Source organism: Copadichromis virginalis, linkage group LG4 (assembly GCF_057382275.1).
Source record: "Copadichromis virginalis isolate Kocher_CV1m ecotype Utaka linkage group LG4, C_Virginalis_male_GT1.1, whole genome shotgun sequence".
NCBI classification, from domain to species: Eukaryota; Metazoa; Chordata; class Actinopteri; order Cichliformes; family Cichlidae; genus Copadichromis; species Copadichromis virginalis.
This window is the reverse complement of record NC_140621.1, coordinates 13,787,161-13,914,952: the sequence shown is the minus strand read 5'-3', so window position 1 is coordinate 13,914,952 and position 127,792 is coordinate 13,787,161. Positions and strand designations below refer to the sequence as shown.

Below are 127,792 nucleotides of genomic sequence, written 5' to 3'. Positions count from 1 at the left end.
TTTCTTATTTTCATCTTCATGATGTGAAATCAACTGGTGATTGCACGCAGTGAAAACCAGTGAACATCAGCTCTTTTTCTGCAGCATTGTCCACCTGTCAGCTGGAGGAAGCTTTAAAAGGAGGATGGCGGTATGGAGGAAATGTTGAGTTATTGAGAAAACGAGAGAAACAAAGGCCTTCATATGGCGTAACACACGAGAGAGTACTGTAAGATACATTTAAAATGGTTCATTCTTGAGTTTTACCTGCACTTTAAACTTCCTTTTTTATAATTGTCAGAAACACCACCGGCCAGCGGGGGTGCTGTTGAGCATTTCTGGCTGCTGATCATTGGGCTGCTGGGAAAATGCACCTCTGGTGGCATACCAACATGTTTTTTTGTAAGATACCTCCAATTTAGAAGGAGGTTTCGCATTCACTGCAATTTGTCAAGGCTATTTGCAGCGGGCAAAACAATGAAGCTCTCATAGCTGATGCTGATAGTGGGAGAGGTCCTACTCTTGGCTCCAGCATGCAAACTCTTTCTCTCATCCAAGTTCTTTATTTATTTTAGAATATTATCTCAGGGTCTGTTGGTAACATCTTGGTCGTGCTTTGTGAACATCAACATATCTAATTTTGTTTGTATCTTTATTTATGTCAACAAAAAATCACTAGGGGTATGGTCGAGATGGGAATAGTGGGCCCCCGGTGTCCTGCTATGTTTCGGGAGCATTCTTTCACATACTCCACACTGTGTGATGTAACCAGAGGGGGGCTTTGATGAGCGGGCACAGGGAGCAGACGGACAAGCCCGGAATTCTATGGGAATTTTTCAAAGTGCTGTTCATTACCAGTGTTCCTGCTGCAGGCAGCATGCAGGGTTTGAACATTACAGTCTCATGATCAGGGCAGATTAGAAAGAAGATTTAACTTCCTGACGTTACTCCAAAGTGCATGATTTAAAATAAGTTCACCCCTTATGCCGGTCTTTTTCTGCTTATGCTGAAATAACAAAAATGCTCTTGAGTTCTTGCTGCTTATAATAAGGAATTCAGAAGGAGGCCTTTTGGTGCCAAAACACCCTTAACCCTGCTGTTTTCATTAGTGAGTATAAAAGGCTCCTGATAAAGTAATAAAAACTCATAAAACCACCAGTAGCGACATGCAAAGACTGGGAGGCCCTTGATGTAAATGTCAGAAAAAAAGGTCTGGATCCTCTATTGTAATATGGGAGAACATGGTTTATGTGGTGCCTGCCTTGTTGCTTTTGACTTTGAGTCAAGAAGAAGGTAAGAGCACACTTGCTCTCAAGGCCCGCGCTGTAATCTCTCCCAACACCTGCTTATGCCCTAGTCTGTCTTATCCTGGCAACACCTCTTGAGCAGAAACAAAAGCACTGCTTTCCTATTGCGGAGCGGAGTAACTGCCTCCAAGTTCACTATCAGACGCAACCGGCAACCCTCGGACGCTCCGGTCTCTCTTTAACGCTGGTCTTATCATCGACGAGCCAAATCCTGTGCACTTCACATCGAAAGGCCTGCTCTATCAGCGAGACAGCAGAATCTGCCAGATGAAGGCTCAGGGAAAGGACTGGGAGTAAACTGTTTGAGGAGAACGGTTGGTGAGTCCAATACATAGGAGACGGACACAGAAGAGAGATGGGATTGTCCAGAATTGAGAGATCCACAAGCAGATACAGAGACCTAGTGACAAGGAAGAGAGTCCCAGAAAGATGGAGTGTGAGTGATAAAGATGGAAAAATAAGAGTGGGCACCAGCAGCCATGATCTCACCCTCTGCTCCGCTCTTTGGCACCGTCTTCCAGAAAACTGCCCTTTCGCTGAAAAATGCCAAGTGCACCACATTCCAGCAGCCACACAAAGGCCCTCCCTCGTCTCAGCTGCACGGGCACAATCAGACAAGGGATAATTATATAATTAGGCTGGCTGGTGGCAGACAGGGACTCTCAGATGGTGTGTTGGTGTGTCATATTTACGTTATCAGACAATGAGGAGAGTTTGGCCTTATCAGAGGAGGCAGCGGCAGAATGTGTGTGTGTGGGGTGTGTGTGCTCCAGCTGCGGCACTTAGGACCAGATTGTCACGATAGAGAATAATAGTGGGTCGATAGAATGACCTTCACTCCATGGCAGGGCAGGGATCAGAGAATGTGATATGTGACGACGAGGTGGGGACTTTTTTGGGGGTCCAACAAGCTCCATTCTCCAGGACTGAAAAATTAGGACAAAGTGGAAAGGCTAAAAATTGCAGTTCTTCGAATGTCTACTTGAAGCTGAGTACAAAAATCAAACCTTTGCTGCTTTTTTACAACCTGGTCTTAGATTTTTTTAAAGGCCTTTTCTATGACTGAGGAATGCTGACCAGTGCTGGGTGTAACGAGTAATCACATTACATATCTCTGTAACACTATAATATGAAGTTGCAGCTACTAAAGATAGAATTATGTTGTTACTTGAGAGGCACAAGTTTATCCATAGGGCTGTTCGATATAACGATATTTATCGGATGACAATATAAAAACATCTATCGTTTCATTTTACGTGGTGTCGCAAAATAAACTGTTTACGGCAATATTTTTTCATCGTTTTGATGGTCACTGTAGTGACTATATTAATTTGTTAAAGTTCTCTCTTTCTCTTATATTTAATATAACCACACTACGGACGGACAAGCGCCTGTTTTTTTGCGTTGTCGTTAGCAACATAATCTTTTCACAATAAAGTTCAAGATCCTGTTGAGACTTTTCAAAATAAACGGAATCACGTGAAACAGTATGCAGAGTCTTTACGGATGAGAAGCAAAAAAAGAGTCGTCAGGTGCTAAAAAATAGGTTAAAACATTCGACTCCAGATACATGACGTCCAGCTGGAAACACTTCATGCAAGTCAAGCTGCCCGAGATTCACAGAATTTACAGAAAATGTGAAATTTTTGTGATTTATATCGTTATCGGGACGATAGATGTCTTATATCGGGATATGAGATTTTGGTCATATCGCACAGCCCTATTTATCCATAATCTGTTTGATGGGTAGACAAGTTAAAACTCCTCTGCAGGACAAAGATAGCAGAGGAGTAGAGATGTACACATGAGTTTGAATTTGTTTTGCAAAACAACAAGAATGTGACAGTAATATGCAAAGTGTGTGCAGAGCAAAAACAGCTATCCACCTCTATGCTAACAAGACACCAGCTAGCACCGAGCATTTGCAAAAGCAAATGTTACTATCCATCATGCTAACCCCAACATGGAGAGCAATGCTAAAGCTAAATGCACGTCAAACTTCATCAAGCAGTCACAGGTTTATTTTCAGCAGGTAGTAAAAGAAAAAGTTTCCTTCTAATATTGTCGGTCTTTACCTTACAATGTGAAGCTCCTTGATATGACTGCTGTTGTGAATTGGCACTATATAAATAAAAACTGTTGAAGTGTCACTTCCTAACTCAAGTTAAATGTTGCTCTTGTTTTTGTTTTTAGAGCAAATAATAGTTGAATAAACACAGACACCGCTGTCTTTGCAGTTAACAAGCAAACCATCCACCAAACCTCTGCTCCAATTTGGGTCAATGAAACTTTTTGTGTTATTTTTATGTCACTGATTGCATGATGCACCTGTACAAGAATACGCTGTGCAAACTAAGGCTCAAGTCAAACAAGTCTAGAGATTGGTCAGTGATCATCTGGGAGCCACCGACTGCAAGTGGAAAATCTGTACTCCTCATGGAGTATCCTGACATTTGCTATGTGTAGCTGGTTGCTGGTATACACAATACACTGAAAACCTCTTGAAGATTTCTTTGATTGCTAGCAGATTGACACGGTCACCTGCAGTTTGCAAGAAATTGTTTACCTTCAAAGTTAAGTTACGTTGGACTTTTTAAAAAGTGTGTGTTGTAGCCAAAAGGTCCAACTTTTACTTTGAAGGTAAACAGTGTCCATTTCTAGTTTGCATCACGCTTTTTCATGTTTCACTAAATAGGCCTGTGGCCAGCAAATGTTTGCAGACGAATAGGCCTTTTCTATGCAAACGGTAGGTAATCATGGCAATTTGTTAGTGACCAAGGCAGAAAGATAGAAAGTTTTTGGTGCAGCAACCTTTTTGCAATCAATTTCATCTGGTGCCAGCCAATAATATCCAGCAACCACTCACGAAATATATTTTTCCCTAGTGGAGCTCACCAGGGTGTTGCCAACCAGACTTGAAGCCTGTGGCCAAGGCCTATGATTTGTAGTATTTGCTGATAACTCCAAGCTGTTACCCAATTATGGTCACTTATGGCAACAAGAATGCATGAAACAATGGCTTTCACCTAGTCTTTCCACTTGGAAGTTATCTTGAAATGCTGGGCATGTATTTGGGCAGTTATTTCAAGTTATAGATAGTTATAGATACTGATGGGAAATTTTTGAACATGTGGACTTAAACCACCAATCCTCTGATTAGCAAATGGGTGACACTTCCTATAACCCAGAGCTGTTCTTCTATAACAGCTCTGCTCACATCATGGTGGACATGATGACTATCTTTTATATCCAGTCTGTGGGGTCCACCAACCACACATAATATAAGAAAATTAAAATTAAACATTTCACCTCTGAGAACCAAAACGGTATCAGGGGTTCGTAACCATGTTTCAAATATTCTTCCCTAAATTGTATTAAACATGTTTAAACATGTGAATATTCGGGTGTTACATTTGGCTAAATGTAGAAACGTATATAGTATTTTAATGCAACATTTATTATTATTTTTTAATTATTATGAAAATGTAGCTGGCTGTGACTTGTCCTAGCTGGGGAATCACAGCACCAAATGACAGCGACAATTCACAGCTAAACAGACACGACCACCTCTGCCCTCTAGTTGAGGAAGAATCTTCTCTCCCAGACGAGAATTAAGCCAGTGTCTCTCTCTGCTGGCCACCGGCCAACAATCTCCCCTTGCGCCATGGCCTTGGCTTTGGGTGTGTCTCCAGTTGCACGGGACAGCACAAAATAGACTATTGTTGATCGCACAAGACAGAGAGCCAGGGGAAGGAGGAGGGGCAGTGGCAGTGGTGGGGACTGGAGGTGGTGGGAGGAGAAATTCACTTTTAAGAAAGGACCACATGGACAATGAAGAGCAACTCCCCTCCTACTTACGTGGATACGCACTGATGAAGAGCTGCTGGCCACACTCCTTTGCCATCATTCAATTTCTTTACAGGTGCACTTTGTTTAGAGGAAAGTCTGAACCTTGTTTCTGTATTCTTATGCAAAACTCGTACAACAACAAAAGATTATTTTTGTCTTACCTGGATGATTTAGCCGTGAGTATTTCTTGGCAGGGAGCAGTAACTTCCTGGATTCCTTGACTTCCTGGTTGCCTGCATCTCTGAGACAAGAAGACATCTGCATCCAGCCTGAAATATAATTATATAGTTATATTTAGGCTTTGCAACCTTTGGAGTGTAGCCCAACTGCTCAAATGTCAATATTGACATTTGAGCTTTTTGAAAAAAGAAAGTATTTAAAATAAAGCACCAGTCTTGGCTGATGTTTCGGCCTGGCTAAATTATTGGTGAACCTCAGTAAGTGGCTCAAAACATCCTTGAGTAGCTATGAGTGTGCCGAGTGCACGTAGAAAGGCCACAGCCAGCCAACAGGTTTGAACCCAGAAGCTTCTCAGAGCACGCTAATGGCACTGTCCACTGCAGCACTCTGCTTGCTCATAGGGTGGCTCCTGGAAGATATGTTTCTACCATCTTTGCTGTCACAGAAACATTATATAGATTTCAACTCAGGATTCTTTGTATATATGTATATATATTTTTTATTTAATTGTTTTCTACTACAGGACACATTCACCCATTCGCACACACATAGGTGACTGTAGCTCAGCAGGCAGAGCAGGTCATCTGCTAATCAGAAGGTTGTCATTTCAATCAATCAAATGGAGCACGAATGTGTGAACGTTAGATAGAAAGCCCTTAAGCATAAAAAGGTGCTTGTGTGAAATGATTAATGAGGTACATTGTCTTGAGTGCTTCAGTAGAGTTGAAAAGTACACACGCATGCTTTTAAATATTTTGTAAAAGTCACACTTGTGTGCTGTGTGATGCATCAAAGGCAATTTAGGTTTCATCATCTTGCCCAAGGAAACTTTGACATGTGGTCTTAAGGAGGAATTGAATCATCAACCATCTGATTAGTAAATGACCGGCTCTAACTGTCTCCTCATATTTCTCTCTCCTGTCATCATGGTGCCTATGTCCATCTTTTATATACACTCTACGCACAGTCCTGAAGCCCTCAGCAATTATGTGCTTGAATGATTATCAGCCTGTTGCACTAACACTGGTAATCATGAAATGCTTTGAGAGACTGGTGATGACATCTATTGAGTCTCCATCCCCGTTGACCTGGACTGGCATCAGTTTGCTTATAAAACCAGCAGATGGACTGAGGATGACATCTTAGGCAGGACACCCTGAAAACCCTAAGACCTATGTGAGAATGCTGATTGTTGACCTCAGGCAACCTGGTTAGCAAGCTGCTGTCACTGGCTCCGGCTTCGTAGTTGGATTTAAAACTTCCTCTCCAACAGACCACAGCACATGAGACTTGGAGGCCTCATCTCATCCAACATCATCCTCAGCACTGGCACTCCCCAGGGCTGTGTTCTCAGTCCACTCTTATTCAGTTTCCACACATCTCTACACTCCTATTTATAACAAAAATTTCACATACAAGTTTGGAGACGACATAGCCGTGGTGGGGATGATAACCAATAACAATGAGGCGACCTACAGAAAGGAGGTCCAAGCCCTCACATCCTGGTGTCAGAACAATGACTTGCTCCTCAATACCAGCAAGACAAAGAAGCTTGTCATTGACTTCAGGAAACATAAAAAGGATACATCCTATGCCAGTCCGGCGATTGATAGATAAGAGGTGGAACAGGTGGAGACACACATACATTCACATACATTCCACCTTTTTTCTACAGTCCCTAAGAAAAACTGGACACAGAAACTCCTCACCAACTTCTACCAGTGCACCACAGAAAGAAATGTGTGGTGAAGTTCTCCAGCTGCACCTCAGAGGAGAGAAAAAACCTGAAGCGGATCACCAAGACTCCAGAAAAGGTCATCGGTGCCCCTCTCCCACCTCTGGATCATATCTACTCTGTCTGAGTGAAAAAACAGAGCTGAAAAGATCAAGTCTGGCTGCACACACCCTGCACAGTGTCTTTTTCGATTCTCATCTTTTCCCGCCTCTCTGGCAGGTTCAGGGTCATAAGAGCAGGAACAGAAAGACTCAAAAACAGCTTCTTTCTGAGGGCCTCAATTTTACACTTTCACATGTTGTGCACCTTAGTTTTGCACTCTCATAATTTGTACATTATTTATTCACAATTTCACAATCCAATTCAAACAACTTAGCAATAGACAGGTAAGTACCTCCCATGTCCTTATTTTTCTCATTTTATTTTTTTCTATATGCTGTTGGGCTCCTGCAACCCTGAATTGGATCAGTTCTGATGCACCATGATTTTGCAACAAGGTTTCTATCAGACACTGAGACTGCAGAATTTAAGAGCAAGCATCATATTATCGAGTTTAAATTTTAGAGTTGCAGCAGCCTGGTAAATTGCTTTAACTATGACTCACGTTTTATAAATTTAAATCCTGCATATTTACCCAAAACACTTCAGATATTCTTTATAATTCTCAATCTGAACACCCTTTCCTTTTTGTGAAACATCAGCCTGGAATATAGAGCGTGAAGCTTAAGCGCGTGTGTGGTCCTTTACATTGTGTTTGCATTTAGTTTTGCTGTCACTCTGTTCACTCACGAGCACATATGCGGGGTTGCATTCTCCCTGGCAAAACACATATTTAAGAAAAAAACATCCCGATGTGAAAAAAAGACCAAAAACTCCAAAGAATTTCTTTGTCTCGAGTAAATACAGGGTTTGCCTAAAACATTAGCAAACAGTCATTAGCACAGAGAGGGCTCCCAGTGTCTGTCTCTTTGGTGAGATTACTGCTTTTGAAAAGATGGGGAAAAAGATTCTGAACTTCAGGTAGAAAGCACAGCCTTTTCCACTTACAGACTCTCATCCAGGCTGGAGATCATATGCACATGAAGAGACCCGCCCCCCTTGCTGCTGAGCTATATTTGACTAGGACTTTTTGAACATGGTGAGAACAGCTAGAAGAAGAAATAACTGCTGCCACTGAGATTCTCTGTTTTTAATCATGCTGTTTTTAGATGTTGGCAACAATATCTTAATTTTTGTTTGTCCCCAGAGATTGGTATTTTGCTTTGGAGCAAACATTTTTCCAGTAGAAAGAAAAATAATTGGGCAGAGGTCATGTTTATTGGCATGGAACGGGAAAAGAAAAAAAAACTATTCTGACACTGAAAATTAATTCACACAATCAGTGACTTATGTTTCCAGTTACCATTACCGATGAATGATGCACTAGAAGTTGACTTGACTGGAAACTTAGTCACTTTGTATGACAGATGAGCCACCAGCTTAGGTCACAGGCTGCTGCTCCAAGTGGCCTATCGGTCACCGTGCACCAAAGCCTGACTCAGATGTTATAGGTCGCTTGTACATTGTGACATAATCTATAAATCAGCATTAGAAGCTAGAAAGGAAAAGCTAAATTCCCAATCTCCGTGCTAACCTTTTGCATAAAGCAAGCCGAGCTTGCCAGGATCATTCTCTGCTCTCTAACGTCTTTGACCTTTTTTGTCTTGTTGGAAGATTTCTGAGAAGAGAGAGGGTATAGCTGGTGTGTCACGACAGAATATGCATGCAGGAATTATGTAAGGGCCCTGACATTTTGGGCTGTGACCTGCTTTGGTTCTTCACTAGTTTGAGGATCAGTCAGACATTCGCTCAGACAGACCCAAGAGGTTGGCGCTGCTCTTGGGCTGAAATGATGTCTTAATGCAAAGCCTGTTGTGGGCTCTTTCTCTGTGATGTGAGACAATATGGGCTTTATCAGCAGCACACAATATGAAATGTGACAAATTGGCATTACCTCATTACTCAGTCCTGGTAGTTCAAGTTCAAGTGAAAAGAAATGTGTGCTCATTATTTCTTCTCTCTAATGTTTGCTGCTGAATGATGTTTGTGCACAGTCTTTATGTCTCGTTGTCTGCACGTTTGTCTGCTAAAGGAGGAAGAGGCCATGTGACTGCTTTAAATTGGATCTATTATGCTTTTCCTTATTTCATCTTATTTGTGCTGTTACAGTTGACTTACACCAAACATAGCCAAAGTTTGGAAGAACGAGGTGGGCTTATGTGCCAGAAATCCCAGTGAGACAAAAGCTCAGACTACCCTAAACACAGCTTTTTTTCTATTCTTGGCTCTGTGTAATGTCAGAAAGTGGGAATATAAGATCATCTAAGGCACACGGCTCCTCTATCAGCTTAATGGTTGGGTGACTTTTAAGCTTATGGTAATGGGATGAGCTAACATGTCTTGTTTCAGGCAAGGGAGACGTTGCACTAAGATTTAAAAAAAAAAAGAAATTTTTTGAAATTTGAAAAATGCAAACCTACTCTGGTGTAACGATTAAAAATATTGCAGTCTAGAATCACGTGTATAAGATGAGGGTTACTTGACAACCTGACTAGAACAAATTGGTACCCATTGCACAAAATCTAGACTTTTCTGTGTAGTGGGTTCAGTTTTTAAAATTTGTAAGGAAATGGACCGGCTTCTCTCAGACTGTGAATTTAATGAAGCTAAGATGATTTTTATTCAATATGACCTAAAATGAGTGAATGACCCAATAAACTGAGCAGAAAAGCTGCTTTCTGATAGACTCCTATGAGACTGGAGGTCTTTCTTTCACCACCGCTATCACTATCTGGTGGTTTTCAGATAGCATGCAGGTATAAGACTCTTCTGCTTTTGCTTCTTCTTTTTTGACTCAGAGGATGCGTTTTCCATTTGGTATGCTTTCATTTATAATGTCTTATACTGTTTTATACTCAAAATATTTTGTCTACTAGCACACTCACTATGATGGTAGGAGTGGTCACATGTAGACACAAGCAGGTGTGCACTAAACTGGCACCTCACCAGTGATCTGCGATGAACCTGGAGTCCAATCCAAGGCTGGACTAGACCATGGGAAACTTGACGTCAAAGAAGTTCAGCCTCCAAAATAAGTAACCTTTCCTTCCCCCCTCTCTGCTCTCCGGTCTGGCCTGCATTTTCATATTCCACTGGTATTTCCGGATGGCTCCCACATTTGCAAAATAAAGGCCATCAGAGTAATCATTATAATGTTGAACAATAATAACTGGGGGACTGAATGAAAGCCTGGAGAGGCTTGTTGACCTTTGAGAGCTAAACTGGTCCTGGCTTCTGTCTGTGCACTGCTGAGCCCATTGTGTTCCCAGACCTTATCATTGTGTTGCAGTTTCCTCTCCATGCTGCGTGTGTGTGAGTGTGTACGTTTGTGTCTGTGCTTCTGCCCAGTCCTGGTGTACGCGCATGTGTGTATCTGTGTTAGTGAACTGAGCAGGCAAACTGGAAAGGTACAAAGGTTTGAGGGTTGATGCCTGCTGTTTCACGCTTACTGGAATCTTGAACACACACACACACACACACACACACACACACACACACACACACACACACACACACACACACACACACACACAAATGCATATCTTTGCACATTTCCCACATTTGGATCAAAAGACAACCTGCTGAAAGGTTGGCTCAGGACTCTCTTCTCTGGATGAGAATTAGTTGACAACGATATTAAATGGTTAAAAAGTCTTATAATACAATATTCATCATTATTTTCAGCTCAAGACCACAAACTAACTTTTTAAAAATGAATTCAAAAATATTTTTAGCGTATTACAGAGACTTATGGAAATATGTTCCAGAAACAATGACAGGTTTCCATAAATGTCACAGCAACATATCTGCTTATCGTTTCTACCCTTATCTAAACCTGACATTAAATAAACTCCTCACCTCACGATTTAATGATTTATATAATCTTTGCCTGAGACCGATGCGGAGTTTACAGGGTCTGACTCTGTAAATAGAGTTATGTTTCCTCAGTGTGACTAATACAAGAATGCACTCGTGCATGCACGCACGCCTCTCAGAGAGGTGAAAATCAGCAATTTTCTGTGTGTGGCATCACATCTCAGTCAGGACTTTTAGTAAATGCCAAAGATTAAAAGAGACTTTCAACAGTGGGGCCCATTCATAAAAGTTCATAGCTGAAGATAGCTTCAAAGTATTGCAACAACTCAGGAATGAGTGATGGGTTTTGCCTCAATCCTCATCGGTGGGAGTCTTTAGAAGAGGAGAGAACAAAAAGAAGCGAGAAAGAAAACAAAACAAAACAAAAAATGCCCAAATGAAAGACTCGCTGCCCCCTTCCCTCTCCTTCCCCCCACCTGTCGCTACCTCCCCTCCCTCCTGCCCTCCTTCCCAACGCCATTCCCTTCTCCAGGGAATGGTGTAGGAGAAAGACGTCCTGTGATGTCACGGATTGCTCTGTTCTCCCAGACAATACACCCACACCTCCGGGGCTTCCCCGGCCCCAGCAACAGGGGGAGCTGTTATGTCCTGGTGGTATGTGTGCTATGACTCATCGCCTCCTTTCTCCCACGCAGGACACACACGGCGTCATCGTGTACACACACACACACACACACACACACACACACACACACACACACACACACACACACACACACACACACACACACACAAGCACAAAGTGCATTGGTGCAGTAGATGGACAAAAGGAGGGTGTGCTTGTGGGATGTAAGGTTGGACTGATGGAGATGTTGCCGGGACAACCAGTATCCCAACACAGCTCTGACCCCGGTAACGCCTGTGGCTTATTGAATCAATGGCAGTATTGATGCAGATGGAGAGAGTGAGACATCAAGGAAGAGAAAGGGGAGAGTGACAGTGTTTTTGTGTGTGAGTAGTTACTGAGTTGGCACGCTTTATATATGACTGTGTTTACAAGTGTTTGTGTTTTCTTAACAAAATAAATGCTGAAACTTAGAAACCGTGTGATTAAACAACCCTCCTGTTGAAGACCTGCTGCTGCTCTGGACCTGGCCTAGCAATTGCCACGGAAACCACAGTCCAGCTCTGTGAACAGTATCACAATACTGCAAATCCAGTTTAGCCTGCACTTACTGTACATTATAACTTATTTATAACATGAAAGTATGCCTATGTAATTTGCTTTAAAGGCCATTTAAAAAAATTTCAAATAACTTTTTGTTATTGTTATTTTCAAATAACAATAACAAAGAGTAACCACTCAGTGAGGTGACTTATAGTGGCACTCACATCGTCTCATTAAAAAACTCTAACATGAGCCAAAACGTTACATTTATGCTTTGAATTTGTGTTTTATAAAATCTGACGTACTGCGCAAATCTCCCATCTCCCCTGTCCTCTGCCTCTGAGAGTGACGCTGTCACACATTGCTGCAACTGCAGATAACTGTAGCTAGCACAGACACTGTGTGCCAAATACTGAAAAGAAAGAAAAAACGCTGAGCTCCCCTCCCAACCCCTTCACTCCAACAGTACTGTGGCATCAACTTTAGTGATGAGTGCATGAACAGCAGCAATGAGAAGGAAGAATAGAAAACGTGCAGGTGGGACCATGTGGTAACTTAATGGTCTCCTCAACTGTGATGGGAGGGGTGCCAGGCTGCAGCACATCCATCTATACATCCTGAGGTTCACACTGTTTTTTGGATCTAGCAAGAAGTGATGGACTGATCCACCACTAAGTGTCATATAACTACGTAACACACAGGTCATCAAGAGTTCAAACGAATCTTGGGACACCGGGTTCCACCCGGGGTTACGCCTGTCTGAGTGTCACTGGAGCACAAGAAAAATGAATTTACTTGACATTATTTAACTTTAATAATCATTAACTGAATATGCTGACATATCACTGCTGTTGCCTGATTACGCTTCCAGGAGACAGAAGTGAATATTTATTCAGATTTTTGCTAATATTTATTTTTAGTTCTGGTTTGAGTTTTTGGATTAAAATAGTTCACTATGCTAACAGGTTAGGCTTTGTGGCAGGAAGTGCATAAGCAGTGTTATTAATTAGCAATATGTAATTAGTTGTTACATTAATTTTGCTTTACTCTCTATCAGGACTTGAAATTTCCTATCTTGCAATGTAAACCTGAGGCTGGAGTCCCTCACGCTGACATAAATCCCATTCCTAATGAGGACACAAATGACTTTTCCTTTTAGTATTTACATATGAACACAAAAACAACAGCAAAATGCAAAGTTGAAAACCAGCACAGAGACCTTTAAATGATCCTCACAATGATTCTACTTTAGAAACAGGCAGAAGCAGAAGACCGACCGCTCATCACTGCCTTTGTTTTCTTGCTGAAGATCAGGCTCTGGCTGCTGGGCTGGGCTCAGCATACACTCAGCTTTAACATCATTATAGGTTCTTCACTAGCTTTGCGTTAGCATGCTGTCTGTACAAATGGTTGCAAAGAATTAATGTTATGTTGACGGTATAGTGCAGCTGTTTTTGTCCCTTCCCATCATTTTCTTCTTCTTTTGTGCAATTATGCTAATTCCCTCCTCTCTGCATTAAAATCAGCTGATTGTAGCACAATGGAATATTAAGAAAGTTAAAGTCATGTTTGATGTTTTTCATTCCTTCTATCAGCCCATCATGCAGAAAACTAAATGATGCAAATAACAACATAATTGTAACTGTAATGTAAATGTAAACTGTAATATGACTACTGAACTTGGTCCACTAACAGGTTACATTACTCCATTACCGAAAAGTGTAATGTGATTACAGTAACGGGTTAGTTTGGACAGTGTTACACCCTACACTGCATATGTTGTATATTAATATATTTTTTGTGCTTATTTCCCTGAAGACTAAAGAAGGCTATTGAGATGTGTTAGAGTGAATCCAGTAAGGTTGTGAACTGTAAAAGAAAAACAATGAGCTAAAAGGCACCAAAACACTCTGCTAGCTTAAGGGCAGAGCTAAATTCTTATTCTCTATAGATTTACCTCTGCAAGCAAACTCTCTCACAAGAAAAAGAGTAATTCAGTTCTTTTTAATGAAGCTATTTTGAATGATATACACAATACTGTCACTGTATCTTGACTATCCGGTTGTTCAGTGATGACGCGACGAATCCTACTTCCGGGTCTAAAGTAGTCTGCGTTTAATATGGCTTTTGTGTTGTTAACATGTTTAATGTTATGTATTTTCTTCTATTTGATCTCAAAAAGCTCCTAAAACAGTCAGTGATCCCTGTTGACCTCCCTCGGCTTTTATTACCGCTAATCATTTATTTAAGCTCAGTTTTTAAAACCTTAGGATGTAACTACAGCCCAGCCCATGCAGCAGTATATGAATGACTAACCTCGTATTGTGGATGGATTATCTCAGTTGTTCTCCTGGCTGAAGTTTGGTCCTTTTACAGCATCCTGCCATGCGATTACATTTGTTCCTGACCACCGAGAACACTCACGGTAACTTTTATCGAGTGGAAAAAAGGTTAGCTTGTTTATATTATGCTAACATAGCTGTGTCGCTAGCAGTCACGTAGCACATCATTATATATCAGCTAGCCCAAGTTCAGTAACCCTACAAACGTCACTGCTGTTTAGTTTTCTGTCTTCATTTATGTTGGAAGTGATAACAGAGCTGTACGTTTTAATTTGTTTCCAAAACCCCGCAGTCAGGGACATGCTATATTGTATTTAGATAGAAGCTAGCGAGCTAACATCCTGCTAACTTCTAACTCCGTTAAATGTCATAAATTCCGTTTTCTTGGATGCCTGGATGTTAAACTCAGTTGTTACACCTGGTAGAGCAGAACGCTGATCATTTTATTAAAGATGAAAGACTTTAGACAGTTTTTCAACTCTCAGTAATGCCATAGTGATCGTTTGATATATGGACCCGCAGCGGAGTTTAGACCCAGACACTGCTAGTGACGTCAGACTGAACAACCGGATAGCAAAGGTTAACCGAAATAATATTTAAACTATAGCCTCATCCGTGTGGTTGGTACTTGGTATTAAGTAAAAAAGAACAGCAAACTATTATAAGATTACTATGACTGGCTCATGCGTGGGTATTAATAATATTACACATAATGGCACATGCTAAAAAAACCCCCAAACAATTATTTAGGAGACCTAAAACAATAAGGCATTTTTTTAAAGGTGCTATTTGTTAACGCAGTTGAATCCTGTCCATACATTACAACATCCTGTCACTGGTTAAGGATAAAACTGTTTCATAGTGCAGACTGCCAAGATCTATAGCTGATCTGGTGATGCTGGGCCTGATAAGAGTATCTACAACAAAGTACCTCTGGCCATCAAAGCTATCCTACTATTGTTCCACGCAGAGGAAGCAAGGTTTGTTGTGTTATTGTTGGATTAGGGAAAAAGAGTGAGAGAGAGCTGGAATAAGGCAGCATGCGTGCATGTGCTTGTGCGCAAGCGTTTGACGTACTATGTGTGTCCACATTCACGTGTATCTCCTGTTTGTGTCGGTTTTTGCGAGGGTGTGATTTATACCCGTGCACAGATTTGATTGTGTATATGGGATCCTGTCTGCAGCACGCCACAGTTGCATTTATTGATCAGCATGTTGTGTGTTGAAGCCAGGGGGAAGCCACCGGCATGAGTGTACCTGAGTCAGAGCGGAAGAGGGGCTTAAACGGCTCTCTGCTCAGCGGAACGTGGAGCTGTGCAGGAAAACACCTGGGAGCAGAGGGAGAACAAACAAAGCCAGAGGAGGGAAGAGGAAGAAGAGGCTGAGGAGAGGCAGGATGACGAGGGAAATTAAACAGAGTGAGTGAGAGAGGCAGAGCAGCTGCTGTTTAAGCCACATGGAGTCCAGGAAGAAGGCCGGGAAAAAGAGAGTTCCGGCTTCAAAGTCAGTGCAGCATCATTGTGATTGAGTAGAATAAGTGGCTTTCATAAATGCTCTTGGATATTATTATATTGTTCTCCATTTCCAAGTTGGGAGTGTGTGAGAAAGTATCTGTGAGAAAGACTTTGCGCTAATCTTAGAAACTAAAGACTGCATGGAAAAAGCTTTAACTAGGTTACTGTACTGCTTTAAAATGTATGAGCACGAGTTACAGCTTGCTCAGTCCATTCAGCTTGCACACAGTTCAAAAAATACTCCACAGGAACTCCATGAAGTACTGCTGTTCACTTCACCATAGGATTTAGCTTCACCTTTATATTTTTCCTCCAAAATTAATACAAATTTATGGCTAACACTGGTTAAATAAATCCCTTAAAACTGCTAATTTCTCTCTTGCCAATAATGAGTCACATATATTCAACACACAGACACTGGCATCTACCATAGACTATTAAATATGGACTCCTGCATTCTTTCTAATAACCAACAGGGGGTGCTTTCTCTGAGTCCACAAAGAGGTGCTTAGTCTATGATTAAAGAGCCCCAGGGCTCACTTGATCTATGACTTCAGGAACTGATCTTTGTATGATTTTATGGCCTCAAATGCTTCTTTAAAAACTTCTTTAATTCAGCATTATGCTCATTTTATTAGCTATCCCAACATTTGAGCGAATAGATGATAAAAAGGCAGCTTTATGCATACATCGTTTTCTCGTTCTTCTTTTTTTTTTAGCTATCATATTAATTTATAATAATGGAAAAGAGATCAGGAGAAAAGAGACAGTTGCAAACACAAGCTCTGAGGCACACAAGGCTGTGTAAACCAAGACAGATCTCTGTGAAAACACAGGCTTGTCGCAGGAGGCAAACCGTGTTTGACTTTGAAGCTCGAGACAAAATGGAATAGTAACAACAAATAGAGCGATTATCACAAAGTACACACTCTGTCTGGTCCTTCCTACAAAAAGGGGGGGTTGTATGCAGAGGGACAGGTCGGCTGTTGTTGTCCAGACATCACATCCTTGACACAGTTCCCTATCAACCGTGCAGATGAACTGGGCCACTCCAAAGTTTCTTCCCACTCTCCTTCTGCAGATGGCATTGTTTTCAGACACAATTTTCATTGTATCTGCAGTAGGAGGGAATGGAAATTGCTGCTGTGGCAGACGCCAAACACTTTTGCCCTCAACAACCCTCATCTGCAGCTGAGTGTGACTCGCGGATTTTCTTGCATGCCAAGTTCCCTGTCCTGCACCCTCCCCCTCCACCCCCTCCGCTCCTGTCTTCTGGGAGGTAAAGCCTGGATTTCCCCGTTTCCACTCTCTCTGGGTCTTTAACAACTAACGCCTCACTCTCACCCTCTCATTTAGCACCACTCCTCTCATTTCCTCTCCTCTCCTGTTAAACCATTAGGCCTTTTTTATTTAACAAGCTTCCTCCCCTGCTTTTCCTCTGTGCCTACCTGCACCCTGATCACTGAACCGCTCCCCATCACAAATTATTCCTCGTTGTACTTGCCACTCTCATTCTCTCAATTCACCCTAAATAACTTTTTTTTCTCCATTTCTCTTTTTTTATTTGTATAACTTGAGCCACTTAATAAGAATAATCAGCACTGCTCGCTCATTCTTTCTCGTCACTCCCCCTGTCGTCCCCTTATCCAAATTTGTTAAGTGGTTCATTCTTTAGTGTAATAAGCAGGTACTGGAGAGATATTTAGGACATTTTCAGATGAGGTTTGGTATTTGCTGAGTGCTCCCACTGCACTAATTCTGTGCCGTCTGGACCTGCCTGATTGTTCGCTTTGATTACAGGGTCCTCAGCGAAAACCTCCTAGCTCGTAGTGAGATACAGGGACAGAGGGACAGACTGCAACATGAGCATGACTGTTGTAAAGTGCCTGGAACAGATGCATTCATGGGTTTGAAGCATGCAAGTTTATGTATATGTGTGCACGTGCTGCTGGTGGCTGCGTCACCAATGCATTTAATGTTTATGCAGCACAGTATACGCGTGCCTTTGAATGCAGGTGTGCACATTCTTTCTTTATAATAAGCCCTCCAAGAATATGTGCAGAGAGCCTGACATCTGTATAGCCTAATTTATAGCACTCTAAGGATTTTCAACTTTCGGTGTGCAGCTGCATGGCAAAGCAACAAAGGGGAAGCGCTACCAAATTACTAGGGTGTCAAGTGTGGGTGTATCACATTAGTGATTTGCCTCCACCTGACCTTGTATTTCATATCTTTTCCAGTGTGTCTTAAGAGTTTTTACCTTACTCTTTAATAGACCCGTGAGTCATACAGTGCACTGAGGTGCTTATACTGTTGCTGATTTACTGATTATGAGACCTCTATGCAAACTTTTCAGTGCTTAAATCGTGAAAAGAATTCTCTTATCCCTCCTTGAACCTCCCACTGATTTATAGCAGATAATGCTAAGTGAATTATTCACTTAATGGAGGTGTTTTATCATGTGTTGTGATAAAGAAGAAATATTAGAAATACAGCTTTATATTTATCCATGTATAAGATTGAACAGGTTACCAGCTAGCATTGTAAAAAAAGGTTAACCAGAGAAGGACAGATGTGGAACTTGTTTCTTTATTTTCCAACCTGTGTGTTTTCCCAACAACTACTGCTGCCTTTGCCTCTTGATGATTTTATATTGACTGAGATAATACTGACCTTACCTTAACCTTTACTTGAAAATACTCATACTAACCCTTAAACAAAATCTGTCTTCTAGGTCTTTGACCCAGCGGTTTGAGTGTTATTTTGGACTCATGAGTTTTTTAAGTTTAAATTTACAATTAGGTTTGAGTTTGAATTCGTTCAGTGCTTCTGAGTTTATCTGTATTTCTTGTTCATGGTTGCTTCTTTGACATTATTAGGTTCCTTTAGCACTTTTGTTTGGTCTGTCATGTCTTCATGTCGTTGCTCTCGGTCCTAGTTTCAGCCCCATGCGTCTGTGTTTGTGTGTGTGTTAATTCCAGTTTTACTTTGATATTCTCCTGCCTCGTGTGGATCAGGTTTTGCTTCCCTGGTCTCGTTAGCCTGGATTAGTGTCAGCTGTGTCCCACCTGTAGCCTGTTCCCTCATTATCCCTTGTGTGTATATCATCTGGATCTCCCTCTTTGTAGGTGATGTTTCTGTCTGTTTGTTGTCCTTCCAGTTACTCAGTTTATATTGTGTCTGGCTACTGTTTAGTTAGATATTTTACTTTTGTTTCTGCTGCCCTTTTTTCTTTTTTTAAACCAGCAATACAGCTGTGACTGCTACACACCTGCATCTATGACAAAATCTTTATTCCAAACTTTTATGGTGTGCATTCTGGGGATTATGGGGCCCCACAATGTCAGCAATACAAGTAAATACACACACACACACACACACACACACACACACACACACACACACACACACACACACACAGGAGCTATGAATTTCTGAAAAGGAGAACAGATGATGGAGCGTAAAACACTCAGCATGAACATCAACAGGAAGCAACTTTGTAAACAGGAATCAGTGGGAGGAGGTTCAGCATGTTATATGAAATAAAATGTGGCGCTCAAAGAGACATTTATAGACCACAATACAAGTACACCTGTCTTCCTTCACCCATCCTTTCTACTCCCTTTATATCTCTGTTGGGTGGAATGTTTGTAATATTAACTACACCATCAGTGGTCATTGTTTTTTTCTGGTCTTTTGGTAAAAAAAAATAAAATAGCCCCCACTAACTTATAAATATATAAGCTAGCTTCATGTTTTGGCTTGTATGATATAGACTACCCAAAAGATGTGACAAAGGCTAGCCAGGTAACAAGGTTTGAATGCAATATAGAACAAAGAATTTAGCTAGGTGGAGATGTCATTAGTTTTGTGGTTATTTAGATAGTACATTGCTCACTGTCAGACAGGTTCTATTTAAGTGATTTCTTGATTCAACGGGTCTGGTAGTGGGTAACCTTTACTTAATACTAGTGCTGTCAGCGTTAATCTCATTAAAATGACGTTAAAATCATAACTGCAAATCTCCGTTAGCGAGTCACCGCAGATTGCCCCCTGTGGGGGGCTGCATGGCGCTAACGCGTTAACAAGCTAACTGCACTAAGTCACTTTAATTTTAAAACGATGTAATTTTAAAACTGTGTATATACTGTATATTCTGTGTATTTATTATCTCATTCTTATTGCCTGTTGTTTATTTGATGACCTGAAAATGTATGTGTGACAAAAAACTAAGAAGTCAGAAAGGTGACGATTGCTTTTTAACAACACTGTACACGCCCTTTGGTTTGCTGCTACCTACACTGCAGTATTGTGGTCTTGTTTCTGGGTGAGGTTTACTGTTGACAAGATGTAATGTGGTTCAGATGGAGGTTAAATGCTTCCCTGATACTGCATATTTCCAGTACTGCTTTAAGTAAAAAAAGACAGCTCAGTACATTTTTGTGCACAATGTTAATTATAGAGCAGTTTACAGTACAATACAGTACAGCAGGCCCAATGGTTTTCATTACAGCTGTTGCAGTAGTGTCCCCTGTGAACCAGGATAGGGAGGAGGACCTGGCAGAGGAAAGCTGCTGTATACAGCCTCTTGGAGCTGAACAAAACCAGGCATTCCTCATGGAGGTGTTTATACTCCACAGCACGGTGTGGTCCATCTTCACTGTATCTGTTGCTATCTTCAGACTGCCATCATCAGCAGAATGCTAGCCAAAGGAAATAAAACAACATTTTCAAGGGATTTTTGACACAGTGAATAAGCCCCGTTTTGGCAACGATTTCTATAAATAATAAATAAGAAGCTGCTAACACTGACAAAATGCGTTTCTTTTGATCGCTGACAGTTTGTCTACACCGATTTCATTAATTCTACCTACAAACCCGTCACTGGGGACCAGAAAAAAATTTACACCATTTGTTCTGATGTGAAATCACACGACATAATGTAGGTTGTGTTCCGATCAGCCAAGCCGGCAACATGTCCTGACTAATGCTAATATTTTGGCTCAGTTTGACACGGAGAGACGTCTGAAACCTCCTACTTGTTGATACTGTCTGAGTGAGTTTTGTTTTGAGAGGAAATTAATGCACGACTTTTCTGATCATGTTTTTGGCATGTCGAGTCAAAAGACAAAAAGGACCCTAAACCTGACCTCAGCTTGTGATTAAAGTCAAAGATGTCACTGAAACAGTGAATATCAGCTGCAGACGGAGAATTCTATGCTTGTAATTTGTCCTCACATGCAACAGCAGGGTTTCAAACATCAGAAGTATTGATGTTGGCTCTGGTCCAGAGGCACTCTGAACCTTTGGAAGAGAGAAAATGACTAACTTTGTCTTTTCTCCTAAAGATAAAGCATGCCTTTAGGTCTGAGCTCTTTCTCCTTTCTTAACATGCATCCCGACTGAAGTCATTTTTATTAGCCATTTAAAAAAAACTTCTTACTTTTGCCACTCTGCATATCTCAGTGTGTCTCTTTCTCGCTGTGTATTTCGTCTTTCTTTATATCTTTTTTTCCCCCATGCTTGTTTCAGTGAAGTGCATTCCAGCAATTCTTCACTGTCAGTCACTCTCTCTCCCATTCAGGCCCATTCGTTAGCTGTTGCTGACAGATCTTTGCTAAGACACGAAGCTCCTTTGAGCTGCCACTCCTCTGCCAAACTGGTCACAGCCACACTCGGGCATTCCTTTCAGGATAATATAGCAAAATAAAAACAAAAGAACGATTTTCTTGTGCTTATGTCTTTGCTTTACACACCCATCCCATGGACTTCATTTCATCTAGCCTTCTCCCATCTTTTAATCTCTTTTAGCCACATTCCCACTTCTGGGATTTGGGAAACTTGAGAGCCGGGGTGAGCGGTCATACTTGACTTCCCATCAGTCCATTCAGTCTATATGATCCTGCAGTATCTCAGAGACACGCGCTGGCGAGAGTCTATCCCCACGACTAATTGAGGGTCACTTGTCTCCCCCCTTGACTCCGATGCATTTGACAGCAGCCAAAAGCACACACACACACACACACACACACACACACACACACACACACACGCACAAACCCTGGGTCCTTTTGTACAACACAAATAGACAAGACTCATGTTTTTCATCTTGAAAAGCTGACCAGGGGAAGTGTGTGTGTGTGTGCACACTTGTGTGTGTGTGTGTGTGTGGGGGGGGGGGGGGGGGGTCCAGCTATGCGATTACTGCGTCAAATTAACCGCTGAAGCCTCAGAGCTAACGACAGAAAAACGCATGAAATCAAATGCCGCTATTGTCCGACAGGAGATTAGTTCAGGGGATGTGACCTTCTCCGGATCTTCTCAAAAGCGCTTAAATATTTGAGCGAATTCTGTCATTTCTCACTCCATTCTTAAACATAGAGGCCCCTCTGTCCTCTGTGCATGGCGAAAATGGTGTCCAGCTAAGAGACACTAAGCGTGTGTGTGTGTGTTTTTCTGTGCGAGAGCGTGCGTGTGTGTGAAAGAGCCAATATTTGATGTGGTGTGATCTGCGCCACACAACGGTGCTCTAACATGTTCGAATGCTCTTTGCATGCATTTCGTCTGTTTGCGCGTGCACATGAGAGAGTGCGTTTGCATGCATGCACACGAAGTGTAAGTGTTGAACTGTAAGAGATCACGGATCAACACTTACACTCAGTTGGCTTTTGATACAGATGTGTAAACAGTTTCTTATTAAGTCACCTCCTGTCTAGAGATGGATGGATGGTGGGATTATGTTGAGGTGTAGTCACGTGTGTGTGTGTGTGTGTGTGTGTGTGTGTGTGTGTGTGTGTGTGTGTGTGTGTGTGTGTGAGTGAGTGAGAGAGACTGGAGTGGACAGATATGAATGCATGCTGCCGGTGGGAAAATCCCTACCTCTAGTCAATAACCTGCCCCCCACCCACCTCCACCTTCATCCTCCTCTTCCCTCTCAGTCTCCACCTCCTTTCCCCCCTTCTCCTTAGAAATCAAACACAGCAGCACACACTGATGTTTTGGGAGCAACCTGAACTCAAAATTTGTTGTCAAGTGTTAGCATAATTGCTGATACTTGAAAAAAAGGAAGCACAAAAACAAACAGAAACGGAAAAGCACATTAAAAGACTTAAACTTCTTCTGTTATATTCACCAAAGACAAATGATTCCCAAAGTTTGAAATCAGCCCATGTTTTACAGATTATGGCACCAATGAAGACTCATCAGCATCTATCTATAATACCTTTTCCACTCTTTCTCTCTCCAGTCTCTGTTCTTTAACCAATAATAATCTTTTCCGTGTGTTGGCCAATCTGGACTTTTTGCTTTTGTTTCCCTACTTGAAGACCAGCGTCTTGGAGTCGTCTCTTCACTGCTGACACTGAAACCCTCAAACCAGTGTCTTGTGTTTTTCAGTGTTTTCCCTGCCAGCTGAGAACCTCTGAGGCATCTGTTTTTTGAATCAGTGGACTCTGATGTACTTGCCTTTTATAGCTGAACTGCACACCTTCCACTTCTCAGGAATTGTGGGCCTTCTCTCTTTCTGCTAAGAGCCAGTTTGCACTGTCCGAAGGGAGCACAGACTGTTGTATGAAATTGTAATTCTTTTTTTTTTTGTCTTTCTTTTTTTGCCACAGCTTCCTGGAATTGCTTTGGGTGTTTAGAGCAAAAAGGTCCTGGTGAGTTTGAGAAAAGCTCGTATCACAAAAACTAAACAAGCCAAATTTATTGCCTCTTCACCTGAAATAACACGATTAGAAAAATGATTTTTTTTAATGATTTTCTAATTTTAGCATGATAAGCTTACATGATGTAGCACAATGTGGCACTGGAACACAAGCACTATTAGGCTGACAGAAATGGGCCTTTTTGCATATATATGTAGATATTCCATGAAAAATTACAAGTAATTTAAATTAGTTTCCGCTATTTAGGACATTACTGATCAATTATTATTTTAGAGGAAAAGCAGCTTTTCAAAGTAACCACATACATTTGAGCAGATGTGTACACAGTCAGTGTCTTACGTCTTTATATGCAGTAACTTTTTGCATGTAGTTTGATAATTTTCCTTTACGTCACCGCAATTTCCTGAGTGTTGCGTTGCACTTCTATCCAAAGTCACAATTGTTACCTCGTACTGCCAGAAGCCTTGGCCAAACGTGTGAATATGAAACGAGTGTAAATATAGCTCCATAACTCATGCTGTTTCCTCCATCAACTCTTGTTTGAAAAACAATGGCATCCTATTATTCACAGGGCCACGACTGACCTGTAGGACTTCGCTAACTGTAAGGGGCATTCATAGATACAGCGATTGCTTCAGTCAAAGAAAAAAGGGTTCTTATCCCTTTTAGACATGTTTTCTATTATATAAAAACTTACTTGCTCTTTTCTTCTGTCAAATAATATAACAAGTCTAAAAAAGGTCATCTATACCTGATATGCTATTTTTGGGCCTGCAAACTCACCAATCGGGCATTGTTCAGAAATGTCCTTTAAACACGAGTGATCATCAAAAGGTCAGAAATCTTAGAATAACTCCTGTGATATTTAGAAACACCTTTTATTTCCTGAAAACCTCGCTGATGCTGGTGGCGGTGATGCTGATGATAAGAGGAGTCAGTTGGCATGGCAACTATCCCCATGACCTCTCTAACAAAGCATCTGCACAAAAGGTCTGTTATACAACACACTAAATTAGGAATATGGGTTATGCATAGGTGCTGACATGGTTTAAGGCACAGCAAATGGTTTAAGGCATGATATCCCATACTTATGTGTTGTACCTCGTTATAGCTATAACTGTTCTTTTTACACAGATGCTAAAGAATAATTGGAACATTCAGTTTTTCACAGTTAACTAATGTTAAATATTAGTCCTCTTAAAATTAACAACAACCATATCTACAGCATCAACAATAAGAAAAGGAATAACAATATTAAAGATGTCAGGGTTTATTATCTGTCCATCAAAATCATAGACTGCACATAAAAGACTGAGGTAGCATCTGGGACTGAAAAGTGATGCTACTTCAAAAGTGTCTTAACCTTAATGAACAGAAGGAGGCGACTCCTCTGCTTGCGAAAAGAAGTTTGATTGCGCAGGAAATCGTTTGGAAAATGATGCTTGTGCTTCAATGATCTGTGGCCTCAGTAAATCCTCACCTATAAGTTTTTAGTCTCAATCACTAGGTTGCGTTGGAGTCAAGGCAGTGGATGCTGTGGGCAGGGCCTACCTTCTGATGATAATCTCTACCATCAGAGCCGTGGGAAGGGCCTTGAAGTGGCAGGGGGCTGCAGTGCATGCACATATGTACACAATATGCCAGCCTTGAAACTATCAGATGCTGATGCACCCGGCAGACAAGAAAAAAAACCTGCCAAAACTGAACTGAACTGGACAGCTGAGAGAAATATACCAGCTTATACACAAAATTTTAACACAGGTGCGACAGTAGTTAGACCTCACAGGGTGCTCATGTGACGAAATTCAATAGAAAGAAGCTTACAACTACAAGGTTTGTTAAGACACAGCAGTCAAGATATGCAATAAACCAACTGAACACAGCTGATCAGAACCTGTCCGTATGTTAATAATATTTTGCTAGGCCCAAAAGCAAAATTTGGGGGGATAATTATAGGTATTTGCTGATGGCTCATTTTGAAAAATCACACATTTCTTAGAAAAATAGCAATAGGAACAGTGATGGGCAGTATCACAGCAAGGGCTTCATATTTTCCTCACACATGACATTAGTGGGACATTATTAGCTTATTAATGCATCCGTTTAGAAGTACCAGACTGTAACTTTTACTTTATATAATGCACTTCATATTATATAATAATAATAATAATAATGCACAAGACACTTTGTATTGTGATTATACGCAAAACAAGTTAATATGAAAATGAACGTGTGCACATAGCTTTAGATTAAATATAGTAACAGCATGGACTGTGGAAACAATAGTTAAAGTGGTGTACCACTGCTGTTGAGTAAATGTACTCAGTTACTTTGGTTGCTTTCTACAGTTAATGAAGTTTTAAGGTGCGTTGTAAAGATTCATGTGAGGAAGGAGGAAAAATGGCCCAGCCTTACAAATATCTGCATAAATGATTCATGGCTGAGGAAATATTCCTCAGAGTGGGTGCTGCCAGGCAGCTGTTAGTGGACAAATTTGGCTTGCATCGACTTTTCTTCGGACAGGGGGCAGCAGAGATACCGCACACTCGTGAAAATCTGCTCTCCCCTTCACCACCACCAACAACACGGCTGCGTAATCAGTCAGGTCCAGGGGCTGAGACGCACCGAGCCACACAGCGGTTTGCTTGTTGATAAGACTCCTTGGAAGAAGAGAACCGCAAACTATCTTCCTGCGACGTTATTTCTGCCTCTAAGCTGGACTTTTGGGACGCGTTACGGTTAAAGAGGAAAAGACTCTTGACTGTCGGGAAATGAAAATTCAAATGGATTTGTAATTTATTGCTTTTTTTAAAAAAAAGAAATTAATTTGGGACACACTTGGAATTATTTTGACTTTGCTTCCTTTCTAAATCTCTTGGATATTTTTTTTTTTTAAAGTATTTTTCTAAAGTGTAGACTTTAATTGCTTGGAAATTTCTTTTGCTAAAATGGTCTTATTCTTTTCATCTGAGCTTTCAGCCAAAAACGGACACTTCAGCGCATCAAGGTGAACTTAACTGAGTGAACTAAACCGGACTTTGAAGAGTGAACTAAAAGTAGGAGGCTTACTGTCGCTCTCAATTTTTTTTTATATATTTCGAGGGGAACTTGGGAAAAAAGGTTTGGTGCAAGCTGAGCGGATTCTTCTTCATCTTTTGGGAACAACTCTGCTGTGGGACCGCGGTGTGGACGGACGCTCGCACGCGCGCGCAGTCTCGCAGGGCGAGCCGCTGTCCCCCCGCGCGCAGTGCTGAGGAGAGAGGCTCTCTCGCGCTTCCATAAATGCCCGGTCCGTCGAAGAGGCTCGAGGCTGGGCAGCAAGATGAGCTCGTGGGTACAGCTGCTGCTCGCGTTACTAGCGGTGTGTCTGCGGTTTGGCGTGGCCGAGGTGAGTTCAAATCAAAGTTCTAGAAACCTCTTCGGACACTTAAGAGGGATTAGTGGTCCCTCTGAAATTAGAGCACTATAAAAACAAATGTACCAACGAGTGAAGTCGCAAGGTTTATCTAAAAGTTTACGGCAGGATATAAAACACAACAGTGTTGTGGAGTCTTTATTTATTTATTTATTTTTGAATAGTAGTTTAAATGTATATAATACTCGAAGCATATAAATATATTAATGGGCCTATATGCGGTAGCCTACTGTATATTTTCTGGCTAACATTGGGCTCTGACTCTTGTAGTCTGTTTTTTTTTTTTTAATTTTGAGTAAGCATATCACTCCAACTACAATGCACATGCTGTTAAAACTGTGTCATTATTTTTTAAGCTCATGTCCGCCTTTAAAAAAACAGCCAAACAAAAAACCTCCAACTTCAGACTCAGTCTTTCTCTTACTGCTTCTCTTCATACAGAAGATAACTGTTATTCCTCCCCATTAACTGGCGTTATGAATGGATGCCCAGGGGCAGACACATGCAGGGGTCAACCTCTGTGGGTGATGTGCAAGGAAACGGGCGCTGCCATGATAGGCTCATTTACAGCTGGATGCTTCACCACGTGGTGAAGTGATGCATTTACAGATGCTGCTGTTCCAGATATTAAAGGCAGCCGGTGCATTCAAACATACATTAACACCATCCTACAGAGACCACATTTGTTGTTTCTGTACTTTTTTGTGTGACTTTTGTTTTTATGATTATATGTTGCTTCCTTTTTTAATCAACACCTTCTTTTCTCTTGCACCATGTTCTCTGCCAAAACAGTGTTTTAGAAACAGGTGAAAATCAGCCAACAACAGTGAATATATAAAGGCAGAAAAGATGGATAAAATCTGGTGAAGTCAAGCAGGAAGACTAAACTTAACCACGGGTCTCATCTAGGTCAAGACTCACTTGACCTAGACAACAATATTATGTTCATTTTAGAACAAATCCTGTCCACTTTTCCTTCGCTGATATGAAGTCTGATTTTATCAGTCTTCTGCTTCTATGCAGATTTCATCTGTGTTTCTGACCCAGGCAATTCATGTCATGTCAATGGGGTTAAAGCACAAATAGTTAACAAGTCAATCGTGGGAAGTGAAAGCTTAAACAATGTTTTTACAAAAGCAAGGAAAAAGGCATAACTGATTGAGTTAGTTTTCTGCCATAGAACTGATGTGTTGGTATAGTTTGTTCCCAGAATAACTTATTCAATTTCAATTCAGTTTTACTTGCATATCGCCAAATCATAATAATAGTCTACTCAAGGAGCTTTATATTGTAAAGTTTTAAGACCCCACTATAATAAAGAGAAGCCCCCAGCAATCAGACAACTACCTGTGAACAGGCACTTGGCGACAATGAGAAGGAAAAACTCCCTTTTAACAAGAAGAAACCTCCAGTGTAACCAAATAAGGGGAGGGGGGGCATCTGCCGTGACAGATTGGGGGTGAGGGGAGGAAGACGGGACAAAAGACACACTGTGGAAGAGAGCCAGAGATTAATATTAACTAATGATTTAATGCAGAGGGCTGTATAAACACATAGAGGTTAGGTTAAAAAGGTGAGCAAAGAAGAAACGCTCGGCCCATCACTGGGAAGCCCCTGGCAGCCTAAACCTATTGCAGCGTAACTAAGGGAGGATTCGGGGTCACCTGATCCACCCCTAAATATGTGCTTTGTCAAAAGGGAAAGTTTTTGATAAAGAGAGTGTCTGTCTCTTGAATCCAAACTGGGAGCTGGTTACACAGAAGAGGGGCCTGAAAGCTGAAGGCTTTGCCTCCCATTTTACTTTTAAACACTCTAGGAACCACAATTAAGCCCACAGTGTGAGAGTGAAGTGCTGTATTAGAGTAATACAGTACTATGTGGTCTTAAAGACAAGATGGGGCCTGGTTATTCAAGACATTGTATGTGGTAAGAAGGATTTAACAGGGAGCCAATGAAAGAAGCCCATATGGGAGAGGTATACTTTCTCCTGTCAGGACTCTCTTTTCAAAGAACTTATGCACATGTCTGTAAAAAGAAAATAAGTTACAAACACAATAGCTTTGCAAATGCTGAACTGCAGTATATCTTTATCGTGTAAAGCCCCTGAATCTTTAAACATTCGTTTTATTGCTTCATTTTCCTTCTTTCATCCACTCGTGTTCATATAAGTAATCTTCCATCATTATCACTGCCTCACATAAAAGTACATTTTAAATGTATATTTAAAGATGACGGTTGACTTTCCTGTCGTCAAGCTGTCTTTCCATTTCACTGCCTCTGCAGGCACCACATGTAAAAGAAGACTTTGACAGTATTTTTGAAGGAGAAAGTCACAAAAGGCTTTGAAGGTATACAACCTGGAAATTCCCCACGTGTGATTTTAAAGTTTATGGCACGGCAGCTGGGGAAATAATAGAGACTGTATGTTCAATTATGGTCTTTGTTAAAAGAACTTCACCAGAAAAAAATCTGCTGGTATATAAAGTGGTTGTCACGTATAAAGCTGTAATGATCATATGCACCTAGCCAAGGACCACCAGAACGGAATTTAGTTTTAGCTAAATTGTATCAGGCCCCTTTCCAAGTGCTGATGCCAATTATGACAGTGGAATTAATTAAACTCACAGTTTCTGGCACATGCCCATATTGAGCATGTGTCAGCATACTTTCAGGGACTACATGTGAAACCTCACACATGTGCTATAGCTGCTGCTGCTGCTTCGCCGGCAGCAAACTCGACCCTCTAATTATGTACAATTAGATGTTCCCTCTCGTCCTCTGCCCACTGCAGCCGCTGCCTGTACCTGGCATTCTTCAATGTGTCCATGAGTTCTCCAGGGGATGGGGAGTTTCTTCAGGTGATAAATACTGCAGTATGTCAAGTCTTGTGTTTTTTTCCTGCCATAATTAGCAGAAAAAAGGGAGAAAACATACCTGAATAGTTCAGGTATAACACACAGTTTGGCAGGAGTGGTCTTTTGTGTTGTAGATTAGCAGCTGTCAAAAACAAATGCTTTGTCAGCAGAAGCTAATTATTCCAAACAGGCTAACTACTGCAGACTAGCTACAGCTGGATTTTGAGATAGTTTAATCTTTTCTTTAAGAAACGTTAGCTTTTTATCCTTTTTCAGAATGAATAAGGTGCTGCTGTAGGTATTAAAATGACATTCAGCTCTATATTATTATTATTTTTATGCTTCTGCCTGCAGGAAATATGAAATGCACCTATAAAAAACGCTTTTCTTAACCTTGATAATTCACCTTCATGCCATAGGTGCTCATTAATCATTATCAGAGTGTGTTTACATAGTCTGCCAGTCCAGTTTGCATCTGTTTACATCTGCTTTGTTTATCAGAACTGAAATGTTTATTTAATATTTCCTGCTTAGACACAAATTGTCATGACAGCAGGCACCACCGTGAACAAAAGCACACGTCCTATAATTAACATCAGACACAATTAGCCAAGCAGGCAGCTTTGCTCCATTGGCAAAAGGAGGAAATAATCATGACGACTCCTCAGGGGCATCGGCAGCTCCGCAGCAGAGATGCGAGTGTAATACAGCAGGCATTTCCCTGCTGTATTATTTGACTGTCTGAAAATCTGAGCAACAATGGGGGAATGTCAGTGGCAAACAGTATGGGCAGGGTGAGAATACTCGTGCATGAATGGCCGTTTCCTTTTTCTAAAACCTGCATCCCGCTGGGATTCATTATTTTCTTCAGACCTTAAATTAATCAGTATTAAAACTAAAGTTTATTTCCAGATGGCTTTGTGTAACATTTACTGAACTGAACATGGTTCACTTAATGCCCGACGCATTTGCTCTTTTGGTCATTTTCATCGGTTCCATTCTAGCGTGAGACTCCAAAGCAAGTGAACCACATTTACAGCGCTGAAATCAATGCAAGGAAGTGCCTCGACCCACGGCTGATCCTCGTCCGTTTCAGCCCAGCTTTAATTCATCTATTATTCCTCCTTTTTTTCAGATGCGCCTCCCTTCTCTCATCCTCTCTGTATCACTCCTTCCCCCACTTCCTGACTCCTTCCTTGCTCCTTTGACCCCTAAATGTTAGCAGATGAGAAGACACAACGCCAATAGTCATTCACCGTGCTCTTAGTGACCATTGTGTGTCCGCTTTGGTTAATTCTCCCCCCCCCCTCCTTAGCTGTCTCTTACCCATTAATGACTAGAGGGGTTAAATTCATGGACTCACAATGTGGGACTGTTTTTGGTTTTATGGTTTAATACTATAGAAATATTTGCCCAGATCCACCGTTTTCCTAGAAAAAAACAGCTCCATATTCCTGTTTCTGTGTCCTGGTCATAACATTGAACTGTGTGGTGAATTACCTTTCTATGAGTACACAGTAAGAGTAATAATGTAGCAGAGAAGTGTTTAAAAGCCCAGTCAATGTTTTTGAGATTTTATACATGAATACAGTTTATACATGCATCAGTTTAATCACATAGGAGCGACTATGTGTACCACCAAACAACTTCAGTGGTTCTACGTCTACTGCAGGGATCGAAGACCATTTTCCCCTCATTTGGTGTTTTGGTGATGGGGGAGGAAACCCCATATAACATGTTGCTCTAAATTCTAGGTGTTCAAGTGAGCTGCAAATTGGAGACTGCGAATGTCCAAGGATGTCTTCATAAATATCAAATCATTCGGTGACTGTGATGGGTGGGGAAAGTGGGCACCCTGAAATTTATGATGTTTTATCATAGGATGAAGGCAATCACTGAGAACTGTGCTAATATGTGTCTCTCAAACCATGCCAGCATGCAAGCAGCTAAACAGAGTAACCAGATGCCCTCATTGTAGGGGTCAAAGGTTCAGCTGTATTTTTAATTTATTGTGCATAATGATCTCTGTTTCACATAACTGTAGATTTTGAGTGATAGCACATCCATGTTCTCAATCTGGTGTTTGGATTTTTGCTTTGGTAACTTTGGCAACAGTTTCCCCAGATCAGATGTTACAGATGTGGAAAAATCTCATCAGTAGCCAGGTGTGCCGGTGATGATATGTCTCAATGTCGTCTTCTTCTGTGTTTTTTTTTAATCTCACAAACTATCCAGAACAGTGCATCTTAAGGTCTCTTATATATCTGTGTTTCAGGAGGACGCTCTGCCTGCAGCCCTGGTGGAGCTGGTTAGAAACAGCCCCATCTCCTCAATAGAGGACCTTCAGATGCTGCTGTTCTCTGACTCCGTAGGTAAAGACCAGAGCTTTCTAATATTATTACTGATACATGCTTTGAAGCCAGAGTCCAAGTTGCTGTCTGCAATTTTACTCCAGCCTTAGTGACGTCGTAAATTGAATACCATTTTCACACAACCAGATTAAGCTCCCCTAAAACATTTTTTTATTCTGTTCACAAACCCCAGTCATCCAGTGCAACCCAAAGCCCTTTTTAAAATATCTGTAGCTCTTCCCTAAACATGTATTGACATTAAAGTAAAAAAATGCTACTCTTACATTGTTGTTGTCACAATGAGAAGTGGTTTTCTTAACACATTAGCACAGATTAAAGTTGGTTTGAGAAAGCTGAGGTTATGTTGCACTTTCAAAATAAAGAACAAAATGTTGCGCAATTAAGAAAAAAACACATATTTCCTATTACAACAGAAATACAGTAATAAGTGGTAATTATTGCATTTTTTTACACTAATTGAAATAAGGAACCACACCTGTAATAAAACATACATCGGTGTACATGACGACAGAAACACACAGAAGATTTATTAGATTTATAAAAGTGTAACAACTGGTTGCCCTCGGACTGGGTCTCTTATTTTGTGACTCAAATGTGACATCGGCTATGCCCCCATCCTCCTCCCCGCTCTTTTGACACAAGCTCGTGTTTTATCTCTCCACATACAGAGGGCGCTAAAAGCCCTTGGATTATATATATGACGCCCCATGCAAAAAAAATGAAATGCTCATGATTTGTCTGGGACATAAGTCAAATGATGTTTTTTGTTTCTGTTTCAGATGAGGAAGACGAGACTTCTGCAGCCAATGGAGGTCACAGACTACCAAGGAGCCTTGGTGAGCCCTTAACCCCCCCACAAAACTTCAGCCAAACTTCCTTTTTATTCCCATCAATATATTTTAGAAGATATTTTTTTGTATTTGAGATGTGAATGTATTGTGAATGCCTGAAACCCAGCCTCTGTAATTGACATTTGCCTTTGGTCTTTATCTTTTGACTTATTTGAGCTACCCTACTAAGTCCTAATGTGCTTAATAGAGGACATCTTGGCCTCTTCAATCATGCCTCACGTGTTTGGGTGTCCTCTTTAGCTCCAAAGAGGCAGAAAATCACAAAAAAGTTACACTGGTAGATAATTTTCTCCTCAGTTCTCAAGAGGTTATGACAAAAAGACTTATTATCTGTATGTGGCTCTTCAGATCTTCACAGAAATTCTTCCTAGTGTGGATAAATGTTACTCTGTTCATATTCATACAAGATGAATAGAAGGTTTTAGTGCCGCCATGCAGATTTTCCTCGTGAATGTAACAGTACTCAATCCTCATTAGTAGAGGAGTCCCTTCCTTGAGTGTTCAGTCAAGTTTCCTGTGAAGTGATTAATGTGACAAGTATGGTTTCAATGATACGGTTAAAACCCTTCCCATTAAGTGTTTTTTTTTTTCATTATTATGATAAAGCAGATATCTGAGTTACTTGTCATTAATCACTAACCGTCTGGTTGACTGAGAGACACTAATGGGCCTATGCTAATCTTTGCCTTTTGATGAGAAGAAGCTCTAGCATATTTTCTTCTTTGAAGCTTCGTGCTTCAGGTCTACAAGCTGCTGAAGTGCTAATACTCAGTACTGACAGGTGATCAGACAGGAGCTTGTGTTTTACTATCGCATAAACAGACATGAAAACAAGGTAGTCTTACTAGAGTGGATGAATGAGCAAGCTGGAAAAAAAGAAAAAATGAATTTAGTGCTGGATGGATGTTTGAAATACTAATTTAACACCACTTCTGCCCTAATACTCATGTTCACTTGTGTCTCATGGCTCAGATGCCCAGCCGGCCCAGCAGGCTCTGTGTAAAGTTCGAACAGAAGTGGTTGAGGTCACAAGGGCAATGTTGGACCGGAGCAATGCTAACTTCCTGCTATGGCCACCCTGTGTTGAGGTGCAGCGCTGCTCTGGCTGCTGCAACACTAAAAGCTTGCAGTGTGTTCCTGTTGTCACACACAAAAGATACTTGCAGGTAAATAACATCACACAGAGCTATATACACATACATGTATACACACGCACATCCGTTAGTGCTGTTCTCAGAATTGTTTCCTGTTCCTCCCATCTTATTCTCAAACTCCGTAGGTTATGAAGGTCGAGTACATCAACAAGAAACCCACTTATGCTAAAGCAGTGGTGTCAGTTGTGGATCACGTGGAGTGCAGATGTCAGACTGCTCCTCGTCCTCCACCACACAAGAAGAAATCCTCTCGCAGGCAGCACGGCTACCTGCATCGAAACCAGACGCATAGCCAAGGTCATGCACACGAACAGGTGGACAGAAACTCTGCTTACTATCATTATTTTTCAGAATTAACACTTACTTTTGCCTCTTTGTCATAACAGTGCAAAGCAATAGAATTTTTATTTCCAAGCATGACTGTGTTGTAGCCTGTGCACTGCAGTGCATGTATAGCTGTAGATAAAATAAAAGTAAAATGAATTTTGTTTCTTTTTTTCTGACAAGGTTAAGGTGCATTCCAAGGATGAGCTTCATCAGTTGGATGAGCTCAAACAGAACCAGAGGGCCCACCTGGAGGATCTCCTGAAGCAGCAATGGAGCCCCAGAGGAGACACCTTCACTCAGCCCGGAGAAGGATACAGTCTTGCTGGGGAGGGCACTTCTCGTTCTGGAGAAGCCGTTCTCTTTGCTCCACACTGGGCTCATAACATCAGCAAGCTGGTTGAGGCTAAAGAAACTGAGAATGTGGAGAGGAAGGATGGTGTGGTCTCAGATGCCAACAAAACTGCCTCCTCAGTGGATACAGCTGGAACTAAGGTGAAGAACAAGTTGGTAGAAGGTAGGAACGGGTTGCACATCAAAGTTAACGAGGAGAACAAAGAGACACAAACACACAGCCCATTGTGGCAAGAAGACAAAGGCAAATACCCAAAGATTCACACAAGTGGATTCTCTCAGCATGTTACTCCTGAAACAAATTTCAGCCCTACCGAGGAAACCGTCACTGACACAGTTAGGGGCAGGTTCCGACCTACCAAAGAACCGAACCCGGAACCCCGTGAGCTGGCGCGACAAAGAGAAAACGAGACTCCAGGGGAGGAGAGGATATTACAGATTGCGGAAGCCAAACTGGAGGAGGAGAGAAAAGAACTTCTGCTTCTCCATAAAAAGTTGGACGAAGAAAAGGAAATACTGAGACAGCAGCAGATGAAGCGAGGAGAGGAAGAAAGGCAGAAAGAAAAGGAGACAGTCAGTCGGCACCTACATGGTAAACATCATCCCAGTCACCAAACAACTCAGAAACCAGGTAACAGAGATTATTAAACGTTTTTTTAAACAGTGCAGAATTAAGTAAATTGTTCAATTAACTAAAACAGTGTGTTTAAATTACTTAAGAGTATATTTTATCACAAGATTGTATGTAGAGTCAGGACCACTTCAGTCAAAAAAGATATTTCCATTTGCAGTAATTCATATTTATGTTATGGTTCAGTTGTGGGACTGTCCCATAGTTCATGCACACATGTGGAAAGCATGAGGCCCCCTCCCTGTGCATACATTTAAAGCAAAAGGCTGATTGCTTTTTAAGTAAGACACAGCATGTAAAGGAAAAGCTCGGATGAAGTTGGGTTGCAAAGCAGCCTACAGATTGCCAGCAACTGAGTAAACAATCAAAGTGAGCTGGCACTGACATCAGCTGATCTGCTGAGTTCGACTGAAGCCTGTTCAAGCCAATGTTATGCACAGCTTTTGTAATTTTCTCTTACACTCTTTGTTTTCCATCTTACAGAGACAACAACATCGACAACTACCACAAAAAAGCCATTGGCTCCTACGGCCCCCAGACTCCCAACTCGACCACAAAAAACAAAAAGGATGAGGAAGAATCGCAGACGGATTAGTAAAGCAGCCATGAGAGCAATGCTGATGTAGAACTAAAAGAAACCCAGGTTAGTTCATAGAATATATAAAACAAAACAAAACAAAAAACAATTATAATTCTGCTTTATGTTTCTTATTGTAATCCCATCTTCCTGTATTTCTACCACAGGGACACAAAGAGAACATGGTGCATTTTGTGGATAACCCAGAGAAGACCCAAATGGACTCCCTTTGTACAAGTATTTATTCATTTGTCAGTAACCTGCTCGTCCTGTGAGATCTCAGTAACACTACTAATGACTGTCTGGTGAACCTCTACCTATACTGGGAGTAACAGAGGAGGGGGAAACAAGAAAATGGAGTGTAAAGAAAAGGTGGACCTTCTCCAGAGAATGCTTGCTTCTTTGACAGTTGATGGTATGAAGCAACAAGTGGCACCCAAAGACTGATGAACTGTGTGCAAGCACTGTGCCTGTGGGGAAATGAAACTGCATTGCTGTAGAACTGTATAAAATAGTGCAATTTCAAAAGTTTCCTTGGAACCTTGTCTTGATATCAGCAGACAGAAACTGCACTTAAATGTTGACAGAACCAAGTGTATAAGGAGTTTGTTGCTGAAAGCCTGGATTGTTTGATAACCACAGTCAGATTAGAATAAGGAGTATATCTGGTGTAAAAATTAACCAAAAAAAGCCTAACTTAGCTGTTTTTCTAATTGGATAATATAATAACAGAGATTATTATATCGTCAACACACTGCAGGAGCAGAAGAATTTCCATGTGTGATATCAATTATTAGCTCATTAAAAATGATGGTCTCTCTCAAACCGTATTTAATTTTATGTAACTCATTGCAAACACTGGAATTACACTTATATGGGTATAGAAAAAATATAGTTTTGCATTAATGAGGTTTCCTTGTCTCAAAGTATTGTCACGGGTGAAACAAGAATTGGCTTGTGACCTGACTGTGTGCTGTGTTTCTTATTTATTTGTTGCTACTGTTACTACTCTCTATAAAAAATACTGCAAACAACATGTGGCTGAGATAGAGTCTGAAAAAAAAGATTCATTGTGTCATAATAACTGTGAGGTTTATTAAACAAAGGGACAGAACATAAAAAAACTAATCCTGTCAGTTTACCCCAGTATCCTGTTCAGCTTCAGTGTCAAATAGTGCGTGCATGTTTGTTTTGTATGCCTGTGTGGTTCAGTATGTGTTTCTGCTCACATCTATATTCTTTATTTGAGTTTTTTTCCTTTCATACAGAAATGTCTCTCCCCCACCAGATATGTTTTGGTGCAAGCAGTCACATTCATTTTAAAGTCCTAACCCCAGAGTGTATTTCTGTAGGGAGCCTACAACACATTATATTTGATTTCATTTACAGGCAACTAAAAGAGTGAAAACCAGTAACTCAAGGGTTAGCTATTAAAACAAGAAAACTAAGATAAACTTTACAAATGTTGTTGTTTTTATGACCTTTCTGTTTCCCTTAATAACAGCATGTAGAAACACACTGATGCTATTTTGTGTCTGATAATTTAGAGTCAGAACATTTTAAGTTATTGAAAAAAGGCTTGTATGTATGTTCCTTATACCATCTGACAACTGTTACTTTTAAAAAAAAATGTGTTTTCTTACCTGATCTGGTGAAAAAAAGAGAATGTTTGTGATAACTTTGCCACATAATGCTATTTTCATATGGGTATAAGAAGCTAATGTGCTTGAAACTTCTTTGTATGTGTTTTTATTCCCTTTCATTAATTCAAGGCAGTTAAGCCCAGTGCTACATGCTTAAATGATCGTGTTTCCTCCAAATACTAAGCGGGTACCATTTCTTTTCATCATGTTTAGCATCTTAATTTAGCATATCAGCACATGAAATTACTAAAAATTACTAAACCATAGACTACTTGCTATAATGTCACTTTGACCTTTCATTTTATGGCCATCACCATTTTGGCCCTTTGGAGCCTGGAGACTGGTCAGACAGTTGGCTGGTTATCAGTTAGCAATAGCTTGGTTAGCAATATGCATAGCCTGAATGTTTTTGGCACAGGTTCCTGATAATAAGCACTAAGTGACATACAAGTAAATGCAAAAAAGCATTTAAAAATTGCATTATAAAGGACAAAAAGACAACTCAAACAGCGGCTACAGTTAGCTGAAGTGAAGCCTCGCAGACGGCTAGCAACATAGTTAGCTCTCACCTCAGTATTTAATAAGCTATAACTTTGAGGCCCAATGAGTCAGTTATGAAGAAAGAAAATGCAGACCAAAACCTTTTATCTAAATTGAGCTATAAACTTGTTTTGTACATGTTTGGGCTCATCTTTCAGTTCAACAAACTGCAGTTTTAGTCATTTTACGCTAGCTTCATTTTGTTGTCAAAAAAATGACATAACATTAATCAGGAGTATCATCAGTTTAGCCACCCAGTAAAGCATGGATAGTTTAAATATTGACTGGATGATGGTGATAGATGAAAAGAAAATAGATCATATTATTTGGTTTGGACCTGAGTGCTGAGACTGTGAGACTATCCTCATTCATGTGGGATTTTAAGGCTGGATACAGAAATGTTCATAAACTTATCACTTTAGTTTATTTTTTATATATGTAGCTGAGCTGTTTAACCTAAAACACCCCCAACTCTTCAGAGGCATCATTTCCACCTTACCTTGTATATTTAGAAATGTACAGTGGGGTTTGTAAAGTGTGAGAGGAAGAAAGGGGAAAAAAAAGCAAGAGAAGAAAATGTGGGGGTTGATGTACTGTAGGTGAACTCTGGCACACACTCTCTCTGTAGTTTGTTTTTCACAATTACCCATTTGACTCTTGGCTGCAAAAACTCCCCAACTCAGCAGCCAGCTGCACTGGTATGTTTGTGAATTATCGAGCCAATAAGTCATCACGGCTCCTGTCATCATATCAGTCATACAAGGAATTACTTGACATAATAAATACTAATGTCCTGAATAGTATAGGGTTAAAGGGATTATTTGAATGTGGCTGCGAGTGCATATAAATAAGACCTTGTCGTTTTGCCTTAATCTGCATAAATCACTACGCTGGATCTCATATTATTGCGCCTGTAAAAAATGACAGTTATGTAAGGGTTTGCTCTGTATCTCCATATGTGATTCAGTGATTCGTGCATTACTTCCAGCCCCCCTCTATAACACCGTCAATCTTGCACAGGCATACTATTCCTAAACAGCAGGCCATCTCCAAATTCAGCATTGAGGTGGGATGCCTGTTTTTCCATGGGTGTCCACCCAGCTCCCCAACCCCCCGCAGCCTTCAAACAAAAACAGGCGAGAGTCGTGCACTGAGGCTTGTTGACTGCGACAAACACACACACAGGCAGTGCTCATGCTCATTCACATACATAGAGGGGTCAGCCACCGTAGCAGAGTGGGAGTGTCTCTGAGGGACAGGGACTAAAGGCACGGGACTGCTCATAGCTGACTGACTGACCTTAAAGGACATTATGGCTTGTTAGGTCTCAACAACACAATTACCTAACCAGCACACAGCCACTGGAACTAATAAATGAACAATCATGACCCAAAAACCTGACAAATGCTTCAATGCAAATTAAACACATCATGACCCAAATTTTGACCATCCTGTTTCATAATGCTAGTTATGTCAGGATTCAGAGCTGCTTTGGCTGTAAGTTAGCGCTCTGATAGACTTGGGAGATTGACAGAAAAACACATGCTGAAACTATAGTGGTTCAGTAGGGTTATAGTTCACAAAGTCTGGGTAAATTTAGTGAATTTGTGACCCTCATAAGGTTAGTGCATGTGAAATCAGGCACTCAAACATGTGGGGACCTTTGGGAGAGTGCAACCATGCAGAACTAGCTGCAGCTCTAATCTTATTTACATCCACCTGGCCAACTAGGGCTAGGATTATGATTGAATTTGTTTTAGCCATATGCTAAATACATATATTTACAGAAACTAGGCGATGTTAAGTTTTCAATAAAGTCTTCATTTTTTCCTTTAAAAGCATTAAAAGTTCCATTTGGTTGCTCCAAACAAGGGAAAATTGTGTAAAAAGTTAAAATCCTTTTGAGATATTCTTTTACTCGCACTCATTCATCATCTAGATTGCAAATATGGAGACTTAAGTAAGACTGACAAAACCTATCTTAATGTCCAGGCTGCTTTGAAAGACATGTCATAAGTATGTGTGCTCTGGTATGGCTCAGATTCCCCAATGCACAGTAGTAAGGAAACAGGAGGCCTTTGAACAGGAGGTTACACAAGCATCCGTGTGGCGCCACGCACCCCCTACACCTTCCAGCACTTTTATTTTCCTGTTTTTATGTACGACAAAGGACAGGGACATGCCGTACACAGATGACCACACAAATACCCCCGTCATTAAGCAGTCTGGTCTTTCCATCAAAACATACCTTGGTGCTTTATCTCGACCACTTTCCATTTCTCCTTAATATGAATGTGTCCGTCACTCACTCCCTGGCCTCAGAACAATAGGCCCGTGACGACGACCGTGAGACCAAGGAATGTGTCTGCTTTTTGGGGCATAGTATTTGGAAAAGCCTGGAATGTTGGGAAAACACATCAAACACCTTCCCCTCACCTTCCACGGACACATTGCAGGTCAAATAAATGAGTGTGTAAGCATAACATAAGCATCATTTCTCAGTTAGCGAATGTCAAACTGATCCTCGATCTCATCAGGCAGGAAGTTGTACCTAACGATGGGTTGAAAACACAGGAAGTTGATATCAGCATGCCTGGAATTCCACCATTGTGTTTTTTCTGCATAGAGAACAGAGTGACAATCTTATAGTTCACTAACACTGATCACCGAAGCACAATATCTTCACGAGGTGACTCTGATACAGTTATGTTGCATAGCGACCTAAAACATGCATGCATACCACAGACTCTGTGTATTACACACACACACACACTCACACCTGCTTTCAGAAACTAGCAGCCCCTGAAAACTCTCTGCAGTCCTGTCAGGCCAAACAGATGGGAAAATAAACAGAGCAATAAATTAGATAACGCTGTGAAACTGTGTGTGATCCTCCCAACACCGGTGTGTGAGGTTAAGAAATACAGTCACCACGCAGACACGCAGACACGCACATACACACAAACACAATCTGTTCCAATTTACAAAACCATTTTCAGCAAAACACGATAAATACAAACGAATTATCTTTGTCTCTGTGTACGTGGATGCTTCTGTGCATTAAAAAAACAGGCAAGGAATATGAAAGTGTTAAAATGCAAATGATCACAACTACAATTATGCTGCACAACATTTCATTTCTTTTAAACCTGAACTTAAAATTTGTAGGGGGGTTTTCCTATAAAACACAAATAAACACAATGCCAGCCTACATTTGCTTTGGTCATACCTCTGTATGTTTGCTCAGTAACAGTACTGCACTAACAATGGCTGGACTATAAATGGTACTTTCACACTTAGCTGAAAAAAAAAATCAACCACAAAACCTTAAAAAAAGCCATGCTATATTAAGAAAAGGTAGCTGCACACCTACTCCTAGCTTTTAAAAAACTACATTGTAAAGAATTTTCCTCACCTTGTTTTTATGGGCCACATTTGATCTCATTAATGGACAGGTAAGTTTGCCTGCCTCAATGCAAAACACAAGTACACCTTGTATAAGCCAGTTGCAATGTTTGTCATTATATTTGGGCCACACAACACTCATCTCAACAATTGTTGAGTTAGCTATTGAGTAAGTTAACAAATGCCTCAAATAGCCTAAACTGAACCTATATTTAATGCTATAATGCTTAAGTGCTATAAAATTGCTCAACAGGAATCCAGAATTACTAGTATTGCATGCGAATGAATTTAACTACAAAATAAGGACAACCTGAAGAAGGATTATCAGCGCTTTGGCTACAGAGATGCAGCTTATGATTGGAGAAAGCAGAGAGACATGCACCGCAAAGAACACTGTCCCCACACTGAAACACACTGGTCTGAGAATTATGCAGACTCAGTTCGTCTTGAACTGGAAGTCTCATCACAGTTGAATGAATCCAGTGGACAACTACAAAGTTTTTTATAGTCTAGTTTTGACCAGCTGCCATAATAAAGCATGCACTTCAATGCATCAGTGTTTTCAGTATATTAGCCGTACTCATAATGGTACATCAGTAATAGTAACATCTTACTTTTGATATTTCTTTGCATCTTCACTGTGTCAAACTGTCTTCTACCTTAAGGACCTTCGGTCACATCTTCATTATATTGAATTTAAGACAGAAACCCAGCAAAAATATAATATTCTTTTAATTACAGCTGACAGCAGTTTACACAAGTTTATTTCCTTCAGCATAAAGATCATCCACAGACAGAGTGCATTTATAATATATATATATTACATAGTTTGGCAGCCCAACGTTTCTTATTTTCTGTTCTTTTGTATTTACAGGCAGAGTTGTGCTCCTTCACCTTTGATTGCCATTACCTACATTAAAATAGACTTTATGTGTTTAGATTTACGTCTCTGTGCCTTTGCTGACGTCAGTTCTAAACTAAAACCTTTGCACACGGCACTGGTTATGCTTATCTTAGCACAATCAGCACATCACAATGCAGATGACATGTTCTACACACCTTTGGCAACACTTAGGCTCCAACACTGACAACAAGGTCTCAACTCAGACACCTCTGTGCAAAACACGCATATTGTACATGACCACAGTGAATGTTACAGTTGGCAAACGTACAGCACACACTGTTTCCATGATGTTAAGTTCACATAGTTGCGTCCCTTCAGCTGTGAAGGCAACAAGGAATTAGAGGAAGTAATAAAAGAAGACTAAATTTCAACTGAGTTCTTAGAGTCTGCGGCTAAATGTGCACATCCTGCGTGAAAGGCTGTCATTACGCTGAAAGATTACACAGGCAAGTAAAATGATGGTGCCATGCATTTGAAAATATGGTGCAACGCTTAGACACAGGCAGAACAAAAATTGAATGCATTGAGAATCACGAAAGCTGTTTTGCATGGCTGCTTTTTGGATTACGTTTGGATTACATACCATCCCCATCTATGCCAGGAAATTATCTAAAAAAGTTCAAAGAACAGGCTTAGTTTGCTTCCTATAATATTGCATTCTATCCCTCATAAGCTTATAGACCACCTACAAAATTTGGCTCACTATTGCCCTCAAATGGTGAGACACTAAACTACACTTCAGTATATTTGATTTTTCTTTGGATACTCTTCCTGACACAACTCCAGAGTCATTTGCATTTCCTTCTGGGATCAAAACTGAGATCTTTCGCCTTTTCTATAAGCCACTACACTATGGAGCCACTTTGTCAGTTAAGATTAAAAACAGGCACAAAGCTTCTCAAAAATGCTAGAAGGAATTTTTTTTCACATTGAAGCATCAGTAACTCAGAATAAAGTGAAAAGTTTATGCAAAAAGAAAGTTGTTTCATGTGCAGAGAAAGTGATAGGTCCTCTTTTGATAAAATCTTCCTATGAATTATGCAGGCTAGCGCGTTGCTCTTGCATGAAGGCTGTGGGGAGGTGGCAGTACCCTGACGCCTGTACGGTGGCCCCTTCAGGCCAGTGGGTGAAAGGTCCTGGCGTGTATTCTGGCGGTTTGCCCCCAACGGTGGGCTCGCTAAAGCCAGGCTTGATGTCCGAGTTAACGAGCCATGGTGTTGGATCATTGCACCTCTGGTCCTGCTCAGCACTGTCACACCAGTGTGTGCTCGTGTTTTCATCACAGTGGGACATGAGGTCCTGTGTGGATCTGGAGTTGCTGTGTCTGGGCAGACACACATAGCCTTCGCCGAAAAGAGTGAAATTTACAGGAGAAGGCGATGCAGAGTCATCTGACGGGGTTTCTGTGTCCATCTCTTCATCCTTGACACTCACTGACTCGGGGGCTGGCTCCGGCGACTGTCAGATAAGAAACAGTGCTGTTTAGTCTTCAATCAAATGCCTTAAGTTTTCTTTTCTTTCTATCTTTACCAGTGATGTTTGCTCATTTATGGTTTGCTATACATAGATTCAAGTAACACAGTTTTATTTGACACATTCATGAAGGGCACAGTTTGGTGTTTTTCTACGAATCTACATCTTCACTTTCTGTTTCGATGAAACGGCTGGTACAACTTTCATCTCTGTGAATTAAGCGGCCAAAAATCTTAGCACAAACACCGGAATCAGTGGGAAACTGCTAACCTGGCACTTCCCATCACCGCTATAGGTGACATTCTGTTTTGTGTGTCTGTTCTGGAAAAAATAAAAACAAAGTGCCAGAACTGCATGCTGTGCTTTTACTGATGCAACAACTGCTGCAGTTAAAACTCAAAGGTTCAGGCTATCAGTCGTTAAACCAGTGGGCAATGTCACAGTGGCTATATCTAGTTCATATATAGCTTACAGGGATGTTTTTTTAATAGGACCAGAGACTTTCTATCATTGCACCTAATTAAGAAATTATCTAAAATTCTAGACAATATAGTGTGTAAAGTGTGTTCTTCTCATCTAACTATTAGCAAGAAAACTATTAAGTAAAGTTGTCCATACAGTATGTGGATATGCAAAATTGATTAAGGCTAGTTTAATATAAATTGAGTTTCATGTTTTTGGTTTTCAGGCTCTGGACACATGACAAATGACTTGGTTAGAGTTTCTGAGCAGCTGACCCGACAGAGGATGTATGGCCCGGTGAAGCTTATCGCAGAAGTGTCAGAGACGTTAACCTCCTCAGTAGGAGAGGGCAGGTTATCACAGCTCCAGCAACCCTCATCCTGATCCAGGCACTTTTTTTCTGTGTCCTTGGTCGGCCACAGCGAAGCTTGTGATGAGCTACAGGGGAAGAAAATAAGAATTTTATTGATTTATGTAACAGCTCGTCATTTTGCAATTCACTTTCTGGGAGCTACGCCCAGTGATTGGTGACATTCAGGAGCACTGAACGGTCTGTCTGTGTGAGTTATCTAAGGGAACAGCTATAGAGTATCACTGATGCTGAAAGTGTTTTCTTTTACTAAAAAAAAATGTGCAGACCTCCGGACAGGTCAAGTGTGAAACATATTACCATGTAGATAAGACGTCCAGTTGTTGCACTTTGCAAATATACAGCTTTTCAGTCTGCGTAAGGGTCCGACTGCCGGGGGACTGGATCACAAATAGATGTAGAGAAAAAAGGAAACACATTTACATATAAAAACAGCAAGTGTGCAACATTTATATAAAGATAAAGAAGTAGCAAAAAAAACAGCAAACTGTTAACTGAACAAGTCTTACCATCAACTCTGACAGGATTTTGCTTTTTCCTGGAGAAGGAACTGAGTCCACCCACCCAATTACATTCCTAGTGGTTAAAATTTATGCAAATAGGGTTAATTTATCATTTAAAAAAATCATTCTTATGAAATTAGAACATAATAAATGCATTATTTATACTTTTGATGGCAGTAGTTAATTTTTGCTTTACACAAATAATGTACCTTCGACAAGCTGGAATAGTGCGGTACAGAATGAGGAAGACTAGAGCCACTGCTACAGTGATAAGTATATAGATCCAGGTTGTGGGGGACCAGACTGTTGGTGCGGAAAACAGAATTAATGATCGTGTTATTGGGGGAATGACATGAATCATGATATGCTTCTTTTTTTTAAGTTTTAAGCTTAAACATATTGAAAGTAAAGCCCACAAACCTTCATTAGTGGTCCACTCCACAGGATCCGTCCATTCTGATGGGGTTCCTTTATACTCTGAACCTGATCCAGGGACAACCAATGACCTAACTTTGACCTGGTAATCCTGGAGTGGGGCTAAACATTTTCCAAGGATGGTCCAAGAACTTAAATCCCTTACTTCCAGTAGCGTAGAAGAATTCTAAAAAAACCCCCAATAAATAATATATATATGTACCTGATTTTTTGTTATTTTTTTCAGTTACGTCACCTTTAAATTAGTACGTCTTTTATAGTTAATGGGAATGAATTCCAATGCAATTATCAAGATTAAAAAAAACAAACACTGATAGTAAGGCTTCTTACCTCATCTTGTTTCCTGTAATAAAGGACCTGATAATACAGGCCGTGTTTTTGACTCTTGTTTGGTTCGGTCCATTTCACGATCCAGTTATTGTCTTCTTCCCTCACATTTACATGCTGTGGGGGGTTGGGACGAACTGTGGAATAAGAGCAATGCAGAGAAGTTCGTTTATAGCTAAAGTTATTGTGGAAAGTTTTATGCATATTTAACAGCTGTGTGTGGTATCGCTTTTGCCTTGTGATTTAGTGTCTGCACTCGTTTATCTTGCCAAGTGGGGACTTTAATCTTACTGCCCACCAACCTGTAAGGACTTGTATTACTGTAAAGACTAAAATTAGCCCATGCTAATTTTTTAGGGTATTATTAAATTTTAGGGTAAAATTAGATTTTAGATTTCACGTCTGAGCCATTAGGCATTCATTCTTAAGCTCATTGGTTAACTTTAGGGAATGCATTATGCCAATAAATAAGCCCCACAGGGTGTAGTTACTGTGTGTGTGTGTGTGTGTGTGTGTGTGCTTGTTTGTTTTGTCATGACAGACTGTAGTGGGAAGTACCAGAAGGGGTCTTAAGCATCTATCTATCTATCTATCTATCTATCTATCTATCTATCTATCTATCTATCTATCTATATACATACATATATATTGGGTACACAGTCTATTGGGTACGGCATGGGTGCAATAGTGCTATTTAAACAGTAGGTGGGGCTACTCAATCAAGACCCTTTTTTCTAAGCGCTCCTTGAGTGTGGATTTGGAATTTAGAAGAACAAGAATTATTCCCAGGTTGGAGCACCCGACCAGAATGCTGTAGCTCCAGTCACATGGTTACTCACTGTTTTGGTAGAGTTTAAAACTCTTGGCACTGTGTGTTGGCTGGAGGTTCAGCTGCAGATGTTCTGGGTCTGTGACAGACAGTGTGCAGCTGTACCTCAGCATCATCCTGGTGAGGTCAGAAGTGACTGCTGGGTTCAAACAACATCTCTCAAACCTGAAAGCAGAGGTTGAAAGCAGAGGAAATGACACGAACGGTCTGACAAATGGATGGACGAATGATGAAGGTGCATTTTTAATTTCCAGCCAGGTGGTGTTGCCAGCGTCACGCTCAACTTACGGCGCACTCTCATTGTGTCGACAGGCCAGCTGGTAGGTAATGATGTGAGCCAGCTCTCTGCTCACTTCCCAGCTACATGTTACCTCCTTCTCTCCGTCCAGTACACAATGCAAAGTGGGAAGCTGCCCAAAGTCTGTGGCCCAAGAGAGAAAAAAAGAGCTAATAACAACAGCTGCAAAGCCCCAGACTTATCTCTAACCAATAAAATTGGACAGAGGGAGAAGATTAGAAATGTGAGGAAAGCAGATAAGAGTGTGGGTCTCCTTAAGAAGGAAAAGGCACTACTTGTGCAAAATTACTCAATATATTAAACATGCCAACCAATTTATTCAGAGCTGAAGTTGAACCGATTTCTTTAATTTACCTTCTTTAGTGTGCCAGGTCACCACAGGACTCCAGTCACTCCACAGGCCCATGCTGGCCCAGGCCCTCACTCTGGCTTCATACCTGTGACCTGGACGCAACAGCTGCCTCTCAAGTGTCATACTGGTGTTTGTGACATTCACAGTCTGCAAAGAGAATCAGGTGTTGTGAGTGGCTTATGGAATATTTATTTGTTGACATTTATTCAAGGTTAAAAAAGTATTTGGATCAGCTACTGAGTTCTATGTGCATCCTTATTTTATTTTCCAGGTTTTTAGCTACCTAGAATGTAAATGTATGTTTGCGTTATTTGTTTAAATCCAAACTGTGAATGTGTTAGTATGCTTATGTTTGAATTCAGAACCTCCCCAGGTGTATCCTAATCTGTTTTTTCTATTTCTTTAAAGCTGCCAGGCTTCTGACTCGAGGGTCTCGTAGGTTTGAAGCTTTCCTGTGAGAGGAAATCTAAAATGTGATTTATATGCATCAGGTCACTGGTTTCATTATTATTGCTAAATATATTGCAAGGAAGTATGAAGAGTGTTAAATGCTACCTCGGTTTCTATTTTCGACCTTTCAGTTAAACTGACGTGCTACAAAGATGAGGCATTTTCAATCCAGTTATGAGCTTGCATGCGCGATGCTTACCACCCAGTTGTCCTCTCTGTGCGTCTTATAGCTGAGCTGATAGGTGAGGTTTTTGTTCAGGGATGAGGAGGGAGGGTAGGGGCTGGACCAAATGAGCTTTCGGCCACCATCAGCTGCATCGTGCGTGGAGAGATTCGCTGGTGGGAGTGCTTTCACTGTAAAAATGCAAACGCGCACAACATCCCTGAGTGTTTAGTTTCACTTGAATGCTAAAGGAAGCACAACAGAATGAATGTTAAACTCACGGTGCTGTAAAAGATGAAGAGTCTTGTGCTGGACAGAGGAGGAGGAGAGACAAGTCTTGTTTTGGAGGAAGAAGGCGGTGTGTTTTAAGCCGATGCCAAATGCATTGGCTTTATATCTACAGCGGACATCCCTGTGCTTAGTTGCATCTCTAGGATCAAATGGCTCACACTTCACCTCCCTGCAAGGACATGAACACAGTTATTCCTTGAAAAAGGCGTCCCATGTATCTTTTTTTTCTGTTTGCTTCTTCACGTCTTTTGTCCCTTTTTTTTTTTACCTTCCAGATCCTGTATCGACCCAGAGCTCCAACTGTGTGTTTATGTGTTGCCTCCACTTGCAGTGGACAAGGGACATGTAGTTATTATGGCATTGTAATGATTCCAGTATTGAAGACACTGAGCAGAAAAAGAAAAGCATTTTAGGTAATCGGGCAGTCGCTTTGTTGTATTCCTGTAATCTTTAGTCATCTTCAACTCAAAATGATTATAATTATATAAAAAAAAAAACAGTTAAGATATTCTTACACTTCACCTTTCATAACAAAATACATTTCATATGACAGTTAGCCTTTTTTGCTTTACTTTTCCTCAGAACCTTTATCAGATTTTAGGTGCTTATGGCACGATTTGCATGAAAAACTATTATAAGCTAAATATGCAAAAGTCACTGTATTTTAAAATGAAAGTACAATAAAAATGAAAAACAATTAAAAATGTAGTTGTTTGAAGGATTACACCGGGCATATATTTACCATTTTGTGAGTTGTTGATCTCCTGGATTACACAACGATCTGAACCGGAGAAAAGAGCCAGCTTAGGAAGCTTTGCCAAAAGCAGAAGCCAGAAGAGAGGCACCATTATTGCGCCCAGTGAGGGCAAGGTGGCCCTTTTGTTATGAGCTGCCCTCACGAAACTTGCCCAACTGCTTTTACTGATATCATCAAGAAGTCTGAAGACAAGTCGGAGCAGAGGGCAGTGTGCGAGGCAGAAAGAGAGAGAGAGAGAGGGGAGAAGAATTAGTTCATTTACTAGAAACAATGAACAAATGAGTCATGACCACACTACGAGCATTCTTCCGCTTTGAGTGTCTGCTTGTTGTGGGATGTCACCACACATCCGCCTCTCTCTTATCTCTTTTTCTCACATGTGATAGACGCAGATAAAAAGAAATAAACACACTGGGGATCACACACCGCCACACATATGTATGGTTAAGTTGTGTGCGTATGTGTGGGTGTTTGTATATGTGTATGTGTATGAGTGAGGGGTGGTGGTGGGCATTTTCTTTTTGTTTTAAATGTCTGTTTTTTATGTTTTAAAGATATGTAAACACCGTACAATGACTAAATGTAAAAAACACAAAATAAAAAAATCAATTTTTTTACCCACATTGCAAGAAGAAAATCAATTGATTCATGTTGCGTCCACTTTTTTGACAATGTAAAAACAGTAAAACCTTGTACATTTTTGACAAATAAATGCAAATTAAATCAAAATGACATTTTGTGAAATGCATTTGTCATTTTTTTTAATTGATCCCTCAACATGTTTAAATAAAATTTGATGTACAATCATAAAAAACGTGAATGCAACCTGAAATGGTAATAAAGTTACAGAAAGATGAGGGAAAAAAAGACTTCAGTACATTGTTTTAGAATATCAACGGGGGATTTTAAGGGTCACTCAGGCATTACTTCTGCCTTTAGAGCTGCTGTTTACAGTAGAAGGTTGGGGGAACCCCCGTTCAGGAGAATGTGGGAATCCAGTATTCACTCTGAAACTAAACAACCTTGTCAACCTGTTATTGTCAGAGGTGCAGTAGGCCACACTGTAGAAGTGGAAACCATCAGTTGAGTTGAAATCAAAGACAGAATGATTTTCAGAAAATAGCACAAGTAAAAAATGTAAATGTAAAAAACAAAAAAAAAAACCAAAACCAAAACAAAAAACCCCACAGCACCTGGAAACACCTGTATGTTACTGTATTAAGCTATTTTTTTCATTTTGTACACTCACTGTATTTTCTGGGCGATATTTTAAGCGTTAATAAAGAGAAGTGCGCATGTTTCTGAAGAGTCTCAGCCAATTTCTCATCTGATTGTGAAAATTCTGAGCAAATCAAAGGAGAAGAAGTCACAGGATGACATATGCTGGGAATTCATGTCCGCTTTCATGAGCTCAACACATTTTAAAATGAGCTCTGATGAAGCCCAAAAAGCAAACCTGTGTATTTGACTTTTGTGGATTTTTATCATTATTTCTCAATAGGGCTGATGCTCACACATCAGAGGTCATTAACTTTTAAAATAATATAGCAACATGATTTTCTAGCTGTGAAAAAGTAGCACTTGTGAGAGGCAAGCATTCACCCCTTTCCTAGCTCACCCATGATCTCCAACACAGTGCAAGGGTGTATAAAATAAATGGCTCACTTACCTACCATAGATTGTGAAGGCTGTTTTTCCTTTGTCCTTCTCTCACTGTGGCTTCCTTCTAGTCAGCCAGCCGAGAAGTCTGTGGGAGTTTCCTCTGTGACGAGTTCAATTTCCCCTTTTCTGTCCACAGTAGCATTTAATGTCACCTTCACGTCAAATGCATAATCAGCTGTTTTAAATGACAAGCTCTAAAAACATGCTGTCGGATTGCAACACTTCTTGCGAAAAAAGCCTAAGTGCAGAAGGAAGACGCAGTGGAGGCTTTTGGTTTAGTTTAGAAGTTTATGAAATTCAGAAATGACAAGTATGATTCATGTTTTTGTTTCCGAGGACACAGAAAACATTAAAAACTGTTCTAATGAGTAAGCAAGTCACAATAATAAGTAAGAAATAAGTAAGTAAGTTTCTGGCAACAAATTTCTGGCTTACGTGTAAAACGGTAATTATTTCAGGATGGCGAAAGTTATCACAAAACAAAGTAAAAATCTTGACAGTACATATTCTGGTTTTGCGATAAGGCCTTATCAAGATCTGCCAGCCAACGTTTAAGCAGTTAACCAACCACATCCCTTCAGATAATGGCAAATTTTTATTTATGTGGCTTTACCACAGGCTCCTGAAACCTCCGCCTCTCAGTATCACATTCGGGATACACCACATATTTACGTCCTAAAGCCATCAGCACTGAATCCACGTTTTACAGCTTTCTGATTTAAAGCATTATGTGTTCTGAGCTGCTTCTTCTCATACTTTATATTTTCCTGCAGTCACTTGAAAGGTGGGCGTGATGAAGATGTCATCAAATAATGATCATTCAGTGTTATAACATGTAGAACGCCCACATCTCCTGAGTGGGTAGAGTTTCACATCTTTTTGTCAGATAAATGTACATTAGATTAGATTAGATGAGGTTACAGATATTTCCCCCTTAAAATATACAGTAAACTCTCACTTTCATGATTTTGAAAAGCTTTATTGAAATGTTCAGTTTGTACCTGAGAACACGAGTTTAAAATAAAAGAAATAAAAAAATTTTTTTCAATAAAAAGTTCCTGATCTGTCCTGTTATGGTACTGAAACTAATTTGAGCTAGACTCTTTCTAGTCTGTTCTACAGTGTTGAGTCAAAACACGCAATCAAATAACCTCCTCTGGTTACAAAATCACTTATATTTAGACTTCTAAACCCCACATACACTCTTCCTCATCACACACACTTTTTGCACTCTAAATAAAAAGTACATATGCAGTATGTGCACATTGGCAGTATACTATTACGTATGTATAAAGTTACTGAATTTTTATCGGCACTCGCAACTTTTTTCACTTTCCTACCAATAGTGATTCCTCAAACTAAATTTGAAACTGAGTAACTGCTTGACTCACACAAGCTTTTCACATCTTCTTTCACTTAAGCATGAACAGTCATATGTGGGTATTTGCTCTTTAGGAGTAAATATCTTGCTGCAGGAGAATAATTGTTTATTATTCCTTTTTTTTTTTGCACAATTGATTTCATTTACGCAAAAATGATGTCTTTTTATTTTAATAGACTGACTTTTTGGAGTCAAAAGACAAGAGCAATATAAAGATGACAGAGTTCGTGTTATTTCTTTATCTCTTTCCTTTTTTCATTTTTAGACCCATACTGTAACTTCCTGCCAACAAATGTCTTTAACACCTCAGTCAGAACAAAGTTGATGATGAGCTTAGATACCGCATGACCAGTTCCTCATTTCAGCTAATGACACTCACTCACACATTTCACAAAAAAAAACCTCGAAAAAAGGACAATTTATTGAGTTCAATGCACAAAATATTCTTAGAGGTCACATGTGCAAGAGGGTCAAAATAATTAAATGTCTTCAATAAATTTGCACAGCTTGTTTGCTACATAAAAAAATGCTATCATGAGCAATCAACCACTTGTGACTGCTGATACAGAGCTGTCAGTGTTATCACTTCAGTGTGGGTTTGGTGTGAGTCCTGCCGACTTGGGAAAACTAGAATAGCTTCTTTCTCTAGAGGTTTTATAAAGTAAACAAAAACTCCCTTTGCTTCTAAGAAGTGATGAGGAACTGACCAATCAACTTGCTGAACTTCACATATCGGCCCTGAGGTTTGAGTCAAGAAAAGACGAGTATGAAGTATGATCTAACAAGAGGTAACAGCCATTCTTACGTTTTGTTTTGGAAATGCGTCATCAAGCGGATCAAAAAAATAACATGAGAAAGTTCAGTGTTTGAAGAAAGCTGGTATCTGGTAGTAACTTTAAAAGGTCTTGCTTTTCAAAGCATGCCATGCAAAATGTGCAGGAATACTCTGCAGATATAATTTAGAGCTTTAAAACATTTACTTTGCACCCCTGATATGGCAAGATAATCAATAGCGCAACTCTAAAATGAATAATCTACATGTGATGCTTTTTTTTGTCCTTCTTCTGTTTTGCATGTTCTGAGGTCGCTTTCCTCACCGCTTATTTCAGCCTCGACCGTGCCCCCTAGTGATCTTGAGCTACAACTGTTGATCTGCAGGGTGGATGGATGGTGGAGGATGAAGAGCAGTTTAAGAGACTTTTGGTCTTCTTAACAAAAAACAGTCACTTGATCTTAATCTAAATACTAAAAGTATTTGTTAAGATGAACAAATTCACAGTACAGCAACTTCCACATACTTAAATTGATGTGTGGTTTTAATTTGGTTTCTCCTTGAGTGACGAATAAATGACATTAGTCCCAGGAACTGTAATTGAATTCAGACTCAGTCTCATGCATAATTCAGAAACCTGACACATGAGCACATTTCAGTGCTCATTTCAGCACATTTTAGGAAAGTTTTATCCAGTAAAATTCTGCCAGGTAACTATTTCCAAATCATTTGAACACAACATATGTAAACAGTTACATGTGATTTACTTTTTACATACCACTTACTTTAAGCTCGTTCATGCACTTAAATATGCTTTACCTCTGTTGTTTGTTCAGACAGGTTATTATTAGAAATTATCCAATAGTTTTAGAAAGAACCACTCCCAACTCCATCTTAAAATGTTATATTTCTTTTATAAAGAGGAGACTAAAGGGTTGGAACCATTGCTTTAATCTATAATAATGAACAATGTGGTGTTTTTAATTAGATTATTAGATTACTATTGGTATTATCCTAATATATAAAGTCATTATATAAATTATATATCTATCTTTCTCGCTCAAGATCTATCTATCTATCTATCTATCTATCTATCTATCTATCTATCTATCTATCTATCTATCTATCTATCTATCTATCTATCTATCTATCTATCTATCTATCTATCTATCTATCTATCTATCTATCTATAGTGAATATTGTGTTTTTTGAACTTAAGACAGCTGGCAGCTTAGACACATCCAAAAATGTTATAGGATGCTATTTTACACAAAGAGAAAAACGGAATGATCGGGCACAACTGCTCACATTAATAACAATGTGGTGTAATAAAAGTCTAAAAAAAACAATAATAAAAAAAAAACTTCCTTTCATACTGTCTCTGGCTTTTTTATGGCACAGGTACAGTTTCATCCAATGCTAAAGCACTGTTAAGGTGTCACACTAAACAATACAAAAGTATGGCAAGACAGATCTGAAGTGCTTTGGTTCCTATATTTGCACGCCTGGTTTAATTTGACTACAGTTTAAGGAACTGTAGTGGTTAAAACTTAAAGTGGGAATGTGACTTCTCTAGCGAAATAATTTTACATGATTTACATGACTGAACCTAAAACAACAGGAAACTTATTTCCTTTTCAGCACCAGCAGTCAAACTGCTGTGCATCCTGTTTAGCCTTGCGGGCAAATGCACCGAAAAAGTAAAAGACAGATATCACATTAGGATTTACTTTGTGTGTGTGTGTGTGTGTGTGTGTGTGTGTGAATGTTTACTCTTTTGAAGTATTTTTAAATGTCACTGTTATTTGTCATGCTTTGTTCCCCTTACTTTAATAATGACATGCTACTTGAACTCCTGCCTTTTGTTGTGTTAAGAACAGCGAATTCATGATGTAGAATTTCATTTAATGATACAGCAACAAACTACTTCTTTTGCTAATTTTGGACAGGCAGGCAGCTGGATTTCCACAGACAAAGCAGCTTCATTGCTCAGTTGTGTTTCTCAACAGGAAAAACATTTACTTTGAACAATAAGTAGCTGTAACCCGAACTGTTAGATCAGCGCTCGCAGCATTTGTACACAAGCATGGACCAATCTGTTGTAATCTCTGAGGCAAAGTAATGTGAACTAATGGGATCAATACGAGAGTGTGTGAGACAGAGTGGGCTGTGCCAGAGCTGAAAAAGCAGAGAGTCAATTACTGAACTTATGAAAATTGGCATACGTGCCCAATAAGGATACATTAAAGTAATTACAAAGCAGTTCTGCTTAAAACTGAGCTGCGTCCTGCTGGAAGAGACACGTCTGAGCCACTTCCCAGTGCTTCGTGGTTTTTGTGTCTTCTTCTGTTCCACCCCCCCCCCCCCCCTTTTTTAAAAATCAATTGGCATGCACAGAAAATAGACAAAAAACTAATATTGTAATTGAGCCGGACAGTTGCATTACTGCCTGATTACATCACTTGAAAACAAGAAAAATCAAAGCTTGAGATGACGTTTAAAACCTCAATATGACATATGCTTTTAATATTCAAAGATGAACACTGTTAAGTATTAAACTTAGAACATGAGTGTCAAACATTAGGCCCAGGGGCCAGAACCTGCTGGATGGCTTTGGAAAATGTTAAGAGGGGCATAAATCTTTGGACTTAACTGTATTTTTATGTTTTTTACAGCTTTTTCTGTTCCCCCATAGCCATTCATACTACATTAAAGTGGATAAGTAATGGATAAACAATTGAATGACTGAAAGGTTCCTGTTTTCTTTTCTGTCTACATTCGAAATTTAGGTAAAAATAAGAAAATTTTCATCAATCAACAAAAGCCTTCGGTTTTATAAATGTGGGGGAGTCTGGGCAGTGAGCTACCAGAGCTTTTTTTTGTAATTTTGCACATTTATCATATAGAAAAATAGATGTGCTGTTGACCTTACACTTCTTTATTTTATGTTAGGAAAACTCAGCGATTAAATGTGTAGTTAAACGTCTTTACATGGATAAAAAGTGGAATTTCACTCAGCCTGCTTAAGACCAAAACAGTCTGTATGTGTCCCTCGATGTAAAATGAGTTTGACATCCCTGACTTAACAGAAGCAATGATAGCAGTGAATCTGTCAAATAACATTAAGAAAAGTCTAGATGTGTCAATGATTTTCTAGGCGTCTGAGCAGCAGTTCTGCCAGACCTCTTTCCCCCCTCCTCTTGCTTTTCCTTCTACTTATTATTTTCCCCCTACTTCTTCTTTGTGCTTCCTCTTCTACTTGCATGTTTTGATTGATTCGTTTTCAAGGTTTTCAATTTGTTTTACATCTATACAGTGGCATTTCAGCCAATCAAAACGTACTGTGAATTTTCATCTACTCAGTTTAGTCAATTGTGGCCTCAGAATCTTATATTTCCTTTGGTGTTTGTTAGATAGAATGGGTTTTTTTTTCATCGGTTTTATCAGTAAGTCTGGCTATTGTAAGTCTTTTTAAAAGCACTGGAAAAAAAAGGAGAAGAAAAAAAACCACCCAAGTGTTACACATGTCATATTATGGCCTCATCATGTCTGTGATGCCAGCGCCTTATGATAGAAGCACAGTATTTGGCCCTGGGCCTAGAATTGCACTGCAGACAATGTGTAGAAAGCAATGTCTCCACAGTCACTCTGTGTCTGTAGGAAAACTTCTCTGAGGATATCCAGCTCCGGGATCAGAATATCCAGGTTGGAAAGTCCTATGAGAACCAGTGTTGCAATGTATATGTATTTATATAAGTATTCATTAATATCAACAAACCTAATATTTTAAATGCTATCTGCATAGACAGTATCTTGGGGTCTTGTTCATGAGTGCGGGGAGAGTGAGCAGGAGATCAACAAACGGATTGGTGCAGCGGCTGCAGTGATGCGAACGCTGTACAGGTCCGTCTTGGTATAGAAAGAGCTGAGTTTAAAAGCGAAGCTCTCAATTTACTGATCGATCTACATCCCTACCCTCACCTATGGTGACGAGCTTTAGGTAGTGACCAAAAGAACAAGATCACGGGAACAAGCGTTGGAAAAAAGGGTGGCTGGCCTCTCCATTATAGAGTGAGGAGTTCAGCCATTGAGGGGCTGAGAGTAGGTGGTTTAGGCATCTGACAAGGTAACTCCTGGGGACCTCCTGGGTGAAGTGCTCCAGGTATGACCCACTGGGAGGAGACCACAGGGCAGACCCAGGACATGCTGGAAAGACTATAGCTCTCAGGTGGCTAGGAAACACCTTTACAGGAGGTAACTAGGGAGAGGGAGGTCTGGGCTTCTCTGCTTAGGCTGCTGCCCTGAAATAAGCTGAAGAAAATGAATGTATGGATCTGCATAGAGTCTATGCCTGCATGTAGTATTATTACTTCCTCTTTTATTACTAGTTGTGGCTTTTGTGCAATGGGAGTCTTTCTTTGGATATTCAGTCTACACTTATGGAGAAAACACCCTGTTGGGTGAAAACATTGCAGACATAACCTATGATATAGCTTTACACGAATGAAAGCATGTGGAAACAGCTGTGCACAGAGACTGCAGCCAAAGCTGATTTTAGCAGTCTTTTATGAAAATAGACACCATCAGTACACTAAATAGCTGAGTACAGCTTTTTTTTTTGAAAGGGAGAAAAGAAATCCTAGGATTAAACTGTGCATTGGCAAGCATCCACTCTGCTGAAGTGTCCTTGAGCAAATGAATTCTCACCTTGACAAAAATGAATGCCAGCCAGCTTAAGAGTACTGTGGGCTGACCCAGACCTCTGACACTGAACACAAATAGACAATTGCATGAAATCTATATCTGACAAAGCATCTGCATGAAGCGATGTCTCTCCTTTAGAAGCCAGTGAGAAAGGACCCCAAAGAGATGTGAGAAAAGATACAAAAGCGACCACAAACAGTTTTTTTATATGCTAGTTTAGGATTTTTTTCATTTTCACTTTTACATTCAGTAACCTGCTGATCAACAACAGGTGGAAAATCAGGGTTTCTTTTTAAATCCATGAAGAGGAGCAGACTGCATCACCTACATAACCAATGTAGTTCTGCTAACTTTCCAGCAAGAGTGCAGCAAGCTAGCATTTAGCATCACGCTGGCTCTCTCGCATCTGCTCAGTGGTTAGAATTGCTGCATTTACCATAAGTGGGTCCTGGGTTCAAACCAGGGTACGGCTCTTTTGTGAGGAGGTACACTTCTCCCCATGCTTGCAGAGATTTTTCTTGGAGCTCTGTTTTCCCCTGACGTGAAACGTTTGCTAGGTTAATACTGTCTATGAGTGGCTGTGGCTTAGGAGCTACAACCTGTCAACCTCTCTGTTTCTTACTTTGGCTCCTGAAGTCAGCATGTTGAAGTATCCTCGAGTTGCCCCTGGTGCATCCATCAGAGTGTTAACGTGTATGTAAGTGTTAGATAAAAATACCAGTCTATTTGACTATGTCAGTATAGGAAAATCTTGCAAAAGAGACGCTTAGTTTCACTTCCTGGTCAAATAAACACCTAAAAATATCAAACTACAGTTGGATTACCAAGAGGATAGTCTATCCCAGTGGCCATGGGTGTCTATAGGAGTTGACTCGCTTTTTTAAGCAGGCCTAAAGTGGTGATTAGAGGAATTGCAGTTTTCAGTCATGAGACTCAAACATCATTTTAATCCAAACATGATGTTTTACTAAAAAAACCCAGATAGCTTTATTGTGTTAATTTATTTGAACAGTATCAGAAAACCAAATTTGAAAATAAAAGTGTAAAAACAGCAGTGCTACATGGGACTCAGACTCCTGGAAGCCCCATGGTTTCTCAAAATATGCTCCTGTGTTCGGTGGCATGGTGTTTCATACGTGCAATCAGGCAACCCCCCTATGAGCAAGCACTGGGTGACAGTGGGAAGGAGAAAGTCCCTTTAAACAGGAAGAAACCTCCAGCAGAACCAGGCTCCAGGGGGCAGCCATCCATCATGACTGGCTGGGGGTCGGAGGAAAGAGAAGAGAGCAGAGACAGGCAATCTATCCATAGCTGTAATGCGGTTTGCTCACATTAAAACTTTTTGTACAGTATGTTACAATCCACATGTGAACCATTACTCTCCTTAAAGTTCCTGAAAGGTATATGTATGCTCACCTCCCAGATTCCGTTTTTGTCACCAGCCTCTCACAAAGATCTTTCGCTTTATTTTCCCCCCAGTTTTTCCATCCGCCGGTAAGTTATTGCTCCAAAGTTAATCGCAGTATCCGTACTGCAACACATCAACACAAGATTGGATTACCGTAAGATTTAATGGATGGAAGGACATTTTCTGCACTCTGAAATTGATTGTCTCCAGGGACTGCATGCATGTGATGGCTTGACATAAGTTGTTCTTGTATTATTTGACGCTGTTAAAGGTTACATAACGGTGCCCTGAAATCCCACACTTCCACTTCTCTTCCTTCAAATCATAGCTGATCACACCTATTTCCTGTCAGGTGTTTTTGTCTTCTGGCTCCCTTTTAGACTTTTGGTTCTGCTGCCCTGTCTGCATTTTCTACCTCTAATCTGTCATTTCCGTCCTCCTCGGATACTTGGCTTTAGGTCATCTTTCGCATGCATCTCACTCTTTTATCCTCCCTCCTCCATCATTTCTCCTCAATAAACCTCTTTTTCTCTTTGTTCCCTTCCCTCCTCTCTCCTCTCTCCAACTTTCCCTTCATCCGCTGCAATCCCTCCTCCTCTCAAACATCACACAATCCCCTCCTATCCCAATCCAGTGCACCCTAACTCTCTCCCTCCCTCTCCCTTTATCTCTCCCTCCCTCTCTCTTTCTCCCCTTCATCTCACCTCCAGCTAGCTAGGAGAATCCTGCTCCTCCTCCACTTGGATCGCTTCAGCCCGCCCCTCTAGTCCACTTTTTCCCTTCTCTCACTCTCTCTCTTTATACCTCTCACTCCCTCTCCTGTCTTGTCTCTCTTTCTCTCTCTTCCTCTCTGTCTGTCCTCCACTTCTTTTTTATCTGCCAGAAGCTCACAGAGGCTCGCTGCTCTATCTTCAACCACTGAAGATTCAGAAGCACTCCGGACGGAAGATCCTGTCACAGAAGGTAAGTGTCTACGCTTGTGTGTTTGTGTGTGTGTGAGTCTTTAGGCATTCACCCTACCCGCATCACCACCTTCCTCGGGATGCAGATGGGATGGTGAGAAGAAAGAAGGGTAAGAAAAAGATGGAGTGACAGATAGAAAAAATGTTGTGGAAAAAGCAAGTTGTGCAATAAATGGGAAAGTGGACAGGATAATTAAAAATATTTGGAAGAGGCAAACAGCTGTGGATGATGGTGAAGGTAATGGTGAAAGAGGGGGGATATTTCAATGCAGCAGTCACATCCAACTGCACCATCCAAAAAAAGATGAAAAGAGTCAGAGAGAGTTCAAGAAGAGGGAAAGAGTGATGCTGCAATATTAAAAACAACCAAAATAACCATAACATTAAAAATGAAACACAAAGAGAAAATGAGAGAAATATTTGAGCTTGTGGAGGAAAAAAAAATGAGAACGGGATGCTGTAGCAGCTGCATGCCTACAACACAGAGGTGCCTGCCTCCTCCTCTCCCGTAAAAATCCCATTCACAAACAGGACCTGAAAACAGGCGATGGTGATTGGTTCCCTGAGCGCTGTGTATGTGTGCTTTATTGTGTGTATGTGTGTGAGCATAGGATCGAAGGAAAGGAAGATATGGAGCAAGAGTGAGTGTGAGCAATGGAGAAAACACAGTGCATCCCCATGCGTGTGATGATTTGGAGTGAATGAATGTGCAGGGCGTGTGTGTGTGTCTGTTCTTGTACATTAACTGCACTGCCATAGTACATACTACACAATGCTGCAGAGGCATTGAGACAAACAGTGACACTGCATTATATATCTGTGGAAGCACTTTCTCACTGACACCACAGCCTCACAATGACAGACAGATGTGGTCACAGACTTGGGGTGGCAGTAATTTGCAACCAGACTTGAACTCTTCCTCTCTCCTTGCGTCATTCACATTGCCATTCCAGATTGTCATCCCTCTCCCCACCACTGTCACAATCTTCTCTGCCGCTGCCAACCCTTCGAGATTAACAGCTGTCCAAACACCAACGCTCTCATGACTCCCCAGTTCTGGCCAATTAGAGAGCGACATTTGTTTGCGGAGAGGGGGAGAGTCGGTTGCACTTCAAGTGGAAGGGGGTGATCAAAAATGGTTAAAAAAATGGATGGAGAAAACTTCAGATGCCTTCTTAGTGTAGAAGTGATAAATTGGACTGAAAAGGGAGGCGTACAGATAACGATAGGATCCCGTAGAGGCCAAGAGTCAAAGACAGAGGATCACCAAAGCAATTAAAATATATCTTCTGGTAACCATTTAAAGCCTGTGCAAAATTTGGGCTAAAGCGACAAGAAGATTTAATATCTATAATTCTGCAGTACTGATATGTTATTCTTGGACTTTATAATAAATTCTGTGTTCTGCCAAATACATAGAAAAAGGCAGATCACGAGCTTTGGGGCATGTAAGCCAAGCATGTCTAACATATTCACCAGTCCATCCATTATAAAGTTGGACGAAAGATATAAAACAGTATTGTCTTTTCACTGGTAGTTAGCTTTTTACCTTAAATTATAACTTTGCAGCTTGACTGAGACACTTACAAATTATCAAAGAGATATATAAATGTTTGTCATCTGCATATGATTTGGCATTATATAAATAAAACTGAATTGCGCTAAATGATTTATGACCACTTCCCTATTAGATGTAAAAGTCAGATGGTAGAATATATTTTTGTGATTTCATGGCAGCCCTGCATAGAGCCCTGTGGAATGTAAAATACCTACATATATAATTATGTCAGTTTTCGTCTTTAGGCTCGAGATATGAAACAAACCAAGACAAATTATAGGGACATACAATTTTGTGTCATCTGCATATACAAAAAGTGCATATGCAGACAAAAGAGAAGAGAAAATAGGGCCCAGATCAGACCCTGATGTGTACCACAGGTAATTTCTCTAGATGAGGAATTGGCCCTCCAAAAACCCCCATTTTAGAGTGACATTAACCTATAAAAACATTCTTTTTGCTCCAATATTTCAATAAAAAGGATAATATGAAAATACAGCCCTCTGTATCTGCCTCTTGCTCTCTCTCCATTCCTAAAACTCACACATCACACAACCCCATTAAACTTTGTCACCACTTCCCTATTAGCTATAAAAGTCAGACTCAGTGCATGGTAACATATCTTCTTGGGATTTCATGAGAGTTCAATGAATTAAAAAGCACAGGGCCCTGCGGAGTGTGAAATACCCAGGTGGGAAATAATGCTCTGTGGGAGGGATGCATGAGACGGGGTTGCAGGGTGTGTGTTAGAGAGAGAGAAACAGCTTCAAAAAGAGGGAGTGAATGTTTTTCTTATGTCACCGTGTTTGACAGGACAAGAAGATAAAAAGAGGGTGACAGGGGAAAGAAAAATAAAGATTGGTGTGTGGATCATTATATGTCTGTGTGTGTATGTGCGTGTGAAGCTACAGCAATGATGTGCATGCGCATTTAAGGACACGTCTTGAAAACTGCGGCACAGTATATCTAGTATATCTGTAATGCAATTTTGTCCGATTCCACGTTTCTTCAACTGCTGCCATTGCAATATTGTCTCTGTTTTAGGTACTAGTTTGAGGTACAAACTTGTTTATGTTTAGGTGCTAAAAACTTATTCTAAGGTTGTGAAAAGATTGTGATCTGTAACAAAAAATGCTCCTTCACAGCAGTAACCCTGACGAAACACGAGCTATGATCGACAGTCCCATCTCGCTAATGCCATGCGTTAAGCTCCGCTGCTTAAGGACACCTTGTGCTAAATGAGCCAAGCCAACAGCTTTGATAAAACACCATTAATTGTTGCCCCAGGAATAAGAACAGGCTGATTTAGGGAGGCACAGGGAACCAGTGTAGAAATTCCAAACCTTCAGTAGCAGATGCGCAGCAGTTGCGCTGATGCGTCACATTAACAGTATGACTGGGACATGAACGAGTGCAGTTATGTGTATATTGACAATGTGTGAACGAGGTGCTACCTGTTTAACAGTGACAGTTTGTTTTAGAAGACTGTGCTCAATTGTGTGGTAGAGTTACACACAGGATATATGAATGATGCCATTACTATATTAGCAAGAATATGGATGCTGATGTGCTGTCTAAATCGGCTTTGAAGTCTTAAAATATTATTAGATATGATGTTACGCTACTGACTTTTTAAACAGGAAATTGACAGGAAATTGAGGGACAGGAAATTGAGGGTGTGGTCAAAATGAGTAGGATTCATCCTGTGGTGGCTATAAAACTCTGTAATACATTTCATGGTAATCTATCCAATACTTTTCTATCATCTTTTACAGCCTCGGGTAAAGTGGTGGACTGATACACAGACAAACTGACATTAACATCCTTAGCGTACAAACAGACAAAGAAGCAGGAAACACATGACTGACATCAAAGTGCTCTTTGGTTTACAACAACTTTATTTTGTCAAGTGAATCCAAGTGAAACCATGCATAATAATAATAAAAAAAACCCTACTGCCTACTTATGGCTGCTGATGATTGTGTTCAGGGTTTTATTTTTTCCTGCGTATTGCTGAGGATGTGCTTTGGCCTACAATGCAAATCACAGTTTGCCTATCTTTTGTGCTCTGCTGCCCATTGTTGCTTCGCACATGTTGTGGAGACATGACTGTTAATGTGAGCAGGGAGGATGGAAGCCCATTGGCAGAGGGCTGAGTAGGGAAGGATAGTGGAGTAGCTGTTTCTGGAAGCGTGTGATAGCACATAAGAGAACATCATGAAATCAATAGTCAGAATGTGAGCAGTATATTGACGTTTCTTCTAGACATTTCTTTATTTATTATTTTTTATTGTTATTTTAAGCATCACTATCATCATTGTTCCTTATTTTTGGTGCTTTACTTCCTGAATATCTGTAAATCCGAACATTCTTCCACTGATCCTCCACATTCTTTCACTTCCTGTGATCCGCAGTATCTCGAGGATGAGACCTGACTACTGCCCATATGGTTACCCCGTCACCATGGTTTCTTAAGAGGTTGTCTGGATAATTAAAACACTATTCCAAGGAACGGAACAGAGGTCACGCAGAGAGAATTTGCATTTGAGCTGATTTCACGAAAAGCACAATTAACCCCCTGTTCAGAGGGCCCTCGTTGAACGGCGTTAATTAAAACACAGATTTTAATAAAGATGACTGAAGAAGAGGGAGTCACGTGGTTTTGCTGAAGAGATGGAAAAAAGGTCAACCGGGGTTCGGCATTTAGGAACAATTGATGTCCATTTTTTAAATTCTCACCCCTATCCAGTGTGTAATGCACACGGATACACAGAAACAGGGCCTGTAACGCTGGGCCAGTCATAGGTGACACAAAGACCCCCCATATACCCCAATGCACCCACAAACTAAGCAGTTGCATTTACACAGCACAGAGACACATTAACAAATGACCCTGTTATCATAATTGACCCGACAGAAGGCTGTGATAGGCGGAGCAGCTCGCTATACACTGGTGGGTTTTCTTTGCCAAGGTCAAGGACAGATGTTGTTTGTGGCGGTTGCGTTGGGAGAGAGCTTGATGGTTTCAATGATACGCAGGCTGATAATTAAAAGAAAATGTGCCCAATGCTGCCTGTTTACAGCTTATTATTGGGTGTGCTGGCCTGCAGACACACGTGTGTAGACGCTGCCGCGTGCGTATATGTGTGGCACTGTGACTGTGTGTGGACTGCACTGGTGCTGGAACAGAGCCACCTCCTAACAAAGACTTATGAGGCTGGAATGAACAGCTTGTATCGAAGCATCAGATGTTGCGGTTTGGCTAATATTTGAATAAGTGATGGGATTGTGGCAGTGCGCAGTTTACTGCCAGACAGTGCTCAGCTGCACACTGTGTGATTGTGTCAAGGTGTCACATGCTACCAGAGTGAACAGCATGGTGCAACAAGCGGCAAATTGCCCAGCAATACTGGAAACTTGCATTACTTTTAATGGTCCTGGCGTATATAGGGCCTCTTCCTCTTTGTTCTATCAGTGTAGCTCATCGTGTAGCTTTTCTCCATCCAAAGTAATGTCACTAAATCCACATAAAGTCACTATTTCTCCAAAGGCAAAGAAGGCTTTCCTTAAGGGAGCTCCAAAGGTAATTTGAGCAATTAAAAGGGTCGATGTGGACTTGTAAGGTCAGTCGGTGAGAGAAACTTGACTATTTTTAGTGGGGTCACGAAGTCTGTGCTAACTTTAGACCGTCACAGAGGTCAGTCCAGAGAAACAGTAGTCAGCCCACTTTCAATTAGAGTACCCATGACCTCTTAAATGAGATCATTAACAACCTGTTGGTCAGATGGGAGAAGGAGTGAGCAAAAATTGGATTGAGAGTTTTCTTATTATTTTAGTTGGGTCTTTTTTAAGAAAAGGAACATTAATAGGATGATGATGTGACCTATTTTGTCAAAGTCACTTAAAGCCTCCATCTATGGGGAGCCAAATCTTATCACACACACACACACACACACACACACACACACACACACACACACACACACACACATATATATATATATATATATATATATATATGAATATATATATATATGAATGCCGTGAGTCCTCAGGTTAAACATTCACCGTTCAACAAATGCACAGCAATTATTCAAATACAGCTTTGTAATTGGTTTAAATTTCAGGCACGTTCTGGCTGGTTTCACAATAATAAGGCTGAAATGAAACGAAAATGCTACTTTGGATTCAACGAATAGTTTGGAAATTACAGCTAAGTTATGATGAGGACTCGACATAAGCAGCAATGTGGAACTTTCGCTTCTTTGCTATTATTACACATCCTTCTATAAAAAGTAATTTTAGTAACTGGCTTTCTTATTTCTTCAAGAAAAGCAAAATTTAGCAGATCAACATCATATTGATTAAACAACAACAGCACCAACAGCATAAACACAATGAAAGCTGATCTCAAATACTCTCTAATGTGGAGAAAAAGTAGTTAAATGGAGGGATGGTTTTGCCACAAAGTAGTTGTGGCCTTGTAAAGGCCTGTTTATTTAGAACAATATCCATCAATCCCCATTTAATGTTAACATATACCAGGCCACATCTGGCCCCTTAGGAATAAAGCCAAGGATGCTGATGGTGCGTAAGTTTCCATTTATCACTTCTTCCTCTTACCTTCCTCCCCTTTCATCTGACCTTCATTTCCAATTCCCTGACGCTATATTCTGTTTAATCCAAAACCCTTATCCAATCATCCACCCCCTCTCTTCCCTGCTACCATCTCTGTGTTATCACCTGCTTTCCTGCTGGTTTATACTGAAATATAACTGTCGATGAGCCTGGTTGGCACCCAAGATAAATTTGACAAGAAGATGACAAATCTGCATTTTACCATTAGATCTCTTCTTCTGTACTGGTATTGTGTTTCTCATGCACTCAGAGACTGGACTGAATGATCCTTCAGATTGAACAGAGAGCATCATTTATCAACAAGGTCACTTAACACAAAAGTGTAACCCCCCCCCCCCTTTAGTCCCACAGGCTTTTAGTGCCATACTAGGAGAATATAGATCCACCTGGAGTTTATTGCATTGTCAGGTAAAGAGATTGAGACATTTTTATTTCATATGTAATAGAGTTCTGCTCAAGTTCATTGCTGTAGTTTTGTCAAAACCATTCGTGTATCGAGAGGTTCACATTTAACCGCAGAGGCTTAGTGTGGCTAAATGTGACCCTAATATTCATGAATATGTTCATAGAAATGTTCTTACATTCCTCTCTGAAGTAAGTGCACTGAAGTGATGAAATGTGTACACTTACCAGTGCTGTTCTTGGCCTTCATGTGCATACATCTAAATTGGTATCTGAAATCTGCCTTCAACCAGGACCCCATTTCTCTTACTGACCTTGAGGTTGAGGTTGTCAGCAAAGCAGTAAGCCTGGCTGTTCAAAAAACCCCCAGCAATAACCAGCATTGTGAAAATTGTGCCTCCTCTGAGAGATGCAAAAAACCCAACACATCTGGCATCAAATTTCATGTGAAAAGAAAACAAGTTTAAGGAAAAGAAGGAAGCAGGCGGAGGAAAAAGAGCACCTGATGTGTCAGGAAATGGCAATTATGAGGTTATGAGGAAACAGTTTGAAAGTTTGAAAACCAACTCATGTTTATTTTTGTCTTCCTATTGGTCACATCTAGTAGTGAAAGTGCTGCCTAGTAGAATATGTCATGTTAAATTTTACATGTAATCTAATTCTTTATTGATAGTGAACCATAGGACTAACGGTTGGCCTTGTTTTGTTTTAAAGCATTAAGAATGACCCACAAAAATCTATTAATATAGTTTAGTTTAAGGGTGTGGATTTACGCTTGGCCTTTGTCATTTGTGTGTACGCATGACCCGAGGGTCTCTATATCTGTTTGCAGAGTGCAAACAAATGCAGGAGTTTAATCCTGGATTTGTGTGTGAATTGGTCATATGCAATATTTAAGCACAGGTTAGTCAATGAGGTCGTATGACACTGTTAAGTCGTCTGTTAACATGGGGCGTAATATTATTAACCCAAACCAGCAATTAAAATGAAAGCTGGCTCAGTAGTTTGGGTGTATAAAGAGCAAATGAAAGCTAAATTCAAATAAAACTGAAAAAAAGTAAAAAAAAATGGAACAAAGAACAAAGCACAAAGCTCTCAAATGGGATATGAACCGCTGTGTTTTGGCTGACAAACATGAATCTTTGTGCATTCCTCTTAATGCCAGTGACTTCTGACAAAATGCTGGTGAGTGTGCTGAGTACACGTTGTCACATCCTGCACGTTGACTTTGATGTGTAAAATTGGTGGAGCCCCCTTCTACAAAGTAAAATTTCATTATAGTTAATTAATTGCCTTTGCCAAGCCCTGTTCTACTTTGTGTGATACCTAACTAAAACACCATTTGGCTTTATACGATGCATTTGAAACAGACCTGCCTTTTAATTAAAGACAAATATATTTCTAGGCTTTAAATACAGCAGTGTTTTCCCAGCAGGATTAACAAAGCCCCAAAACAGACAAAAACTCTCTCTGACAGCGTTCATGCCATAATGCACTTGTTCCTGAAACCCATTCACTTCCCTGTCATATTCAATCTGGCGACACAAGCCTGAGGCCTGTGGTATTATCAGAAAGAGGCACTAGGTTGAAGAGAAACAATGGTTTTGTCATATTTAACCAAGGACTGGACTCAAAAGGCAGGACTTGGAAACCGACTGCAGTTTCACCGGTTTTATTGCAATGATAAAAAGTGTAATTTATGGGCAGGTAAGTGATACTGGCAAGTGGAGGTTTCTCTAAAGGCAAAGGATAGGAGGCTCTGCCAGAGAGGAGGGGAGTGATTAGTGATGGCCAAGGTGAGTCAGAGATGATCTTGCAGATTTTGCAATTAAACTCTAAGACCTTTTTAGTTTCTTGAGCAGCTGATTCAGAGTGGGAAGCTGGCAGATGGATAGGTTTTCAGGAGGGTGGAGAGCGGGCAGGCAGGTAAGTGTAACTCGTCACAGGTGGAGTGGATGGCAGGGAAGCTCAGGTGAGTGGAACTGGATGTGTGAAACAATGTTCTTAATGAGACAGGAATCAAAGGAGCTGAACAATGGTTCAGTATTTCTGACTTAAACAAAAGAAAAAAACCTGAGAGAGTAGAGGTGACCGGATCGATTTAGCTCTCAACAGTATCACTACCGATGCTGGTATTGGCATCGCATATATACTTGTGCCAAAGCACTGATTTAAATTCTAGGTGTTTATTGATTTCCCTCCCTGCGGGTAGAACTCAGTTTCACTCTCTGTCTCTTGTCGCTGGAGAAACTGATCAGGAGGGCTAGCTCTGTGGTCGGCATGAAGCTGGACACTCTGGTGACAGTGGCAGAGAAAAGGACATTAAAGAAACTGATGGACATTATGGACAATGCTGGGCATCCTCTGCACACGGCCATAAACAACCAGAAGAGTCTGTTCAGTGACAGGTTGCTTCTCCCCAAGACAAGAACTAACAGACTTAAAAACTCCTTTGTCCCACACGCCATCAGACTGTTTAACTCCTCTCTGGAGGGGAGAGGGAGGGGAAACAGGAGGACAAAGGAGGGGGGAACAACTAAGCTGTAGTGCCTCTGCACCTCACTGTACAATACCTTGTGCAATACTTTTTGTAAATAGTCAACAGTGCAATAGACTCAATACTTGAAATGTGCAATTCACTTGTATTTTTATTTTTTATTCCTATTTATTCTATTTATCCCCTTTGTATATTTTATTTATATTTGTCTCTGTATTTATATGTGTGTGTGTGTGTGTGTGTGTGTGTGTGTGTGTGTGTGTGTGTATATATATATATATATATATAACAGTTCTGTAACTGTAACTTTGGTCGTTGCTGTGCTTTTTTTGGAAGTCGAATTTCCCAGAGGAACCCACCCGAGGGATTAATAAAGTTCTATCTTATCTTATCTTATCTTATCTTATCTTTATAAATGAATGCACATTTGCTTCAGTATATGGGAACACGCGTATTCTGTCCTCAACCACCAGCCTCGGGCACATTTTCTGTCTTGTCCATTTCCTCGTGTAAGAAGGCTGGCAAACAGGCCTGAGGTGATTCCAAAGTGTAGACCGAGTGTCTGAATGAGCACGAAGAGATGCAAGGGGTGAGAGCTGTGTGTGCGCTGTCCCAAGAGCGCTTTAGCGTGTGAGCAGTCGAGGGTGTGCTAGTATTGTTGGAACTGTTTGGGTTTTCTGCTGCAAGGTCAGTGGAGCTCTGCTGCTCCATCTTTTTTCCTTCTTGCAGCACTGCAGGAGCTGCTGTCAGTGATGGGGTGGGAGGTTTACGTGTGTGTGTGGGGGGGTGTCAGCTGCTGACCAGGCATTGCTGCCAGGGTAGGATACAGGGTAACATGTATAAACGGGCATCCATGCGCAAACTCATTCGTGCAGGGGAATATTGCTCAGTCATGGAGGTACAAATTCAAATGCATCCAAACACACCGTGCCACCAGCATCTAAAAAGTCTACTGTTGAGCACTTGACTTGCCACGTGTGTGGATAGCCATCCTTCTCCCTCTCTCACCCCTCTAACTGCATCATTATCCAACTGTGAGGATACACTGGGAGTCTATATTTAAGAAAAAAAACAACCCCACAAACGGGCAAACTCAAGCGCAATGCAGACTTGTGTGTCAATATACAAATCACCTGTGTAATGATGCACAAAATCAGGCAGAATTATATCATTCTGCAAAATGCATTTCTAATTTCTCCTCGCTGCAGTAAAGTCAAGCTATTGTTATGTTAGGAAGTGAGTGATGGTGCATTGTAGTACCTTCTCTGGCGTCAGAGCATGCCACTTTGCTGACTCAAGGTCAAATTCCCTCTTTAAAATAAAACCAAAAGAAAAAAGAAAAAAATCAGTCTACCAATGTGGGCGAATGCCCCCAGACACCTGCCTTTATGTCAAATACATTTAACCAGTCATCAAACTGTGACTTTAACAAGCCCTCCTCTCCTCGCTGCCCACCTCCCTGTCTCTCCTTCCCCCTCTCTGTTCACTCACATCACAGACATGGCCCAGAATACAAATTGTGTTTTTCTTTCTTTAATGCTAAGGAGAACGAGAGTTTGAGTGAAAGTGTCCAACCAAAGCTAAAAAAGAGGTGGCTGCAAGGCGTTAAAGCAACTCGTCAGACAAGAAAAAACAACGAGCGGACAAAGAAGTGAAGAGGAGGTGAGGTCGGGTGGGAGAGAAAAGTATAGGTAAATGGAGGATGTGTGAGCAGTTAGCGACAATGAAGAACGATACAAAGACGGAAAGGCAAAATGCAGATAGGAGGTGCTCCGTGAAAGCCAGGCAGCTGGAGAGACGTCAAAGAATTCAACTGTCTGCTCCGGCCTACGGCGCGAATTGCTGCCAAAATGTTGGGAAAACTGCACAGAGCTGCAGTTGGTGCGTTGATTCTTAATGCTCAGATGCAAAATATTGTTTAACAGGGCTTTGATTTCTCAGCGTCTACCTGAGAAACAATCAAAAGTTATTTAATAATAATGGCCGTTGATTTTGTCATAATGCATACCTGACTACTTAACCAAGCTTTCGGGTTAGGCCACAGAGCCTAAAGAAGTGCACATTTCTGCATGTCTTTTCACTGGATGGGTAAACTGAACTCCAAATGGAAAATCCAGCAAAGTGCCCGTTTCAGTTTACCCTCACCCCTGCTTTGCTTAGTCCGCCAGGGCACTGCAGCATGACACAGTGCATAGTTTTTCCTGCATGAACAAGCATCTGCCTGAAGTGCTTTTGAGGAGGACGCTGAAAGGGACTGCTCCTTACCGACAAGGACAAGAGTCGTGATATACAGACCGTGGCACTCATGAAGCAAGCCATAACTCTCGGTAAGGCAGGGTTGTCCTGCGCACATCACGGACAGTATGCAGTGAGTCAGGTCTCAGAGTCCATCAACCTTCATTAAAATCATCAGAAAGGGGTCTGCTGAGATCACGTGACCCGTCGGCAGGAATGCCAGCGTAGTTTTTAGCTCTGCACACATTGTCACTGTTTATCACTATCCTGTCATATAAATTAGTTATCTCGACGCCGATCCCACTATGGACACCTCTTCAACCAGAGACTCACGGAAAAGGGAGATTGCTCAGTCTCCCTTAAAGAAAAAGTTGGAGGGGCGCGACATCGACATCGAACGAGCGCATCGGGTGTACGACGGCCGCGATACTAATACCAAGAAGCCTCGCACCCTAATCTTCAGATTATTACGGTGGCAGGACAGATCGGCAATTCTCAAAGGGGCACGCAAAGCATACCCAGTGAAGCATGCCACCAACACCACTCTTCTTTTCTTCCCTGACTTCAGTCCGACTACAACAGCAAAGAGGAAGAGTTTCTCTCCTGTCATGAAGAAGGCTACGGCTATGGGCCTGGAACCATTCCTCATTTACCCCGCCGTGATGAAGATAGAGCACGGTGGTAAGAAGATGGCATTCGAATCCCCTCAACTGGCAGAAGATTTCATTAACTCCCTGCCGCGAAAGCTGAATCCTGCAACGCCGCAGTGTGTTGATGGGGCCCCCGCTTTTCCTCCCGATCTAAACAGCGCGGCCAACGACGCTGGCAATCAGCATGCAGGAGAAGGCAACTTAGTGGACATGAATGACTGAACGCCGGTTAGTTGACCTGTTTTAGTTGCAGCAGGCCTCAACTAGGTTGACAGCAGTATCACTTTCATGGGTTAAGGTTGGTTACATTTAATTTAGCGACTTGCTTCGCCCCTACCGGGGGTACTTTTTAAAATTTTTTTTTAATTTTTTATTATTTATTTTATTGTATTTTATCTTATCTTATTTTGTGTATGTATGCATGTGTATGTATGTATATGTGTATGTGTGTATATATGTATATGCATGTGTATGTGTATGTGTATGTGCATGTATGTATATATTTATATATATGTATTTTTTTTTTTTTTTTTTTAATTATTTATTTTACTTTTCTTTGAGCTTATCATGGTCACATATTTGCTGGCTGTTGTTACTGTACGTATATAAGATACATTTGTATTATTTTATTTTGTTTTTGTTGCAAATATTCATATTTTATATTCTTTTTTTTTTTTTTCTTCTCGCTAAATAAGATAATTTCACTCAGTCGGGAGGGTGTGGGATATACTTACCCACTTAATTTCCGTTGACTATGTGTGCACGTCTGACCCTCAAGTTTTTTGTGTTGGAGTGGAAGGACCGGTTACGAATCAATCAGAAGTTTGTGTTTTAGCAGACCTATGGAGGGAGCTCTGTGCGGTCTGCACCAGTTTTTGTATATAGTTTTTTCCTCCCCTGTCCCCTCCCTTGCAGACATATCTCTATGCAAAGTTATAATTCCAGTAGCATTAGTGAAACATTGCAGTACCTGGCAGGGGTATGGTGGCCTTGTATTTTACTACACACTGACGCTCCTCTCTTGCTATCTTCACATTGGGACCATTCTTGGACACTTGCCGTACCGATGCTACCATTGATTATTCTGTCACTTAACGTTAATGGTCTTAACTCCGCTATTAAGCGGACACGTGTCCTTGAGTACCTATACCGTAAAAACGCTGACATTGCTTTAATCCAAGAAACACATCTGAAACAAGGTGATGTGGCACGTTTTCAAAACAAACACTACAAACTACTAGCTTCGTCCTCTGCCCCAAATAAAACCAAGGGTGTCTGTATCTTGCTGAAGAGAAAATTCGACCTTACTACCAGGTATAGCACGAGTGATGAAAACGGCCGGCTGGCACTTGTAAGTGGCAGTATCTTAAACCATAAACTGGTATTCGTATCTGTATACTGTCCAAATGAGCCAGACAGGGACTTTTTTACTTATATTGCCAATACACTATTAGAATACAATGATTATTCCATAGTGTTGGGTGGAGACTTCAATGCTGTCGTCAACCCCGTTTTAGATAAATCTCATCCAGATGCAGTAGCTAATCTCTCATCTTCTCTGTTGAATACACTTATAAAAGATCTTAATCTCATCGACCTTTGGCGGATGCAGAATTTCGACATTAGGGATTATACATTCTTTTCTAATAGACATAAGACATTCTCTAGGATAGACTACGTTTTTGTTAGTCCTTCCTTAGTTTCAGGTGATACATCTATTTCTATTCAGCCAATCTTGATATCGGATCATTCAGCTTTGTTATGCTCTGTCGATCTGCCCAATTTAAAGAATAGGGCCCCCAGGTGGCGCTTTAATACGTCCCTATTAACAAACTCTACCTTTCTCAGCCTGCTTAAGCTCCAGCTGAAGGATTTTTTGGATATCAACGCTAATGAGGATATCGACCCACAAGTCTTATGGGAGACTACAAAATGTTTCATTCGTGGCTTTTCCATCTCATTCTCCTCCATGTTGGCAAAAACAAAACGTGCTCAGGTGTCCAATCTAGAAAATCAGGTGGAATCTTTACAGAATCTGCAAAAACTAAGCCGGTCAGACGATCAGTCTACACTCCTAGCTTCACTAAAAGAAGAATATGATGCAATAACCTTGTCCAAAGCAGAATTCATCTTGCATAGAACTAGACAGAAGTACTATTTTGAATCAGAGCGTCCTAGTCATTTGTTGGCACTTATGCTTAAAGAATGTGAAACAAGGGCACATATTCCAGCTATAACAGCTGCAAACGGTAAAATTACGACAAATCCCCAGTCCATTAACACCACTTTCTCGTCATTTTTTGTAAATCTGTATAAATCAGATATCAATTTTAAGGATACTATCTGTAATAACTTTCTCGAGAATCTGGATCTACCTCATATTCCACAAGCAGATCAGGATGAGCTAGAGGCCCCATTAACTCTAGATGAGCTGCATAGAGCGCTGAAAGACCTTAACAAAGGTAAATCACCTGGACTGGATGGCCTTCCGCCAGAACTATTTCTAGAACTTTGGGATACAATAGGCTCGCTCATGCTCGGCTCATTTAATTTTGCAATCCGGAACGGGTCTTTCCATAGAGACCAGAAAACAGCACTTATTACCCTTCTCTTAAAAAAGGGAAAGGACCCTCTTGAGTGCTCTAGTTTCAGACCGATATCTCTGCTCACAACTGATCTTAAAGTATTTGCAAAAGCTCTCGCATTGCGCCTGGAAAGAGTTATCCATGTTTTGGTCAATGCAGACCAGACAGGATTTATCCGAGGGCGGCTTGCATCTGATAACATAAGACGGCTGTTGCACATCATAGATGCCGCTAACAGCTATCAAAATCCATGTGCAGTATTTTCACTTGATGCAGAAAAAGCCTTTGATAGGCTAGAGTGGGACTATATGTGGATGGTATTAAAACACTTTGGGTTTAAGCAGAAATTTGTTGCTATGATTCAAACACTATATCACTCACCTCTTGCTAGTGTCTTAACAGGGGACCTGGTCTCTCCCCCTTTCACGCTGCAGCGTGGAACGAGGCAGGGTTGCCCTCTCTCTCCTCTCCTGTTCTGCCTCTCTCTAGAGCCCTTAGCACAAGCCATTAGACAGTCCACGATTTCTCCCATAAGAATTGGTGGTCATAATCATATCATATCTCTATATGCGGATGATATTATTCTGTTTTTGGACAACTATGAGACGTCCATCCATCCATTGATTAAAAACTTTGACCATTTCAGCTCTCTATCTGGCTACAAAATAAACTGGTCGAAATCTGCTTTGATGCCTTTGAACGATAAAGCTACGAAAGTTTCCTTACCCGGTTGTGTTCAGATCAAAAGCACTTTTACTTATCTGGGCATTTCAATTCATAATAGTATTCCAAAGATAATCAAGGAGAATTTTACTACTATGCTAAATAAGATCAAATCCGACTTTCAAAGATGGGACAATTTAAAAACTTCGCTTCAGGGTAGAATCAACACAGTAAAGATGAACATACTGCCACGGCTTAATTTCCTTTTTTTTATGTTGCCACTCTCTCCTCCTCTAACTTATTTTAAAGACATACACTCTGCGGTGTCTAAATTTATTTGGAATGGCAAAAGGCCTAGGATACGTTTGTCAACATTGCAGCGGCCCAAATTGTTTGGTGGCCTGGCAGTACCAAACTTTGAGTTTTATTACTGGTCATTCCAAATCAGGGCGCTTAGTACGTGGGTCAACCCAGAGACTACTACTGCGTGGAAAATGATCGAATCCGCCAAGGCAGCACCGCATAGACTACAAGATCTTCTGTTTGCTAATGTTCCCGCCAATACGCTCTACAACAACAACGAATTTGGACCTATTATTGCCAACTCTATACAGGTATGGAGGAAGATAGAACGGCGGCTGGGTGCTCCAGTTAAATTTTGTAAAAGCTCACCACTCTGGCATAATTTAAAATTACTATGTGGCAGCCGACCATTTGTTCAACCCTCTTGGTTCTCACTCGGGATAAACCTTTTTGATGATCTATTCAACGCCCAAGGCCTTTGCTCATTTCAGGACTTAAGGACACGTTTTTCTCTTCCTGCATCTTCTTACTTTGTATATCTGCAGCTCAGATCAGCTTTAAAAGCATACGGTGTCCCCTGGGACTCTCCTCTTCCCTCTCATCCCATGTTGGACTGGATCCTGCCTAAATCTGGCAGACCCTCTGTTTCCAAAATCTACAACAAATTAGCTGAACATGCTATGAAGTCCCTGCCCATTGAATCTATTTGGGTCAGGGAACTGGGAGAACTACAGGTTAATATAGACTGGGATACAGTGTGGTCTAATCTGAGTTTGACTTCTAAGAACCTGGCGCATCAATTAATTCATTTCAAAACCATACACAGAACATACATTACGCCCTATAGGAGGTTCCAGATGAAACTACAGGCTACGTATTACTGTCACATCTGCAATGATTCATCACCTGGCACGTTTTTGCACATGTTTTGGGACTGTCCTGTGGTATCCGATTTTTGGGTCTTTGTGAACTCTGTGTAATCTGAGGTACTGGAAGTTTTTTATGTTCCCAATCCTGGTCTTTGTCTCCTTAATGATACCTCTGAAATCTCCCTAAAACAAATGCAATGCAAAATGTTGTTCGCTGGATTTACATCCGCAAAGAAGACTATTACAAAGCAATGGTTCTGTCCTGACATTTGTATGGAATCATTCTGGAGACGATGTCTTCTCCGTGTTATTGGTTTTGAACATACCACAGCAAAATTAAATAAAGCTCGACCCACGACTGTTGACGCTTGGAAAATCTTCTCATCCAGAGTTATCTCCTGGAAGAGGCAATAATTGGTTTTAACTTTGTGTTTTTGTGTCTTTTCTTTGCTGTCCCTATGCCTTGTTTGCTAATGTTTGCTTTGCTACTGCAGTTTACAGTTGTGCTGTATATGTCTGTACCCCCCCCCCCCCCCCCCCAACCCCGTTTTAAATCAATAAAATGTTGCTCACAAAAAAAGAAAGGGGTCTGCTGCCACAATGGATCTCTCGCTCTGTCCGCTGGACGGACGTCTCGCAATGTTTCACCGAAGCTGTCTCTTCCCGTTTTTCCTCACCAACGTGGGGAACAGGCAGACAGATGAAGAGGGGAATCAGGACCCAAAGGCCGGGGATGCTTTTTGTTTGTGTGACTGTGCTTTATAATTTTTTTTATGTCTGTATAACCATGAAGGCCAAGTGCCTGGAAGAGGTCTGTGTCTGCATGAGTAAAAAAAGAGACACGTCTCTCATGACTCCCCCTGACCCTAGTTAGTCACGACTCAAACCATATTTGTGTTGTGTTGCCCTAAGTGCCACACCAGCTAGTATGCACACAAACTCTGTGGCGCATTCAACGTCTGTCTCATTTGATTAAAGGTTTTTCCTGCACAAAGCCCGGCCGAACTGGCCTCCATCACTTTAAAGGAGCCAAGGAAAAAAAAAGGACCCTTACATCATGCTGCTGTGAGCCAGCGAGGCATGACGAGGACTGCAGTATTTTCAGTGTGTGTGTGTGTCTGTGTGTCTGTGTGTGTGTGCACACCTGCCTTTAACAACACTACATTAAACTAATCAAGCCTCTCTAATATTCACTGACACAATCAGAGATAGATAGAAGTGGGTTTTCACTGTGAATCGTTCAGTTGAAGGTCACAGTAAACACTCCTCCACCTGGTTTCGCTTTTTTTAAATGGCTTCATCAGCCATATCCATCAATGCCACACAATGTGCGATAGCAGCATGATGTATAGTGCACTTTTACATTTCTGCCATGAAGAATCAAAGTAAACAAAGAAAAAATACTCATATCATAAAAGACAGCAGAATCGTTCCCAGAAAGACCGGAGGCTGCCATTGCCGATAAAGTTGTTTTAAGCTAGTCATATGAAAAAGACTGTATGCAGTCTTCAGAAAAACTAAGTCCACCTTTACTACTTCCATAGGAATTAAGAGGGCAAGTAGCAGCTAGATGCTGACAATCAAATTCACTTGATTAATTGAGCAGCAGCAAGTGTGAGCACCTCTGTAAAAGGAGAAGTTTTCTCAGTTTGCTGCACTGGGAGGATTCAGGTGTGTTAACACACACACACCACAGTCTTTCCAGAACCTCTCAGGAAAATCCCTCCAAGGTCAGACGGTACAATGCACAGAGAAATGGATAACAACACAAGAGCTACATCTCAGACTCTACAGGCCTCAGTTAGCGTGTTAAAGTTCATGATAGTATAATTAGATAAAAACTGAAGAAGTATGGCTTGTTTGGAGCTGGGGCTGCCTCTTGTCTCTAAAATGAACATGATCGCATGGCTTAGGTTAGCAAAGTTGGGTCTGAACAAATCACAATGTTCTTTGAACAGGCAAGACCAAAGTGGAGATTTCGGGCCTAAATGCACAGCTCCACATTTGGAAACTAAACACAGCATGCCAGCAAAACACCTCATACCAACTGTCAAGCACGGTGGTGGAGGGGTGATGATCTGGCCATGTTCTGCAGCCCCAGGAAACTGGGCATCTTGCAGCTACTGAGTCAAACGTGAGCTCCTCTGTACATCAAAGTATTCTAGTGTCAAACGTGAGGCCATCTGTCTGCAATCTGCCAATTGCTTCACTTTATCTGAATGATACCAAAAATGTAAGCAAGTATGGAAGTAAAGTTTATTTGTGGTGATTTTCACAGACATGTAAGGGCTGTAGAATAGACAAAAGACAAAAAAAGCTGGGAATGTAGGAAGCTTGAAAGGGTCTAAAAACTTTCTGAATGTACTCTGATTACGTCGGTTAGAGCTGTTTGCAAACGTGGGAGAGAGATTAATCTCAGAAGACCTGCTTCTTGAACTTTGTCATGCAATGACAGTGATTTAACTCTTGCAGTCAGTGGCTTGTCTGGGTCACCTACGAGTGTGTGCTTGTATGTCTCTTTGTATTTGTGTCTTGACTATAAATTATGCATGCATGTGCAGACTTCATACTCTATAAGAGGAAAATACATGGTTGGATTTTTAATCCTGTTAAAATGTGTGTGCGTGTGTGTGGGTGCATATGTGTTTTGGCTGCATCCGGACCTTCGGGGTCTTTGTCTTGCAATGCTGCTGAATAAAACAAGTGAACAAGACAGTAAAAAGGACGAGGCATTGCAGTACAGAGACAGGGGAGGGGAGATGGTGACACTGATCACAGAGACAACTAAAAAACACAGATTCCTGAGCACATGCTGGGAATGCTTCAACACTCCCTCAACTTAAGGATGGTTTTAGTTCATACAAGCCAAAAATAATAATCAGATCCACTTTGGATTTAGAAACTGCAGGACAAGCTGAAAACAGACAGCCATAATGTGCTGATGGTTCATGTGATACCCTTCTGTCCTTGCAATGGACATATTTAACACAGGGCACACTATATAAGATTCCATGTCAATTCAGAAGATGAGTCTGTCAATTTATTCTGACCGCTTTAGTGACACTACAGAGACAGGTCAGGAATGACTACTCAACTGTTGTGTATTATTACTATTTATCCATCCATCCATCCATTCATTTGCTTCCGCTTATCCTTTTCAGCGTCGTGGTCAGCTGGAGCCTATCCCAGCTGTCATAGGGCGAGAGGCGGGGTACACCCTGGACAGGTCGCTTGTCATGATCCTGGGTCTTTTGACCCAGCGTTTTAAGTTTGAGTTTATTTTGTTCATTAGGTTATCTAAGTTCATTTGGTTATTAGACTCCTTATGTTTTCTTCCCCTGTATTTAAGCTTCCCCTCACCCTTCGTGTTTCATGCTGCGTGTCTTATGTTATCAAGTTTGTATTATCATGCCTAAGTGTTTCTAGTTCTTATTATTTCCCCCTCGTGGTTCCAACCATGTTAAATCTCCCCTGCTCTTCATGCTTTTCATGTCTGTGTCTTACATTGTCAAGTTCTGGTTGTCGTGTCTAAGTCTGCATGTTTCCTGTTTTATTTTGAAAAGGGGTCTTGTGTTCTGTGCTCATGCGGTTAGTTTTACTCTTGCCTGTGCATCATTATGTTTATCCTAGTCAGCTGTTTCCTCATGTGTCTCCACTTCCCCTAATCACCTCCTGTGTATTTAAGTCCTCTGTTTTCAGTGTGTGATTGTCAGGTCGTCTGTTGTCCATGCCATGCCATGCCATGCCATGCCATGCCATGCCATGCCATGCCATGCCATGCCATGCCATGCCATGCCATGCCATGCCATGCTTCCAAGTTTCTTGTCTAGGTTTTTCTTATTGTTTGTTTAGATTCCCCAGTTTAGGTTTGTGTTAATTTTGCTTCAGTTTGCCTTGCCCTTTGTTTGTACCTTTTCTACCAGCCATATTAAACGGCTCACCTTTTGTTAACATTCAAGTTTTGTTCCCTGTTCCTTGGAGTCTGCATTTTGGGTCCTTTTTTTCAATTCATACAGTCTGCCCTCGCCAGACTGTGACATCGCTAGTCTGTCGCAGGGCTAACACACAGAGACAGACAACCATTCACACTCACATTCATTCCTATGGGCAATTTAGATTGATCAGTTAACCTATCCCCACTAACTGCATGCCTTTGGACTGTGGGAGGAACCCACACAAACATGGGGAGAACATGCAAACTCCACACAGAAAGACCCCCGGCCTGATGGTGGAATTGAACTCAGGACCTTCTTGCTGTGTGGCAACAGTGCTAACCACCGTGCTGCCTTATTGCTATTTAATCATATATTTTTCATGTATCATTATTTATATATTAATAATATTGATAAAATGTTACTATTTAGTCATATATTATTTTATTAATATTATTATCTAGGCAGGTCTAATCTAGACTTAAGTCTGCCTTAAGTTGTTGCACGTCTGCAAGCAGCTTTGTAACCCACAAACAAATCCAGCTTTTTTTCCTTTTTGTGCGAAGTCTGACTTAACCTCCTAGGACCTGGCGTCCACATATGTGGACATCACATTTTGGGTTATTTAGACCAAAATACTCAATTTCGCTCTACAAGGGCCTGATATCTACTTATGAGAACATTATACTGCTACTGTTCTATCAAAAATTTAAACAAATATCCTCATATGTGGCTCTCTTTTTTCTTAGAAACAAAAATTAGGTTAAAAAAACATCTGGTGATTCTTTGTTTTTACATTCATCAGGTCCCAATCAGCCCAAATATCAAAGAGAAATTAGAAATGCATGCCATGGAAGAGTTTGGGTCTTAGGAGGTTAATCACTGTCATCGCCATCGTGACAGATGCAACGTCTTTTTTGTATGGGCATCTTACTTCATATACTTCTTATACTTTTCATATATGAACATAAAATGCAAAAAGCAAATCTAAGAGAGTGCAGATGTTAATAACAATTATCTTTTGGATTATAGTGGCAAATCCATCCATCCATCCATCCATCCATCCGTTATCTTCTTCTTCTTAGCTAGGTCCCGGGGGCCTAAGCACAAAAACTCAGATCTCCCTCTTCCAGCTTATCTGGGGGAACAGGCTAGCCGAAAGATATAATCTCTCCAGCATGTCCTGCGTCTGGCCCGGGGCCTCTTTCCAGTGGGACATGCCCTGAACACCTCACCCAGGTAGAATCCTAAACGGATGCCTAAACAACATCAAATGGCTCAATTGAATGTGGTGGAGTAGCAGCTCTGCTCTGAGTCCCTGTTGAGGGACTGAAGTCCTCACCCTATTGTTAAGGGACAGGCCAGCCACCCTTTGGATAAAGTTCATTCCTGCTGCTTGTATCTATGATCTCGTTCTTTTGATCACCACCCAGAGCTTGTGATCATAGGTGAAGGAAGGGATGTAGCTCAACTAGTAATTCAGCAGCTTTGCTTTTCTGCTCAGCTCTTTCTTCACTATGACAGACAGAATTACAGCATTGTAATTAATATACATTTAATTTGGCCCTAACACTGAACCTTGTGGTACACCACACACAATGTCCAAACATTCAGGTCTATACTCATCCATTCATTCATCCATTGGTCGAGAGACAATTCAACACAGGTCTAACAAAGACAGGCAGACAGACTACCTGCACTGACATTAACTGTCTTGGACTGTGGAAGGAGGCTTGAGTACCCAGAAAGAAAATGCAAACTCCACAGAGAAAGAGCCCTGCCAGATGGTGGAGTTAGCTCCAGACCTTCTTGCTGTGAGGCAACAGTGCTAACCACTGAACCACCATTTTGAAAAAGCAGAAGGGCAAGGAAGACCTTATTTTAGAGGGAGACAAATGTCCTTTGTTCTATGATTGCATGACTTGGGAGAACAATTTTAACCCAGAGGGTTAAAACATAAAGTTAGTGCAGCCGCATTGAAGTTCTATTTATCTCTGCAGGCGGATTTGCAATAGCATGTGTAGTGCCATGGGTTCAAATAGCTAGTCTTTTTTTAAGCCTCTGTTATTTGATTGAGAGTGTTATACAACAAGAAGAATAAACTTCTTCCACTTTACTGTGTCTGCAGCTCAACACACCCTCAGATGAATGTTTCTTCGACAGAGGAGAGCATCTCACTGGTTACACTCATTGATACATAATAGCAGAAATGATGCCAGTTCAAGCACTGCACCTGAAACTTAATCATAATTTGCAGTGATTGTGCAATCATTTCGTCATAAGTAGCAAAAGACTCCCCATAAGGGCCAAAACTATTGCTTATCAGAGGTTAAGATTGGATAAATGAGACATATAATTTATTTTCCCCACATTGTTTTCCCGAGTTCTTTCACATTCCATAAACCTCTTATCTACTTTCACTGATTTAAATTGTTAACAATGGTGGCATTTTGTTGATAAATGCAGAAACCGCATAAATCTGTCCCACAAGTGAGGCTCACACAAATATCAATCCAAAAAGTAATTAATTCAGAAATTCTCCTTGGCAGTTGCAAATGTCTTACTGATTTCTACCATGAAAGATTACTCCCATTCAGACACTTCCATCCAAATACAGTGACTCTTCTGTCTTCCCCAACAAGTTATAATAGCCATTTTTACACCTCATTGAGCCTAGAGGCAAAATTATGACAGCACAGTATTGATGCTGTTGTCTATTTAATGAGCTAGATGAATTAATCCATTTGGAATTAGAAGAAAAGAGAGAAGGCGAGAGTAATGGCTTGGCAACAGTTGGGACGATGGCATGGAAAACACATTTATCACACAGAGCCAAAAATCTCAAGGGGGACTGTACCAAGTTTGATTGTGTGTGTACATTTATATGATATGTTGAAGGTATACATTTGTACCTCCACGTCGGTGTGTTCACCTACATATTCATGGATTATAAGTCAATTTCTCAAGACACAGAATGACTCTATGTTTGATTCGGCTATTCTAACGCAGGCTGACTGGCAAAACATGACAGATAGTCTTCCTGGAAAGAGAGGAAAGGAAGAAGAGGAAATGCTGGGCACAGAACTGTTGGTGCAATGATTGGGCCATTGGCTGCTCATCACAGATGTGCGTGTGTGCGTTTGTGTATGTGTGTGCATGTTTTGTGTGAGCTGTATCCAGGTCCTCCTGTGGTCAATGCAGTGCAGCTGGAATATAATGGCCCATTTGCTGTGGCCAAATGATCTCGAGGGGGACGGGTGTGTGAAAGGAGAAAAAAATAGAGAGGAAGTTTAGGGGATTTAGGGGCGAGAGAATGGGGGAATTCAAAATGCACATATGAGACCACGTATGTGTGCCACTTCCAGGAAAGGAAAGTGGAAAACTATGGGTGGGAATAGTGGAGATGAAAGGGAAAGAGAGAGAAAGAGAGAGGGGAAGATTGGGGGAAAGGATAAAGGCTAAATGAAAGGGAAGAGATGGATGGAGAGCCAGAGAGATAGATTAGTGTTACTTTAGGTTGCAGGGCCACATTGTTTCTGCAGCTTCAAGGGGATGGAGAGGAGTCACGTAGACAAATGAGGCAAATAAAATTAAAAAAGAAAACGTGGAAGCAAAGACTCAGAGAGCGTACATACAGGAAAGCCTTGTTGTATTGCTACCTTTTCACTCTGCTGCTGAAAATGGCTCCAATCCCAATAGATGATATCATAACACTGATTTAGAGTTACTTCAACATGCCTCCTCTCCTCCCTCCTTTATAAACTCTGGGGGAAAAAAAAGCACTTTTAAAATTGGCAGAGCTGGCAGAGATTCACTGATGCAGTGAAGTTATTCCACCAAAAAGTCCTCCGACTATGCGATCCTACTGGCTTTTCAACCATATCAAACAAAGGATATTTGGAAGAACTGAAGAATCCAACATTAAGAGGCAGGTGGGATCGATGTTGCACACTTATTTTTGGGATCACTTTTAAGTGTTATTTTCACATGGGACTAACATTTATAACCAAGTCCTTTAAGAAGTTTCCACATCTGCTAGTCTTCTGGGGTCTGTTTGGATCTGAGTGGTAGAGGTGGGCGGATCTATGCAAATATTGATAATTTTGATACCAACGCTGGAACTGGTATTGAATCAATACTAGCACAGTACGATCAATGCTTTGTTTCTATCCTCTGAGTTGAGTATGTAGCCCACTGAATTGTGTTAAATTAAAATTTTTTAGCAATTTTCTCCTACACATAAGCTGCCTTTAGAAGTTAAAAGTATCTGTATTGATATCGGCGTTACTAGCCCTTTATTTATTTGGTATTGATATCCAAATGTGCAGTACAGCACTGAGCTGACATCATCAGGGAGTCTGAGTAGACATCAGCATACTTACCTGTTTTCTGTGGCCCCTTCGACTCATCTGCAGAGCCTCACTGTTGGTTAACAGTAAAATGACTATTTATTAAGTTTAATTAATTATCGCCTTACATCTTACTATAATGAAATAAATACTAATGTATATTAGCCCTTTTCCATTAGTACCTACTCAACTTGAGTCGACGCAGCTTGACTCGACTTGAGTACCACCTAATGTGCGTGGGGTTGTTAAAGCAACATGGCCAAAAGTACTGTGAGGTCATTTTTATATTACCCAGAACAATGGAGGAGTCGATTGAGTCATCTAGTGATGTCACTGACTCGCCAATCGGTGACATCAGATCTCTTACAACCCCGTATGAGTAGATCCTAAAACAGTACCTGGTATGAGGAAATCCCCAGAGACCGAGTCGAATCGTGCTGAGCCGGACCAAGTAGGTACTATCAGAAAAATGCTAAATGTCTTTATCTACCCTGTTTCCTTCATGTGTGTGGGCCAAGCTTTGGACAAGGATTATCACACACAGAGCAATTGTTAACATCTCTATATTTTTTTATCTTATGGATTTAATCATCATCACTCTACTGTGGTGAAGAGAAAGCTGAGTGTGACGTTAAAGCTGTTGATTTAGTGGTCGATCTACTTTTTTTTTTAAATTAAAATTTTCTTTATTTTAAAGCCCTTATAGTCCCACACGTGGGAAATTTTGTAGTTCTTTGCATTTAACCCCAGCACCCAGGGAGCAGTGTGTAGAGACGGTACCTTGCTCAAGGGTACTTCAGGGTAGCCGCTCAGTGGATTCAAACCCCTGACCTTCCGATCCCTACCCCCACCTATGCCCACAAGGGGGTTAGTGACCAAAAGAATGAGACTGCTGATAAAAGCAGAAGAAGGAAGTTTCTGCTGAAGGGTGGCTCTCTCTTAGTAGATATGGTGAGGAGCTCACCCATCTAGCAGGGGCCCTGCTAAAGCCAGGATATCTCCACATCAAAGGAAACCATTTGAGGTGGATCTGAGGTATCTGACTAAGATGGAGGAGGCCCCCAAGTAGATGGCACTCTGAAACTGGCTATGGAGCACCTTGATGTCCCCTCGGATTCCAAGGTGGAGGAAGTGTGAACAGGGAAGTTTGGGTATCTCTGTTTTTACTCCCACCCCCTGACCCAGACTTGGTTAAGTGGCAGAAAATGGATGGATGAAAGGAAATGAGAGAGAAATACTTCAGGCAAAGCATTAAATCTTTAAATGGAAACCAACTTCCAACTGGCTTACAACTTGCTACTAACTTCTAACTTGACTGTAAAATACACTCAGTGTATTTTGTATTCATAAAAAACAAAAATCAATGTTTTCTCTTTTTCAGATGAACCAACAAATAGAACTCATAGAACTTCAGCAGGGGATAGGAAGTAATGAAGGACGTAATGATTTTGGACATAACCTTGTTCTGAATTTGACTGTTTGCCATCTCACTGATGCAACGCATTCAGTAGCTACTTGAGATGCAAAGAAACACATGTCCATTGAGGCACAGCATCTGACTCTGTCTCGTCTCGCATGAATGGAAAGTGGCGTAATAATGAAATGAGAAACTCAATCATAGATCTCAAGAAAACTGACAGGTGCCAACATCCAACTGTGTGAGAGAGAAAGATACAAATATTTCTCAAAAAGAAAAAGAACAACAAAAAAGAAACAAAGAAGAAACTTTATTTGATACCAAATGCTACCTAGGAGAGAAGGGATGACATGGACGTACAACTGAGAAAATGAAGTGGGGATGCTGGGGAAATGAAAAACAGAAAGAGGACTAAAGGTGGAAGAGAGAAATAGAAACCGAGTATACTCACACAGCCGTTTATCTTCAAAAGCTCGTTGCAGATCATCCTATGGGAAACATGATTGTCTGCAAAAAATATTGCAGACTTCATTGTGGACCGACGTAAAACTCAGGGGATCAAAATTTCATGGCACTGTCTAGCAGCTGTTGAGGTATTTCAGTCTGTAAAAAAGTGGGGGATGACTTGACTTGCTGTGTGATCGAGGAAGAAAGATCAAAAGATAATTTAAAAGGCGTGAAAAAAGCTGGTCTATTATTGTTTTCATTAAACTGTCAGCACAGCAGTTGACTGCTTTCATCAAAGCTCTGCCACTCGCGTGCACGTATCTCTTGCTTGCGCTTCCTCTTTTGCCCCTATCTTTAAGCCCTCGACGCTCTATTTCATTCATACCTCTGCTTCCCGCACCCCCTCTTTCCAGCATTGCATGCCTCTCCTAATTACTCCCCCTGTCTGTTTCCTTGTCTCCCCCCCACCCTGCCCTTCCTCACCTGCCTCATCTGTCACCTCTGATTATGTGTCAGGAGCTCTTATTGGCAGGCCCAGTTCAGGAGCTACTACAACATCAATCCTTAATGTAAGCCTGCTTCAGTGGGTGCGATGTGATTTAAGAGATAAGGAGGAAAAGATGCACGCGTGTGTTTGTGTGTGTGAGTCCGGGTGACTTCTGTTTATGTTGCTGAGCGTGAAGAGAGGACAGGCGAACCGCTCTTGAATGAATGATAAACCAAAGTCTTGCGAGGGGACGAGGGGATCAAAGGCAATCTCTCAGACACTCAGCTCTGTTTCTTTCTCTGATTCTCAGTCGCTGTGCTTGCTGCTCCCCTCATGCACCATCTTATCTGCTCTGTATTCACTTCATCTGTGCTTGTTCTGCGAGATGCCAGAAGTGAGGAACTAAGAATCTCTGCACACACACACTCAGAAGTAGCGTGTGGATACTGACATGCTGGTGTGAAGAGTATAAGTTTTAATCCTGACTCCCTCTGGTGCAGCAGCTACCCTTCAGGGAGTAACAACTAAGGTCAAAGTATTGATCATTATTCATTGTCAGGAGCTGTGTGAGATAGTAAAAACTTTCTCTGCTCTTTTCTCGGAAGCACACACAGACACACTCTTCCTCTCCAAGGCTTGCATTCAGGAAAGTTAGGGGTGTTATTGGAAGAAGATTTACATAGAATTTAAATAGAATTTTTGCTTTAATGTTTTATTATTAAATTTATGGAGTATATTCTTCATAATAACCACAGAAAATGACACCATCAGAGTTTAGACTGGTTGCCTATAAATCTTTCTTTCATTGCTGGCACCAGCCTGCCTGAGCTGGAATTTTCCTGCACTAGATCCGATTTAAGAAAAAGAGGAAGTAAGTCAGCAACTGCATAAAAAACTGGAAGCACGTAGTGGCTAGCACTAGGCTAGGCTAGGCTAACGGTAGCTCCTGTCCTGCAGAAACAGCAGGAATAGCAAAGAAGTAATTTCTTAAAGAAGTTGTAAGTTTTTCCTTCTACTTCTTCTAAATATAAGCAGGATTTGACAAAATAAGTATTTAAGAGGATTTTGAGTGTTTTATTAGTTTTACAAATGATACATATCATTTAATTACAAAACAGAATGGTGAAATATATTTCACTAATAAACAATGGGTGCAAGAATCAACATAAACAATAATTTTATTAATGTAGAAGAATTGGATAATGGAAAACGTGAAAATTAAAGTCGCATTTAGCTGCGCTAAAATAAAGAAGGTACAACAACAGAGCACTCACTGTGAAACAGATTGAACCAGTAATTTTAAAACTGACCTCACTATGTAAGTTCACTATGACAAAATAAGAAACATGTTGGGTAATTTTATTATAGTAAAAAAGGAAATAAAGTTCATCATCTGCCGTCCACTCTGGTCTCCCTGTAGCCTTTCTCAGCTCTACTGCTCGAGTCTAAAACTCGGCCGATTTGCTCCAGATTTCACTCTTTATTTGCTCGGATTACTCCTCCACACTCCACTCCCCCCCCCCCCCCCTTTTTTTTTAACATAGACTCAGTTGTAACTAACCTCAGGTCAGAAGGCAGCTTCTTCCAAAGAGCAGGACCACATTACCTGAAAGCACCCTCAGCACTTAGATCTAATTCTGGGATCAGTTAAAATATCTGCACCTGATAACCTGCAAGTCAGAGATGTCCTGAGTGCTTTATAAACTAATAGAAGGGTTTTAAAGGCAGTCAATGACGTCACCTCAATACTGGGGCCTGCTTGTTATGAAGGCTTGGGCCAGTTTCACAGTATGGGATTAGAATTTTCTTACTTTTGACTTTTTCAAGTGGAAGAAAGCTGTTTTGGCAACCTTATTAACAAGTTAAAAACTGAGATCACTATCTAAAATAATTTCAAAGTTCCAGAGTTAGTAAATTTCAGAGATAATTGAGAACAAACTCTCTGTCTGACTTTTTGGACCAATCTATCTATTGTAGGTTTAAGTCTTCACTTCTGGTACGAATACTGATCATATTAAAAGCCCAGCCAACATTTAAAAGGTTCACACACAGGCAATAACCACAATAGCAAATCCCACGTAGCTACATCTGCCTATAGACATCCAAGTATGTTTGCCTACACAAGTACATTAACACTTGTAAGCTGTCTCTTCCTCATTTCATGGCAAACATGTTGCACTTTAATTACAACCCAAATTTCCCCAAATCTGGGACTCTGTGTAAAATATAAATAACAATAGAGTGCAATGATTTTTAAATCTTATAATCCCATTCTTTATTCACAATACAAGTACAAGTTCACTCCCATTTTGCGCAGTTGATGCACTTGTAGCGCATCTTGGCGAGCACAGGTGGCAGAAGTTAAACAGAGCTACAACACAGACATCATTGCTCGCACTCGTTGCCAGTGCTGTTCAGAAAGCACAGGTAACACGGGCGAGCTGAGGGTTGATAGACCTGGAAGGCAGAGGAGAGCGAGTGCGTTTCAGAGGTGGTGGAATTTGAAACTGAAATTTGAGCACCTGTGATGATGTTCATGTAATGGCAAAAGGGGAATGAGGACAGAGTACAACCCAACTTCAGCACATTCTCTGTGGCCACTGTGTCAGTGACATCTCATTGCTGACAGGGCTACTGTTATCAAATCTGAAAGGACTGAACTATTAAAGACAATGTGAGTTTAGAAGAAAACAACACCAATGCAGCAGGGTGCTCATGAAAACAACTGTAAAGAGAAACCTTTAAAGATCAAAGATCGGGTCAGAGCTGGTCCTCATGTGATCCCGAGTGAATCACTTGCTGACTTTGATTTCGAGGTTAAATTGACAGTGTGCTGTAACGTCCTTTCCATTTGCATTCTGCCAGCATCCACTGGCCTTTCGCAGTGCTGTATTTTTAGTGTATGCAAGTGCTGAAGCCACAGAAATTCAATACTGTATTGCCTGCTGTACAAACAGCACAGAATTTCTTTGCTGTTTGTTCTTTATCTAAATGGACCAACCACTGTGACTGTTAAGCATCACTTTAGTGTGAGTGATCAGAAAACACCATTTGGCTGTTTGTTGGTTTGGTCTCCCAGTTTTCCCCAAACTTTGATGGTTGCATGAAATTTTAAGCTTCAAGTCTCAGCATATGTGACAGATTTCTCATACATCAGTGATGCTGGAAAAGAAATGGAGTGGCTGGATGGTCACTGTGTTTATTGTGTCTGTGTTCAGGCTTGTTGTTATTGTAATGTGTCAGGAGCCGAGGTTAATGTAAAAGTAATAACAGAAGGTATGTAATGCCATATCCAATTTTATCTGGGTAAAACCACAGGACGGGGGTGAGGAGTGTGCGTACACAGGGATGAGCGAGCCAAAGGGGGTGAGCCAGTGGCAGCTTGTTTGGAAGGGAGATGTTTGATTCAAGGCAAACAATGTACGAACCTCCGAGAAAAGAAACGGAAGATGAAATTGAATCTCGAGGCTGTTGTATGCTTGTTTTTCCCCCGCAGAGAAACCCTCACAAAGCATTTTTCTAAAGCTTTTTCCTCTTTTTCTCGTCTCTATTTTTCAAAGCACAACTTGTTAAATTAATATTTGGCATATCCTTTTGTCCAACAGGAGATTTTTTTTCTTTTTCTTTTCTTCTTCTTCTTCTTCTTCTTCTTTTTTTTTTTTACAAAGCTGGGTAACATTAGCAACATTAACAGCTTACAGTCATTTGCTGTAACGGCTTATTGTAAAAGGTATTACTTTTTTCTGGAGTTCCTTATTCAAAGAGTTCCTGAATTTCTTTATTGGGGACAGTTAGAGGAAGTAATTCGTAGAAAGACTGATGGCCTCTGCTTCTTAGAAAAGCAATAAAAGATTTTTGAACTGGCTCTTGAAAGCCTCGATGATGCTTCACCCAAACTTTCTAATTGTAACTGCAATCTCCATTATCTACTCCATAAAAAGCACTGGAGCCAGTGATGGCTGGACACATTTGAAACAAGCAAAATGAAAATGATTTCTCTTTTTGCAACCGATTAAATGAAACATAGCTGTGACATTTTGGCATTACGCTTAGATAAGAAGATATTTGCTGTTCTGAGCTTGAAACAAGCATTTCTGTGACTCGCCTGACTTCATAAACCATTGTGTCTGTTGCTGCTACTGTCTTGTGTCACACAGCAAGGTGTGCAGGTTGAATGGATGCTCTTTTATTTAATCAGATCATACTGTGGTTCCAAGTGTGCATCTAATAAGCTTAACAAGTCATGCCACTCTGGGACATTAGCGGGCTGTGGATCGATGCACAGGAGACTCCAGTGCATTAACTTGACTTAATTATAGTGTCCCTGTAGCGTCAGACGTCTACTCCTCCTACCCTGCAAAACACATTTGCTATACTTTGTTGCCCATTCATTAGGTACACCTGCGTAGAACTAATGCAGTCATGTGGTTGAAACTCTCTTAAAGAGTGATGAGTGATGGTCTTGGTGAACATAGTTTGTTGGCTGTTCTAGTTTACTGCAGATGTCCTTCAATATATGAAAGAGGCTTTAAAGAAAGAACACCACTCATAGTCACCATGTTTGCAGCTTGTAACTGTAAATACACAGGAACATACACGTACTAATGAACATGCAAAGACTAAGGACAGCGGCTCACAACTGAACTAAAGCTATAGTCTAGTGCATGCACTACATGCACTACCTTTTTGATTCACTGCCACTTTAACATTCAACTGATTGATGATATAATGATAGCGCGCCCTCTTTTCTGCCTTGCAGAGCATTGCTCTGAAGAACATCTCTCCCAGGAGAGTCCTTGACTGAAATAAGTGTTTGACTGCAGTGTGGCTGGCTTTCAGTGCACAGCAGGCTGTTATCCACCTAGCATAATGTGTGTTAATAGACCATTCACTTAAGACAGATTCTTGAACTTATACTGGTCATAAAAAGCAAATAAAGCAAGACATCTGCAGGATGAGACTGCAGAGCAGGTGCTGTTTTCTTTGCAAACGTGGCCTTGTTATCGCTTTAATGTCGTTGTAATGTGCAGTGTTTAGCAGGCGGAGACGCCAAGCATGCCCATAGATTAACAAAAGGAATGCACAAACATAAGGCTGTGTCTGACAAGAGCATATTTGTTGGTCATTATCATAACCTGCAGATTTCCACCGATGTAATTTAAAGCTTTAGAGGATTTAAGGCTGAGTAATCTTCAGAGATTTCCCTTGATGCCTTTACTGCCTGACACTAGTGATTTGCTCTTACTCCACACCTACTGTAAGAAATGCATTTTCTAATTCATACTGAATCTCAAGGTCAAGTACTGCAGTCTTTAAAATGCAGTATATGTCTAGGTATACCATATATGAGCATATTTGCATATCTATACACGAGTGTCTGCTGGCTTATAGGTTGTGTTTGCAATGTTTTTAACTGGTACTGAGCAAATATGCTGAATGGGAGTGCATTGATGCATGCATGTGTGTTTGTGAAGCAGTTTTCTCAGTAATTTCATCCCCTTTATCAGCTATTTCAACTTTCTTTCCTTTAAAGATTAGCCGGTTGTCTAATTTGTAGGAATAAAAGAGTTTTACCTGTAGTTCAAAATGTTCAGTTGTGCTAAACCAATAGATACTGAAACACACAGGTGAGTATATACACACAGGTTAGCTGTGACTTAAGATTTATAATGTGTGTATTTTTGGATTTTATGTGCATTTTCATATAAAATATATCCTCACACATATTACTGTTATTCATATTATTTATAAAGAAATTCATCTAGTTTATAAATGACATAATTTTATATAAAAGCCTCAGTAAAGGTGAATGGGACACATCACATTCTTATTCCCTTTGTCTTCCACCCTATCCCAACATCCTTTTCTGTCACACCATCCCCCTGTCCTCCTTTGCTATATCTATGATCACTACACAATTACCACATCTTTTCGGAGGTCTTTCTTTATTTCCTTCTGACTGGCAGCTCTATACTCAACATCTTTTCTCCACTATATCCACAAACTCTTCTCTGCACATGTCCAAACCATGTCAGCCTTGCCTCTCCAAACTGCCCAACCTGAGCTTGTCCCTCTGATTTGTTCTTTTCTAATCCTGTCCATTCTGGTCACTCCAAATGAAAATTTTAACATCTGCAGCTCTGCCAGACGTTTTCTTTAATTGTCAGCAGCACTGTCTCTAAATCAAAACATGATATCCCAGCAGGTCTCACTATTATCTTGTAAACTTTCTTTTTCACTGTTGTTGCCGTCGTTCTGTCACAAATCAGCCCTGACACTCGTCTCCACCCGCTCCACCCTGCCTGCACTCTCCTTTTCACCTCTCCTCTTAACTTAACTTCAACAAATCTTCCCAGTACCTCCATTATGTGATCAACTTTTTGATCAAAACCCATTTAAATTCTTTAAATATCTAAAGATAAATTGTGATGCCATTTTTAGCCCCTGTGATGGACTGGCGACCTGTGTTTGGTGTGTACTTCTGTTGTAACACTGTGTTATACATAACCTATGTGTTACTGAGCTTCCCTCAAGTCTAGATAACACTTGAACTATTTACCACTTACAGAAATCTAAAGTTTAAAATGTCTTAGGTGAAAAAAGTACAGAGAGGTCAAACATGCTGCAACTTAAGAAAACACCATCAAAATCGAAAAATGCTGCGAAAACGTACAAACAACATCAAGTGTTGCCGAAGTGACTGTTAAAGGCTAATGGCAAACATGTATACTACCAGTCAAAAGTTTGGACACACATTCTCATTTAATGTGTTTTCTTTATTTTTACTACTATCTACATTGTAGATACAAACTGAAGACATCAAATATATGAAGCAAGGTCTATGGAATTATGTAGAAAGAAAGAAATGATGAATAATTCTAAATCTGTTTTATATTTTAGATTCTTTTGCTTTGTTGACAGCATTGCAAACCCTTGGCCTTCTCTCAGCTTCATGATGTAGTCACCTGAAATGGTTCTCACTTCACAGGTGTGACTTGTCAGGGATCATTTGTGAAATTTCTTGCCTTCATAATGGGGTTTGGACCAGGGAAAAGCAACAAACACGAGAGATTTTTGGGGACCAAGAAACACAAGAAATGTACATTAGACCAATCAAATCTGTGCTTTGGTCTGACGAGTCCAAATTTGAGATCTTTGATTCCAACTGTCATGTCTTTGTGCGACGCAGAAAAGGTGAATGGATGGTCTCTACATGCATGGTTCCCACCTTGAAACCTGGAGGAGGAGGTGTTATGGTGTGGGGCTGCTTTGCTGGTGACACTGTTGGAGATTTATTCAAAGTTGAAGACACACTGAACCAGCATGGTTACCACAGCATCCTGCCATCCCATCTGGTTTGCGTTTAGTTGGACCATCATTTATTTTTCAACAGGACAATGACCCCAAACACACCTCCAGGCTGTGTAAGGGCTATTTGACCAAGAAGGAGAGTGATGGACGGCCTGGCCACAGTCACCTGACCTAAACCCAGTCGAGATGGTTTGGTATGAGATGGCGAAAAGGGCCAACAAGCACTCAGCATCTCTGGGCAGACTATTGGAAAACCATTTCATCTGACTACCCCATGAAGCTCATCGACAGAATACCAAGTGTGTGCAAAGCAGTAATCAAAGCAAGGGGTGGCTATTTTGAAGAATCTAAAATATGAAACATGTTTTGAATTGTTTCACACTTTTTTGTTTACTACATAATTCCATATGTGTTCATTCATAGTTTTGATGCCTTCAGTGAGAATCTACAATGTAAATTGTCATGAAAATAAATGAGAAGGTGTGTCCAAACTTTTGACTGGTAGTGTATGTACACTCTTATATGAAGGTGTATCTGATATCCCCGTGTCCTGCATCATCATAATAATATTGGTCCAGGATCAACATTTGTGTTGTTGGGATGTCAATGCGTTGGAATATGGAAGAAAAAGAAAAACCAAATCCATTTGTTTATATAAAACTGTCTGCTAGAAAAAGCTGGTAAGTGTTTTTAAGTGTTGTCTTTATTAATTTATACATATTAGCAAGTTAGCTAACTTCTTGGCTAATGCAAAGTGAACATCCAAACTTCAGGACTCGTGAGTCGCAATGTTGATCCTGCACCAGCACTGATCAGGTTGTGCATTATGCGATTAAAAAACACTTTATCTTGCATCTTTTTCTCTTTCACAAGACTGATGAATCTTCCCCTTTTTTTTAAGCACATCTCAGTGTCATTCTTGGCATTTCTTGCTTTTTGTGAGATATTTGTGAAATTTCCATTATGTTTTATTCAGCTTCCTACTTTGGTTTGTGTATGTTTTTGCAATCTTTTTCTGTTTGCTGGCGCTTTCTTAGATTGCAGTGCATTCGAATCCCTCAGGGCCATCATAAAAAAAGAGTTGTTGAGATAAAATAAAGTTAAATTTGGTGACTCACAGGCACAGCTCAGAAGAAGAAAACAAGACGAAAAAAGAAAAAGTTTTTTTGGGGGGGGAAACACTCATCTTTTAAATATTTCCATATATCAGCTAAAACATTTAACAATGCTTTGAGCTGACAGATACATCCCTCTGGGGACTGGGAATGTAAAAAAATCTCACAACAATCAGACACTAGTCAAGATGTAAAATCCTAACTCTCATCCATTTTCATGCTTTGTCTTTAGAGAGCTGCAGGACAGGTGTTATATGATGGGAATGTTTGTGGATCTACTCACAGATCACTTATATCACCATCAGAATGAGATAATGTTCCCTCGTGAACTCTCTTCAAGCTTTTTTCATCTCTCAGTATCACTCCCTTCCATTTAAAGAAGAAATTAATTTAAATAACTTCACTGAATGTAAACCAACTGCTGAAGGTAAAATTAGTTCACTGTGATTTTGCCAGCGATCAGGTTACTTGGCGCTACATTCAAATCGTGCTTGGCAGAAACTGTAAACCTCCTTCAGGGACACCAGTGGCCACAAACACGCTCTCCCAGCTCTCATATAGTTCCAGGTAGACCTCAGTTTAAGATGTTTAGCTTGCTTTTCCCCTAAATCGCTCTATTTCCCCATTTCCAGTACTTTTCTTTAGCAACAATGTGTCCTTTAACATTTCATGTTAGATATACTTCCTCTTTCTCATTCCTTTTGTTATCAACATCCCTTTTTCTGCTTTTACAACTCCAGCTCTCACACTTGGACTTTTTTTAAATGAGGAAATGTAACTTTTTGAAAACAGTAAAAGAAAGAAAGAAAAAATTAAAAAGCGAGTTTTTCCCCCCTTTCTCACTCTCCTCTCTCTCTGAATATCTACAGCCTGTCATATCTGGTTGCTGGAACTTATATTGCTTCTGAAGTCACTCTCAGCTATTCCCAGACACCTGTTGCCTGAGTTCACACCATTCATCCAGCCAAGGCTGACACAAGATACTGTGTGAATCAAACACATCACCCCATCTCTCTGCAACACCGTGCACTGTAGCTCGTCACCACTCCTAGATGCAATCATATGCCAAGTTTATATATCACAATGGTTTTGTTTATATGTCTTTTTTCTAATTGTTTAATAATGCATGGAAAAACAGTTATTGCTAACCTCATAAAACTAAAAAGTAATGTTTCTCTATCATGGTCGGCACCACATATAAAATACTGGGATGTGAATATTTGGAGATAACCATGTAATGCATCGTGCAAAAGCATATATGCTGGCAATGCTGTTGGCCATTTGCATGAATCAGCAGATTAACCAGTGGTGTCATTGACCTGTGGAGCTGTGGACCCAAATTCAAGACACGGGAGCCAGACTTAAGCGATGGAGAGCAAGCCTTTTATTCAGACCAAAAACAAACTCCATATTCAACATAGTCCAGTAATGTGAAACCAGCAAAAATCCCCGAACACAAGAGCTTGCATGGTGAAGCAACAACAGATCATTTGACAATGGACAAGAGAAAAATGGGACTGAGGAAGTAAAACTAACAGGACACAAGACTAACTGTTACAGTAAAACAGAAATGACACTTATCAAACACAAAAGATCCACGGGAGCACTGGAGAACAAATACAGACCTGTTGAGGCAACTAAACACACAAGAAAATAATAAACTTATAAAAAGGAACTGAAGCTTAAACAAACAAGGCAAGCAATCTAAAGCTTTGCCAAAACTCTCACCTTTATAGGCTATAGCAAACTATTTTAAACCACAGCATGAACCAGTGTGCATAATTGAACCCGTACACTCATAGTGCACTCTAAGAAAAATTATAGTTATAGTATACAAAACAGGAGACACATTTTCTGAAGTGGATTAAAGAACTAATCAGACTCTCGGATGAGTGAGGGTCACCGACTGTGAGCGCAGAATGAACTGAAAACATTTTGTTTTGTCATTTAAAAGCGAGAGCATTCTTTAAAAGTCAGCCTCATGAGCTGATATGCGACATCTTTTTAGTTCTAAACACATATAAGAGAAAGGAGAAGTTCCATAACTTCCATAACCCCGTGTGCTCAGAAAATCAGTGTCGACGATCAACCTATTGATGCAGATGCACTAAGCTATGTCAGGTAAAGGCTGTGTGCAGGCAGGAGTGGTGGTATGGAGGACACAAAGTTTCGGAGGCAAACATGAACTCAAACTCCGCTTTATTGCTGGATGGCAAGGCAGAACAGAAAACTAAACAAACTGAGAATACAGATAACTAACTGGCAGGCAGCTGGACAGCCCACAAAGCATAGGATGATGGTAGAGCAAAACACAGACCAATGAAAACACAGGGCTTAAATACACAGAGGGAGCAATCAGTGAATGAGAGACAGGAGGGAAACACAGCTTGGATAAATCAGGGCTAACGAGACTAGGGAAGCAAAACATTAACATGAGACACGGACTTTCAAAATAAAACAGGAAACATAACACAGAGACGCGGGCTTGACAAGGGGACACAGCTGATAGGGGAGACGGCAACTATAGAACACAGAGACACAAACCATAAGACAGAGAACTCTAACAAATAAACCAAAAGAGTAGAAATGATAAATAATATCAAAATCAAAGTTCAATAATAATGACAACTCAAAACTCTGGATCAACGACCCAGGTCTCCTAACAAGCTACTGTCAAATGGATAATTAGCACGAGCTTGGTCTTTAGTGCATTAACTTATTGGTGAGCTGAATGCTTTCATTACCAAATTGTATGACTTCATTTTACTAGCTGAGGGGTGAATCTTACCCTTTGGGACAGACCAGAACCCACCAACACCTTGTAACAGACGATAATTAATGAACTCAGGATCATCAGACCAGTTCTTATTGGAAGTTCTGTTTTGTTTTGTTTTTTTCTTCAGAATATATCAGAACCACTTGTCCTGAAATTTTCAAACCTTGACCTCGGCAATGTTGGTCTGATCCACTTTGATACAGATCAGGATATATCAGCCAAAAAATTCAGTGTTGTTTATATAGTGCCAAATTCCAACAACAGATGCCTCATGGTGCTTTTTATTGTAAGGTAAAAACCCAATAATACCGAGAATACCCTGGTGACCGTGGGGAGGAAAAACTCCCATTTAACAGGAAGAAACCTCTGGCAGAACCAGGCGCAGGGAGTGGCAGCCATCTGCTGTGACCGGTTGGGGGTGAGGGGAGGGAGACAGGACAGAAGACACACAGTGGAAGAGAAAAAGGATTGCCATAACATTCTTTGGACAATCTGTCATCTCCGCGCTTTCAACCAAATAAAACATCTGAATGATTTTAGGCATTGTCATTTTGATCATGGATGCTGACACTAACAATTCAAAGTAATTTTCCACCATATCCACGGGACATATTCTTATTTGCATCACAGTAACTTGTTAAGCTCATAACTCGATTCGTAGGTTTTTTTTAAATCTATGGGATGATAATCTTACTCCAGCTTGCTCTGATGGGTGTGCGCCAGAGTCACCAGATAAAATCACTTCCTTTAATACGAAAGATGGTGAATCTCTGAAAATCAGCTGAAGGGTTTTCATCCTCATCTTGTTAAGTCAGCATGACAACTGTTTCAACAAAATTACCATGTTCACTGTGGCCACATGAAAAATAAAAGGGATGAAGGCACAGCTGATGACAACACTGTCACCTCATGGATAGTTCAACAGTCACTCGATGTGAGAAATTTTATTTTCTCAACTCTCCAGACCAAAAGATGGACGCACAGATGGATATCTGACAGGCACACTCATACATCTTCCACCCTAAATCGCATCCAGCAAAATCCTCTTTTCTTCGATGTGGCTTTTTGTCTCGTCTTTTTCCATCTTCCATCAACCTTTCTTCTCTATCGGTACATCATCCTCCTTTGTGTGTAGAGACAGGTCAATCATTCGTTCACACTTCCAAGTCTCTGGGTATCTTTGTCCAATATCTTCAGACCCTGCAGCAAGGAGTGGTCCTTTACATCTATAAATTTGCAGAAACCTTCTAGGTTTACGGGATGCAGTTCTATTGTTCAAAGGGGGACTGATGATTATTACGGTGAATAACCAGGTGGATTTTTCTGTCTGTCTATTACACATCTTTTCCCTTTTTCTCCTATTGTCAGATTCACTGCCACTTTTCCCGTCAATCTATCAAATTTTGTCTCACAACTCTGTGTACTTTACTTTTCTTTCTGCATTTCGATGTGAGAGCGAGATGGATGGAAGCACTGCTGAGGCACAGTAATATAACAGTGCACATGGAGGACACATGATGGCTGTTCTCTCCAGCTTTCTCTTTCGCAAACACTCTTACAGCTTATGTGTGTGCGCGCGTGTCGGGGATGTTACATTTAAAAAAAATTGTGTGTCTCTATCAAGGAATACAAGAGTACTTTTATTTGCATATTTATTTCTTAATTCTTTTAATAAAAAAGATTTTTTTTTGGTTCCTTTCAGTCGCTGATGTCAAATTCAAATTCAAATTCAAATTCAAATTTTTATTTGTCACGTACACAGTCATACACAGTACGATATGCAGTGAAATGCTTGGACAACTGCTCGTGACCTAAAGAAAACAAAAAAGGAAAAGGCTATGAATAAGATAGGAAATAAATATGAAAAATTAAAAAGGGTAAATTTAACTAGGAAGGAATAAAATATAAATTAAGGTTAAAAATTAAATAACTGTACAACACACTGGGAAAGAATAAGATAAAATATATAAATTAAATTGAAAATAAAATAACTGTACAACAAAATACACAATATAGAACTATATAAGAATGTATGAACAAAATACACAAGAAGTATAAATAAATATATACACAATAACAGCAGCATATACACAATAACAGCAGCAGTGATTTAAGTGATGAAGTGAAAACAATGTCCAGAATGTCCAGTGTGTGTGTAAGAACTGTATGTGTGGGTCAGTACTGTGTGGTGGTGTGATTGAGAGACCGTATCGCCTGCGGGAAGAAGCTCCTCCTCAGTCTCTCTGTGTTGGCCTTCAGGGAGCGGAATCGCTTTCCTGACCTCAACAGAGAGAACAGTCTGTTGTTGGGATGGCTGAGGTCCTTCACGATCTTCCTGGCCTTGGTCCAGCACCGCCTGCTGTAGATTGAGTGCAGGTCAGGGAGCTCGGAGCGGATGGTGCGCTCAGCTGACCGCACAACCCTCTGTAGAGCTCGTCTGTCCTGCATGGTGCTGTTCCCGAACCAGGTTAAGATGTTTCCCGTCAGGATGCTCTCTATGGTGCAGGAGTAAAAGTTCCTGAGCACCTTGGAGGGCAGTTGGAAGTCTCTCAAGCGTCTGAGGTGGTAGAGACGCTGTCAGGCCTTTTTCACCACGGAGTTGATGTGACAGGACCATGACAGGTCCTGCGTGATGTGAACTCCGAGGTATTTGAAGCTGTCCACTCTCTCCACTGGGCACTCGTTGATGACGGGGGTCTGGTAGTTCCTCTCCTGCTTAGTGCTGAAGTCCACTATCAGCTCCTTTGTCTTACTGACGTTTAGAAGGAGGTTGTTCCTCTGGCACCAGTTCTCCAGATTCCTAATCTCCTTCAGGTAGGCCGTCTCGTTGTTATCAGAGATCAGGCCCACCACGACGGTGTCGTCAGCAAACTTGATGATGGTGGTGGAGCTGGTAGTGGCCACACAGTCATATGTGTACAGAGAGTACAGCAGGGGGCTCAGAACACACCCCTGGGGGGCTCCAGTGCTGAGAGTGGTGGAGGCTGAGACATGTCCGCCCATCCTTACTGCCTGTGGTCTGCCAGTTAGGAAGTTGGAGATCCACTGACACATAGATGAGCTGAGTCCCAGATGCTCCAGCTTGGTGGTGAGTGTGGAGGGAATTATGGTGTTAAATGCAGAGCTGTAGTCTATGAAGAGCATTTTAACATAATTCCCCCTTCTAGTGTCCAAGTGAGTGAGTGATGTGTGGAGGAGATGAGAGATGGCATCGTCTGTGGAACGATTTGGACGGTAAGCGAACTGTAGTGGGTCCAGTGTGTCTGGTAGTGAAGAAATGATGAAGTCTCTGACCAGGCGTTCAAAGCACTTCATCACTACTGAGGTGAGGGCTACAGGGCGATAGTCATTGAGAGAAGCAGGGTGGGGTTTCTTCGGGACAGGAACAATGATGGACTCTTTGAAGCATGTGGGGATCACCGACTGAGATAAAGAGATGTTGAATATCTCAGTGAACACAGGAGCTAGTTGGTATGCGCAGTCTCTGAGGATACGACCTGGGATGCCGTCTGGTCCTGCTGCTTTCCTGGTGTTCACTCTCTTGAAGGCTCTCCTTACTTCATGCTCGGAGATCACGAGCACGTTTATTTATTGACATTCTAACCTAAAACATTTCATTTCCTCACATCAGATTTTTGCACAGTGAAGTATCCTCCAAAGAGGCCTGGATTTGATTTGGATGCAAGTAGCACATAAAAATCTCAAAGGGGGCTTATTAGGTTCCCTTCCAGCCACTGTAGTAGCTTTGCATGATTCATAATTCAATGTAATCCTTATTTGTTCTGTGGTAGGCACTGATGTGACCCTCCAATTCATCCACTGCTTGAAACAAGCTGCTTTAGCTTCCCCATCTTTGGCCGCTTTTCCAAATGACGGCCACTTTCTTTGGATTGGCTGCCACTCTCAGCAAGATTTGTAGCAATAGCAGTATCTGCATATCTCCTCTCTTTGTGTCTCTGAAATTGAATTTTCAGTGCAATCTGAAGCCGGAGGTTTTGGATCACAGAGACTTGTATGAATGCTGAGCTCATTTTTGAAAACTTATGCCATATTAAATGTTACTGTGCGGTGACAACCCAACATATATATTTTCATTAGATGGAGATGACACATTTTTCAAATTGGTTTTGTTAGTGGAGGAAGAAAGAGAATCAGAGGGGGTGGGGAGTTCCAAAAGAATCACAAGGTTATCTAGGACAGAAGGATATTTCAGACAGGCATACCAAGACCCATTCTTAGACCTCTGTGTCATGAACTGGAACAAGAAGTTGACACTGATATCATCTGCAGAGTGAGACAGTAGCATGTTATGAGACGATATTCATCAGATGACACCAAGATAGGATAACTTCTGGGATGTCAAGGTATTTGAGTTTAGTGTGCAAAAGGTCACGTGTCATGTTTTAGGGTGATTTTGCATCCATATATGAACAGTGGATTTAAAAGAAAAATCTAAATGTAATTCAAAGGCTTTTAATTCAAGAGACTTAACAAAAGGATTTAGGAAGCTAAACACCTATTTTCATACACAGTTCTTCTTTTTAGAGCTTCAAATGTGATTGGACAAACTAACATAAATATAATAATCATAACATCACAAATATCCTTTGCAATCAGTGACAGCCTAGGCATCAAAATAGGAAACTCTTGGGTTGCTTTTGTCTTTGGGTCATTATCCTTTTGCACTGTGAAGCTCTGTCCCATCAGTTTTGCTTCTATTAGCAGTCAAATCATCACTAAACACTAGTGACCACCAGTTCCACTGGCAGCCATACACCCCAATGGCACGACATTGCTCCAGATGTCGGGGTATGCTTGTGGGTCATGATTTATTTCTCTTCTCCAGATTTTTCTCTTCCCATCATTCTGGTAAAAGTGCATCTTGGTTTGATGTACCCAAAGAATTAAGATGTTTTCTAACCCTCTTGTTCTGGAGTGTAACCAGTTGTTTGCTGCAATCCCTCTATGTTTCCATTTACAAAGGCATCTCTTGAGTGTAGATTTTCACAAAGACGCTGAGATAATGACACCTACCTCCTCCAGAAGAATATGAAGACAAGAGAGAAAGAGGTCAACCCCCCTTTTTTTTTTGCAGTACATCCATGCATTTAAAATATGCAGGGAAGCAGATAGTTCGGAGCAAACTTCCTTTTTCCCTATCTCTTTGTACTTACCAGGTTCCCATTGTGACTGCATTATGTTGGCTTACCTGGATTCCCGCTCAAAGGAATTTCATTCAACCCAACTTCTCTTATTAGCATTTCTCTTTCTTTTCCTCCTTGGAATTCTACCTTATACTTTATCATCTTAGTTGATCTCAAGAATAACCTCCCTTTGTTCTGACGTGATAAGTAATCATGTTTTGCTTAGAATCCTTTTAAAAAGGAGGCCAAAGAAATAATCTGAGAGGAAATTAATAGTCATAATCTTAAATCCCAACTCAATAATTAGCAGTTTTTTAACGCAAATAACTTACACAAATATTTGATCATGATTTGACTAACAAAGCCAGATAAACTCAGGAGAATCCAATAATGAGCCAAACGAGTTTGCATGATTAAGAGTAGATCCGGTCTGCATGACTGCTGCCAATGAATCAGAGAGGTAGGTTGTAATTTTCCACCTTAATGTGCCATTCTGTGCACAACAACATATCCAAATCCATTTGGAGCAATCTCAAACAAACATTGACAAATGGGAGTCCCATAAGTAAACACGAGCCAAAAATCTTTTTTAATGAAAACGGTGCAGCGGCAAACCAATCGTTTGTAGCAGCAGGGCGACTGGAAACATTCAGATGCTGTTCGGGAGGGTGGAGTCTGTGCTGCCATGGTATTGGGACAAAAGAAAAACTCCCAAACATTTGTTTTTTGTCTCTAAATGTGAGCCAATGATGAACCTGGAGTCCTGCAGTCTTTGGGGTTTGAGATAAACCCAAACACATAAGGCAAACTCTGGGATTGATCCTTCCTCACATTCGGTCCTTTTGCTTCGACAACATTCAACCCCTCTGTACACCATCTTACATCGAAATTCCTTTGCATCATCTGCTGTCAACCTTCTAGCCCTCTACTCCTTCACTAGAGAGAATGCTCTCTTTGCATTCCTCTTTAAATCTCTCCTTTGTCATTACTATTTTAATTTCTGCACTTTCATCACCCACCTTTATCTCCCTCCTGGCTTCAGTTGTCACAACTCCATCAGCTCTCTCTCTGTCTCTCTCTTCTTCCCTCCTTCGTCCTGTCACCCTGCTGACTCCTCTTGGCAGGCAACAGCGAGAAGCACCCAGGCAATGAGGGAATCAAGGTAACTCCCTCTGCGGCCCTTTGGCTGGACAAAGTGAGAACTTAAAAGGAGTGTACTAGCAAAAAAACGTAATGGGTGGAAGGAGGGATAGAAATTCCTGTCACAACGTTGCAACAAAATTAGATAAAGATGGAGGGAAGAAAAAGGAGAATACACAGCAGCAAGGACAGGGGCAGAGGAATTAAAAGAGAAGGTTATTTTTAGTTTCGAGTTCTCACATAAGATCCTAAACCTGAACATAATAAGGTATTTGTCAGTACCTTCAATTTCATATCATTGCTTTTTGCCACCCTACAAGTAACTGTGACTAGATTACTGATCTCATATCTCAGTTTCCCAGTTTCTGTCAACATGTTGTAACTAAAAATGTATGATTGGAAAAGAAAGAGGTCAGTATCATTTGGGGGTGGTTTAAATCCCACATAAAAAACACCACCAGTAACATTATATAGACTAGGAAGGTCATTGGAGAACTCGATTTAATGCCATTAAAACCTTGTAAGGATTGCAAAGTCATGGTGATGACAGTCTCAGGCAAATATACAAAACATTTCATAATTAGATGGCAAAGATAATAAATCTTTGCCCGTTTAAACACTTTTCTTTCTAAAATAAATACCCAGCATGAAATTGATAGTAGCCTCATAACTACAATATCTTTACAGTAACTGGGATGATAGCACCTGGTGTCCACAGTCGCTCGACAGAGAATACACACCCCTGTTTTTAATGTCTCACTCACACTCCTGCACTCAGCATTCACAATGCATGCACGAGTCCCAAACACACAAACACAGACTTGTTTACGGCTCTTACATGCAGACAGTAGTGCCTAAGCCTTGGACTGTCTTTCTAAAGGTCACTGTGAGCGATTCTTTAGTGGAAACAGCTGTTTCCACAGCTATAAGTACTTCACATCTATAAGTGAGCCTCAGGAACAATTCCTGCACTGAGTGATCAACAGCAGCGTGGTCCTCTTGCAGGTTCTTTCTCTGCATTGTTCACTGTGGAGGTGTACTTCTCTGCAAATTTTATTCAGAATACTGTTCAATTTTCTTTTCCTTAATTCATATCTTAACTTCAGAAAACTGATTTTAGAAAATCTAACAATTAACGATTCACAAAGCCCCTCCCTTAGAAAGGAAGTAACGAGGTATGAATCAGCAGCCTGGGTAAGCCACAGCAGTTTCTTCTAAAAGTGAGATTCATGCCTCTGCATTAAATCTACATTGTAGGTATATAGCATCCGCAAACCCTTCTGAAACCCTAGCTAGCTTTGATTGACCCACTGTGGACATATTGTTGGCTTCTGTCAGTTCCTGGCCGCCTGTTCTTCTGATTCGATTTTCCAAATCAATGGAAAGAGAATGGATAAACTAGTGTTTACTGGGAACTAAAAGCGCTATATAAATGCAATCCATTATTATTATTATTATCATTAAGTACTGTTTTGGCAGCAAAACTGCAAAGCAACACCCCCAGCATTGGTATAAATGCTGGAAACATCGTAGGGGCTACATCGATTCAAAGCAGAAGTATAAATCACACATAAGGCCATACAGAGTTAAAAGTACCAAGGATGGGGACTATTTTTTGAGAAACTTTTAACTTGGCTCTTTTTCATGTCTGAAATCTTCTCTCATGTATCCTCTTTTTTACATTGGATTTAAGAATGTTTGCTTTGGGCCCAATATACCCTTTATGGAAATATATTCTTCTTTTTTTCCCCACTATATATTCTAGATAACCAAACTAGTATTGTTAAGTATCCTGTTTGCACCTACCTCATGGGCTTATATTAGCATAATTAGCTAACGTTTACAGCCAACTCAAGGGGCTAATGTTAGCTTAATTAGCTAGCTAGCCACATGACAAATTTCACCATCAGATATAAACAGAAATCAAAAATGTTTTGCCACCACAGGTGTAAACGACAAAGTATAACAATACAGGAAATCCTGAGCATCAATACTAACTAAAAAAAAGATTATTAGACAAAGCATCATAAGAAATACCCTAAAGACGATTTTGTATGCCAACTTTCTAACAGTTTAAATGATCAAGAGATAGAAAACAACAGTGATAGAGAGCAGGGCCTTGTAATTTGTCACTGATGATGTGGAATGCCTTAAAGGAGGAATTCGTAGAGGAGAATTAAAAGTGAAAATTAAAGGTTTAAGAGAATGGAGAGAGAGGAAGAGAGAGAGAGAGAGAGAGAGGCAAAGAGAAGTAGTGGAGTGAGTGATAGGATCAGAGACGGATTAGAGGACAGAGCAAAGTCCCTCGGGTGGGAGGTGTGAGAAAATTAGGTGGAGAAATCGAATGGCTGGAAGGAGGGAGAGCTAGAGTGAGGGAGGGGTGAGAAAGGGTGAGCATAAGAAAAGAAATCTGGCTGGAACGAGGGGTGGAGATTGATCCAAGATTATTAATAGTAATGTCTGATTTGCACGGGTCCAGTCAGGAAAGCGATACAGGCCAACCTAGCGGGATAACATCCCTGTCCCCACACTGAACCCGGAGCCCATTTTTCATCCTAAAATAGTTGGAGAGGACAGGTATAAAACTGAAAGAGCAGAGCCTCTGATCTTTGACTGGACATCCCTCCTGAACCCATCTCGCCCCTCTTCCCGCCTTAAACCCGTCCACCAGCAACAAGGTAAGAGGAAGAATGAGGGAGAGACAAAAAGTTTGCCTGAAAGAAAAAGACAGCGATAAATGAGAGATGAAACGACAAAGGCCAGTGCTTTAAGTGTAACCTGCAGCAGATCACACTTGACAATGATTTTCAGGTACCTTCCTCACAGGGCTGATGAATGCTTACAGCTGGCTTTGCTTTCTAATCAAATGAAGTGATGGATGCAACTAAACAGGAAAAGCAATTTGCCTTCTTTCACTGTCTCCATAGAGTCTGCTTAGATTTAGATAGAGCGACAGGATATCAACAAAGTAATCACTTTCTGATAGTAACGCTTTGCTGCCAGAATTAAAGGACACAGGTTTGCAACACCGCTTACGTGTGAAATCTGTCAAGGTCAAATTTTAATTACCACTTAATGAGATTGAAAGCAGTGTCCTGTCCGTGCTCCATGGTAATGCATCTGTAGCAAAATGCTGATGAAGTACGGGAAATTTCTCTTGAGAATAAATCCGTGTGCTTATGATTAAAATGTTGCATATTACTCACATACTAAACTGTGCCATGAATATTAATGAGGAGAACAATACTTTAGTGGTTGCAGTCTTAATTAATGAGGAGACAGAGTTTTTTGGTGCAAACATGACACAGGGACGTGCCCCTCGGGTAAAGTGGTACAACTTTTGCCATCTTTGCTCGTGGGCCGTCATTAATGGTGTATCTGCTTCACACCAGGACATTCTTATTACGTTGGCATAATTTAAAGTACAGTTTTACTTCAGGTGCCAAATGACATATCTCTTATATACTGGTCTCTAAAAACTTACTGTACAGGAAGAGCAAAAAGATGCATGTCTCCTGCTTGAAATACACAATAACACACCCCATGTATATAAAGCTTCACTTCAGACTAACAGATTCAGCCCATAGCACACTGAAATGTCTAAAAAATTATTTGTATGATCATTGTTATGATTAGATTACAAGTTTTGTTTTCCTTTGACCAGGAACTGAATATTTTCTTGTAAAACAATGCACAGATCCTTCTGCACACACACACATACGCACATGCAAACCACAAATGCAGCGCTGTTGCTGATGGCAAGCTGTAACTGTGTGGTTAAGCTATCCTCTCCCGTACCTGCCAGCGGATTAGACAGTGGCCAGTGGTGATAACAGCCAGATGATCCCCATGCCTCTGCTGCTCTTATCAAATCCTCTTTTTACTCGCTGCAGTCGCCCGTGGCTACATGCACGCACAAGTGTGTTTGTTTCAGTTACGGAACTGACACCACTGTACCATCTCTTCCCATAAGGAGCGGTATACAATCGATAAGCAGTCTTATGCACTCTAACAGATAGCTCTGGTTGAGGTAATTTTGCAGATCAGTGGCAATTCAGATTAAAAGCTTTCAGGGAGAAAGAAAATCATTGAGGGCTCCCTTTGTTTCAAGAAAGAATAGCCCATTAGAGTGCTTCATTGTCTTCACATTAATGGTGTAGCTAAAGCTGCTGGCACCCTTTAAGGGAACTGAATGACAAATGTTAAATACTGAAATCTTTTGTAGGGATATGAAATGCACTGTATGGTTATAGGCCAAATGAAAAATTGTGGAGTTTTTAATTACAAAATAAACCTCGCTGTTGGCGATCGTAATGAAACCTTAAATCAGCATAAAGCTTGAGGGGTGTTTAAGTCACATAATAACAATAATTCCACTAGAATGTGTTTATTGTTTAATGTTAGATTGCTGTAAAATGCCAGAGAGGCGGAAAGAGAAAAAATGAAGAAGGTTCATTTTCAGTTCACACTGCAGTAATACTGAAGGGGCACCTTGCCTTGGTTTATCTATATAAGTCTAACACACACTGGCACACACATATTACCTCAGCTTTTAACAGAGTTCCTCTCAAACACACACACACACACACACACACACACACACACACACACACACACACACACACACACACACACACACACACACACACACACACACACACTCTCTCTCTCTCTCAGATTCACATTCTCAAATGAGCACAAACGGCTCAGGTTTCTTGAAATGCAAGTATATTCTTCCTGCATTCCACCTCTTTACTCGAGTCTGCCTGGCACCTCAGTAACACATTTAAAAACTTTCACACGCACACGCACACACACGCAAATATATTCACACATCCATGCAGCTGTTACTGTAAACTGGAGAGTTGGCACTCTTGCACTATAGTTGGGTTTCCCACACCTAGCAAGACCATCAGAGTCATGTGACTTCCCAAGTCTTTCCCCACTTTAAAAGGTTCACAGGCAAGCCTTGTGTAAACCAGAACTGCCTTTGAGATGTTACTTTATCCTCAAGAAATACGAAGCGTTTTCTAAAGTTCGGTCTTTGTAGAATAACTTTCAATTTTTTATTTAGCCAGACAAAAGATGTCATCTAATAATAATCAAACATTTCACCAATTATGAGCTAAATGTGTTACTGTATACACTGTGTACAAATAAATTACTCTGTTAATAAATAGGCAAAATTACAAATGGTTCATTATCTGACATTTTAATAAACTACTAGAAAAGTAATAACAATAAGAAGTAAATAATATACAAAGCAGTCATTGAGTCCACACTTTGAAATACATGAATAAATTCATAAATGCATAATGGACTTTGCTTGTTGTGGACATGGATCATGTTGACTTCTTAATAATTGTGCTACTATGGCTGTTCGTTTTAGATTCATTTCGTGGTATTGAATGAAATCCCCCGACATTAAAGTTTAGAGTTAAAGCAATCTGTCAACTTTTTAAAAAATCTGCTGATTACCTTTCTCACTCATTAGTACATTTGATAAAACAAATATTTAATATGCCCATGAATAAGCTTTAGAGTTGTTGGTATGTGGATTTCTCTTATGCTAAGAACAAATTTCATCCACTTCCTTCCAATCTATTCTGGCTCCAGTATCGTATACTTCAGGCACGCCTGATATTTCAAGTGTTCTCATTTGACTTTGCAAGAAAGTCGAGCAAACTGAATTTATTTATTTTTAAAGAAGTATTTAGAGATGCTCTTCTATAAACAGAATAGTTGATCGACTGTTGCCTTCCTATAAGCTTGGCCATTTTCTCTGACCTCTTTCATTGGCAAGACCTTTTCATTGGATATTTTCTCTTTCCCAGACGGCTCTCTATGAACCCTAGAGATGGTAAGTCTCAAGAGATCGGCAGTTTCTGAAATACTCGGACCACTCCATCTGGCGCCAACAACTATGCCACTCTCCTGACAGACTTTCTGACTAATGGGTCACAATGCGTGAGGGTGAATCATGTATTTTCTGATGTGCTCTCCTCTTGTACTGGATCACCCCAGGGTTGCTGCCTCTCTCTCCTCTTCTGTTCATTCTGTACACGAATGAGTGTCGCAGCAATTTCACGAACAGACACATCCTGAAGTTTGCTGATGACACAGTGATCGTCAGTCTTCTGGTGGGGGACGAGTCAGGCCATGGACAGGTTGTAGATGATTTTGTGGATTAATGTGATGAGTCCTTCCTTTCACTCAATGTGTCAAAAACTAAAGACATGATTATTGATTTTAGGAAGTCCTTTTATAGCTCATCACCCACTATCATTAAAACTGCTGATATTGGGATCGTTGAGAGTTATAAATATCTAGGTGTGGTACTTGACCATAAACTGTGTTTTGAATCTCATGCTGATGCCACTACTAAAAAAGTTCAACAAAGACTGTTCTTTTTAAGGAGAATGAGATCTTTTAATGTCTCATCTGAGATGTTGTCTTTGTTTCATAGAAGTTTTATTGAATCTGTGATGTCTTTTTGTATCGCTGCCTGGTTTGGTAACCTGATGGTGAGGAATAAGAATTGGTTGGGTCTTTTGGTAGAAACTACTAGCAAAATTTCAGGGCGCTGGAAAGATGGACTTTTGGCCATTTACAATAAAAATGTGCTTAGAAAGGCTCATTCTATTGTTCATTGTTCGAACCATCCACTTCACAGTGAGTTTGAGTTGTTGCCTCCTGACCTCTGAGGAAGACCAAAAGACTCCAAGCTTCTTTTATCCCTACTGCATCCTGTCTCCTAAATGGCATATAACCGTTCTGGGATTTTCTATTACTATCATTGTCATTTTATATGATTGTTTTGTTTACTTTTATCCTGTTGCTAAACTAATTTCCCTTTTGGGACAATAAAGATTGAATTTGAATTGAATTATATGATTGGCTGATTAGATCATTGCATCGATGAGAATTAAAATGAATGCCATGTGATCTACTAATCACATAGACATTACCAACATTAAAAATGAAATAAAATGACACCAACGAAGAAAATCTGCACATTTCCTCAAATACCTAATTTATTTAATAGATTATTAAAAGAGATCTGGGATGTTATAGATTAGTATTTTAGTAGTATTTTTACCATCCTCACAAGGTGAACTGTTAGTCTGTTTGTATGCGTGCAGGTGTGTCTGCGTGGTCAAATGTGCTACTGTAACAGGAAATATCACAAAGATGGATTTTTGGATTTTAGCAGTTTTTTGTGTCTTTCAGAGGAAAGGCTTGGTCAGCATGTAAAAGCATCATTCGCATGAATTTACTGGTGTATAGTTGAAACCAAAATGACTCTGAAGATAGGTTTGCTTAACCGTTAAGGGTCATAAAGGTACATAAAGAGCTGCTAAACATTCATTTTATTGTGGCTATTAAACACAGTGATATCTGAGGCATGATGCAGCAAAGAACAGGCGGCATGAGTCATTTGCAACCTGCGGAAATGTATAGGTCATACAGACCGTATTTCCAACAATGAGAAGGACGGAGGGGTGATATTGGCTAGTTCAGTATCATTTGCTGAACAGAGAGAACACAGTGTTGATGACGGTCCAAGTAAAATGATGATGGAGTGTCATTCCTATGACTTTAGCTGAGACAGTTCAACTCCGTCAACTCTCAAAGTTTTCCACCAGAGCATCTGACTAATCTTTGAAGTCAGACTCTTACAAATGTGTTCCATGTTAAAAAATTTAGAAGATGGATTACTATGAAATTAAGCACACTTGTTGATAATTGGTGAATGCATTATGGTTAATTTGTTAGTGTTGCTATGTTTCAGACAACCTCAGAATAGGATATTTTGAAGCCTTAACTAGATTAAAATGAAAGGGCTGAAGATTTCAAGTATATTGTATAAAATAGAAAACGTATTGTCTTAAAAACAAGCTGGTGTTTTTTTTAATCAGACAGCCCTAACAACACTGGATAAAAAACTGAAAGTAATATGAATTAAATTTTCACTTTATTATCACCTGTCACCTGCTGACAAGTTTTTACCCTTGGAAATCATCCCTTCTCCTCCTGTCCTCCACCCTCTTTCTTTCTCCATCTTTGAGAGTGACGATTCATTTTTAAATTTTTAAGATGCTGTTAAGCTGTTTGAAACACGCTACTTAAAAAAAGTAGCTCTGCTTATGCTCATCCCCCATCTGTATGAGCTAGACGCTGAATAAAAAATCTCTTTATTGTTAACATCTGCTTGCACAAATGAATGACAGGTATTAGAGGATGTGTGTGGACTGTGCTCTGCCATGGGGTGACATTACGTTCTGATTTGCTGATTATCTCCGTGGCATCTGCATCTGAATCAAACTACGTATCAGATATCAGATTTAATTGCTCGTTAACTGAAGGTGTCAGGACACCGTTAGGGATCACGTGCGTTCCAGTGTGGCTGGTATTGCTTTCACCTTGTGAATCGTTCTGTCTGTCTGCGTGTTTTTGTGTTCTCATAGGAGAATATAGTGATTGTGACGCCAATATATACAGGACCTGCTGCAAGGGCACTGTTTTGAGTGTTTTGAAGTGTTTTGCACGTGTACACTTACTGGCTACATCATTAGGTACATCTTGCTAGCAACCGTTTGGACCATTTTTTTGTCCTTAGAGCTGCCCTAATTCTTGGTGGCATAGATTCAACAAAGTGCTGTAAAACATTCCTCAGAGATTTTGGTCCACATTTATATTCACAGCCAGTTTGGCTTTGTGAGATGGTGTGTTATACTGCTGAAATCAGATGGGTGGACACCATCACCGCTGACTTGAACCTGACCCTCCTATGCCGGCACAAATCAAGACTCATCAGGCTAAGACATGATTTTCCAGTCCTCTGTTGTCCAATTTTGCTAAGCCCATTCAAATGTCAGCCTCAGTTCCCTGTTCATAGCTGACAGAAAGAGCACTGTGGTGTTTTGCTGCTGTAGACCACATCTGCTTAAGGTTCTTGAGATGTTGTGTGTTTAGTGATGTTCTTCTGTGTATCTTGTCAGTCAATCACTTTTGCCTTTTTTCAGCTCAAAACAGTCTCTCCTTTGATGTCTGGCATCAATAAGGCATTTTCTCTCAGAGAACCAGCACTCACTATGTTTTCTCTATTTCAATCCACATAACTAAGTCTACTTCCTTAGACACAGTTATGTGGCACAATCCCAGTACATCAGCAGTATATCCGTCTGGGCAAGCATTTTTTGCAACTTTGTGGGACACAAAGTAAAACATATGCTTCCAGTTTATCATTTTTGATTAGTATGGAATAAAACTGGTGAATAACTTAAATAAAATTTATTTGATCTAGTAAATGTCCTCAACTAGTTAGTCTCTGGAAGACAGTTCGGCTGGCTGGTGTCCTCTGCTGACCTTTGGCTTTTTGCTGTGGATTTGAAGTTAGTCTGTCTGGAAAATTCACTGCACATCTATTGTGTGTGGTGTTGTGTGATAGCCTGCACCTGACGTTCTGAAATGCTGTGATTTAATGTTCTAATTTCAATGTAATGTATTATTCACCTGATTTCCAAGACATTTTTCTGGTGAACTGTGAATAGCGCAGAAAGTCGTACATTTGTCCATTCAGGCAAAGGTTCGTGTGGATGTGAGTGAACCAGTACTCATTGATCACACAGCCTACTTAAAATAATGTGTTGCCCACAAAACCCCATTATGGTTCGCCTGCCTGTAAAGTGAAATCGGAGTACTACTTCCTCTAATCCACACATAACTCGCTTCCCCTTAGCACCACTCCTCTCTAGCTTTATAACTTCCTCCTCCACTCTTACAGATTTGTGTTTACCGTCTAATGTATACATCCCATACACGTGTCTTTACACTCTCAACAGAAGGAAAGAGGGCATCAGTCAAAGTCAGCGGGAAAGTGACAACTTCATAAGCAGCGATCAGGTTCAGTCACACACACGCAGTAAAAAGCCAAAGCGCAGTTTAGCGCAGGGTTCACCTTTCATAGCACGAGGCACAAGAAGAAGATTCTCCATCTGGAGTGGGCTGACAAACTGAATTCTCCGGTGATATTTCAAACACAGCAGAGGACTCATATGGTCTGTTAAACCCCTGCTGACTTGGCCTCTCGCCCTGTTTGTGTCCCTACCACCTCAAAGATATGACACAGATAAAATGGAAAACATTTGAAAGGCACACTTGTTTTTGTGTCCATCTGTCATCACTCGTCTCCATCATTCTGGTATTCTCCTTCCATCCTGATTTTTGTTTTAATTTCCGCAGCCCTGGCTCTACATCCTGAAATGCCACAAACAAACCTCCTTCACTTCCCGTATCTCTCAACACCCTACTACAGCAGGATACCTTTCTCCTCTCATTCTCCTCTTTCCCTTTATCACTCCTCTTTTACTGTCACTAATTCATTCTGTCACTCATCACCTCCTTCTCACATGTCCTGATTTCCTGCTCCATTTCTAGAGTGTCACCAGTGTAATACGAGAATGTCTCAGTACTGTCTCTGCTCTCTGGCAACCTTGCTTTTAACCTTGTCCCCTCTCGGGTCTTCTCTTTTGATTCAGTCTCTCTCCCCTGACTTATTTTATCCAACTCCAACAGCCGAGATGGCAATGAGCAGCATCCTCAACACCGATGACATCAAGAAAGCTCTAGATGCATTTGCAGGTGAGTACCAGCACAGCCGTGACGGGAAAAAGTTAGTCCCAAAAAAAGCTGGAGCCAGAACTTTTGGGGGTGTTTTTCTCTTACGTCGTTCTATATCGGTTACACTCAACTTATAAAAAATAATTTTCCACCTTTGGCCTTCATTAACCAGACCAACACAGAATAAGAAACTTCCCTCGACATTGAGAAATTAGTAGTTTAATTGTATTTCACCATGTTCTGACAGTTTGTGAATATTCACACTTACTTACGTCAGGAATTTAATGCCCTTTAAGTGTCCAAAAAAAGCTTTGTCTCTTTTTTAAACATTAGAAGATCCAATCGTATCTAAATCACTCTGTTTTTTGGATTATCAAGTTTTAATAGGCATCAAGAGGAGTTTAAATGAAATCGTCACAGTCCTGATGTGGCTTCTGTGTTTTTCTGTGTGTCCAGTTGCTGACTCTTTTGACCACAAGAAGTTTTTTGAGCTGGTGGGTCTGAAGTCCAAGTCTGCCGACGATGTGAAGAAGGTCTTCACGGTGCTGGACGCGGACAACAGCGGCTTCATAGAGGAGGAAGAACTCAAGTGAGACAAACTAACACATGCACTCAAACACACATGTGTGTGCAAAGAAATCCCCAAAAGAGTAACAATTATCCACACAAAAGCATTCTGTGACACAAATCCAATCTTCTTTGCTTCCTCTCGTAGATTCGTCCTGAAGGGCTTTGCCAAAGATGGCAGGGACCTGACAGACAAAGAAACCAAAGCATTTTTAAAAGCAGCTGACAAGGATGGAGACGGCAAGATTGGAGTCGATGGTAAACGCAACACAAATACATCAAATTATTCTATTATTAAATAAAGGCCCACACATAAAGAACACAAAAACCCAAATGGCAGGTTTTTTTCCCCCCATTTTCATTCATCTATGCATGTGTTTAGTGCTTCATGGATAAAATCATGAAGAAAAAAAACAAGAAAAAGCAATCAGGGCAGATTTTAAGCACAAGTCTATCAATGTTCATATTTAAGAAAAGTTTTTTCAGTTTTTTGCCCTGAACTTTAGGGTAAAGCACACTACTAAAATTTAGCCTTGCTCCTTGAAATTGGCCATAGCAGTGTGGTTGTGATCGCATCCATAAACAGAAGCTACTGTATATCACCTCTGCTGCAGCAGGCACGTTATATGGCCTAAGACATATATCTTGAACTCATCTGGACACTTTTACATCCACTACTAAAACTGAATTAAGAGATATCTATGTCCTAGAAGACCTAGTGAACTCCCTCACACCCATACAAGAAATCCACTTGGCCATACGTTTCTTCTGCTGTTAATCTGCATTTTTTTTCAATGTGTAATTATATCTGTTCATTTCAAAAACCGGTGGGCGATGTAGCCACTGAAAGTGACACCCTAACCACAACAGTCAACTAAAGATAAAGGGCATGTGGTACAAAAGGGTTGGATGAACATCTTTGTCCTTAGAGTGGCAAGGATGTACAGTTAAACCCTGATACAGAACTGATAGATATGATTTTTGTCTTCTTAATATAGTAAACATATGATTATGCAAAAGCTGAGACCCACAGTAGATGCAGAATTCATACAAATGTCTGTCTACCGGTGGGTCCGCCTATAGGAATCATCAGCCCACTCACTGAAAACTCAGATCCACACTTACACAGCTATTTTTTAAAATTAGGATTTTTCAAAAAAATCTCTGTCCACATGGAAACGTTGGGGGAAAAAAAACATGCTAAAGCAACAGATGGTGATGAAGCAATATTGTGGTGTGCAGCCTGATGTCAAAAAAGGCGACAAAGGTTCCCATCTTTGATGTTGCAAGATAAAAATCAGGTTGTGAAAACATTCACCCTGGAAGGTGTTTACTCTATAGCTTGGTTTTCAGTTATCTAAATTGCAGTTTCTGTGTGGATGACAGTCCAAAACACATGAAAAAACTATGTGAATCAAAAAGCCGTGTACGTGTGGACAGGAACTTTAAAAACGAAAAAAATCATAGTCACTTTTTTACTTATCTTACTCATTTTTTAGTTCTTGTTCTTTTCTAAAGGCCCGAGTTGTCCCTACAAAAAACCCCGAATTCTGTAATTGTAATGTGTTTGATTAAATACAGAAAGTATTTAAGAAAAGTAACATTTATTTTCTTTTGTAAGCTCAAGAAAATTCAACTGCCCACCCAGAGATAACAGCGTGACATGATTTTTAAAGGCATGCATGTGATAACTTGTTTGATGCAGATAAGTCTCAAAACCTTATTCTGATATTGACAGGGTATAAACATTGTGCATAAAATAAACCCGCCTGCACGTGCTTCTCAACAGCGTTTCGATGTTTTGCTGTTTTCGCACACTCCTAACAGGTTGTGTTTTTTTCCTTCTTTCAGAATTTGCTGCCCTTGTGAAAGAATAATTCTTCTGCTCCCACTGCAATGAAGGATCACATGGCAACCAACACCACATCCTGGCAATCCCCCCACCTCCCCCTCCTCCTCCACCTCCGCCAGCACCTACACCTCTCCTTCCCACCAGGCTGAAGCCGATCCCCACTCCGATCACTCCTCTCCTCTTCACCTCCCACCTGCAGTTTTCACGAAACACAATGCTGCACTGAAGTAGGCTGTGCTGTGCAACCTCCTCACGTCCCGAGTTTCCCCTTTAGCCGTATTCACCCTATTTATTTAATCCTTTTTATACAAACTGTTCTTGTTTCTGTTTATGTATAGATTAAAAAAACATGCCTGCAGGAGTTAAACTTACATTGTAAAGCATAAAGTAGATATATAAAGATAACAGAGATTATAAAAGAAAGACCCTCATTTCCTTCTCTACTTCTGACTTTGCATCCTTTCCTAGCTTTCAATTTCCATGAACCAGTTCTTCCTCTCTCTTCCCTTCTTTGTTTATCTTTTTTTCTCTTCTTCTCCCTACTCATGTCTGGCTCAGTGCCCCTTACTGCATTCGCTCCCCTCTGTCCTCTCCCACACCATCAACCTATCTATCTAGCGATCCATCCATCCCTTTCTCCTCTGGTAATGAGCTGTTGTAAAACACACCAAAAGAAGAAAGAAGTCAAGCTGTGAAAGAACAAAATAAAGTGGAAAAAAGAAAAGCCTTGAGAAGGCTGACTCACTAAGTCGCTTCTGTTAATTCCTTCCTTTGATGTGACTCTTATCTGATTTTACACTTTCAATCTCGTTGTCCTTCTTTCTTTCTCCCTTCCTCTATTCTGTCACTTTTTCCTTTATCAAGCAGATCAGCTGAAAAAAAAACCCCCTAATGTTGTATGAGACGGTGTACTTTCAAAAACAAAACTGCTGTCTAAGGGGGTTAAAATGATCACACAGTATCATTTTTTTTTAATATTTCTTAATATATAATCTGTGGCATAAACAAAACCTCGGCGGAGTGGAGGTTTAAAAGGCCATATCTCCCATTTACTCAAAAGTGCAATACTAGTTTGAGAACCATGCTGTCGAGCCATTAGCACAGTTGGATTCATGCCGAGGTTCAATTTGGGTTAAGTATCCCCAGCGGAGGACCCAAACAGGCAACACAGGAATCTTTATCTTCTTTAGTAGAACATTTTACTGCCTGAGCAAATAAACACAGATCTGAAGCTCGAAGGATATCACTTTATTTAGCAGGCATGAGACTATTGAGCTCAGTGCTGCTGAGACAACCTCAATGCTTGTTCCAACAGACAGTTACGATAAGTTTGAGGAAGACAAAACCCGAGGAATTATAGAAAGAAGTATGTGGGAATGACATCCTCTATCACAGGATGAAGTTACCATGATAACTTTGTTTCCTGAGATCTTTTGATGAGTTCTCAAACTCTAAATTGCCTAACAATCCTTTACCATACTGTGGTACCTAGGATTCCTAATAAACTACCACATGAATTCAATTCAATTCAATTTTATCTATATAGCGCCAAATCACAAGAACAGTCACCTCAGAGTGCTTTATATTGTAAGGTAGACCCTACAATAATACATATAGAGAAAAACCCAACAATCATATGACCCCCTATGAACAAGCACTTCGGCAACAGTGGGAAGGAAAAACTCCCTTTTAACAGGAAGAAACCTCCAGCAGAACCAGGCTGAGGGACGGGCGGACATCTGCTGCGAGCGGTTGAGGTGAGAGAAGGAAGACAGGACAAAGACATGCTGTGGATGAGAGACAGAGATTAAACAACCATCATAGTAAAATGTCTTTGCAACTAATCAAAACATTGTATGTTAGTCAAATAAAGGCACCTGATAAAATAAGCATTATTAGGGTGTGTGAAACCAGTGATCTTCTTATACGTATGTAAAAGGAGACCTCAGTTTAAGTATGGGCCCCAGGGATAATAAAGGCTGAATACATGTCATTCAGATTGCTTCTACATTATGAACCAATTACAAAAATTGGTTCACAATTAACTATAAACAACACACACTAGCACAGAATCACAGAAAATGATTTGACATTTAATTTAATGTAATTTGAAATTTAAAAAATCTGAATGTTTTTCGTAGTTAAGAGTACTGTACTATTTAGTGTGCCAGAAAGAAATTTAAATGTGTGTTATCACACACTATGTCAAAGATGCTAGGGTATTTTAAAATACTGCATTTGCAGCATGAAAAACATCATTGCTTTTCTGATCCACAATCCTCTGAGCCAGCTATACACACTGCATCAAGTTTAAGGTGCAATTTATAAAGTACAATACTGTGCAAAACTCTTGAGCTACACCTCATTTCTTTATATTTTTCTAGGAAAATATGACATAGGTGCAGAAATTTCTTGAAACATTTACAAACATGCATGGTAAAATATTAAATAAGGCAAAAAAAAGAGTTTGTAAAATTCTGAAGAGCTTGAAAGACCACCTTTATTCTTTGACACAACTACGGATGGGTACCGGTAATGGCACCGGTTCTGACATAAATGGTAGTAACCAGACCAAAAAGCACATTTCGGTGCTTTTTTTCCCCTGAGATGTCATACACGTTGGATTCTAGCCAATCATTTTACCTTTTCAAGGATAGTAGGCGGGCCCAGGTACGTTCTTTTAGAGCAGAGCTACAGATTAAAAATGCCCAAGGCGAAGCGGTCAAAATCTTGCTGTACTTCACAGCAAAAGATGCAAACTCAGCAGCCTGCCACAAGTGCTTTAAGGTGATACTGTGCAAAGGAGGTAACACCTCGAATCTAATGAAACACCTGGCGACGCATAGCGTTGTTTTAAAAGCCGAGAAATGCACCGTATTTGATAGCTTGTTGCAAGACCTCACACGAGCACATCTACTGCGGGTGTGATGCCTGCTATTGGACCCGGAGTTAGCAACATCCCCCAAGAACCCGAAGAGTAGAGTCCTGGCCCCTAGCCCTGCCAGTGTAGCAGAAATGATAACGGATGATGGTGGCAGCAGCAGCCGTTCTTCTCTGGGTGAGTAGCTTAATGTTGTTCGTGTGTAATTTACGTTGAGTAGGCTAACCACGTTATTACATTAATGCACGTAAGGTGAACTAGCAAACACTGTCGTAGTTACATGCGGCTGTCTTCTTGTTTGATAGAGTGATACCATATATGCCCAAGGCTAACATTGTTATCTTTTTACAAAAAAAACAGCTAAACATGAGAGGTTTTAGGACAAAGTTTGTGTTTTCCATTGTTTGAGCACCGGTTCCAACCAAAGGAGGTATGTTGTATCAATAGAAAAGGCTAACTTTTCTAGAAAAAAAGAGACTTCTAAAAATAAAAACATTCTCCATTCTTTAAGCACAGGTTCGAGCACCGTTTAAGCACCGGCACCGTTTCAAAGGTACCGGTTTGGCACTGGTATCGGATAAAACCTAAACGATACCCATCCCTAGACACAACCTGATCTCCCTCAGGCAGCTTTCTTGTAATTTTCTTTAAGCAGACATCAGGAATAGTTCTTCGGTGCTTCTGCTCTACAATCCATGATTAATAGTGTTCTGTTGTGTTTTCGTATGCATATATGCTTTCCTTCAGAAGGGCTGGACTGCTGATCAAGACCACAAGTTTAAAGAAAGTCTGACTCAAGGTAACAAGACAGGTGGCTCAAGACCTTTGCACAGTACTGTGACTCTATTAATGTTATGGATTGTAAAGGCCTGGAGTGTGTACTGAATGCAGAAAAAATCTGAAACACTAGATTTGGCTGCTCATATGTACCCGTGACAAAAAGTATGCCTCTGTGGATTTTGTAGGATGAGAGTTAATACTTTTAAAACCATTAAGGGTTCATCTGTGACCAGGCTGCAGTAGATGCTCATTTGCCCTAAAATGTGCAAAACGCTCTGACTATTCAGAATGACAGATGGAGGAAGTAGAAAGAAGTGGTGAATTGCACTGAGGTACTGATGCTAGGAGCAGAGGCCAGATATGAGGTCGGGACTGAAACACATTTGGTAAAGTAACAATGCGATGCTATTAAGGTGGTATTACATTATCTTTTAATACATTACATTATTCAGTACATTCCATCTCAGGCACATCATCCTATTTTTATAAAATATTACATTAGGTGCCTGCGGTTATATCATCATTTTCTAAAGTACATTTGAAGTACAATTAATATTTATTTAGACTTAATATCACATGTTGAACATGTGGAGGAAGATGGTGAAGGTGCAATATAAAAACATAAAAAAAAGATAATTAAAGCAGCTGCATGGCATCGAGCACCCTCCCTGAGTTATCCTACATAATGAAAGATACACTTTACATTAACACAGTCTTGGCTCTGATTCCTAACATCAGCTGTACATTATATACATGTCACAGACAGCGATTAGTTATTTCCAAAAAGGACAAAGTTAAAAGCGTTCGCATGTCATCTCTTGGCAGAAAGACGTAAACATCACAGGAGAGGAATGATGATTTAAGACCCGTTGTGATCAATGCACCCACTGGTTTGTGTTACAGTGATTCATTCTTACTATTTTACAAATCATTTAATGCAAGTTTAAAAAGATCTGACATAAATACACACCTCAAGTCCTTATTCAGACTTGTTTCTTCTTTGTCCCATTTTGTGTGACAAAGGGGGGAAAAACGACTCGATTTTACCTCAGAATTTAACAGTATATACTGCCAAGGTCAAGAACGAACTGCTAAGCCTAATAAAAGCATTTATTTCAGGGTCACGATGTCATCTTCGATATAAACGTGGAGCCGATCGGTCATTGGTGGACGTGGGCTTCAGCTTAACCGTGGCGAACGGATTGGTACCCCTGCAATATACAAGGAGATAAGGGCAGAGGAAAATAAAAGTTGGGTTGTATGAAGGTTATAACCGGAGAAATGAGCATTACATTTTGAAAACTGTACAAACATCAGCTCAAAAACCTGAAATGAGAAGGACAGTCATGGTTTTCCAAATGCTGCTAACTAAAATGGTTTCAGCACTAGAATGCACTTCAAACTCTAATGGAAGCAGTGCTGTGCCATTTCAATCACTGCCCTCAGCTGTTGCTCTCCAATTGTACGGGTTCGTGATACACTTCAAGAAAATATCATTAGCTTTTTTAGAAGAGAAAGCACAAGCACTCCATTTTAACAGCCTGCCTCCAATTTGAAAGCAAATTTGAAATTATATTATTCTTACTTTGGGAAGAGCTGCGGTCGGGAGTCATTCACTTGCGATCGCTGTCGAAAAAAAAAGGAAAAAGAGAAAACATGATGAAGAAGGTACAGTATGAGATAGGGAGAACCATTACAAAGACACATGCACTAATGGGAGCTCAGCGAGATCGAGCTCTTGACCCTCTCGCCCTTTCTTTTTCACTTGGTCCTCCCACAAAGGGGCTGATTGATGACCTGTGTCAGGTTGCCCCACACGCATTTCGCAGTGGGTCCACAGTTGACACAAAGTGCAAAACTACATTATTACAGTAGTGATGGACTGTAAAAACAACAACAACTGAGAGCAAGCAAAAACAATCTGAAAATATGCTTTAAGCTCCTGGCACTCAAATTGTTTCTGCATGTTCCTAAAACGCAAATGCTATTCAGAGCACTTTCTGATCTCAGTAGCACCAAAGTGAAAAGATCATTTCTGGAATTATTTTCAGATCACGGCAGGGTGCTAAAGAGGAGCAAACGAGGAGCACACACACACACATGCACACAAACTCCAGGCTCACATCAGCAGCTCGAGCTTCCTCCCTGCATCCACCAGAAAGAAGGATGTGGTGTCATTGAGAACAGCACCTGGCCACAGTGCCCCTGCTGGACAGATGGGCAAATGCCACATTTGTAGCAAAGGTCTGCAAATATCGCACCCCATGAGAAGTTCCATCTCACTTGCCTATCTTAATTTTCTCCATTATCTTTGCACTCACATGCAGTTTTACATGTTTGCTGAGTCCCACACTTTTTCCCAGTGTGGTTTTTGAATGATCTTTATCATTAATAATCTGTGGGCTGGTGGTTAGAACTTTCTGTTTAAAACTTGGGTTAAGACCAAATGAACCACATATTTATGGGAAAAGGATGTACACAACTGTGGGAAAGATTGATTTTTGCAAGCGGGCAAATAAGAAATCATTGATAAATTATCAGCAATTACACATGCGTATAATATGACACCACCCGACTAGATATGTACAATTCACAGTGGAAGAATTAGATAACTAGTTGTAGCGTAAATCTCTTTTACAAAGACTGCAGATGATAGATGATAGGACAGAGGATTGACTGATATTCTCCTCGCTGGTTATTAATAACTGACTGTCATACCTTATTTTCTGAATTAGACATGTTTGAATTCATAGGTGGTGCCTTATTCATAGACTGCGAATGTGGTTTATTCAAAGATGGTGACTGCGGTGGCGGCGGCGGTGGTGGAGGAGGGGGCGCGGCCCCACTCTGACTGCTGACTCTTGGATGGTTGGGCAGGCTGTTCATGCTGCTGTTGCTCCTGAGAGTTGCTCTACTGAAATTATACAAAAATTAAAATTAGTTTGGAAATACAATTTTTTTTAAAAGCACCTGGACTTTTTAGGTCCTATTGATATAAAACCTGGTATTGGTATCTCAACGATACTTTGTTTCTGTCCTGTAAGTTCAGGATGTAGCCCACTGAAATGTGTTATATAAGTTATCAGACTTTATAATTTTTGTGTTGACTGCTGTGTATACTTCATTTATAGCTTGTAGCACATTTAAATCAAGGAACTTGACCCAAAGTCTGCAGTATAAAACACAACTACTAAAAAGTCCAGTTGCCTTTTTTTAAGCTCTTGAGACTACCACAGAAATACAGCATCTCTGTTTTTATACCCAACACCTGATCCCTTTCTCTCTCTTATTCACAAAAGCAGGTCTTACTTATTAGCCGAGGGATGGATGGATTGAGTTTTCACATGAGATGCACGGGCCTAGCTTTGGTGCAGTTGATAACGTTCACATTTAGCTGTGACAGACTGTGTGTCTAACTGAAAAAGTTTTACTTTAGCAGCTCCTGCTGAATTTCCCCACAGCAATAGGTCACCCAAATATTTTAAGTAGTTCACCTATTATTTCAGACCATGAAGTTTCATACTGACCCTCTTTTAAATATGTTGGCCCCAAAAACAATAGGGACAGCCTTGGGGCAACTACATCATGTTTTCTGCATCACGTTTGAAGGCAAACATTGTGCATGAGGTTTAGTTTAAATCCATTATTACCTGCTACTATTACAGAAAGGAAAGATATACTGACTGAAAAGCAATAAACGCGAAGCATCCTCCATTCTGAGCAATACGTTGTTTTTGTCATGATATACCAATACACTTCTGTAACAACCACCGATTATAGCAACATGACGTGACATTTGACAATAAGAGGCACCGCTTGCCACAAGGGCTGATATACTTTAAACTACAGCAGGGCCAAAGTTTGTAATGGCACTGGGGAACAGACCCAAGACCTTTCTAGAACTTCATTCGTTCCAGCTACAAGTACCAAATAGGATTGTGTTTAAACAAACTTATTAACAACAACTAAAACCACCCACACATGAAGAGGAATTATACTTCTGGGAATGAAATGAGACTGAAAAACAAGGGAGACGAGACAAAAAAAGGAGACAGTGGTGAAAGGAGCAAATAAGTATGATTTTGTATAATGCTAAATAGCTAATTAGTGCTAGCATAACCTTGAATGTAGGAGTGAGAGACACTTGAATAATGTAACTTCCACTAGCCCCAAATCATGTTGTTTACTTCGAAGTTTAAGCAAGTTGGCTGGGTATCAGAGTCTGGACAGCAGGAGTTAACTTGTTAGTGTAGCTAGCATGCTGAAAGAATGCAGATGCTAGTAGCTGCAGTATTAATACTTCAAAATCAGTCAACTCGATCTTGGGCATTATTACCATAATGCACATGCTCTCTGCCAGTTAGAGTAATTTTTACATGCTGTTTTGTAGGACTGCTGGTGGTGTCAGATTATATATAACATAATGGAGAGAAAACTCTAGAACTGTTGATCACTGATGATCAGTCAATTTAATGAGATCTTTATTACCTGGGGGTGGGTGACACTGGTGGATCGTCCACTGCTTCCACAAATGAGGCTGGAAACCATCCTTGACTGAAATCAAAAGGTGACAGAAAGTAAAAGCTACAGTTGTTACGTGTTAAGTGAAAGAAATACACATATAGGAACATGTAACGACTTGTGAGCCTTTTAGTACAAGTGAGTTATGCTTTTAGTAGTTTTTATCGATGCTAGCTGTTAATGCGGTTAATGCCAGTCAGTCAGGTTGGAACTTTTGCCTTTGGGTAGCATCTGTGTTCAAGTACAGACTAAATATTTAATTTTGTTATCTTTGCTTCATTCAGTGCACTTTTTTCATTTTTCTTTCTTTCTTCTAGTCTAATATTTTATTCCTGTATTTTCTATTCATTCATATGTTGGCATAGTGAAACCGACCCTTCTTAAGTCAAAGGAGCTTGCAAAGAAAAGCGTCTGGACTTCTATAAGTTGCTTGAAGACGTTTCACCTCTCATCCGAGAAGCTTCTTCAGTTCTAAGGTCAAATGGTGGAGAGTCCCAGATATAAACCTAGTGGGAGTATCCCCCCACAGAGGGACAAAAGGACCCCCTGATGATCCTCTAATCGCCTGAGCCAAGGTGTAAAACTGGGTGTGGGTCCCAATCAGCCAGAGTTTCGGGTGTGTTCATTGTGAAACCTGGCCCCACCTTATTAAGAACGCCTCTTTGCGTTCTTAAAGTCAGCAAAGAGGCACAGAAAAGAAGACCAGACACCAGCGAGGGAGGATAAGAAGGACAGACGCAACAACATTGTCATCCCCTATGTAGCCGGTGTATCTGAGAAACTCAGGAGAGTTTTCTCCAAGCATGACATCCCGGTGCATTTCAGACTCAGAAACACGCTCAGACAAAAACTGGTTCATCCGAAAGACAAAACGCCAAAACACAGACTTAACAATGTGGTGTATGCTGTACAGTGCAGCGAGGAATGCCCAGACCTCTACATTGGAGAGACCAAACAGCCACTTCACAAGCGCATGGCACAACACAGAAGAGCCAGCTCCACAGGACAAGACTCAGCAGTCCATCTGCATCTTAAGGATAAAGGACACTCTTTCGAGGATGCCAACGTTCACATTTTGGACAGAGAGGACAGATGGTTTGAAAGAGGAGTGAAAGAAGCCATCTATGTCCACTGTGAACGACCATCTTTGAACAGAGGCAGGGGTTTACGACACCAACTCTCTGCCATCTATAATCCAGTTTTGAGATCCCTTCCCAGACGCCTTAACGCCCACTCACATCCTGGGCCATCTGATCTCAGGAATTCGCATGATAAGGTGGGGCCAGGTTTCACATGAACATACCCAAAACTCTGGCTGATTGGGACCCACGCCCAGTTTCACACCTTGGCTCAGGCGATTAGAGGATCATCAGGGGGTCCTTTTGTCCCTCTGTGGGGGGAAACTCCCACTAGGTTTATATCTGGGACTCTCCACCATTTGACCTTAGAACTGAAGAAGCTTCTCGGATGAGAGGTGAAACGTCTTCAAGTAACTTATAGAAGTCCAGACGCTTTTCTTTGCAAGCTCCTTTGACTACGATGACCTGGATGACTGAGAACCTTCACAGACATACGACCCTTCTTAACTTTAACAACTACTGCTTGCACGAATTCTAAGGACTACACATTTTCTCAACACGCAGAATGTAGAACTGTCCAAATTTGTTGAACTTACATAACAAAAAGCAGTAGAACAGCAAAATATATACACTGTGTGTTCTGATAAAAGATTTCTAGGTAGTTTACAGACAATCTTGATGAGTAAGTAGT

The 127,792-nt window shown here is 40.6% G+C and overlaps 4 protein-coding genes across 7 annotated transcripts in view; 2 read left to right on the top strand and 2 right to left on the bottom strand.

Annotated features, from left to right (window-relative positions):
- Positions 1-26,210: 26,210 nt before the first annotated feature.
- On the top strand, positions 26,211-37,921 carry pdgfbb (platelet derived growth factor subunit Bb). The gene is made up of 8 exons (XM_085453691.1): positions 26,211-27,044; positions 32,202-32,298; positions 33,078-33,134; positions 34,122-34,315; positions 34,429-34,617; positions 34,811-35,612; positions 36,096-36,255; positions 36,357-37,921. Exons 1-7 carry the CDS (start codon positions 26,979-26,981, stop codon positions 36,236-36,238), a joined length of 1,548 nt encoding a protein of 515 aa, XP_085309817.1. The 5' UTR covers positions 26,211-26,978; the 3' UTR covers positions 36,239-36,255; positions 36,357-37,921.
- Positions 37,922-42,491: 4,570 nt separating this feature from the next.
- csf2rb (colony stimulating factor 2 receptor subunit beta) lies at positions 42,492-51,126 on the bottom strand. Its single transcript, XM_085453690.1, has 15 exons — positions 51,065-51,126; positions 49,377-49,573; positions 48,903-49,020; positions 48,625-48,803; positions 48,380-48,534; positions 47,733-47,877; positions 47,369-47,501; positions 47,091-47,245; positions 46,255-46,388; positions 45,910-46,090; positions 45,699-45,792; positions 45,496-45,562; positions 45,287-45,366; positions 44,892-45,054; positions 42,492-44,139 (listed from the first exon to the last, which is right to left on the bottom strand). The coding sequence occupies exons 2-15, from the start codon at positions 49,480-49,482 to the stop codon at positions 43,711-43,713; spliced, it is 2,139 nt and encodes a 712-aa protein (XP_085309816.1). The 5' UTR covers positions 49,483-49,573; positions 51,065-51,126; the 3' UTR covers positions 42,492-43,710.
- An 8,885-nt stretch (positions 51,127-60,011) lies between these two features.
- On the top strand, positions 60,012-118,588 carry pvalb6 (parvalbumin 6). Of its 2 annotated transcripts, none has more exons than XM_085453688.1 (5): positions 60,012-60,281; positions 115,377-115,442; positions 115,878-116,010; positions 116,137-116,246; positions 117,840-118,588. In XM_085453688.1, exons 2-5 carry the CDS (start codon positions 115,382-115,384, stop codon positions 117,863-117,865), a joined length of 330 nt encoding a protein of 109 aa, XP_085309814.1. In that variant the 5' UTR covers positions 60,012-60,281; positions 115,377-115,381; the 3' UTR covers positions 117,866-118,588. The 2 variants fall into 2 exon arrangements, with proteins under 2 accessions (XP_085309814.1, XP_085309815.1); XM_085453689.1 differs by lacking the exon at positions 60,012-60,281 and adding an exon at positions 107,283-107,476.
- Positions 118,589-121,920: 3,332 nt separating this feature from the next.
- The window catches only part of baiap2l2a (BAR/IMD domain containing adaptor protein 2 like 2a), a 20,547-nt gene continuing 14,675 nt past the window's right edge, over positions 121,921-127,792 (bottom strand). The window contains exons 11-15 of one of the 3 annotated variants that reach the window (XM_085453686.1): positions 125,990-126,055; positions 124,220-124,415; positions 123,625-123,709; positions 123,087-123,127; positions 122,695-122,712 (exon numbers count right to left, since the gene is read on the bottom strand). In XM_085453686.1, coding sequence (XP_085309812.1) covers positions 123,626-123,709; positions 124,220-124,415; positions 125,990-126,055 — 346 coding nt within the window. In that variant the 3' untranslated portion in view covers positions 122,695-122,712; positions 123,087-123,127; position 123,625. Of the gene's footprint in view, positions 122,713-123,086; positions 123,128-123,624; positions 123,710-124,219; positions 124,416-125,989; positions 126,056-127,792 lie in introns of all 3 variants that reach the window. The other 2 variants (XM_085453687.1, XM_085453685.1) reach the window with 2 other exon arrangements.

What these genes read in the sequence shown, in the direction of transcription:
- pdgfbb (XM_085453691.1), top strand. Translation starts at nt 26,979, where the DNA reads ATGAGCTCGTGGGTACAGCTGCTGCTCGCGTTACTAGCGGTGTGTCTG. An exon ending in CACACAAAAGATACTTGCAG is followed by an intron (nt 34,316 to 34,428) that starts GTAAATAACATC and finishes CAAACTCCGTAG; the next exon opens with GTTATGAAGGTCGAGTACAT. An exon ending in CCAAACAACTCAGAAACCAG is followed by an intron (nt 35,613 to 36,095) that starts GTAACAGAGATT and finishes TCCATCTTACAG; the next exon opens with AGACAACAACATCGACAACT.
- csf2rb (XM_085453690.1), bottom strand. Translation starts at nt 49,482, where the DNA reads ATGGTGCCTCTCTTCTGGCTTCTGCTTTTGGCAAAGCTTCCTAAGCTG. An exon ending in GACCTGGCACACTAAAGAAG is followed by an intron (nt 47,502 to 47,732) that starts GTAAATTAAAGA and finishes CTTGGGCCACAG; the next exon opens with ACTTTGGGCAGCTTCCCACT. An exon ending in TTTTAAACTCTACCAAAACA is followed by an intron (nt 46,389 to 47,090) that starts GTGAGTAACCAT and finishes CTTATTCCACAG; the next exon opens with TTCGTCCCAACCCCCCACAG.
- pvalb6 (XM_085453688.1), top strand. Translation starts at nt 115,382, where the DNA reads ATGGCAATGAGCAGCATCCTCAACACCGATGACATCAAGAAAGCTCTA. An exon ending in AGCTCTAGATGCATTTGCAG is followed by an intron (nt 115,443 to 115,877) that starts GTGAGTACCAGC and finishes CTGTGTGTCCAG; the next exon opens with TTGCTGACTCTTTTGACCAC. An exon ending in CGGCAAGATTGGAGTCGATG is followed by an intron (nt 116,247 to 117,839) that starts GTAAACGCAACA and finishes TCCTTCTTTCAG; the next exon opens with AATTTGCTGCCCTTGTGAAA.